This window comes from Talpa occidentalis, unplaced genomic scaffold (genome assembly GCF_014898055.3).
Source record: "Talpa occidentalis isolate TD23 unplaced genomic scaffold, MPIMG_talOcc4v2.1 talOcc4.16, whole genome shotgun sequence".
Classification (NCBI taxonomy): Eukaryota; Metazoa; Chordata; class Mammalia; order Eulipotyphla; family Talpidae; genus Talpa; species Talpa occidentalis.
The window spans coordinates 14,894,369-15,038,547 of NW_023601653.1; the positions used below are offsets into that span (position 1 = coordinate 14,894,369).

Below are 144,179 nucleotides of genomic sequence, written 5' to 3' on the forward strand. Positions count from 1 at the left end.
AGGGAGGGGTGGAACCAAATCAGGCGGCTACTGGCCTGAGGGGTAATGGGAATGGAGAAAGGCAGTGTGGAGGGAGCTGCCAGACAGGCCCAGCGGCAGAAGCCTCAGGGGGCCAGCCAAGAGTTAAAACACCTCCACCCCACCCCATATTACCTTAGCCACTTGTAGGGGCAGGAAGACCACAGTGCAGGTTTTCTGACCCAGCAGACGGGGTACAGGAGGAGTCAGAGTCCTCAGTGGCTTTTGCAGGTCTTTTTTTGGGATTTACCAGGCACACGGCAGGCAGGGGCGCTGCGGGGCCGGGAGGCTGGCAGGCCTCCCAGCCCCCAGCAAGTCTTCACTCTGGGCTCTCCGGCCTTCTCTCTGCTCTTCTCATGGCTCTGCTTCTTTTCTCGGCTTCTCTTTTGGCTTCTACTGGCGTCCCCGTGACGCCGCCCTTAAAAGCCCAGTCTCAGCCCAGGTGAATCCCATCTACCTATGCCCACACCCTACTCCAGGTGCCCGCCATCAGGCATGCACTCAGGACCACAGGGATCCATCATCTATCCTGATGGCAGGAGGGCAGAAAAGCCTGACATTTTTTCCTTACCCTACACCGCTGAACATCCAGAGGGCTAAACCCGCTACACAGCAGCATCTGGACACCTGAAACAGGGCAGGGAAGCAGGAGGTGTGAGCCTGAGGTGCAAACAGAAGAAAGGCAGCCCTTATATTGAAGAAGGGATTTGCAGCTAATTTTCTTGAAGGAGAAACTTAACACTGTAATAACCATGGGGTGGGGGGAAGGATCCTTGAATGCTAATATTATTCAAAAAAGGATTTCAATTAAAATACTCTATTTAACTTTTTCTTCTTAAATTGTATTCTATGATAAATTTGGGTGAATGAGCTCTCTGAAAATTATGTGTAGCTAGTTCATAAATAAGTCATGGGAGTGATTTTTCTCAAGACCGACCAAAATCTGTTGAAATACTTGGGAATATTGCCGGTGCATCTAATGCTTGGGCATGACGGAAGGGTTGACAGGCCTAGAGAGCTAACACATGGTCAGTTTCTCAAAAGATCAATAAGATGGGCCTCCATGGTAGCACAAGGGGTTAAGACGCAACCTATTGAGCTTGCAGCCTCTGTAGCACGAGTTCATTTCCCTGGCCATGGGCCTCCCCGGTGGCGCAGCGGTTGAGCGCTGGGTTGCGAAGCTGCCCGCAGCCTCTGCGGCGCCGGTTCGATCCCTGGCTGCTCCCCGGCCACCAGAGGAGGGTCCCACATGGCGCGCAGACCTCTCCTGCCGCCCGCTGCTCCCCTCAGCAGTGTACTTCGGTCCTTCTGCCTGCTCTGCTCCCCGCTCTGGCTCTGGTGAATTCTCTCACCCTCCCGTGCTTCTGACTGTACCCAGTGCATGTATAAACGAAACAAACGAACAAACAAACAAATAAATAAATAAAACATGCCTCTATAAAAAAAAAAAAAAAAAAAAAAAAATTAAAAAAAAAAAAAAAAAAAGACACATTTCCCTGGCCGGCCAGGGAGCAACCCACATGGCGCAGCAGACCTCTCCTGTCTCACCCGCTGCTCCCCTCAGCAGTGTATTTCAGTCAATCTGCCTGTTCTGTTCCCCACTCTGTCTCTGGTGAATCCTCTCACCCCCCACAGTTCTGGCCTGTACCCCAGCTCTTGTATGCATAAATAAATAAATCCTTAAAAAAAATCCAGTGTGGGTGGCACCCACAGGGTCATTACTTGGTTCAGACAGCCGAGGAGCACTGGGGTTGCCTGACAGTTCACAAGCACAGAGGAGCAACTTCCAGGTCCGGCCATGCAGGGCATCCGAGTGTGTCCCCTGCAAGCTGAGGAGACTCAATCTTACAACCAGTCAGTTCACAACATGGCAATAAAAGCCTTTCAAAGCCATCCATATTCAATGCTCACCACCCCATCCTGGGATGTCTCGGGGGGCCTCAGCACCCCAGCAGCTGTTCCTGGGGGGCCGGCAGCTCTCCCTCAGGATGACTCCAGGAAAGAAACATCAGCTGTTTCCTGACATTTGAAAGGGTGATTTCTCAACACTTCCCAAAACTATATGCTCGGTTTTCTGAGAGAAAAAAAACCTCTTGTGTTAAAAAATGTTGAGTCTGGGGAGCCAGGGAAAGAAGAAAGTCACGGAAAATTTAGGAATTCTGTTTTGCAGGCCATGTGGGGGGTAGGGGTTTGGGGATGAGAAGCTCACAAGTTCAGCTGCCTTCAAGGCCACCCGGGTGAGGGGAGCAAGGCTGTGCCGGCCCAGAGTGACTGCTTCACCTCAGCGGCTGCTGCTCACTTCCAGCTGATTGTAGCTGGAGAGAAGGGAAGACCTTGAGGCAACAGATTTTCTAAGAAATCACGGTTTTTCTTCAAAATCACTGAATTTTGAAATGGTGGGAATCAATCCAGTGCTTTAAACATAGGTGTGGGCCAAACAAAACTCACCTGTGGGCCAAACAAAACTCACCTGTGGGCTGGGCATGGTCCGTGTATCACTTGTTTGTGGCCTTCTGAGATTCTACCCAAGCTCAACAGCTTCCTGACTAGACGTCCCTTCACTAATCAGAGGAGGAGCCGAGTGTCTGCGGCTAGGGTGAGGGGGTGAGGGGGTGAGGGAGGCGGGTAGGCTGTTGTTGAATGGCCCCCACATACCAGGCTGGCTTACTGGAGTATCTGTTGGGAACTGGATTTAAGGACCAGCAGCAAAGACCAGAAACAGCAGTGTACTTAAAAAAAGGGGAGATTAAAAAAAAGTTGGGGGGAGATTTTCTGGGCCTCCCCTGGTGGCACAGGTGGTTGAGTGCCACCAGGCACCAGGCACCAGTTGAAGCTGTCCTCAGCCTCTGCAGCACAGGTTTGATCCCCGGCCGGCCGGCAAGAATCCCACATGGCGCAGCAGACCTCTCCTGCCTCTCCCGCTGCTCCCCTCAGCAGTGTACTTTGGTCAGTCTGCCTGTTCTGTTCCCCGCTCTGCCTCTGGTGAATGTTCTCACCCTCCAGTGCCTCTGACCTGTACCCTGGTTCTTGTATGCATGAATAAAACAATCTTTAAAAAAAATGGGGAGATTTTCTCATGTAACCTGGACTTCATCCATAGTGCAGGGCTGGAGTCCACATTTGTCATCAAAATCCCAAGCTCTTTCCTATCCATCTTTAGCACATGATGCCCAAATGCATGTTCATCTCGTGATTATAAAATGGCCGCGGGGGCATCCTCTATCACATCCACCTTCCAGGCAGGGCAAAGGATACTAAGGAACAAAGGGCACCTGCCTCCCAGCTGAGCAAGGCATCCTTTAGCACCCCTGAATTTTCCCTGCACGTCTTTTGCTGACATCTCGTCGGCCACACCTAGAGTGGAGGTTGGAAAACGCAGCTGTAGTTGGTATTAGCCAAACACATGGCAGCGCCCACCAACCCAGGAGTTTTCAGCAAGGAAAAGGGAGTGGTGGGTATTGGGATGGCTCCGAGCAGTGCCCGGGACACCTGGTGAGGGAGAGGCCTAAGTCAGCCAGCAGAGCAAGCAGGAAGGACCCCCACCACGCGAACATGCCCGCCAGGCGTCTGTGTTGCCCAGCCTCGCTCCGCAGACAGCAGGGCCGCGCCAGGAGGGGGCGCGCTGCCTGAGCAGACCTCATGGTGCAGAGGACAAACAAGGGCGTGGTGGGCAGCCATGGTGAAGGCTGAGCACACTGGATTTCAGCCTCCACCACACACTCGGCTCACCTGGGCAAATTTAAAACACCCCCATCCTTGGGACCAATCCCTTGAGATTCTTGTTGTCTGGATTCCAGGCAGTTAAGGTCCCAGGTCATTCCAGGCACAGCACAAACTTCGCTCCTGGATGGATGAGGCCCACTGGGTCCTGAGAGGCCGGGCCGTCCGCACAGCTCCCACACAAGGCTCCCTGGGAAGTGGGTGCTGGAGAAGACTGAACAGCTGGCTGCAGGTCACACAGCTGGAACGGGAAGTGCAGCTGGGATTTGAACTTCGTTCTACATGATGGTGAAAGCCACAGTTCTGCACACACCCAGCGGGCCCAGCAGTGAGCCCAAGGCCTTTCATTCTCACGCCCAACCCTCCACCACTCAAGGGTGATGCACAGCCCAAGAATAAGGCTTGGGACATTTGGGAAAAATCAGATGATAGCTCTCCAGCTGAGCGGAACTGTCTCCATGGCAGCCACGAGGACAGATCTGCCTGTGATGGGGCAGGATGCCCAGGAGCAGGCAAGTTCCACGGGCAGAAGCCGCAGTTTCCCAACGTGTAAGCCAAGGAAACAGGCAGCACAGGAATGGGGATTTGTAACTGAGACAAAAGATCACTCTGCCCCTTGTTGAAACCTGTGTCGGGTGTTTACCTTAGTTTTTCAGACTCACAAAACTGCAGTTAGGTGTTGTGACCCCTATTTGTCAAATGAGGAAACTGAGGCCCACAGAGGTTGCACCTTTTCAAGTGGAAGGAAAGGGAGAAAGGACGTCGGCAGAAGACAAGTGAAATCAAGTCGGCAGAAGACAGCACAGGATCCACGCCCCACAGCCCTGCTGCACACTTGCAGTGACCCCTGTAGAGTTTCAAAGTAGGGACAGCATTTTGCGGGGCCAGGAAGCTGCCACCTTCCCTGATCAATGCTTGAATTATCAGAGAATTGAGGCCAGGCTGGCCAATGGCCAAGTGCTGGCAAACTCAAAATGCCCCTCCATCTCTGCAGTCTGTTGGGCCCCTGCTGCGCTTTCCAGAGCAACCCCTGCAGGCACGGAGGTGGATTCATCAGAACCCCAAAAGTAGAAGCTCCACAGGAACAGGGGCCACCAGTGACATCTCGGGCTCAGGTCCTGGATGAGTTCTGATGCGTGAAGGGAAAGAGAGAAATGAATAATGAATGAATAATGAATGAAACGATGTTCCCGGATCCAGCCCAGGGGCTCTGTGAGGGAGACAGTGGGGGGACAGAAATCCTAGCTCTAGCTTGGCTGCCAGGCCCTGGGGGTTTCATCTCTCCGCATCTGTTTTCACATCTAGAAGACAGATAATCTTGCAAACTTGTTGTGAGACTTCAGTTAAATAAGTCCTTTTTTTAAAGATTTATTTATTTATTTATTTATACAAGAACTGGGGTACAGGCCAGATGCGCGGGAGGGTGAGAGGATTCACCGGAGACAGAGTGGGGAACAGAACAGGCAGACTGACGAAAACACTGCTGAGGGGAGCAGCGGGTGAGACAGGAGAGGTCTGCCCCGCCATGGGGGATTCTCGCCGGCCGGCCGCCATCAAACCTGCGCTGCAGAGGCCGCGGACAGCTTCACAGTGCTGTGCTCAACCACCTGTGCCACCAGGGAGGCCCTAAATAAGTCCTTAAAAAACAAAAAAGTAGCTTCCTCTTCCTCCTAGAAAGGGTTCATGATATTTCAGAAAGTTACTTGACAAAGCAGGGCAAACAGACCCAAGATGAAGGGTTTAAAATTGCTGCTAAACATGGATGGAGCTGGAAGGGATTGTGCTCAGAGAAATAAGTCAGAAGGAAAAAGAAAAATACTGGATGGTTTCACTTCTAGGAGGACTATAGGGGATCGAGGGGGAAAAAAAATAACAACAACAACAACAACAAAAACACATGAATCTTCAAACAGAACAGAAATATCCAGACAACTATGCATCAGAGACATTCTGCAGGGGGAGGGAAACGGATCAAACCGAGGGCAGGAAGAGCACAAGGGACTGTGGAGATGGTGCAGGGGTGAGTTGGTGGTGGGAATTCTATGGGGACTACACCTAAGAAAAGAAAGCAAACATTGTAAGAAAAAAAATACAATAAAAAAATAGAGGGGCCTCCCTGGTGACGCAAGGGGTTAAGATGCAACCTATGAAGCTAACCGCAGCCTCTGCAGCACAAGTTCCATTCCCTGGCAGGGAGCTACCCACATGGTGCAGCAGACCTCTCCTGTCTTGCCTGCTGCTCCCCTCAGCAGTGTATTTTAGTCAGTCTGCCTGTTCTGTTCCCCACTCTGTCTCTGGGAAGTCCTCTCACCTCTGGCCTGTATGTACCCCAGTTCTTCTATGCATAAATAAATAAATTTTGAAAAAAAATAGAGTCGCTGCTAATTGAAGATGAGTCGGAAATGCCAAGTAGAGACTCACCTTGTGGCTCCGTAGGCCTGGGTCTTTCTATAAAAAAATCACATTTGGACTCTAGCCCTGGCTTGTCCGCGGCTACTGCGTGGGGTTTCGTTTCCCTCGGTGAGCGGGGGCAGCCTGGTGTGCCGCATCCACTCAACATACTGTAATGAGCACGTGAGGGCTGGGTATTGGCCAGAAAGGGGAGGAAACATCTCACATCAGCTTCTCAGGAGCGCCAGGCCCAAACTGGGGCCTGGAATGCTCCCTTCGATGCTAACCCTGATGATGGGAACTCACACGGCAGACTCTGGCTGGTTGTGATAGGCCGTACGCCAGTTCCCAGGGTCTGGCCTCACACAGGAATCTACAATGAGCCTCAGCGACTCCTTTTTCCTAATTGAAATGACAATTTCTCATGTTCTGGTCTTCGCGTCGTTGGACTCACGAGCGAGTCGCTGTTGGCGCCAAACGACTTCACAGGCCTCAACTCTGATGTGTGTCGGGCTCGGTTCAAATTCTGCCTCTGCCCTGTGACTACACACGATGACACAACACTTCTTCTGTGGTTACATTCACAGCCAAATAGCAGCTGATTTTCTAATTCAGGCATTTTAATAACTGTCTACTCAGTCTTCCGGAGAGGGGTCTAGGCAAGGAATGCTATCCAAGCACCCGTCTTCAGGGGCCTGGTGCAGAGAGCGCTGTCAGAAACTTGCCAGGCAAAGGATGATGGGACCCAAATAGCACCAAGGAATGTTCATCAAGCACTTTCTCGTTCTAACCACTGGGATATTACTTCATTATTTTACTAATCCTCACAATCACCTTGTAGAAGAAAAACCTAATGCGCTTGTTAAGGTGAAAACAATCGATGTTTTCTTATCTATTGTCCTCATTCTCCCCGTAACAACTAAAACGTATTTTATTGCCTGTTGTTGAAAATAGTGCTTGGCACACAGTAATTTCAAGGCATATAGGATACATAAGCGGCTGGCTAACCGACACAGGAGTTTGTCCAAGGGCACATTGAGTTAAGGAGCCCACACCCAATGCATTCACTGTACTTACCACATTGAATTGCAATATGTAGTCTCTGCTGGTCTTTCTCCTGTGCTGGCCGCTCATCTCACCAGCCTCAGACTGCCCTGGACTCAGCCTCCAACCTCCTGTCTTGTCTACCTACACCTATTTTATTGCTGATCTCTCTGGCCCTCTGGTTTCAAATACCATCAATTCACATAGGTGACTCTGGGACTTATAGCTCCAGCATAGATTTTTCCATGAACTCCAGAGGCTTTTTATGCAACCACCTAACTCAACATCCTCACTAGGATGCCTAACAGCCATCTCAAACTTACAATATGACCAAAAACCTCCTTCCTCTCAGTTAATGGCAACTCCCAGCTGCTCAATACAAGAGGCAAACCTTGGTCTCAATCGACTCTCATAATTTTAATCGAAGCCTTCAGGAAACCTTACTCATGCTTCGAAATATACCCAGAATCCAATAGTCACAGCCTCTGCTGCTGTCACCCTGGTCTTGTCTCACTTCATCTTGGGAAAAATTCTCTATTGGAGTCTCTGCTTCTACCTTTGCCTGTCCCTGATGGAAGACAAGAATAGAAAAACTGGAATGGAGGCCTCACAAGACTAAAACCTGATTCACACAGGGAGGTGGGGGCCGAGGGGAATAACAGGACCATTAACCCAGCTGCAGAGGTCGTGCCCCTCAGGCACCAGTGCCTTATCACAAGGCGAGAGACCCCAGCAGGATCAGATGCCACAGGGAGTGGAGCACAGGCCTGAGGGTGAAGATATGGAGATTGGGCCCACCCTGGAATCTCTGAACCCTAGTTATCCCAAATCAGCAGCAAACAGGCCACTCCACGAAGGAGTGACCCCTCCCAAACAGAAGGGGACTATATATCAGGGCAGTCTCTGCACAGGCTCGGTGCAGCACTACCACCGCCCACCTGTGACTGTGCAGGTGCTTCTTTTCACCAACTCTCTACCTCTGCAGGGCAGCAGCTTCCTGCCTGCCGTGACCTGTCAGGGCCTCCTGCAACCATGCAGGCCTCTCTTAGCAAAACCTGTTCCTTTTCCTTTCCCTAATAAACCTGCTCTTTAAATATAACTAATGTCTCTGCCTCTTGGAGAAACTCGCCTGGGAAACTCGCCACGTGCCGCTGAAACGGGAGCTCTGGTGAAACCTTTCCCAGAGTGACCCCAAGGACCCGCAACTCCACAAAACTCCATCATCCCACCCACCCCCACCATTTTCAATTGACAGTCACTTGGTTCCCACTGCAAGCGTGAGCAAATTTAAGCTCAAATCAGATTGTTTCACAGCTCAAATTCCTCCAGTGGCTCCTATCTCAGAGTAAAAGTTCTTACGGTCTTCAAGGGCCTCCAGTGTGCCCGTGTCTCCGATCACACTCCCCTCACTTGGGCTTCTCAGCCACACCAGCCCCTGGCCAGCACAGGAATGTCCCTCCTTCAAGTCTCTGCACCTGCTGGACTCTAGCCTGGAAATGCTCTGTCAATCTCTGCTGTGTGGCTCGTTCCCCTGCTTTCAGATCTGTGCCCGTGTGCCACCAGGGAGGCCCTCAAGTGTCTCCTTTTCAACCAGCAGCAGCATTTAACTCTGTAACCCCTTCCCCTGTACACACACAAGCCAACTCGTACTGGGAGATTTTACTGACATTTTCTCTGCCTCTCCTTAGCCCACAATTGAGGCTGGCAAGGACTTTGTTTTGCTCAATGCTGCTCCCAACACCTTGAACAATGTCAAGCTGGGTTAGATCTCCACAAGTATCTACTGAATGAATGAAAAAAGTGAGTAGAGAAGTGACTCTTCTCCATGCAGCCACACTGGGCAGCAATCAGCCAAGGCAGAACATTCTGATGCAATCTGCACATAACTAATAAAGCGTCGATGGGCTTTAGTTTGAAGAATCACATTTGTTTTCTCATTGAGAGATAAAGGACAAACAAGGAAGCTGAAACAACCCAAAAATGCTTCTCAGAAATATTTTAGGAATTTTATTTTCATAAAATTTTTAAAATTCATGTCTTTAAAATGAATACTAACATCAAAAAAATCCTATAAATTGTATCATAAATATGAAACCCATCATTTCAAAACACAAGACACACACGAAGTAAAAAAAAAACTTTATGTATACAAAAAGCAATTTAATTTCCAATTCAGAAAAAAAAAATTAGCAGAGAAGAAAAATGTTGGTCTGCAAACACAGAACAACAGCCACAGACCATGCACCTCCATCACACTAGGCGTCTCTTCTTTCCTCGCGTTACCTCGTCTGTCTTTCCTAGTTTTCTTTTTAATTAACTTTTAAGACAGGGGCCAGTCAAAGTTTTGAAGAAGCTGACATTTGTTGTTATACTTTAACAGCCAAGTGACTTTTAATTCCAAAGTTAATACTTTATATTCTGAACTAGAGATGATATGAGCTTTTAACTAGAGATGATATGAGCTTTTAACTATTGTATGCAATCAATTTATGATTTAAATACTCTAAGCAGTAAATACATACAGAAACGTCTTTTCATAAAATTAAGATTTTCACATCATGTTTGCTTAAATGACGGTAAGTCTGTAAACTAGTTCTTCAACCCACCATTAAAAAACGAAACGACCTCTTCAACAATGTAGAAGATTTTATTCACTCTAATTAAGGTCCCCTCAAATGCTAAGTAGGAACAGCTAATCTAAAATATACCTGGGAGGGCCAGTTTCCCGCACCCATCCCTCCGCTCCTAACATGCACCGCCAACAGCAGAAACTGGCTCACTGCTCATCTACTGTTAACACCACTACTAACTGATTTAGTTCTTGTTGCAGAAACAAAAACTTTTGTAAAATTTAAAATATAGACCACATCTATTATTAAATTTATCACCATTTCCCTGAATGCATTTCAAGGAAACCATTTAGATTTAAATTTCAATTAAAGTTCCTAATCAGGAGGTCAAAAAAGTTATTAACGCTGATGTGCTATTTCCCTGTCAGAACTATCTTTCTTGATTAACCTTAGAGGGAGGAAGGGAGGGGAAAAAAGGAGGAAGAAGAGGAGAAAAGATGGGGAAAGGGGCAGACAGCAAGGTTGCTTGGAAGGTTAAAAATAACATTTCTAGAGTCCTGACCAAGTTGCTGGAATCGCATTGAAAAACCAGAGAGAATTATCTTGAACTTTACTAAGAGAAAAACACTGTTGACGATGCCATTTATCTAAAAATAATAGGGATTAGAAGAAATTATTTTTCACTATTTTAGATTTCTTAGCAAACTTTTATTGTTAAAATGTATGATTAACCATGATTATATGCGCCTCCCCAATTATTCTGATTTTCCAACATTAAACTGGTGAGCAACTGCTTAAAAAAAACAAACAAGGACTCAAGAAGGTCAAGTTCAATCAAGTAAGAGGTCTGGTGGTTTAAAAAAAAAAAGAGCAAGCAGGTCAGCACTCCACTCGGACACGAGCACCTGGAGCCCAGCGCTGGCCCGGGCTGCCGTCGCCAGGAAGGAAAAGGCAGACAATCCTCTTTCCCACACACGTAACTGTGCGTCACAGAAAGAACTTTTAAGATCCAAAATTCACTTATTGAGTGAATTAAAGGAAATGATGCAAAATGTGTGCAGAGTCACAATATTTTTAAAGCAAGTTTAAGGGGTGCAAATAAGCTCCAAGCTCATATTGGAGAGAACCATATCCCCTCGGGGTAAGTGTGGTTCAGAATGCAGGCCATCACAGCTTGAGGCACAGCCTGCATAATGAAAGTATTAAAATACAGTTTCCTTCAAATTAATTATGTCAACCAATTTGAATGCATCAAGAGAGAACTTTACCAACAGTACAACAAGGTACATATTTACATTTTCATTTGCATCTTAAGGACAAACTGTTAACAATAATGATGATTATGAAAAACAAGATTAAAAGGTATGTTCATTTGGGGAAAAGCTACATTAAAATATTATTCATCCAACCACAAACACTTTCATAATGCAATACTGCAAAATAATTCACAGCTTTATAAAGAGTTGAAATACAGTTTCATTAGAATTCTTTTTCAATTCAAAATCAAATGTTCAGCCTATATTAATGCTTAATATTTTACTCTAAAATCTGTAAGATATATAAAATACCCAGATTATCAACAGTCACACATGTTTTGAAGTCGGGGGACACGTGTATTTTCTTAAGGTTGGTTCCGTTTGTGTAGAAGGTCTGCGAGGACTCCCCAGTGACAACATTCCACCACTGTTCAGAGAAAAACAAATTTCTCATTAGACTGGTGATATACCGCGTGGCAATTTATAGCGCCAGCCAAATCCTTTTCCTACCACGTCCCCCTCCCAAACAACAGGAGAGAAGTCTGAGGTTTAGTGCTGAAGCCCCCCTCAGGCGTCCCTGATGAACCTGGAAAGAGGCTCTCTGCTACCCCACCCTTAGTCCTCGGCAGGCAGGCAGGAAAATCGAGCCTTGCTGAGAGCTGTGAGTACAAGTGACACCAAGTTCACTGTGGCCCTGGCTGGACAGGTCCACCACAGCCAGAAGAACAGCCCTCCCTTCCCTCACAACCCCCCTCTGAAGACAGACTGCTCGGTGGCGGACACCAAGACTAGTCAGAACATGGGCCATGGGATACAATGTTTTCTCTACTGAATCTTTCCTCTCATCAAGACTGACTCAGTAGCCCATGACCAAGTTTCTTCATAAAATAATCTATCTTTCATTTGCCAAATAAATGTTAAACATCTCAAATATAGTATGTGTTCTGGCCAAGGCCTTCCCTTCTCCTCCCAATCACTGAATTCGCTAAGATTATGACAATATTTACATAGCTGACCCCTCTACCTCACAGCTGACGTGAGGTAAAAGAGATGATACACATCAACACCTCCTGAAAAACCCTCAAGTTCACCAAGATTCCAAGCATCACAAATACAGCAGTGGGGTTTTTGCATCCATGGCAGTGCCCTGCGTCCTGCACCTGACTGGGTCAGCTATTCATGCTGACGATCAGTAACAGTAACTGGTAAAAGTATTACCTGTGGGCTTCAGTTAACCTCATGATGACATGTTTACTTGAGGTACTAACTTAAAAATTTCCAAAGCTCACAATTTTGCTTTGAAAACTAGAAGGCAATTAAGATTGCAGAGGACACATTCCACCGAGCTGAGAGTGCTCTAGTTTTCAGCTGCTAGGGGCCAGTGGAAGAGGGAGTGAGGTCCTCAGACATCACCTAGTCCAAACACCTCATCTTACAAATAAGGAAACCAGGACTCTGAGAGGAAAAAGGCCTTGTTACCCGTCCACCATGACACCGGTAGCAGGTGGCGAGGTGAACAGTTTCTGACCTCCAAATCTAGTGCTCCCACCACTTTCCCTCTAGTAGAATGGGTCACTACTTGGAAACACTACACCTGGGCATGGTTTGAGTATGGAAATAACAACAGTGATACTAAAAGATAATAGCAGCCAATACAGAGGATTGGGGGTGGGGGGCAGTGAAATTATTTTCTATGATAATACAATGGTGGATTGTATCATTTCATATCCATTTCTCAAACTCACAGAATGAACACCAAAAGTGAGCCCTTGTGTAAAAGAAGGAGTCTGGATGACGATGGTGATGATATGCATGAAAGAACATTCATCAGCTGGAACAGTCGTAACACTGATAGGGATATGGAGAGAGGGAAGGATGCATTTGTGGAGGCAGGAAGTATGTGGAAACTGTACTTCCTGCTCAGTTTTGCTGTGAATCTACACCGTGCTAATAACCTGAGTTAGGAAAAAGCCTAGAAGGTAACATTTCTGCAGGGCACACTATGTGTCACTCTGTGTAAGAGCTTTATAGGTATTTATGCCTTTAGCCCTCTCAACCTTCTGCGGTAAATATTGTGCCCATTTTACAGATGAAAACATCAAAGCACAGGGACCAAATAGTCATCATAAAGCCACCGTGTGGCAGAGCCAGACTAATTTCAGGCAGCCAGCCCTGAGCCCTTCTCCTGGCTGCTGCACTTGGCTGCAGCTGACGGCAAATCTGAACATACCTCCATAAATACTATATTCAACTCTGCCTTTCCCTCATAAATATGGATTAATGTGGACTTCTTGTCATTCTAACAGTATCTGCTCTGTGGTATAACACAAGTACAGCTAAATGGTATCATTTATTAACTTATAAATAGGAATAATTTTCAAAGTTAAGAGCTTTTTTAGCTACTGCATAACTACTTTATCTTACTGACATTTAATTTATACAGCTTAGATTCTAAAGTAAACAGTCTCAAAGGCTTATTTTCTTGGACACTAACAGCAGCTGTTCCTCTTTACTTTTAATTTACTCTGCACTTTTGTATGGTCTCATTAACATGCAGGGAAGACACGGGCTGGGCTACATCGTACTCAGCTCACCGTGCAAGTAATCAAACCCGAGGGGGAGGCACATGATGGTCACTGAGATATACAGACTGAGCATATAGACTATAGGTTCTTCCACCCTTAAGACATAACTGCTACACTGCAGACATCTATTCTGCTGCTTTATTTCAAGGTTCTCTAAGAACCCTGGAAACCTGGTCATTGATCTTTAACAGTGTCATGTAAGCCAGACTCAGGATTATGTGACTGCCTTCTATGGGACCCAGAGCATCAAAAGACAAGGTCTCTAAGAAGGTTGGTGTCAAAGCTGAGCAGTTGTTTTACAACAGCTAATATAGCTCAAGGCTCTCAGTTTCTAACAATAAGACAGTAGTGTCCCTCCTTTAAGCCTCATCCTCAGAGCAGTCACCTTTACACTGAAAGAAGACAACTGGTGTTCATCTCAGATTCCCCTTAATAACTCAAATTAAAGGTGTACCCCCAAAGGTACCGGTAGCACAATCTTTTATAGATAGCATTGTATTTTCAATGCAAACGTGTAATACATGTCCTCTCATGAAGCTAAAAACTACCCTCTAGTTATCTTTTTATATGCTTTCAACCAAAATAGTTATTAGTGAAGTGAAAAGTAAAGAGAAAACACCCTACTTGCCAGTGACTCTGACCATCTAGGACTTTGTATCGGCCGTATAATAGCTGTGGACTGAGTAGATTCCTAACACTGTCATCAAAACGTCCAAGAGGAAAGCAGTCTTGCAGATCTCAGCATTATCACAAAATGGAGATAATGGCGACTGCCCTCCACTCTGTGAGTTGTAAGAAGTCCAACTGAGGAAGTGAAAATAGCTTAGAAAATGGAATATAAGCTGTTTTCTTTCACGGTCTTTGAGGAGCTCTTACCTTAAGATAGCCTCCAGCAGAAACAAGCATTTTGTTATCTGGAGAAAAGCGAAGGTCGGTCACCCAGCCTCCATGGGTAGCAGCTGCTCCTTCTACTGAACTCGGAGCACACAAATGAAGAAGCTCACCATTTGAGACATTCCATATCTACATAAACATGATATGCAATTCATTAACAGGGTTATCCAGAAGTTAAAAAATGTATATATATATATAAAACCACCTGGAACATATCTGGAAATCTTTCTTAAAACATAAATACTACCTCAGTGATACCTTAGAAAGAAATCTTTTTAGACTGTCTTCTCTCCTGTTCAACTCTTAAAAAGCACCATTAAAAACACATTACTCAGGGCCTCCCCGGTGGCGCAGTAGTTGAGCGCTGGGCTGGGAAGCTGCCCGCAGCCTCTGCAGCGCCGGTTCAATCCTTGGCCGCCAGCAAGGGTCCCACATGGCGCCCAGACCTCTCCTGCCGAGCCCGCTGCTCCCCTCAGCAGTGTACTTTGTCAATCTGCCTGCTCTGCTCCCTGCTCTGGCTCTGGTGAATTCTCTCACCCTCCCATGCTTCTGACTGTACCCAGTGCTTAAATAAATAAATAAATCTTAAAAAAAAAAAAAAAACACTTTACTCAGAGAGAGTATCATTCACTAGACTACAAAAAAATAGTGACTGATTAAATACTGTGACTCTTCTCATTTAATAAAAAAACTAAGATTATCACCATTTTACAACCCGTAAAAAAATAATTAATCTTGGCAATAGCCACTAAGAACACACACACAAAAAAACAATTCAAACATGTACTTTCAGATGTAAATAAATGCCGCAGCACTCTATAACAAATAGTAGAGAGAGAGAGAAACATGTTAAGAGACAGTACAGGCTGCACAAGACAAGCAAAATCAGACTGTAGAGGTGTCCACAAGACAAACACAGCCAACCAGAAGGAAAAAGGAGAAAATGGGAGAAGTTTCTTAAGAGACACATCAGTCTACTAAGTTCTTACCTTTTTAGAGATACACATTTAAGTATTTACAAATTAAACGCTATGATATCTAGTGACTTATCTATCTACAGGATGTGACATATCTGTGATAGATGTGTGACATATGTGATAGATATGTGACATATCTGTCTACATGATATCTACTGATTTCCAAAATAACCTGGGAGGGAGAAAATAAACAAAATTGACCATGTACTGATAAATGTTAAAGCTGGGTGATGAATATATCAGAGTCTATATATTCTCTACTTCTGATTATGTCTGAAAATTTCCAGATTTTAGAAAAAATTACAGAAGTAAAAATAATAGTAAAAACAAAAAGAATAATACAAGAAGCAAGAAATAAATTTTTTTTAAAGAAATAAATTTAAAAAGGGCTAACAAACTACCTCAAACAACACAAGGAATTCAAGATACAGAACCAATCTAAAGGTCCATCAGTGCATGAATAAAGAAAATGCGGTGTATATACAGGATGAATTTACTATTTCACCATAAAAAAGAAGGAAATGTTGCCATTTGTGAGAACATGGATGAACTCGGTATTATGCTGAATGAAGTAAGTCAGACAAAGAAAGCCAATGTCATATGACCTCATTTATATGTGGACTCTAAAAAGTTCAAATACACAAACATAACACCAAGCTCACAGGTACAGAGAACAGGCTGGTGGTTGTCAGAGATGAGGGTGCAGGTGGGGGAAATGAGGAAAGGTAGCCAGAAGGTACAAACTCCAGTTATAAAATGAATCATAGAGATGTAATATACAGTATGGGTCTAGAGTTGATACTGTACTACTTATCTGAAAGTTGCTAAGAGAGCAGATCTATGAAATTCTCATTACCAGGGAAAAACATGTAGTAAATACGGATGGTGATGGGTGTTAACTGGACTTACTGTGGTCATTTGACAATATATACAAATATTAAATCATTACATCATATATCTAAAACTAAAACTAATGTATTAATATATGTCAGTTATATCTCAGTAAGGAAAAAATTCTAGTCCAGGAGCTACCACTAAGAATGTTGACCAAAAAAAAAAAAAAAAAAAGTTGACAGATGATATTCAAATACCAAAAGTAAATCCCTGTAAGTTCTAAGTATATCTATGTATATGTGTTTACATTTTCATTCTATAAGGTTCTAAATAAATATATATACAGACACACATATACTCTAAAATTATTTTACTAGGCTCTTATAAGTAAATCAATCACAAATGACAACATTTCCATTTATTTCCAGGAACATAATATATAAGCAGTAATCTAATTTTTCAAAGAAATGAACATCAGAAATAAGAAGAAACATAGGTATAAATAGCAAAAGAAAATAATCAAAATCATCATTTGCAAATATCTCCCAAGAAAATCCAAGAGAACCAAATGGAAAAAATCATTAGAAAGAATTCCAGATATAAGATAGCTACAGGTAAAAAAAAAAAAAAAAAAAAAAAAAAAAGATAGCTACAGGTATATAAGATATATATATATATATTCTTATATCTGCTTATCTGGTTGTCATATACATGTGATAGCTATACATGTAACACAGATACAATTCATATATTCTATCTAATGTGTGCATACATATGTGTGTACATATATGTGTCTGTGTGTGTGTACCTGCATTCTAAATAATCAAATGGAAAACCAAAAAATTTTAAGAGCAATATTTTCCTTCAGGGGCTTCTGAAAAACAAAACACTGCCCCACAAACAGTAAAGTAACCCTTTCATCCAAAGATGAGAACTCAGAACAAAATGAATGTTCCTACCACAGCCCGCCTCGCTGACAAGGCATTTATGAGAATGGAATAGAGAAAGATGGTTACTTAGTGCTCATGAACAAGAACCTTAATTTTCCTGGAAAGCCTATCTGATAATGCCTCTATTCTTGGAAACCATTCTTCTTCATGATACACCTATTCCTTTAAAATCCTCCTTTGTAAAAAAAAAAAATAATAATAATAATAATAATAATAATAAAAACAATACTCTCAAGTACAAGGGTTACCAAATAGCAGCCATCCTCAATGTCCAGGCATTTTCCATCAACTGTCCAAACCTTCCAACAGAACCATAGGCAGACAGTCCCACAAGGACTGCAATGGGCCACACTGTAAATGTTGACTCTACTGGATATAGTGCTATAGATATCTTTTCTCTCAGTGCTGAAAACAGCAGAATATGCAATTCATCTATAATCTAGATAACAAAATTATTTCCCTCAAAATTCTGCCACTAAAATCAACCTTGGTTCCAGTCCAAGAATTGAGATGAATCACTCTCAAGCTAATAGCAGAAAGCCAACTGCAAATAACGAGGGCATCTGCCTCCTTACATATATAAGAAACGCTTCCCTCTAACTCTAAAATGGTTCCTTCTCTGCAGTGGAGTGCAGCTGTGAACACAAGCAGCAAAACGAAGAAACCCTCCAACCAGGACCCCAGACCTATGCATCCCTGTCACAGTAACAAAAGCCCCCATGAGGGGCAGAGCGCCAGCCCCAGTTAGGTGAAGGCAGGGCTCTCACATCAGCTACACCCTACCCTGATTTCTCCATTGTCGTCTCCGGTCGCCAGCAGGGTGCTGTCTGCAGAGAAGACAGAGCAGCGCACACAGCCTTTGTGGTCCGTCAATTCATGAAGAAGGGAAAAGGGTTCAAACTTCCAAATCTGAAAGGCAATGAAGACTGTTTAGGAATAGTTACTACACTTGAAATAAGCATTTGCAAATCCTGCTTCAGAATTACCAGAAATTCAATCACATGGCCAGTCCAACATTTAATAGTTCATAAACTTTCATGAGAAGCCCAAGTTCCAACTTTCAACCACATTCATTTTTCTGAGTGATTTTAAAAAAGTAGGTTTTGTAAAGTCAAAGTTAACAGCATGTACAAAAGAATGGAAGGAGAAGCCACCTGGCACAGATGCAACAGTCCAGCAGGAAAGGGTGGTGCTAGACGAAGGTGTTTGCCTTTAAACTGTCAGGTAAGAGAAGTGTTTCAGGAGGGGACTCGGGCAACAACAGGGAAGAAAAATGGGAGGAGGTGCAGACACTGGCAGGTCCACCAGTGAAGAAAAAGGGAGAGACTGGCCTTAGGGATGGGGACAAGGAGGCAAAAAGGGGACCCAAGACACACTGAGCAGTCATCAACGGGGCATGAAAGACAGGATAGCAAGGCCTGTAGTTTGGAAAGATGAACAGATAATGATGCCACCAATATCGTTAGAGAAAAAAGAAGAAAATGGGGTATTCAATATCCCCCAACCAAGAAGCATCATTTTACTGGAATGTGATTTTCGGAAGTGTCAACTGATATCAATTACATAAAAATTTACTGTGGGTATGCAATTAAATGTAAATCTCTTTCAATTTTTTCCTTCCTGCCTACAATACAGTACAGATTACAACTGATTAGTAATAGACAAAGCAACCAGTAAGGGAGAAATAAAATTCCTCAATGTAATTTATTTACTGTACCTGACAACAACTAAACGCCAGCAGACAGCTTCCAAACACTCACAAAATATGAGACAGATAAGTAGACAGAAACTGCATTATTCTGTTTTATACATTATCTGGACTCATGACGTGCAACGAATGCCAAAGTGTGACTCATGCACATTTCAAATGACCCACCGACCTTTGCCGTCTTGTCAGTGGAGGTAGATGAAAATTTGGTAACATCGGGAGAAATATCACAAGAAAGTACTGTATCCTGGTGACAGGGAAAGTCTTTTTCTATTCTTCCAGAAATAATATTCCATACCTTCAAAGAAAAATTCAGAAGTTGATCATTTTAACATTTTGTATGATTGAGCACAATCAGCTAGAAGACAGAGCTATAAAACAGGAGCTTTAGCACGTCGGTTCTTCTGACCTCTGTAAGTACCCTTTAGTGCAAATGCTCATAAACACACAGCAGAGGTAGGTGACTGCAGTTAACAGAAAACAGGTATGAGAAAATAGAAATTTTAACAATTCAGGTAGTAACTTAACATCCATCTGCTTTGGCCTTCATGAAACAATCAGTGCAGTATTAGAATCCTTTTTATAAAAGAAGCCAGTACTTCAAATTACCTTCACTGTTCCATCAAATGACCAAGAAAGCAGGCTTGAATTTTTCAGGAGCCTAAAGTCTTTCACTGCTTCCTGATGGGCTTGCAGAAAGATATAGTCCTCTGATTGCCAATTCCATACCTGAGTTTCAAAGAAATAAGTCTGTTACAACCCCTACAATAGCCCACTGGAGGGGTGGGGGAATGTGCGGTCACTTATCTTAAGTGTTTTACCCTCAATGACACAAAGAAGAGTACCAGGAAAGAACATGGTGTCCCCATTTTACAAACAGAGGAGAGAAAAGCAGGAGTTAATTAATTTGATTAGGGGCAAAATAAAAATACTTTTCCTCCTAAATAAAATTTGTTTTCTTCAGTTGCTTGGAGAGCAGTTAATTATACCAGAAGACAGAGAAGAGCCACAATATGCAAGTGAGCTCACCATCTGATTAAATTTTCGAGACAATTATCCCAATTACATATTCACAGATTTTTAAACTTTACAAGCGAGGCAAGTCTGTAGCTTGTAGCCACTAAAGCCACTGACTCCTGGCAGTTTTAAATTGGGCCATGGAATTTCTAAGCTTTAGAGATCTCAGTTATCCCCAAAGGCCACCTGGTGAGGGGGCCTCCCTGGTGGCACAAGGGATTAAGATGCAACTTATGAAGCTATCCACAGCCACTGCAGCACGAGTTCGATCCCCCCGCCAGGGAGCAACCCACATGGTGCAGCAGACCACTCCTGACTCGTCCGCTGCTCCCCTTAGCAGTGTATTTCAGTCAATCCACCTGTTCTGTTCCCCACTCTGTCTCTGGAGAATCCTCTCACCTCCCACAACTCTGGCCTCTACCCCAATTCTTGTATGTATAAATAAATAAATCTTAAAAAAAAAAATACCAAAGAGGGTAGTCATCTTTTAACACCAGGAATGAAAAGATAAAGAAAAAAATCAGGCACTGTCCCAGTATTCTGGGTCTAGTTTTTGGTAAAGGTTAAACAGCAGAAAAGTCTTTAAGGCTTTTGCTATCAGGATTAGGAAAAACTGTTTAAAAAAAAAAAAAAAAAAAAAGGACACCTCTACTCCTTCAAGCTCCACAAACAGCAGCCACCCTCTCTACCAAGTCTTGACTCTCAGAGCTTGGCATCTCTTAGTCTAGGAATGCTTTTCCCTGAAGAAGGATATCAGGGTATCCTTATCTAGAGAGTAACAAAAAAATCAAGTACTAACACTATAAACAAGTAACATGAGAGCATGAAGATAAATATCAAAAGAAACACCTAAAAGCTAAAAGTGGTTTTTCTGTAGAAAGAAACTGGGAGGCCTATTTCATACTAAGCCTGGTAATATTATTTGTACACTTAGGTACAAATAAATTTTAAAAGAACATGTAGTACAGGCCTAAAGTTTCTATAGCCACAATCCTTCATTAGGGTAGAGGATTTCATCCTGCTATTACACACCTTATTCTTAAAAGCAAAGAATTAAATTATTTTAATCAGATTTTACTATTGTAAAAAAAAAAACACATAAATATGGCAAAAAAGCACCTATTAATACAAAGCCCCGAATCAGGCAGAAGAGTTCAAATTATCCTTGATTTTCTAAATAAACAACCTTCCAGTAGATGGTTTTAAGTCAAATTGCCTGACTCATCCACAGAAAAATATTAAACATGAATAGGTTTCACCTAAGCCTAAATGAGAGATCTGAATGTATGTACAAAGTAGTATGATCTTTAAAAAATGCTTAAAATGGGGCCTCCCCGGTGGCGCAGCGGTTGAGAGCTGGGTTGCGAAGCTGCCCGCAGCCCCTGCAGCGCCAGTTTGATCCCTAGCTGCTCCCCGGCCACCGGTGGAGGGTTCCACATGGTGCGCTAGACCTCTCCTGCCGCCCGCTGCTCCCCTCAGCAGTGTACTTCGTCAGTCTGCCTGTTCTGTTCCCCGCTTTGGCTTTGGTGAATTCTCTCACCCTCCCGTGCTTCTGACTGTACTCAGTGCTTGTATAAATAAATAAATAAATCCTTTATAAAAAAAAAAAAAAGGGCAACAGGAACCAGCCCAAAATAGTTAAAAAAAAAAAAAGCTTAAAATGCATACCAGATTCGGGCCATAATCAGTGTTCCTTTGCTAGAGTCAACATTACATATGTTAGGAGTTCATCCCCCTCACCTGAATTACAGGATCATCCGCGCTGGAAATAAGAGTCTTCCCATCAGCCGTGAACTGCATGTGCCGTACGGTGCTCTTATGCCCAATTCTGGATGGAAAGGTTCTGTTGTTTAGGGGCTCTAAAATCTTCAAAGCAGAAAATTAATACAAAGACATTCAGCAACAGCTAAGCATTATTAGACCTTAAAGATATTAAATTGAAATAAGACTACAGAAGTGTATGGACTCTCCACCTCATAGTGCTTGCAGTTTAAATGAAGACAAATATGAATGGCACACACATACACATAACACACCAAAAAATACAACACTCACTGAATCACCAGATGGCAGCAGGAACCAGTGGTCCTCTGGGTGCTCAGCTACCAATGCATTAAACGAGTGGCAGTCTAGGCTCAGCCTCCAAAGGAAAATGACATTTAAGATGGTTGAGGAAGAAAAATGTCCTAGATGACAGACAGGCCAACTCTTCAGAGACAAGGAAAGACAAGGATGATGTGGGAGACAGGACATGGGAAAGAAGGGCTTGGGGGAGGGAGGGAGGGGGAGCCGAAGCATGAAAAGATGTAAGAGAGCTTACAACTAATATGCCTAGTGCAGAGATTAACAAAGAGGTAAGAAAACTCAAAAAATAACAACCATGCCTGAATGCCACATTCCTAAAGGGGCGGGCAGTACAGCATAGCAGATGAGCACAGAGGCCTAGGTTTGGATTCTAGCTTTGCCACTTATTTTATGAAAGATATGGAAAGAGGGAGTTTAGACATCTGTAAAACAGTAGTAATGATAGCAAGCATACAGAATGTTACAACAAATCAGTGAGAAGTCTGGTATAGTAAACAACTAATAAATGGTAGTTATTATTACTTGAAGAAACTAGGCTGAATCATATGAAATTACAATTTCACAGGCCACAAACAATCAAATATTGGTAACTTCATGTGACTTATATATATTATTTGTATTATTTGATAACCCTGAGGGAAATAAGAGAAATAAGTCTGAGAAACAATGGTAAGGCGGTCTGAAGATCATACATGCACCAGGATTGTAAGATTCCTTCCAGTCCGATGGAAGAATGACAAGCATATCATAGAAAGATTTATTTAGCATATAAGTCTACAATGACAGACATATAATGAATCCTAAATAAATAGCTATGTGGCACAGAATGACTCTGAAGATGAGAACTGAATACCTTAATGGCTCCTTCTTCATCTCCAAATGCAATATACTGCAGATGGGGGCTTAAGCAGCAGCAACTAACTTGAGCTTCAGTTAGATCATCAGTCTGACCTGTTTTTCCATTAATGAGCTAATGAAAAACAAGGCACAATCAGTTATTAACCTGTAAGAGCAGTTTGGGTTCTTTAGCACAGAAATTTCAATTGAAAAAATAAAACAGAAAATAACCAACAAGAGCTCCCAGGGGCGCAACAAAGCCCCATCCGAGTCTCAGAGCCACATTTAGCACCTCACGCTTTCTTTTCATTTCACTTCTGTGGCTCAAATACATTTTCATAAAATAAAACAAGCTTTAAAAGGTTTCAAAAGCAGCTGCTGTGCCTACCACCTGAGACACATTGGTATGATCTGCAATCCCACAGCTAGCTCCACACCCTGCTTTCCACTTCTTCCCAAAGCCCATTATAATAGGGCTATCATTTGCTAAAATACTTTTTTCTGATATTTTTCACGGGGGGGAGTGGTGACACAGCAATGAGACAGATATTAATGGTTTTATATTCTCTAACTCACTTTAAAAACAATGGAAGTTAAGAGTCTTTTCCCATTTCTTTTGCGAGGGAAGGGGTATGGGAGAAGTATCCATGGCCAAATGTGGGTGGATGGATTTGCAATATTTAAACAAAGATCACCAAGTTTCATAATCTGTAGCAAAGCTAATGATTATTTTTATAAATCCCACTAATAAAGATGCCTAACATTCAACTAAAACACATGACCTATGAAAATATTTCTCGAGTTTAAATTATCAGATACCCCTCGCTTACTATGTCACAACCTAAAAGCCTGGAATTATTTTCAACATGAAATACACAGTCAGGCACAAAGATTAGAGGGTCAACCAATCATAGGTAGCTGCTTCTTTATCATAGTTTACCCAGCATGTTCTGATCTAGTAGACATTCAAAATGAAAGGCTGAATATCTTCTTTCTCTCAAAAATCATTTCCATATTTTTTAAGTAGTGACTAAAAAAAGTTTTGTTCAGTTAAACTAAACTACTGTCAGTTTAACTATCCTTTAAACTCTCCCACAATAGTTGACATGGTATAAAATGATACTTTATAGTCAGATGAGTTGTTCTTTAAGTTTCACAGTTATGACAACTGTTAAAGAAAGGTTGCACACATTTAATAAAGGTGACAAAAGCAGGAAGACACTGAATTGGACAAGAAGAAAGCAGTGGATAACACCCCAGTGGAAGAATCATCCTGGTACAAATCAGTTATGAGCAATTCACATTCCTTACCCTGGAAATAAAGGGCATTAAGAGCACCTCATAACATACTAAAGACAGCAGTAAAACTTGCAAAGTACAAAACCAGTCATTTTTAAAGGTGTCTCACAGTTTGATTCTAAGCCCCACAGCAGACAAGAGAAACTACCACACCAATTTACTAACAGATACCCCATTCCTGAATCTGGATCCCACTTTGGCCCTATAACCAGCTCAGACTTTTGAAGATGAAAAGGACCTAATCCATGAATAAAGTAAGGCTTAGACAACTGATATAGTTTACTCACATTACAGAACTAGCTAATGATAAAGCTTGAACTTGAACTAGGGTCTCCTGAGTGAAAGTCACCACTCTTTCCACTGTAGCAAGTTGAGCCTTGAAGCTTTAGAACACGTTAAGCCGCCCTGCCCTCTGTCTCAAGCTCTTGTGATCTCTCATACCTTTTGTGGACATGTACCTATTTCTCGCCTCTTCTGTATTCCCTTTCTCTCTTCACTTTAGCTCTATGTCACTATCTCATCTCATTCTCTCAAACATGTTCTTGTTCCCTACTTTTCAATAACCCAGTCAAGAAGTATCAAATGCAAAGACAGCATAAGATCACATAATCTCTGCTAAAACCTTTCCCTAGAAGTTAGTAAGACCCTTCTGTAAAATCATCTGGAACAAAGATTAACGCAGGTCTTCATGCTAAAATGACAAACAGACTAGAAGAAAATTGTTGACAGGAGCATTACAGCTCAGTGTCCCTCCCAACCCAGTGTATTTCAAAGACTCCTCAGGGCAAAGGGGAAGCTTACATAAAAGCCACTTCATCTGTAGCTGCTACTCTTGCTACCTCTCTGTCAGGAGTCACTGTCACTAGCTCAACATGTTGACACCTTCTACAATGTTCCCTACTCAGCTGTTCTGCTTGGGCTGGCCAACCTGAGGGCAGTACCTTACATGTGACCTTTCATGAGGTGTTGCTTTCTCCTGCTGCCTCTACCTAGAATGCTACCTCTACTTCCAGGAGTTTTTCACCAATCCAACACCAACAACAAGTGCTCTGGAATTCCACACAGACATTATTCAGGTCAATACAGTGGTGCAATCCTGCTCTTGGAACACCAGTTCCAAGAAACTGGAAAACTACTTGGGAAACTACTCTGTTACCAACACTCAAATTACCACTCCAGCCACTGGACTTCTGAGGCTCCTTTCCTCTTCATCCAGTCAAAAACATGCCTTCCTCTCGTGTGTTCCACTCTTTGTTGGGGAAGGGAAAGAGTGATCTGAGTAGAGCTGTTTGGATCACAAGTGATAGTTCTTTCAACTTTACCTCATGACCCTTTCCTTCTTAGGGAACATAGTAAGCATTATTATTATTTTTTCTTTCAATAATTATTTCTTGAACAAATGCATGAGTAGCTCAATGATGCACAGGAATATTTCAGTATGTGAAGTCCAGCTCATTCTACCTCAGTTTCAATAGGTCAGATCCTTACCTCACGTAAGGTGACTTTTGTTCTTTCAAAGAACAAAATGTTTTCTCTGCTGCCACTGGTCTCTCACTCCCTGTGTACACCCCAACAGACATGTCTAAATCACTGTAGTGGGCAAGTTCAGGGTGGTCCTCATTGTGATCAGATGAAAACAGAAGAACGAGGGGACGGAAAGTTTCACCTTATTTAGTTCTAAATATTGTATATCTGAGCCTAAGCTCAAGACTTATGAATTTATTCAACTAATACCTACTGAACATCTGGTAGGTATCACACAATTATGCCCAACCCCAAGTCCAAAAACAGACAAGGAGAACTGTGAGTTCAATCAAACCAAATTCTCCAATTGTTTTCTGAAAAATACTTACTTGCAGATGTCTTATATTGTCAGCTGCAAGAACCATCACTTCATTTTCTTGAAACACAACATCTATTTCTTGCTTTAACACAGTAGCAGAGTTCTGACATACTTTCCTTGTCTCCCAGAGCTGATTAAGAGATCAAAAATACTAAAATAAGAAAGATGCATCTGTGAAATAATGTAAAGACAAGTCTTCGTCTTAAAGCAAGATACAAACCAATCTTCACACTGAAAATGCATATGATGCTAGAAATTTTTTCAGTTATTAAATTATAATTCGATAATAATAACTATTTGTTATTTACATGCTACAGTAAGAAGCAGTTAGTGTTAAGAATAATGGGTACTAGAACCAAAACACCTTTTATGAATTCTAGTTGCACCTAAAGTTATGACTTTGGCAAGATTATTTAACCTAGTGCTACTCAAAGATAAGAACCCTCTGTTGGTCTCCAATCTTCTGATACTGAGATCAGGAGCCAGAATGTAAATCAGCTACATCACTGAACAACACTATTAACAATATACTTAGTTATACAGATGATTTTTTTCAATAAGACTTCCCCAGTGAAGGAAGCAATGCACTGATTTACATTCTGGCTCAACCTTATTGAAATGGTGCTTTAAGTAGCACTGACTTAATCTTTCTGTTTCTGTAGCAGCAAAAAGAATTAACAAATTAATACATGTACAACACTTTATACAATGCCTGGCATACAATAAATACTAAATAAATTTTAACTAAAACTTGTACACAACACTATTGTTAGATGCTACAAGGACAAACCAGGCTCCGGGGCCTCAAAGTGATTATAATCTAAGGTGTGTGAATAAATCAGAGCAGAATATTGACAGTTTGGAGTAAATCAACTCTGTACTTAAATTTGAAGCAGATTTTATACATAAGAAAATGACATAGAGTTACATGAAAATTAAAGAAGACATTTTCCCGAATGGAGTACTAGGAAAGCCTTCACAGAAGGTTTACAGGGACTTATAAGATCATTAGAATTTCAAGAAGGAGAGACATAGGGATGTAGGTTATTCCAAACATAAGAAACCACATAAGCAAAAGTATAGAAGCAGGGAACTACAGGGTGTTTGGGAAAATGTGACCAGTCCAATATTGGTTACCTACAGGAATAAACTAGAAGACAGACTGGACCAGAATGAGGCTATGAAATGCTATAGAGAAATTTAATGGCAGACTTGGTGACATATTTCTTTTGGACGGCAAAAGAGTCATTATCTGTTTTAGAGCAAAAATGGCATGACTGCATTGTACAACAGGAAAATACCTTGCAAGCAGCATGCGGAAAACCAAGAAAGAAAAGATCTATGGCAGATACTGATACAAAAAAGGCAACAGGTAATAAGCATCTAAACTTGAAGTGGCAAAGTGGAAACACATGATAGAAAATGCAAAGGTAGAATCTATTAGAACTGGCAAGGAATTACATGTGGAAATTCAAGGTAGAGGAAAGAGTTAACATTCCTCTGATAAATCAAAGGTAATATATTTAAGTTAACCAAAATACAGTTTAGTCACTTGTCCGACCCATGGTACTATTCAATATGTACTATAGCAATGAGACTAATATAGTATTAACACATGTAATTAGCACGTTTGAAGGATAAATAATGAGTAGCTCTTGTTTTACTTCTCCCAATACTTTCCATCAAATTCTAAGTTTATAGGAGGTTTCACTTATCATGAGTAAATTTCTAAAATAAAAATCACAACATATCTCACCCTGATTGTCTGGTCATCAGAAGATGTCAAAAATGATGATCCATCAGGAGAAAACATCACACAATGAACCCAACTTAAATGTCCTCTGCAATCAGCTACTTTTAAACATGAGTCCACATTCCACAACTACAGAATAGACACAGCATAAAGGAAATGAAATTCATAAGCATTTTGAATATATGAATATTGAATACAGCAAAAACGATCCAACAGTTTCACTTCTGTGAATATAGCTCAAATACACTAGCAAAAATACAAAATGACTGTAGGGAAATTACTTATTACATCATTATCCTTAATACAAAAAAATTTAGAAACAACCCAAATGACCATCAGTAGGGAAGTATTAAATAAACTACATTAATCACGTAATAGAATACTATGCAGCCACAAAGAGAAATGAGTAAAGCTCCCTGAAAAAGACCAGTCTCTGGTATATACTGCTTACGAAAAGAAAGCAAAGAACACACACACACACATCTATTTCTTCAGAAGAGTATATATACATACACTATATTCTGTAATGGATGAAATATAAGTATGTGGATATATTGACAGATATTTGAAGGTATATACCACAGATATGAAATATATACATATATCTATTTATATATGCAAAAAGAAACACTGGAATGTTAAACCAAAAATAAAAGTGGTTACCTATGGGGGAGGGAGAAAAAAATGAGTGAGGGTTTTTGGTAGGAATGCAAATTGGTATAGCCATTATGGAAGGCGGTATGGAAATTCGTCAAAAAATTAAAAATAAAACAACCATAAGATCTAATTACTCCACTTCTGGGTATTTCTCCAAAGAAAACAGAAACACTAACAGAAAAAGATTTGCAAAACACTTGTTGCATCAGCAACAATGCACCCCCAGTTCACTGCAGGCTAATTCATGAAAGCTAAGTTATGGAAACAACCCACATGACCACTGATGGGTGAATGAAAAGACAATATGAGATATATATATAATACATTATTATTCAGTTGTGAAAAGGAAATCTTGTCATTTGCAACAACATGGATGGATCTTCAGAGCATCATGCTACATGAAGTCAGTCAGACAGAGAAAGACAAATACTATATACTCTCACTTATATGTGGAATCTAAAAACAAAACAAAACAAATCCTGTGTCACAGACACAGAGAACAAACTGGTGGTTGCCAGGGATAGGGTTGGCTGGGACAAGGGACAAGGGAGGGAGGTAGGGGAGAAAAGGGTACAAATTTTAAGTCATAAAATAAGTTGTAGGGATGTAATATATAGCTTGGTGACTGGGATTAGTGACACTATTACATACTTGAAGGTTGCTGAGAGATCTTAAAAGTTCTCAACTCAAGGCAAAAAATTATAATTATTATGGTGATAGTTAATTAGACTTATGATTGTTTTGTGATATGTACAAATATTGAATCATTATGTTGTACACTTGAAACTAATATGTGATATGTCAATTGAATCTCACTTAAGAAGAGTGGCAGGCAAGGGAAAGGGATGAAAGCAAGATTTTCTCTGAATCTAACTTATTGTAAAGCTTTGATTTGGAATGATGCTTAGGTTTTATCTATTTTTAAAAAAAAAACAATTAAAAAAGTGGGATTTATATAACCACCTTTCATATTCAAACTGTTTCCCACTGTCATCTAATCCTCATTTCAAATGATTGCAAAACCCTACAATAAATGAGTGTACTAATTGTACATGTACACATTTCTCTCATTATTCATGCTTATTACAAATCGCCAATGTCTGTCATCAGCCTGGCTATATTTTGTCCTGAGTTCTGCTGTAAATTACTCAAATATATTCCAATTTAATGAAGTACCATATGTGCCTGAGTTCCTCTCATTACACTGTGAATTACAGACCTACTTTATGATTTCAGAACTAATATGGACAAAACAAGTACCTCATCACATGCCCAGTGGTTTTCAATCAGTGAGTTCTATGGTTACAAAGTAATTGTATGAAATCTTCTCTGCCAATCTCTAGAGTCCAAGCTGGGACACACAGAGCTAAAGGCCACAAATGAAAGTGATTCCACAGCTAAAAAAATCTCCCTTGAAAACCCTTCCCTCTCATCCCTTCCTGTTCTCGTCCATCATTTCTCTGTCACGCAGTTTCTAAAACAGAGTCCCTGTATTTCAAGAAGAAAGACAATGTTTCCTGGAGCTTTCCAAGAATAGCAGAGGGGAGGGATTTTAGAAATGATGGGATAGGCTGAAAGAGGTCTTGCTCCTCCATGCCTAAAATTGCTTGCAAAGCCCAGAAAGGAGAAATTTCCCATCTATCCTGAGGATCTACAGAGAAGGTGCAATATCTCCTAGCACATCCAATCTTCTGATATGCACAAGCAGCACCCTAACTGAGAATGCTGAAATAAGCACAGAAAACTGAAGAAGTAACTGCAGCAGTCAAGATTCCTTCAAAAAAGCCTGTAAATCAAGTGACTTTTCCTATTTACCACATTAAGGCTCCTACCTATCTTCTTTCAAGATAACAAGGGGTTTCAAATTACTGGTGTTAAACAATCTAATCCATCTTTGGAGGAAAAATATCAAGGAATTTATTGCTCCTGTAAAAAAATTTAACACAACAAATCATTGAATGGGACTCTTCCAAAGTCAGCAAATAAATTCTATCAGGTACGTGCAAAATTACAAAGATATAAACAAGTAATTTATAAGAGTCATTTTATTCTTTAGTGCTTAGCAACGATGATCCAAAGTTAATCACTTCCAAATTCAACTTTCATCTTACTCTTCTCACTCTGAACTGGACTCATCTCTCATCATTTCTTTTACAGAAGGGCCTATGCCTATGGTGTTTAAGAGATGTTTCTGTCTAGGAAATTCATGGTCATTCCATTGCTTCTCCAGACCTTGGCATATCCTAGCCATTCAATAAAGCTTGGTGAATATATTGTTATACCTGTTATACTGTCAAATCAAGTCTTCCATCACTGCTCAAGTAATAGAATTGGCTCTATAGTTTAATATCTTAAAGCTACAGGTCATTACGCCATGAGAAAAACACTCCACAATTTCTCAGGCCAACATCTTCAGCAGTTATGGTTTGAGCAACCCATTATTTATCATCCTTCTCCTTCTGGAGATCCAGGTTTCAGAGAGTAAATTCAACTACTCACCTCCACACAGTACTGGGATAAAGCCACTATTACCAAGTGGTTCTGCGGGTAGAAGTCACAGTACTGGATCGTGCTCTGATGACCTGTATGAATTTCTGCCAACAGGTTCTTGGTATGAATGTCAAAAAGCTGTCAACATAAAATAGGGAAATATTTATAAAAGTAAAATATTTTAAAAGCTAGGTCCAAAATGAGCCTAAATTAATTTCTAAAAAAATCCTCCCATTTCAAATATAAAGTATAATTCCTAAAAAAATACAATTACTGGTAATTGTCATAATTATTGGCACTTTTAAATAAGATATAAATAAATATATTCAAAATACTTTCAAAATATTGCTTAATCTGAAACATGTTTCCTGTAAAGTAAAACTTATCACAGGTGATTTCTCTTGCTGGCCTCAAGAGAAATAAAATCTTTGTGAATAAATCAACAGACTAGCCAAATTTATATACAGAGAAGTTCTCCCTAATGCTATTTATTCAAAAGAGAAAAGGCATACTCATAAATGAAGATGATCAAAGTAATCTAGAGTAGAGGCTTTCTACAATCCTCCACTGTACCAGCTGGGCTAGAACAGAGTCTTTCTAAAATGGAATTAACTCAATCCTTTCTATTTCTCTTCAGAGCTACAAAATGATTCCATTACGATCAATCATTTTTCCATTTTTAAACCCCAAAGAGCTATTTTTGAGTAATTCAAGTTTCTTAATTCCAATTTATGAAAGGCATTTTAAATGCTGACTAAATTTTTCTAATGTTTTTGCCAAAATGATAAGAACTTGAACCAATATAGTATATAGCAATTTAAGACCAAGGCACAGTCTTCAGGAAGAAAAAGTAGCTTCCAGTAGGAGCCATGGAAATGTTTTCTGAATGCACAGCCTAAAAGCAGATATGGGCGGTAAGCAGCACAGCATCAGGGACTGATAATAACGGATAAGAAATCATACCTGAGAAGGACAGAAGAAACTTGCAAATATGGAAGAGGCAGCTGTCCCAATTATGGAATAGGAATTTAAAAAAAAAAACAACAGATCCAACAATAGAGTGACTAACAACACAAAAGAGTTGGAAAAAATAAGAGAAGAATGGAGAAGCCAAAGAGTAAGAAATTGAGATCTCTGCATAGTCAAGGGTGATCTTAAGGTAGTTTAATTAGCATGGTAAAATAAGGAGCTAGCCTACAGGCTGTTTTTTAAGACATAAAAGTATTAGCCCCCCTCACTAGATCTTTTAAAATGTTCAAATTTGGGGGCCTCCCTGGTGGCACAAGATGTTAATAATAACATGATGATAATTTTAAAACAAATGGAAAATAAAAAGTGTTGCAAGGATGTAGAGAAAGTAGAACGTAATACTAGATGTGGGGAAAAAAGGAAGGTGTTTCCTTGTCATTTACTTTCTTTGCATGTCTTCCTCATTTACTTCATAGAAATCTCACTACTTTCTTCAGTTGTTGAGTATTTCTCCCTGGCAGTCACCGAATCAGAAAATCACCTAAATCAATGTACTCAAAATTGTGAGGAAAAAAAAGGGGGATATAGAAAGTAGTCTATATTTTAAGTAAATATAAGAAACACTAGATTTAACAACATAAATCTTTTCACACTGCAGGACTTCTGGGGGCCTTGCATATGTTAATACACACTGAGCACCTCTAGTGGGGGAAAGCGATACTTACACTTGCCAAATTGTCTTGGAGACCTTTCCTTACAAGGTCCATGGACAGCCCCTGGACCATAGTTCTAAGAACTATGAGAGGTTAGGGAACCTACCCAAAATTATAAACTGTACTTTATTTATATCAATAAACATTAAAAATGCAAAAATTCATAAAAGTTCTTTCTTTAAATTAGATGAAATTTGGCTTTTAATGATACTTACAAAGATTTTATTTTTTGCTGCCACCATTATCTTAGCACCATCAGCAGACCATGAGCAACATTTCACTATCACTTCCATATCCTCTTGAGGTTCTTCTGAATTTAGGAAGAACTGCTTCACATCAATGCTTTTCCTCAAGTTGGCTGATTTCACATCCCAGAGCTTTAAATTACCAAAAAGAAAAAAAATTTTAAATTGCTCTAATCTCAAATTATAGTTCTAGAGTTTCACCTGGATAAAATGTCACCCAAAAAAATTAATCACTTAGTGGTTTATTTTTACTTATTATGACTTTTTGTAAGGCTTTTAAATTAATTATCCAGTTTCCAGCACCTTCTTAAAAAGAAAAACATTAAAAGCACACCCAAAATGCATAATATAAAACTAAATAAATTGTTAAAAAAAGCACCTTGTAAAGTGTGGAAAAGGCTAAAAATTAGGTATTGACAGTAGGATGAGCCTGAAATAAAGGGTGAGGTGAAGAGACTCAAAACTTGCCACTGCTGCCCTCTGCTGTGCCAGCCATGAAGTCGGCTTCACACTACAGTATGCACAGCATGGACACTACACAGAACCAAGTTATAACCAAGCAGTGCATCCAGACACATAAGGAAGTGCCTGAAAATGTAAAACAAATATATTGAGAGGAAACAAAATAATTTGTATGCCAGGCAGGGCCAGACAGGACTCTAAAACAACTGGAACAGGGGTGTGATTTTAAAATACCAAACTCCCCTCACCAGCTGAGATAAGTGCTAGCAACACAGAAGACAAAGTTAGTGAGAAGATCAATCTTCACTCCCCTGGTCTGGAGAAGTGTCCCAGCTTCACAGTCATAATGGCTGCCATGCCGAGACCATCTAACTGAGCTTCCAAAAAGCCCAGCTCCCAGGTAAAACCCAATTTGTCTGACAAGGCACATTTTAAAATCTCTCAAATTTAGAGAAATATTATTTATACTAAGATATAGAGCCAAAACCAAAGCCATTCCCCTTGCAACAACCACGGATAAACGGGATAAAGCAAAATAGATGCTGGATGTTAAAATTAGTTTGTCTTCTCCAATATTAAAGTGAAAAAAGTATACACATAAATGTCAAAAGCTTCAGTCACCTCAGCCAGAATATGTGAAAAGTCACACTGTTGGCCACACAGTGTTAGCCCTCTTAAAATGAAAAACAAAATAATCACTGCCCGGACATAAGGTAGAAAAGAAAACAACCCAATTTCATTACATCTATCTAAATTACATCTTCTGCATCTGGACCTGACTTCAGTGCCTTGCCAAGAAATGATGAAATTAAACATATTGAGTAAACAAGTAAATACCAGTGCTTCACATTAAGCAAGTCACTGTGCTGTATCAAAGATCCATGTGCACTCTGACCCATGGTTTAAAATGCCAGTTTTTAAATAAAACTAACCTCTTGAAACTGTATCAAGATTCTGAAAAACACACACTTATAAGTATGATGCTTACAAGGAATGCTTATAAGATTACAGAGCTACCTGGGCAGTCAATAATTTTCCAGTTCTTGGGCCTCCCCTGGTGGCGCAGTGGTTGAGCGCTGGGCTGCGAAGCTGCCCACAGCCTCTGCAGTGCTGGTTTGATCCCCGGCTGCCAGCGAAGGTCCCACATGGCGCGACAGACCCCTCCTGCCGTGCCTACTGCTCCCCTCATCAGTGTATTGCGTCAGTCTGCCTGTTCTGTTCCCCGCTCTGGCTCTGGTGAATTCTCTCACCTTCCTGCGCTTCTGACTGTACCCAGTGTTTGTATAAATAAATAAATGAATCTTTAAAAAAAATTAAATTAAATTAAAAAATAAAAAAAATAATAATTTTCCAGTTCTGCATCCTCTCAGAAGGCAAACACTTTAGGAGACTTTGACCCTGAAATGCTGTTATCCAACATCACTTGGCGAGAGCTCTGCCTACTACATGTCACTGTATCAGTGTGAATCAGTCAAGAACAATGGCTTAACAGCACTGTGGGAAAGCTGCACAAACATAGCAGTTTTCTGAGGGTGCGGTAATGCCTGTCCCCTGAGACCCGGCTCTGTGCTCTACAATCACACATGAAATGAAAGTCCTGTCCCTGAAAAGGTTTTTTTTTTTTTTTGAGTTTGGAGAACTCATAGTTTGATTTGAAGGGACATGCAAAGGTTCACCATCTTGAAAACTTTGATACAAACCACTATGATAATCACTTTGAGATTATATAAATTAATCAGGTATAGACATTACTCTCAAGGAATGTCTAGGCCACAAAGGAGGTAAGAGAAGCACATGAATGACTCTAACACAAGACATGCCAGATGTGTCATCTGAGAGGGAACGACGTGACAGAGTAAGGATGCCATGCCCCAAACTGCAGGCTTCAGGAAACCACTTTTTGCAGAGGATTTCTCTCATTTCTCCCTCAAAGATCAGACTACCTTATGCCAAGCCCAGATGGAACAGAATTTCAATCAAAAAGACGAAGAATACGCTCAAGCGTAAGTCTAGGCTAAGGGGTCAGCATAAGCTACAATACAAAAAGGAAAAGCAAAGACATAGAGAGGGAAAACAAGTGCAGTGTGGGGGTGACATCAGGTGTCACCACTTCCCCAACAGACCCCCATCTGCTCTCAGAGCACCCTCTACATACTTTCACCATATGCACGGTTTTTCCATTCATTTACCATTCTCCCCCAAACGACTCTGAACAGTAAGTGCACCTTTCTTCGTTTGTTTGTTTTTAGTATTCAGAAGGGAACAGCATGCACAAGCAGAGGACTTTCTGGGTATTCAGATGAGAAAAAAATGAAGAAAGCGGACCCTTCTTATGGCAATTTCTGAGGGGACTCATGGCAGAGAGTCTCTGGAGGGTGGTGTCAACCTCTGAATAGGTTATGAGGTAAGGTTATCTCCACAGAATGAAACAGATGCAGTAACAAGGTTGGGTGCTTAGAATAGCAGAAAAGCCTTGGAACAGGCATTATGGTAACTACAACAAATCAATTAGGGATGGACTGACCTTAATTTGTCAGCAAAGAAGGCCCAGTTGAGCTACACAGCTTAAATTTGTGAAACAGATAAAATGGCCTGGTTTCACATCTTTTCCTGATCATTAAACAACCTAGTAATAATGGAATAATGCTAAAGATAATGGAATCTTACCATTAGTTGGAATTAGCAATGGAGATAAGAGAAAAGGAGAATTTGGCTTGAGATATAAAATGTCTTCTTCTGAAGTCATTCACTTAGTAAAACCAAGAAATATAGGCTCACATATGTAGTAAGAATCTCTGAGAGTTACCTTAACCTCTACAAGGTTATTCTGAAAAACCTCCTCTGATCATTCTACAGAAAAAGACAGTATTTGCTCTTTGCAGGTAACATGTCACAGAAGTCAAAATTCACTTACCTAAATATTCCACCTAATTCTGTTCCCAGTATCTTTTCATAGCTTACTTATACAAAGTAGAATTCTACCCAGAAAGAGTTCCTAGATGCCCTGAAGTAATTTATAAATTACTATGAATTATCCTTAGTAACCAAAGAGAAATCAAAGATTCAACCAAAGGATCAGCATCAAGAGAGCTTACTTACTGCAATGTAGGAGTCACCTCCAAGCATTAACAACTCTCATTATCTAGAAATTTTAACAAGCAAAATGTGCCCCGGAATGTATTTCCTGGAACATGTACACATCAAGGAAATTTACTGAGTGCCTATTTTGAGTACAACTGTGTACCATGAACTTCAGAGAGATATAAGAAAATGACAAGTCTTTGTAAATCATAAATCTATATTTAACCTTATCAAAAAACAGAAGACACATGAAAATGACTGAGCAGTACAACACACTTACAAATGGAAATCAGAAGACAAAACAGTTTCTACCTACCTACCTACCTACCTACCTATCTATGCTCAGAACCAGGTAGGCAGATGTTATAAGAACACTTTCTCAAGAAGGTTTTGCATAAAGTTTTGAGTCATTAAAAACTATGGACAGGGGTCTCCCTGGTTGCACAGGAGTTGAGACGCAACCTATGAAGCTATCTGCAGCCAATGTAGCACGAGTTCAATCCCCCAGGCGGCCAGGGAGCAACCCACATGGTGCAGCACACCTCTCCTAACTTACCCCCTGCTCCCCTCAGCAGTGTACTTCCATCAGTCTGCCTGTTCTGATCCCCACTGTCTCTAGTGAATCCTCTCACCCACCCCCACCTCTGGCCTATACCCCAGTTCTTGTATGCATAAATCAATAAATCCTAAAAAAAAAAAAAACCTATGGACAAGTGAATTAAGGCCAAAAAAAAAAAAAAAAAATCCCAAGAAACACAAATGAAACATCGATTGGGACAATTGTTCAAAATAAATCCCAAATTACCTTCCCTTGAACAGAAAATTATGGGGGCTAGAAGAAACAAACTGGATAGGAATTGAGGTGGCAGAATGATGGAAGGGGAAGAGCCCTAAAGGTGTACTGGATGATCTTAAATTATCAATTTATAATATGGTACTTTTGTGCTCCAGGTGAAAGTGGCAAGATGAAAACAGAGGAAGAGCAATGTTCTCGCAGCTCTGTACCGGGATAAGAAGGGATGGAGAGAAGGCTGCTTATCAGAAATGAGGTGAGGACAGTGTATACCAGAGCAAACACGACAGAATGGGAGGGGAAATGGTAGATCAAAAGAAGTGGAGGTTGGGCCTCCCCGCTGGCGCAGTGGTTGAGCGCTGGGTTGCAAAGCTGCCCGCAGCCTCTGCAGCGCCAGTTCGATCCCCGGCCACCAGCGAGGGTCCCACATGGCGCTCAGACCTCTCCTGCCGCCTGCTGCTATCCTCAGCAGCGTACTTCGTCAGTCTGCCTGTTCTGTTCTCCGCTCTGGCTCTGGTGAATTCTCTCACTCTCCCGCACTTCTGACTGTACCCAGTGCTTGTATAAATAAATAAATCTTTAAAAAAAAAAAGAAGAGGCTAAGGATGGATTGGACTGAAGGCCAAAGAAAGAAAGGAGAATCAATAAAGAGGAGAACTAGAATGACAGTAGAGACAGGAATAATAAAGAAAGAAAGATTAGGATCTTCTTTGAAAAGGAAAGTGGAGATTTAAGGAGAAAGAATTTAGGTTTTTTTAGGACTATAAGTTTCAGGAGGTTGAATAAGATTTTTTACTCAAACCCTGAGTTTCCTCTCCCCTATGACTTCTTACAAACAGGAAAATAATAGCATAAAAGGCAAAGTATATTAAAAAAGAAACTTTACAAATTTGATCCCCAACCTCAAAATATTTTATGAAGTCATAATCTGCTTCAAAAATTAAGAATTCAAATTACATGAACTTTAAAGTTATCAGGCAGCAAACCACTCAAACAAATCACTAAACAATCAAAATGATTATGATAAGCAAAAACATACCTTTAATGTTCCATCAGCTGAACAACTAGCCAAAAACTTGTCATCTGGTGAAAATCTGCAGTGAGTAACTGCATTTCTATGGTCAAACAAGGTATTTCGACATGGTTTTTGGTTCAAATCCCAGAGCTATTTGAGGAAGATAAAAAGATAATTTAAAAACTAGTACAAAGTGGGGGGAAGTTAGTATTCCTGTAGAGTTGTGCCTTTTCTCTCAATTCAGCTATTTCAGTTGTAAGAAGATGTTCGGGGCCTCCCTCATGTCACAGGGGTTAAAGTCTTAGAACTATCAAGCTATCGCCAACCACTGCAGCATGAGTTCGATTCCCGGCCAGGGAGCTGACCCACATGGCGCAGCAGACCTCTCCTGTCTTGCCCACTGCTCCCCTCAGCAGTGTATTTTAGTAGATCTGCCTGTTCTGCTCCCCACTGTCTCTGGTGAATCCTCTCACCCCCCCCACACCTCTGGCCTACACCTGATAAATAAAATAAATCCTAAAAAAAAAGATGTTCAACTAACAGTAACAAAAAGTGTCAAATATGAAAGTGAACTTGTGATGAACAAGCAATGGGGCAGCCCTTAAACTGGGTAAAGAAACTGGAATATATATTCAGTGGAATACTACTCAGCTGCTAAAAAAGTAGGGACAAAACAAATGGATTTTGAGGTGATCATGCTAAGTCAGATAAGTTACAAAGTGAAAGACAATTACTGAATGGTTTCACTCATTTGTGGAATATATTGTAAATAACCAAAAACGCCAAACTGACAAAGGGCAGCAAAAATAATTCTTAGACTCTGTGACATGAAAAATGTAGTGATTACCAGAGGGCGCTGGGAGGAGTGGGGAGGGAAGTGGATAGGACATCAGCACTGGCGTTCTGGGGGAGGGTGAGTGAAGCAAGTGCACATATGGAGGTGAGAGGTTGTTAATCTCAAAATTACAGACTTACACAAACAAGTGACAATACAATTTTAGGGGGGGGAAAGGAAATATAAACTTTCTTACCCTATAAAATGCTAAAAAGAACCATCAAAAATTAGTCATAAATAGTACAAAAGTCTTATTTGGGGGGGAGGGTTTAATAGGCTAAAGCTTTTCTGAGTAAAAGTGAGCTATAATTGTGAGATAATTTTTCATTTCTATATTAGTCTGTTATTTTTATATTTTGATCATATTATGCTCTGCAGGGCCCTAAGGATTTGAGAAACACGCCTGAAGAGTATCAGCAGTGGGGACTAGGAGAGGGAACAAGAGGTAGAGTAGAAATATGGGCCCATAGCATACCTACCCACTTAATGGGCTTTATCTCTTTTATACGTCAAGTTTCTATGTAAGTTTTCACTTGGAGAAAAAAGATGTAAAGGGAGATGATTTAGTTTTAATAAGTGTTTCTGTATTTTCTAAAATTGTTTTTAAGTAGCTTATTTAAATAGCCTATGACGTTTTCCAAACTGAAATATTTTAGCTACCTTTCCCAAAAATACAATGTCCCATTACAAAGATGCGGTGACATTATGGGCAGAAATAAAGCCAAAACAGAATCCAAAAGAAGTTGGTAGATCTTTCTGAGAGTCCCAGAAAAGAGAATATAGCTATCTTCAGTATGTGACTTAAGAGGAAAAAAAAAAAAGTTTTACAATTTCTAATTATAAAACATCAAATATATATATATAGAAAAGCTGTTTCTGGTTTTAGTTTCTTTTTTAAATTTTTTTTCCTATTAGCACCTTTTTTCCTTCCTCCTGGTAACAGAACCTCTTTTAAATCAAGCCATGTTTATAACTCAATTATAATTTACCTCATCTTAAATTTGTCTCATTTCTACATGACTAAATTTGTAACTTTTGGCATCCTAAAGGTTCCAACCTACTGGTCACTAGAGCTATTTACCTGAACGCGTAACCCAAAGCAGGAAAATAAGTTTTCTCTAACATGAAATCAAAAGGATCTGGGAAAGAATAAGTTTCTCTTCCTCTGTGATTAGGAGCTGCAAAGACCCACGTAAGCCTGGAGATGAGGACAGATTTCCTGCCACACCAAGAAAACACCTGAAGTAAGAAACAGGGAAACAAAGTCCAGAAATGGAAAGCGCCAGAGCCTGAGAAGATAGTGTAAGTATATGGAGTTAGCTCTGTCTGCAGTCATACTCCTCTTAGATTATACAGTTACATGAGCTAAAATCTTGTTTTTCCTTAAGCCAGTATGAAAGTTTCTATCACTACAACCAAAGGAGACCTGATTAATACAATGTATGAGAAAATCAAAGGGGATGTTCATAATTCTCATTATCCACACTTACTTTGAGGCAGGAGTCACTTGACCCCGTGGCTAAGAGAATGTGATGACTACTGTTGGTGAAGTGGCAGCAGTTGACTTGTTCTGAGTGCTCCTCATAGGTGTGGACTAGTTCCCCAGTCACAGAATTCCAAATCTACAGAGAACAGAGAAGATACGTTCACAATCATTCCTTATTTTCAATGGGAGAGGGACAATGTGAACATGAAACCACGTTATGGACGCTATCCAGCCAGTCTGGCAAGTGTTCCCAATCAAGAAAAATGCTAAAATAAGTCAGAATTTTCATAGGATGCACTTTTCAACTACTTGCAAGTCTACACATGTTTCTTTCTATAATATGTTTGGAATCTCATGAAAGCATTACATCCTTTCAAGGGTAAGTTTGCACATATTCATATGAATGACAGCAGACAGAGAAGTACTATAAAGGGGATGGAATAATGGACTTCAAACTGGAAGGATTAAATCTAACAACTGGCTCCATCACTTACAATCTGTGTGTCCCTGGTCAAGTCCTTAACTTCCTGCATCTTACTTCCTTCTATGTAAAATATGGACACTTAAACCTATCTTACACAATTCAAGGTGGCAAAAGAGATAAATGATATAAGTGTTCTAATGACTTTAAGGTATCAATGAATAAGCAAACGCTCAGTAGGAAAAAAAAAAAAAAGACTAAAGGTTCTTAAAGAAACCTAGCTATCAATCCTAGCTCTATCAGTAAGTAGTTACTATGAGCTTGGTTAAATGACTTCATCTGTGAACGTGTTTACTCATCTGTTAAATGGGATTAATAATTACTTTTCCAAGCTATAGTAAGAAACTGAATGCAAGAAAGTGTATAGATAAAACATCAGGAAGTGTTTAAGTTCTCACTAAAAAGTAGCCATCACTAAGGAGTCTGTCCCATTTAACAATAAACCAAAGAAATAAATTACCTGATGAATCTTTGTGGGGGCTTTACCCTTTACAGCGGTACTAATGTGCCAGTGTTTCTTTTATCTTATCAAAGCACTACTCAAATGTCCAAAGAGTTTGTCTATTTTGAAGTTCTTTAATGGTATTTCTGTCTCTTGCTCTATACTTTGAGTTCTTAGAAAATGCAGGGCCTCCCCGGTGGCACAGTGGTTGAGACTGGGTTGCAAAGCTGTGCGCAGCCTTGGCGGTGCCGGTTCGATCCCCAGCTGCTCCCCGGCCACCGGAGGAGGGTCCCACATGGCGCGCAGACCTCTCCTGCCGCCCGCTGCTCCCCTCAGCAGTGTACTTCGGTCCTTCTGCCTGCTCTGCTCCCCGCTCTGGCTCTGGTGAATTCTCTCACCCTCCCGCGCTTCTGACTGTACCCAATGCTTGTATAAATAAATAAATAAATCTTTAAAAAAAAAAAGAAAGAAAATGCAAACTCAGGGACTCCCTGGTGGTGCAAGGGGTTAAGCACCGCACTATGAAGCAATCCGCAGCCTCTGTAGTACGAGTTCAATCCCCAGCCAGCCAGAGAGCAACCCACATGGCGCAGCAGACCTCTCCTATCTTGCCCGCTGCTCCCCTCAGCAGTGTATTTCAGTGAGTCTGCCTGTTCTGTTCCCCACTCTGTCTCTGGTGAATTCTCTCACCCCCTGCATCTCTGGCCTATACCCCAGCTCTTGTATGCATAAATAAATAAAAATCTTTAAAAAAAAAAAGAGTTCTTAAAAAGAAAAAGAAAGGGAAAAAAATGCAAGCTCGCTATCATTTCCTTTTACTCCTTTGCAACTGCAGAGTGGCTGACTCCAAACCTGACTCAGAAAGTGGGCAAGGGAGTGAATTAACTGATGGGCTGTAAAATTAGAAAGTCCAGTCTATCAAACAAATTTTTCCAAGGTCTCAATTTAGTTTGGACAGTCCAGAGTGCTCTTAAAGTGGATGAAAAGTCAGCAAAACACCTTGCTGCCAGGTCCACCAAGGCCCACCACACCCAGCCAGACTCAACACTCCATAACCTCTTTGAAAAGTGTCTGAAGTGAGGTTCTCCCTCCATTTAGCAGATAAACCTTCCCCTAGATTTCATTCAGTTTCTCTTAAATTCTGTATTAACATAAATGCTCTGGTTAAAAGCCAAATTTGGGGACATGACACAGGAAACAATAACAAAGATAAAAATTAGTGTTTTTTCCTCTAATTTTTAGACTAGTAAGTTGTCTTTTAATCCAAATTATAAATTATATATTTTACAATAAGAATTGAGAAAATAATTTTGTGCAGCAACACTTCCAAACACAATGCACTCAAAAATTTCAACTAATACCCATAAACCTACCAATTAATGGCAGGAAAATTCATTAATTTCTAATGGTTTTTCCATTAGAAATATTACCAGTTGCCTGGTGAATATTTCAGGCTGATCAACCTAGGCATTTTTTGCTGATTCTTAAAGAATTTTCAGACAGTGTTAACATACAGTAGATAAAAACTGCTTTACCTCAAGTTAGTAGATCAACAAGCAAGAGTCCCTTAACCTTGTTAAAGGGTTAGTTAGTTCATTAGTGTGGGAGCAGCCTGGGACAGAGAGAACTCCAGCCCTGGCATCTGCACTACCTAAGCTAGAAGGAACGATGCCTCCACAGAGCTTTGGTCTGAACTTTGCCCGGAATGTCCTAAACAAGGGGCTGCTGTGAGAGGGAAGAGCAGAGCAGCTACTCTGAGCCTTGAGAAAGGAGCAATGCAAGTGGGCCCTCTCTCTCCTTAGTAGGAACTACGGCGGACAGCACCAGCACTGCTATAGGCAGCACACCTTCGCTCCACCCCCCAGCAGCAGGCTGTTACTCCACTGCGCACAGTCACTTGGTAATTGGACCTTCTCCCTCTCTCTCAACCTATTGATTAGAATAAATTGTTTTTTCCTTGTTTGCTGCCCTTATATTTGCATTTGAGGTGGCAGGTGGCTGCACCCAGAACAGGTGAGAGGTTCTGATCTAGTGAGGTTTTTGACCCTTTGCCCAATAACATTAGGGAAAATGAAAATGAATTCTGCAGTGATTACAACTCAAGAAAAAAATATTTTCTTACCTTCACTTTTTTATCCACTGAGCAAGTTGCTATAAATCTGTTATCTGCAGAGAATGCACAGCAAAGCACTTCATCTTCATGAGCCTTGATTTCTAGAAGTTTCTCTCCTGTTTCTGCTTTGAACACCTGCACAAGCAACAATAAAATGCTTTTACTATAACCTACTTAACCATAGGCCATCATTCAATAAAAACCTTTTTGTTAAAAGATCTTAACTAATGTTATTTTGCAAAACAAGTGAACCTTGGAAAATCATTCCAAAAATGAGAATTTCTGCCAGAACTTGCCTGAGCATAAAGAATCTATGTATTGTTAAATGTCTGTAATTATCAATTTTAAAAACTGAGGTAGCTTCAGTTCTTGAATCTATATTAGCAAGTTCCTAATAATCAAATAGAAAACATTTCATTCAAATGCTTTCTTTCTAGGGCTCGAAAACTAAAATTAATAAAATCAGCAACAAAGTACACATAGAGAAATAAAGTTTACACATCTCACAAAGATTATAGCCATCCTAAATATAAAAATTTGAACTAATTTGATCCTGTTTCTTTTAAAATCAAAAAGTAGAGTACAAATGTAAAGAAAGTACTCTTCTCATGTCTTCTGTAAATAAATGAGCACTTAAAGTGAATTCCTCAAACACCTTAGGAAATAATCTAGTACAATCACTATTGTAGTCAGAAATCTATATTTGTGCCTTTGATAAAATAGATATTTCACCTAAAACCTATTTTAATCAGAGCCCTGTTCACCGGTCTGTGATGTTTTCTACAATTATCATTTCCTCATCAGCTCATCTTTAGTTAGTATATGGATGAAGGTAACTGACTGGCAGGCAAAAGGGTACTTCTATGTTAACTGGCAAGTTTAGAATAATGAAAACACGTAACTATATCTATTAAATCTCTAGACAAAGCATTCATAAAATATTCAAGAGATTTGGATTTCTTTATTTCTAACGTGCAATTTCCTTGAATTTTGGAATTAAATATATTCTAATATGCACATAGTATATGACTCTTAATTTTTCACAAGATCTATGTTTTACCTGCAAGGTTTTATCAGCTCCACAAGAAGCTATTCTTTGACCATCCTCAGAAAAGCAAGCATGGTAAACAGCATCTGTATGGGGGCGGACAACTAAGCGGGAGAGATTCTTGATGTTTTTTTTGTTTCTAAACACAAGAAAAAAATTAACAGAAACCCAATAAATGAGAGTCAAAGTAATTATTTTCTTTCAATAATGAAGAAATTGTCTTTCAACATAGTTATGTTCCAAAAATACAAATTTTTTTAATTACAACAAGTAAATGACAGTGTCTATCACCTGAAGAAAAAAGCATAATACAAGGGAAGTGCCATTTTAAGAAAAACCCTAGCCTTTATCAAGCAACCTGTAATGCATCACAAACGTCACCGAATTAGAAGAACTCATTAATCAAATACATGTCTCTATTTTCTTTTGATATGTTAATAATGACAATGTACAGAAAAAACATAATGTAATTAAGTAAACACTCAAAAAACTCTCAATTCTGAAAAACCAGTGTCACTGCACAGGAGCACACATTCGGGCTCTTGTCCCGCCTGTTCGAGACTCCCTAAGATATCAACTCCAGGCCATACCTGGGCCCAACAGGCAACGGAAGATGAGGAAGAGGACCCCCAACCAGCTGACGCACCACTGTGGCTGTGCTACTTCCCACAATGCCGTGCAGGAGCAGGTGACCCAGCACTAGGGCTGGCGACAGTGCCAGCCACAGGGGCAAGCCTCAAGGACTGCAGGAGTGGAGCAAGGTAGCAGGGAGAGTGACAAAGGAGGGAAGTTTAAACCAGTGCCCACCACTGAGACCCCAAACTACCTGTCCCCAGGAAACGACCTGACTGAAACTAGCACCCTGAGAGATCACAACTAGCACCCTGAGAGATCACAGAAGGAACAAATTCTAAGAGTGGAACTAAGCAGGGGCAAAATGCAAAACTTTCAGAAAGGCAGATGGCCATGGGTATGGACACAACTAAGAACTGTCACATTTTCATGGTGAGAGCCCACATACCCATCCTTGCTCTATCAATATTAAATACTGAATTGATACTGTGATTTATTTGACCATAGTACAGGACAGAAAAGTCTTCAATTTTGGAGATTAAAAAAAAATCACTGGTGACAGGGATCTTGAGTTGACAGGGACCCTGAGGTTGCAGAACCACTACTTGTACAGAGTTGAAAGGAGCCGCGTGGATGATTCCACTTGTGGACCATGACTTACATATGCTCAGAATCACTCTTTTCTTCTTATCACCAAGTGAACAGTACACAAGTTTGTTTTCTTTAGTTGATTTAACAGTTTCAAGAGAAGGTCTCTCTTCAAATGTTCTCAGAACTAGTTCTTTAAAGAATTTTTAAGAAATGGTCTTTCACCTGGATTTTGCACCTATCACTCGGTCTTTGGAAGAGATTATAAGTGCTTACTGGCAAACATTCTTCACTGGTGTCACGTCCATGTCCTTGTGATGAATAATACACTACCCATTTCTCTGCAAAGGACTGACTTCTTCAAAAAGCTGTTTCCTGGCTAAAACTTCCCATGTGATAGTTGTGTATACACACACACACACACACACACACACACACACACAGCATGTTTGACCAGTGTCAGATTCATAGCTTTCAGGAGGCAAATAATCGTCCCTCCTTCTGGTACAAATTTACTCCTTTGTGATTGTGGGGGACATCAGAGTCATTTTGATAAACCAAAATATGCAATCTTAATATGAAATTTATTACCCAATAAGATACTGTCAGTCTTCAAGTCATGATGAAATAGAGGATTCACACTGCAGAATGAATTTCCTGCAGGATGTGAAATCTCTATAGTCAAGCAAATTTGGGGTTCAGTTTTTCCATGGATGAGTTCACTTAATGATCCACATGGCATGTAGACAGTAAGCATTCCCAAAAATGCAAGCTTACTACAAATTCCCAAAATTGGATGAATGTCTCTAAATCTAGCTTTGAGGAAAATTTCAGCTTCTCTTAAGATATCATTTATTTTACCTAAATGAGTGGATGCTGGTAGCAACAGTAAGAGAAATAGAAATGCCTCCAGCAAAAGCCTGATGAGCAAATAGTGATTGTTAACTGCTCAAGCTCTGGATGAATGAACACCAAGCAGCAGTGTGTTGATGTGCAAGTGCTTCACAGCCAACTGAACGCACATGTCTGTCCAGGGGTCTGACACCAGAGTGGCCCATCATCCACTGCAGCACAGGTTGGGGGGTAGGAGAGGACATGGTGGTCAAAGGATAGGTGCTCATGCCAATGGCCAGATCCAGTGTGCCTGCCAATTCCTCTGCAACCTCCGCTTCCTCACTTCCTATGGCTCCTTGGTCTCCCGGATCCCCTATGTTTATTCCTCTAAAACTTTTCAGTAAGAATGCTTATTAAAAGTTGAATCCCTTTCCAAAGCAGTGAGATCCTCCTGCAGTGAACTTATTCACTGCCTGAAAAATAATGACATTGTTAGCTCTCCATTCCCTTTGGCTTCTCTCCTACCCTACTTACATCCACTCCAGGTAAAGCATTCCATTATCGACCTCCTGCTTGGCCTGCAGCTTAGCTTGCCGATAAACTTCTGAGCTTTCCGGTTCACAGAGACCCAATTGTACAATATTAGGAAATGGCTGCCGCCCAAGGAGGTGTCCATTTAAAGATAAAAACTCCTGGAAATTCTCACAGACTGCACAATCCTGTGAACAAAATGAAATCTATCAGAAACATAACCAGAGCTGAGAGCTGACATTTTTGTTTCTGTGATCTTGTCACTCTAAATGCTTACATGCAATAGTCTCCTATGAGCTAAAATTAAATACTAACCACTAGGAAATAAATTCAGACTTTTAAATGTGAGATAAAAAATCTAATCATCGGGCCTCCCCAGTGGCACAGCGGTTGAGCGCTGGGTTGGGAAGCTGCCCGCAGTCTCTGCAGCGCTGGTTCGATCCCCGGCTGCTCCCCAGCCACCGGAGGAGGGTCCCACATGGCACGCAGACCTCTCCTACCGCCCGCTGCTCCCCTCAGCAGTGTACTTCAGTCCTTCTGCCTGCTCTGCTCCCTGCTCTAGCTCTGGTGAATTCTCTCACCCTCCCACACTTCTGACTGTACCCAGTACATGTATAAACAAACAAACAAACAAATAAATAATACATGCCTCTTAAAAATAAATAAATAAATAAAAATCTAATCATCAAAGTATTATTTTTTTTTTAGAAAAATCATTAAACACCTTGCTTCTCCAACTTTAAAACCTCAATCCTACCAGTAGAGTAAAAAGCAAAATAATTAGTACAATCAAAGACCAAAGTAACGATACCAAGTCTCTTCGCCCCCTTCTACTCATCCCCCTAATAAAAACCTAGAATCAAGTGTCAAAATAAGGTATCTTTTATGGCCTTATTTTTCATATTCATATGTACCTTTTCATCTAATATATGACTATATTCCACAAATTCATGAATCAGATGAGCAGGGCCTACGAGTTCTGTTTTTGCTTTAATCCAATCCAGGGAAAACATTAAAGCACAAAGTTCCTTTAAAAAATAAAAAAGTAACATCAGAAGCACTGTTACAGACAGCAAAGAATTTTAAGTCTCCAATCATTATCCTAACACTAAAAGAAACTTAGCAAGTATCTTAGAATTTAAGGATGCAAAGGAAGCTACCAAAAAAGAACACATTATAAACAGTTCCAAGGAAACATAAAATGAAATTTAAATCTTAAATCCAAATAAATTTCAGTTGCATTAAAAACTTAAGTATAAAAAAGAAAACTTCAAAAAAACAAAAGATACAGATAAATATTTTTGTAATACTGGGGTAAACGAAATATTTGTGAACATGATACCAAAGTAAACTATTAAAAAGAAAAATACAAATAAATCAAATCATCAATATAGAAAACAATGTAAATAAAATTTAAGAGAACTAAACCCCCAAAAAACTTATTTGTAACATATATAATAAGGGCTTAATATTCTTCTCTCTGGGAAATTATAATACAACATTGAGGAAAAAACAATCACCCCAACAGAAGAACAGGTAAAAGAAATGCATGAGAACCAATTCACAAAATAAAAAATACAAATGGCCAAACACCTCACTAGCAATCGAAGTAAAATAACAAACATTTATCTTTTTTAAAAATATCAGATTTCAACAGTCTAAAAGAAGTGATTAAGAACCAGAGACACTTTTTGGGGGGTGGGGGGCGGGAGGGGAAGGATTGGGGTCAGAATGGGGGGGCTGCAATTGTATGGGGAATATAAAAATAAAATTTATTATTTAAAAAATAAAAAATAAAATAAAATATATAATGACTATAAAAAAAAAGAATGTTAGCTGGAATTAGATAAAATAAACACTCTCATACACTATCAATAATGATACAAATCAGTATACCTTTCTGAAGGAGTTTGACAATCTGTATTAAAATGCAAATGGTAAACACAACAAGTCATGATGATTCCACCACATATCATCACTCTTTCTCCTTCCATGCTTCTTCTGAGCACTTACCACCCCTAACAGAGAATAAATTTATATGACCACTGTCAGTCATCCCCCAAAATGTAATCTCAGTGAGAGCAGGAATTTTGTACCTGTGCTATGTCCTCCTAATGGAAAATAATATCAATACATAACAGATAATATTTATTTATTTATTTATTGAATAAAGGAATATATCGTCCCATCCACCATTTCCTTTCAAAGCTTAAAAACAAATCCATACTCCCCATAAAGGAAGGCTTCTGGTAAGAAGAGAGTGAATTTTTAGGTGGTTCACTTACTGCTATACCGAAATACCTTTTTAAATCACTGCAAGTAAAAACAGTAATAAAGACAAAAACTCCTGCACAGGCTATGATCCTATTTTTACTAATAAAAGACTCCTTACTAATAAGACAAAAGAAAAAATAAGAGTCACAAAAGTGTCATGGTTCTTATGTGCATGGCCTTGTACCAATATGCAAGAAAATTGAGAAGATGATTGTGAAATGTGGTTGATGATGGAGGATCTGAGTGATTATCTTCTTATGCAGATCCTGAAATCCAAAAGAAACATGTAAGAGGACAGAAATAATCATCACAGTAACTAAGCATCAGTCCCTCTAGCTCCTGTTATTTAAGAATGTAAAGAGAGACTCTCTCCACAAGATACTTATTAATTACAAAAGGAAAGAGTAGTAACTTTACACGAGGGAAACTGGCAGAAACCACTTTAACCAAGTGACCAATGTGAACATCACTAGTAATAAGTCCTATCAATACCCTAGGTCTAATACAATAATGACACAACATGTTTCTGTAGTCTTGCCAAAAATATGTAACCTCAATCCAGTCAGGAGAAAACATCAGATTTCCCAACTAAGGTACGCTGTACAAAATAATTGGCAAGGACTCCTGAAAGTGATGATAAAAATATAAAGTTGAGGAATTTCAGATTTGAGGAAAGTATAGAGGCTTCAATTATTTGAAGTATACTGATGGACTACAAAAAGGACATTCATGGGAAAGCTAGAAAAATTCAAATAAAGCCTGTAGATTAACAGCATTGTATCATTATTATTATCATTATTTATCATTATTATCATTATTTCCTATTAAGGTTATGTGACATTAACATTGGGGGAAGCTAGGTGAAACTATATGCATAAACTGTATTATTATACTTTTGCATTCTTTAGGTAGATACCTAAGCATGGAATTGATGGACCATATAGATCTATTTTTAATATTCGAGAAATTTCCAGTTTTCCATAAGGGCTGGACCAGAGTACATTCCCATCAGTGTATAAGGTTTCCTTTTCTCCATATCCATTAAAAAACACTGGTTTCTCAACTTTTTGATATGGCCATTCTCACAGTTGTGAGATGATATCTCATTGTGGCTTTGATTTGCATTTCTTGGTAAGTGATGATGAGCATCTTTTCATGTGACTGTGGCCATCTGTATGTCTTCTATAGAGAAGTGCCTATTTAGCAATTATGCCCATTTTTTGATTGGGTTTTTGTCTTCTTTTTGTTGAACTAAATGAGTTCTTTATAGATCTTAGATGTCAGCCCCTAGTCAGATGTGTGATGTACAAATATTTTCTCCCATTCAATAGGAAGTCTTTTGGTCTTAATGATAGTTTTCTTTCACTGTACAGAAGCTTTTTAGTTTGATGTAGTCCCATTTGTTTAAATTCTCTTTTGTTTTTCTTGCCAACAGAAATGAATCCACAAAGACATCACTGAAGCCAAAGTTCTGAAGAGTTTTGCTTTTCATTCTTCAGTGTATTTTATGGATTCAGACATTCATCCAAGTCTTTGATCCATTTTGAGTTAATCTTTGTGTAACATTTGTGTGTGTGTAGCTGTTCTGTTTTCCTAACACCATTTGTTGAAGAAACTTTCCTTTCTCCAATGTATACTCTTGGCTCTTTTGTCACTGATTAACTGTCCATATATGCATGCATTTATTTCTGGGCTTTCAATTCTATGCCATTGGTTTGTGTGTGTGTTTTTATTCCAGTACCATACTGGTTTGTTTACAGTATAAACAAAGCTTTATAGTATAGTTTGAAGTCTAGGACTAGGATACCACCATTCTTCTTTATCAGGATTCCTTGATATCTACTCCTATGTTCACTGCAGTACTCTTTACAATAGCCAAGTTATGAAAACAACCCAAGTGCCCAAGGACAGATGAGTGGATTAAGAAGATGAGGTATATATACACAGTGGAATACTACTAGCAATAAAAAAGGATGAACTCTTCACATTTGGAACTACATGGAAAGAACTAGAGAGGATATGTTAAGTGCAGTAAGTCAGAAGAAAATTTTGCATTGTTTCACTTATAAATAGAATATAAAGAAACAAAACAAATTGTAAGTCAAAACCAAACTAGTAATAGACTCTAAAAATCTGACTGCAGAATTAAGTCTACCGGAGAGGGAGGGGGAGAGCAAAGTGTAGAAGGGGCCCAGTGGAATATGGTAGAGGAACATGGGTGCCATGGTGTGGTGTGGCATGGTGTGGAATGGAGTGGTGTGGTGTGGTGTGGAGACACACATCTGAAGAGGTGTGATCTTATATCTCTGAATTACATGAAGTATTGTAAACCAATGTTACCTCAATAAAATTTAAAAAGAAACTACCAATTTGAACTTTTCTACAAGCCTAAAATCATTCAAAAATTAAAAATTTTAAAAAATGGACAGAGACGCAGGTACCTGAAGTTGGTCACGATTCTTCTCTGTAAGGAAATCTATTTGAAGATCATGTAAATAATAATGAAATGACTTTCCATTTCGATCACAGAATAAGAGTGATTTATTAACAAACTCTTGCAGTATGTCTTCAACTTCTTCAGTTTCCATGTCCCAGAGAATACATAACACCTACAAATTATTTAAGCATTTAATATGTCACAAAAATACATGATAAGGATAGTAGACAAGGCATTTAATGCACAAAAAAAATACCCCATATCTGAATCTGACTGTCTCTATTTCATAAGAAGCAGTCCAATTATTCAAGATAGAAAAGAGAGAAAAGTCACTGCTTGTCCAGCTTCCCTGGAACCACTGTAAAACATATCACTCATGTGAGGTCAACTCAACTCTTGATGGAGTTTTAGAGCAGTGGCACTTCCACATCCTGCATCCCAGCACCTCAGGACAAGGGTCTCATCCTTCTAATATTCTTTAGCAATATCCTCAGCACCACATCAAGGTTCCATGCGAAAATACCCAATGACAAGGATTGCTGGTTCTTCCATTACCTTTGTAGGCACCTTAACATCCTTCTGAAGAATGGAAAGATCAGTGTAATAACCTTTGATGTCTTCTCTGAGCATTTCAACACTTATAGACATGGCTTCATCCAGAGCCTCATAATCATAAGATGAAGATTTCCTTATTCTCTTAAACTGTTTATTCTGAAGTTGCCTGAGGTAGTACTCCCAGCGATTGGGAAAATCACGTAGAAGAGCGCCAATTAAAGATACTACAAGAGGAGAACCTAAGAAAAAGTCACTGTGTTAAAACGGCCTCATTTTTTAATTATTACCAGTTTAAAAATCAGGTTGTTGTTTTTTTAAGCTTCTTTTTAAAAAAAAATTTTTAAAGATTTATTTGTGGGAAGAAACAAGAACTGGAGTAAAGGCCAGAGGTGCAGGGGGTGAGAGGATTCATCAGAGACAGAGTGGGGAACAGAACAGGCAGGTTGATTGAAATATACTGCTGAGGGGAACAGGGGGCGAGACAGGAGAGGTCTGCTGTGCCATGTAGGTAGCTCCCTGGCCAGGGATTGAACTCATGCTGCAGTGGCTGCAGATAGCTTCATAGTGCTGCGTCTTAACCCCTTGCGCCAATTCATTAACTAACATAATAGTAAATTAGTATCTCTATAAGCCCCAGATGTACAAAATAACCATACCTTTACATTCTTTTATAATACTGTGAGCTTGTTCTGGCAAATCTGCTTTCTTCATATTAACAAAGAGGGATAAAATTTCAAGTCCTTTTTCTTTTCCTAAACCACTTTCCACAGACACTACATATTTAGGACCTGCAATAAAATCACAAGATACAGTAAGTAATTTGATATGCCACATATTTAAAATGTAAATGAATTAAAAACACAGAGGCACTAAAAAACAAATTAATAACCTTTACCCATTACTGAATCTGTAACACTCTTGTCTCTGGTTGTAAGAAGAATTTGACACTGATTGTCAAAAGCTTTTAACACCCAAGGGTCCCAAACATCATCCAAGATCAACAGAGACCTAAATAAAAAAAATAAATAAACACTACTGGTTACTAATGACATTTTAAGCTTCTTTTAAAAAAAAAATTATGTCACCAGTGTCTTAAAATCGTAAAAGAGGAAAATGTACAGTCCATACCTCTTCCTCTTGTTTAAAATATATATACATATCTATACACACACACACACACACACACACACACACACACACAACTTTTTATTTGGTACATTAGTGGGCTTTTTCCATCCAAGAAATCAATTTGTTTCTTGAATGTCTAAAAGACTTAAAGACTATGTGAAAGGTAGCAAAGCAGAAAAAAGAAGCAATTTTAGGTCAGCACAGCCACTTAGTTGTATTTTTAAAATAAGAGAAAAACCTGTATATGAGTAATGGTTCTTTCTCGACCCTCTATCTCAGCGAGAAAAGGGTATGATGTTCTCATGATGCCTGTAATTAATCACTGGGACGTCACGCACCAACTCTGACTGACGGTACCTAGGGTGTTTGCGTAGCATCAGAATTCGAAGACGGTCTTTAGCCTCTTCAATATTAAGTGGAAGCCTCTGGGAGAAACTCTCATCCTGATCCAACCGTGTGCAAAGATTCTGCAATTTCATCAGAAGCCCAGGTTTGTCTTGTTTCCCAACTGAAACCCAATTGACACCGCCTGGGAAACAACCTGGTAATGAAAAAAATAATAAATGTAAGGTCTCTGAACAGGAGTCTTCCTTCCCAAGATTTTACTGATAAGCCACAGAGATGCTCCAATCTTCAATTTCATCACATCCTCAACTTCTTTTGATTTAGGGTATAAATTTTGCTTGTAGGGTATCGTGGACCTTCACAGCCTGAATCTAAGAAAGATGAAGATGTGCAGAAATTGAAGTTTGGTGTAAATCTGCTGCTTACTGATAAAATCTTATCAAATGAAATTTTACAATTTTTGTCCTATGTGTTCAAATGACTACTACTATGTTTCTCAGTCTCAGCACTCCTGATTTTATCGGCCACATAACTCTTTATTGTGAGCGACTGTCCTGTGCACTACAGTTTATCAGCCTCCCTCACCTCCGTTCACTAGATGCTACTAAAATAGGATTCCCCCTTCCCAGTTAGGACAACCAAAACTATTTCCAAAGGTATCAGAGGTCCTCTGGAGGTGGGGAGGAGGGGCACAATCACCTCCCGAAAAAAACAAACAAACACTGAGGTCCAGGAACATATAACTCATTCATTATGGTTCTCATATAGAGACTGTTTACCTCACCTATTTCAGAGTTATTATGAGAACATGTGAATTTGCTATGTTTAATGGTAAAGGGTTATAAAAATAGTATTAGTAATATGGATCTCAGAGCACCTTGCAAATATTAAGCTTTGAACTAATAAGTACTATGGACTTTATTACTATTATCACTAACCATAAAATATCTTAAATGTGTTATTTTTAATTAAGCATTAGTATACATATTTTTACTTACATACATATCAGGAGCCAAAATCTTAAGCCTTCACAGACTATACTTAATCAGCTCCAGATAGATACAAAAAATGCAAGAGGGGTCCCTATGTGTAAAACATTGTGAACAGTAGCATTAGACTATACCAATGGCATTAACCATTAAGATTTATATTATGTGATCCTAAAAACTATAAGAAAAAGCAAAAATTAGCTACAAATATAAATAAGCTGTAGTATATCAAAGGGCAATTTATTTACTGGTATTCAAAAATAATTAAGTACAATAAATTACTATTTTAAAAACTAAATCATCTAAAAGAAGTATTTGTAGGGCCTCCCCAGTGGCGCAGCGGTTGAGCGCCGGGTTGCGAAGCTGCCCACAGCCTCTGCAGCGCCGGTTCGATCCCCGGCTGCTCCCTGGCCACCGGAGGAGGGTCCCACGTGGCGCGCAGACCTCTCCTGCTGCCCGCTGCTCCCCTCAGCAGTGTACTTCGGTCCTTCTGTCTGCTCTGCTCCCCGCTCTGGCTCTGGTGAATTCTCTCACCCTCCCGCGCTCCTGACTGTACCCAGTGCTTGTATAAATAAATAAATAAATAAATAAATAAATGAATAAATAAATAAATAAATAAAAATCTGTAATAAAAAAAAGAGGATATTATAGAATCAAGTCTTGAAAGGTGAGAAAGTTCAAGCAGTGCACATGTAGAAAAGATTTGATGAGGGTTAGCAAAGAATAGAACAGAATGTTTAACGTCAAATTTTCTAATATGGTAGCATTTCTGGAAGTGGCAAAGTGTCCAGCGTGTGAGCAGGGAAATATATGGCTGACAGGGAGCACAGAAAGTGGTCACCACAGATAAAGAAGGCAAGACACTGAGAAGCCAGGATCTGGATGACTCATTCACATAAATGCTGAACTCACTAAGAAGACCAACAGAAGAAGGGCTTCAGTTTAGAATTAAGAACTCTAAGAGCCAATAAGTGAGAAGGCAATAGCACAATAGGAAGAGATTTGAGAAATGAACCTCAAAGGACAAGAATTTAGCTAGAAAAAAAGAGAAGTATTAATGGTCTAGATGAGGCAACAGAAGCAAGCACAATATCATTCAATTTCTGAGGTTGTAGTATGATGGCCATATTGGGAAAAAGGTGCTAAACCCACTGAAGAGGGCTATAGAGAAAATGGGATCCTCAGGGAACTACCAGTTTCAGACAAGGCAAGGAGGTAAACATTCTAAGAACAGGTTGATGAACAGGAGGAACTTCCTGATCCTAGAGGAGGAAGTATAGAGTAGGGACAAAAGGCTTTGAGAAGGAGGGGGGGGGGCACCTAGATCAGAATTGGTAACACACCAAGAACTAACTGCATGAGAATGTAAAAGATAACAAATAATTAAGAGAAAGAGAACTCCACAGTAACTGGGGCAAAGATGGCACTGTGAAAGCTTCAGTGCCAATGCCTTAGAAGATGGTAGACATCAAGCTCCAGGCTTTACTCCTGAAGTTCTCTTAGGTTTCCTTCAGTGTATGTCAATAGTCATGAAATGGTAAATTCCTGATGTTTCCCTAATGACATAGCTGTGTTCTGTCTGTGTACATGTTTGCAAATGCATAGGTAAATGTTTGAAAAAAGCACACTCTAAACCGTTAACCGTGATTATCTCTAGGAGGACAAGTGAAAATAATTTTTACTTCATGTAAATGAAAATACTACTTATGCAATATGTAAAACAAGAAAATTTAAACTACCTATGTCTCCTAAGAGTTTTTTGGTTTTTTTTTTTAATTTAAAAATTTTAAAGTGGGGGATGGGGGAGAATTTTTAAAGATCACCCCAGAATTAAAGACAAGACAAAGGGAATATCCTGATATAACTAGCAAATAACTCTACAGATTTAAATTTACGTACGTATTACCTATATCAAAAGATTTTTCCTAAATTTAAAACTAAAAAAAATCGGGTATTAAAAACATGCAAGAAAAAAATAAAACATTACTATCTTTAAAAAGAAAGGCAGACCAAATGACCACCTGATTTGCAAGTCTATCACAATATGACAAGCTAGTTCAATACTAAGCACTAACTCCACATTTCACAAAGACTAAACATCTTGACTATGGATGGGCACAAGAGGGAGCAAGTCAGCTTTGAATAAGGTGTGTACCTATAATTCATTCAGAGAAAATTACAAGTTGTCTTTACTCAGAGAAAATTAACCTCATCCTACTTTCTTAGAGGTCTATCCTGGTAACAACCAATAACATAACAGCATCAAAGGTATACTTATATGTTTTTTTTAAATTTCACCTTAATATTGAAAGGAAAAACCATTTCTTCACAATAGAGGAATTTAAGCTAATTTTATCCTGAAATATCATTGGTGATAAACTTTGCAGTAGAGGTTAAAAAAATATGAGTAAATATATAAAAATAAATACTTGGCCCTGAGACTTGCATGGAGCTGAGTCTCAGGAAACTTCTTTATAATGACAAGGTGGGGGGAAGGGGAAACAAGGGTGAGGACATACTCCTGACAAAAAGCATGACCAAGGGCCTCCCTAGCGGCGCAAGGGTCAAGACGCAACCTATGAAGCAATCTGCAGCCACTGCAGCAGGAGTTCGATTCCCAGCCCAGCTAGGGAGCTACCCAGCAGGAGTTCGATTCCCGGCCCAGCCAGGGAGCTACCCACACGGCGCTGCAGACCTCTACTATCTTGCCCACTGCTCCCCTCAGCAGTGTATTTCAGTCAATCTGACTGTTCTGTTCCCCACTCTGTTTCTGGTGAATCCTCTCACACACACACATACCCCCCACCTCTGGCCTGTACGCCAGCTCTTGTATGCATAAATAAATAAATCTTAACAAAAAAAAAGTATGACCAAGACTGTTGACCCAGGTTATGACTACAGACCAGAGCCAGGCAGTACAGTGGATGAGCCCTAGTTTCCATCTTTCTAAATCCCTTAGAGGTTTAGTCCATTAATTTTGCCATCTCATCATAAGCCCTTTTAACAAATGTATTATAAACAATTATTAATAGGCACAAAGGATGGGGAGGGATGGTGACAGGTACTGGCATTGGAGTTTTGATGGAGGGTGAGCCATGTGCACCTGTGGACTGTGAAGCTGTACACCCCAAAGCACAGTTGTGTGAATGACTGGCGAATCAATAAAATTTGAGGAAAAAAATAACAACTAGAAGTCAAGAACTGCATTTAAATTCCTCTAGAACTCATGAAGGAAGGAAGGCCACCACGCCAGGGACTGAGAGCTCTGCGACCAAGGAATACCTGACCTGCCAAGCGCGTAGGTCAGCAGTGCACCTGCCACACGTCCTCAACACTTTACTCACGGTCTGCCCTTCCCCGCTCCAGTAACTACCCACTACCCTGACTTACTCTTCAGCCCCACACCTAGTCTGTCTAGCAAACTTCTGGTCTCCCTCTAAACTCCAACTGAACTGTCATCTCATTCAGGAAGCCCGTCTGGTCCATCCTCTTCCCCCAGAGAGTTCACACTTCCTTCCTTTCTTCTAACTTTGTACCTTCTACTTGTTTCTACTGTTCAATTTATCACACACATTATACTTTTTCTACATGTCTGTCTCCCCCACTAGACATTCACTATGAGTGAATTCCTATGCATAGGCCATGACGTTTTGGAAGCCCAGTGCCCAAAAGAGAGCCAAACTCCACCGCGGGCTCTCAAACATTTCACAAATACATGACACCTGAAGCAAAAAACAAATCAATCTAGAAGGCTGACCTGCAAAATTGGTATGCACATCTAATATAATAGACATGTTACTAAAAGATTTTTTTTAAAGATTTTATTTATTAATATACGTAAGAGCTGGGGTATAGGCCAGAGGTGTGCAGGGTGAGAGGATTCACCAGAGACAGGGCAGGGAGCAGAAGAATCAGACTGACTGAAATACACTGCTGGGGGAGCAGCAGGAAAGACAGGCGAGGTCTGCTGCACCATGTGGGTTAGCTCCCTGGCCGGGGATCGAACTTGTGCCACAATGGCTGCCAATAGCTTGATGGTGCTGAGACTTAACCCTTGCATCACCAGGGAGGCCCTAAAAGAGGTTTATTTTTAAAGATAAGTAACTGATAGAATTAACTAAAGAAATATAATTAACAGTGTAATACAGAGAGCCACATACACGGGAGAATGACCCACTGAAGAGTTCTCTAAAATCTTCTCTCCAACCTCCCCGAAAAAAAAAATAAAATAAAATCTCCTTCCCTACAGGACTCTGTGCCAGAGCAGACAGTCAAATGACAGGAAGATATAAGTCTAATACTGCCTGAAAGTCAGGGATGTAAGATAGACAACCATTAAAGATCCCTTTTCAACCCTAAAATCCTCTCAATTGTTAAGACACAAGGGAAGTAGTTTCATTTTGGCAATAAAAAGTGCCATTTGACATATATACATGAATCGACCGGCCTGACTACCAAGTCTCGCTGCAACAGACATAGACAAAATATTCCTAAATTAATCATGTCTGTAGTAGGCAGAATAATGGCTTTCTCAAAGAAGTCCACATTCTAATCAACAGAATTTGTACATGTTACTTTATATGGCAAAAGGGACTTTGTAGATGTAATTGAAGATTTTGAAACAGGCGATTACCCTGGATTATCTGCAATTCAATATAATTATAAGGGCCCTTATGAGGAAACAAGAAGGTCAGAGTCAGAGAGAAGAACACGTGACAACACAAGGAAATAATCCGGGAGACAGACTGAAATGCTACGACCTGCCAGCTTTGAAAATGAAAGGAACCACACATGAAGGAATGCAAGCCACATCTACAAGCTAGAAAAGGCAAGGAAAGAATTCTCTCTAGAGCCTCCAGAAGGAAACTCAGTTGTACTGAAACCTTGAACTTAATACCTCTAACTTGCAGCTCTATAAGATAATCAATTCGTATTGTTGTAAGCTACCAAATATATGATCGTTTGTTATAGTATTAACAGGAAATTAATACAATGCCTAAAGAATATCTCCTTAGTCAGCAACACAGGATGATGAAAACTTACTTTGTAGGAAAGAATGATCTCGAACAGCTTCTGCAGCTAATACAGACTTCCCACAACCTGCCATCCCATAGATGGTGACCCATCCTGGTTCACCGTTCAGTTTGCAGAGTTTCTGCTGAATTGCATTCACCAGCTTCTTCCTAGTAACAAAAACAACTGGCCTCTGCGGTACTCCACCTTCACACAGGATTGTCCTCACTGAAATTCCAAACAAAACAAGAAAAATGAACAGAACTTTGAAATGGTTACTCAGCGTAATAACATCAAAACAAAATACTAGAATTTCCAAGGAGAAGAAAATGTGAATAGCATATTAATTTCAACTTTCTGGTTTCTCAAAACACCTAGAAAAATAGCAAACATGTATCTTTCAAGATAGCTACAGACAACAGAAATCTCCATCTGTACCTCCCGTTACTCATCCTTTTCTTCCCTGACTCTCCAATTTCTCTCTCTCCTATTGAAGACTGGAAGGGGAGTGCAAAGAAAAGAAAATGCAATTCCTTTTAAAAGCATATCTCTAAAGATTCTTATTCTTTCTTGTGCATGAACCTGATGAAAACACAGAACTAGAAAACTTAAGGTTTTCTATACATTTCTATTTATATAAATTGCCTTAACTCTAAAAGTTAGGATATGTATATTACCACCTCAGCACACTGAGCAATAAGAAAATATAAGGTAATACAGATGCAAATAAAAATATGTAAATTGGTGGGCCTCCCCGGTGGCACAGTGGTTGAGCACTGGGTTGTGAAGCTGTCCGAAGCCTCAGCAGTGCCGGCTAGATCCCTGGCCTCCGGGCGAGGGTCCCACATGGCGCGCAGACCTCTCCTGCCACCCACTGCTCCCCTCAGCAGTATGCTTCATCGGTCTGCCTGCTCTGCTCTCCCCTCTGGCTCTGGTGAATTCTCTCACCCTCCCAAGCTTCTGACTGTACCCAGTGCTTATATAAATAAATAAATAAATCTTTTTAAAAAATTTTAATTGGTTAACATAATTTTTTTTTAAATAATAAATTTTATTTTTATATTCCCCATACAATTGCAACCCCCCCATTCTGATCCCAATCCCTCCTCTCCCGCCCCCCACCCCTCGGTTAACATAATCTTTTAACATACAATTTTCAGTAAGCTAATCAGTCTCTTCAGCAGACTCCATCTACCATAAGATAAAAGTGCAGCAAAGTAACCATTATAATAGCTAAGCAATAGAAGGGATCATGGATACAAACCATATGAAGTTATTCCACAATCCGAGTCTTTGCCATTCGAAGAAGAGACAATAGGAACACCACCACACAGGAGAGCAGCGAGATCTTTATACCCTTCGTGTAGTAGAGCATTGTAGAAGGATATGTAGGAATGATTATCTTTTTTAAGTATCATTTTAATGAGCATAGCTGCTCGTTGCTGTTGAGTGGGCTAAAAAAAAATAAGTATTTTAGTGTACTATAATGTAAATTAGTAGAAAACAATGCAGGTTCTGAAATAAATTCTAGAATTTTCAGGAAAACACAGACTGCCTCAGAGGGCTTTACCTCATTTTTAACTTTTTCTTCCTCTGATACTGTTAAAACCCCATCAGTAATCATGTGATCCATGATGTAGGATGTTTTGATGTCCTGTTCCAGAGCTTCTCGATGCTGAAGCAAACAATTGCGAGCTTTTGCATCCATCCTTCCTTAATTTTCTTTCTTGAACTGTCAACCATGAGCTAGATGCAAATCATCAAAATATCTGTCGGGTAAATAAAGATGAGGAAAGATGTGTAATCTCACTGGTAATAAGAAATGTAAAATAAGAAGAGTTTTTTGGCAAAGTTTGGTTGCTTTTTTTTAATGGACAAAACTCGATGCTTTCAAAGTTCTGAGAGTACAATGGATGCAATATGGCAGAAGGTAATATGATAATACCAGAAGTGTTAAAGCATTATCTTTAACCCATAATTCTACGTCTAGGAATTTACCTCAAGGAAACATTCACACATGTATGCAAAAATATCCAGAGTTAACACCGAAAAAAGAATAAAGATGAAAACGACCTAAATGTCCATCATTCTGGGTATGTTTTTTAAAAATTAGAGTAGGTATCTAAAATGGAATAATAAACAGTCATTTTAAAGGACAAGCCACATACCTATGAACTGACATGTAAAGATGCTCAACACACATTACTGACTGCAAATTTATTTATAAGTATGCTCTCATATACAACATAAAATATGTGTTGTAAACATGAAGGGAGATGTTAGCAAGTTTGTTCAAAAAATGTTTGGTTACTTCCAAGTAGAAAGATTTGGAAGTTACCCCACCCTTCATCTTTTTTTCTATATTGTCTGAATTTTTTTAAGACATATCATTTTTACAAAAAAAGTCTTAAGGTTTTATAAATGCTGATCATACTGAAATTCTAAAGTTTAAGAACTTCTTGTTTTATCCAACACAAGACTAAACAGAGCATTGTTGGTACTAAGAATTAGTTTTCTCTGGAGATGGGTGGCAGCTCTAAGTTTTCATTGGTAAACACATTTCACACATGCTCACCCCAGTGATATTTCAGCTGAGTTGCTAAGTGTGACAAAGCAACAGAAAATACACTATGATGTCATTTCTTGGATTAAAGGAAAACAAAGAAAGAATAATATTCTTAGCAGTCTACTTTCAAATAAAAATATATTTTCTCCCAAGGGTTTAAACCCACATCATAATGTTTGAAAGTTTTTAAACCATTTACAGAGCCCAGCATGTTACAGTTGTGTCTCAACGGTTTTTGAGGCCCTCCTCTGTGCCAAGCCCTGAGCCTACAGATAAGATTAAATCGTATACCTGAAGGAATTCCCCATCTAGTGGAAGAGCAAAATAAAAAAGTAATTAGAATGTGATGTCAAGTGCAAAGGTGGAGAGATAAGCACAAGTAATTTAGCTGCATAGAAGAGCAATAATCTATTGACCTTCAATAATTTATATTCTTAAAGTGCCACTTGTAAACAAAGAGAATAGAACATTTGCCCATGCATCTAAAGGTTCACAAGTTGGAATTGAAGCTAAAGTTTGGAAACGGGGCAGCAGCCATTTCTTAAGATGCAGATTCGGCCACACTTTATTTTAAAAACATATGCATGAAATTGGTAAAAGAAAAGGTTGTTTTTAGGATCAAGACTTTTTTTAATGTTAATACTTTTACCATCTCAATTTAAACACAAACATCCCTTAGTTTATAATAATAAAACTCGATTTGGCAGAAGTATAACTCTTTAGGTAATACCCAATAGCTAAGCAAACCCATACTCTTTCCAACTTTACCTGCCCTGTAAAACTTAAACATGTAATTTTAAACACGTTTCAAACTGCACAGACTGAAATCTCCTGAGCAAATTTTCAGTGTCCCACCTTTTGTAACCACATCAAAATGCAATTTCTTCATAGATGTGCAACAGAAAGAAAGAGGCAATTTCATCCCCGAGAGCCCCAATACTTGACTACTTCCTCTTCAGATAATTCCTCTTCCTGGCCCTGGGGCAGGATGGTTTATCAGTTATTCCTTGTTCCTGAATCCTGAGTCTCTCTCTGCAGCTGGCTCGAGAACTTCCAAAAACCAGGCTCAGGAGAAAAGCAAGACCCAAACTTACCAAACCTCTGCGCCGAGGTCTTACTGGGACGAGCAGTCCTGGGGGGCGAGGCTGGGAAATCGGGGTGGGGGGTGGGCAGAGACAAAGGGGTATCCGAAAGGCTCAGGCAGGTTGGGGCCTCTGCAGCCCGGGGGATCTCCGACCCGCGGAGAGGCAGGCGCTACCCCCGCGGCCCCGGGGCGTCAGGGAGAGTCCTGGGGTGCCGGGGTGAACCCCGGCCCGCGGGCCGTCCTCTGGGTGGACCCCGCCCGGGACACAAAGGGAGAAGGCGCCTCGGGTTCCTCCGCAGCTGCTGCACCCCGACTGGAGCCTGGTGACGCCCCGACGCCGCCGCGGCTCCCTCAGATCCTCGCGAGCGGCCGACGGCCCGGCCCCTCACCCTGGACCCCTCAGCCCCTGTGCCCAGGCACACAGCATCCGCGTCCAGCGGCTGCTTCCTCCCCTGCGCCGCGGGGCCGCCGAGCAGTCAAACCCGCAGGGCCCGCCCAGCCGGGCCTGCGCGCGCCCGCACGGGCTGTAAACACGCCCAGCGAGCCTCTCCCAGCGGCGCCGGCGCGCTCCCATCGACGTGGGCCAGCGCGCGTACGCGCGTACGTGGGCGTGGCCTGCTCCCGACGCCGCAGCGGGGCCTCGTCATAGCAGAGCGCCGCATTCAAGGAGGGCGGCTCGAGGCGGGGGCCCGCACGACGTGGCTCCCCGCGCCCACCTCCTCCAGGCCCCGCCCCGCCTTCTCCAGGCCCCGCCCCTTTCTCGCAGCCCAGCGCCCTGCCAGCGCGCGCGAGCTACCTGTGCCAGGTGGGCCGCTCACGCCCAGGCCGCCTTGCGAGGATGGGGGCGAGCATGCTGCCGGACGCAGCTTGAGGAACTGGCAGGCCCGAGCCGAGGGAGCGCGGTGCGGCCGGCGGGCGGGCACAGAGGGCGGAGGAGCTGGTTTCTGGGCGGTGCCAGAGCCGGGCGGGGGCGCGGTCTCTGCGCTGCTCCCCCCCGGGGCTCAGACGGCCACGTCCCGCCACCCCAGGGTGAAGACAGCGCCCCGGCTGTGTCCTCAGGGGCCCCAGATATGTCAGAGGTGAAGAACCGGAAGAAATCGGGGCCCAAGGGCGGCCCCGCGGAGCCCGGGAAGCGGAGCGAGGGCGGGAAGAGCCCAGAGGCCCGGGGCGCTGGAGTCGGGCGCTGGGCCGACCCCCGCTCGGGCCTGAGCCTGCTGTCGCTGGGGACGTGCCTGGGCCTGGCCTGGTAAGTGGACGTGAGGGGGCTCCCCAGATCGCCCCTCTCTTCAGAGCCCTGCCCCTGCCCCTGCCCCTCCCGCCCTGACCTCGCGCTGACGCTGCAGCCCGCAGACTTGCCCCTGCTGTTCCTCTGCAACCCCGAGGAAGGGGCACCCCCACTGGGGGGGATTTTCTTCTTTCTTCCTTTTGCTGGTAGCAGGCCCCTATCCCCAAGTTGGAATTGAAGCTAAAGTTTGGGAACGGGGCAGCAGCCATTTCTTAAGATGCAGAGTCGGCAACACTATTTTATTTTATTTTAAAAACATATGCATTTAACTTTATTTTCTCCAAATAGGATAAAGTTTCACAGGCTTTTCATATTTCTACAATTAGTTCAGATTTTTCTGCACTAAAGATGGTTTCTTTTGACCTTAATAGTTAAATAAGCATGAACTGATAAAAGGTAAGGATAAAGAACTTTTAAAAATTAGTTTTAAATACAAAAGTAAAAGACATGAATTATTTCTAAGAAGAAATACAAATTCCCATGGTAAAAAATGTTCAACTTATTAGCAATCAAAAACATGTAAAATAAAATTAACAATGAAATATCCTTTTACACTCCTTAGCTTGGTAAAAATTGGAGTCTGATGATCCCAAATGCTGGCAAGATTTGGAACACTAGAAATTCTAGTATACTGATGTCCCCACACTTTATTAAGCGCCTACTGCACATCTGAGGTTTGCACGTTGCTGTAGCCCAGTTGCATCCTGTCCGCTGAGCGTTTGTTGAGGACATATTTCTCCCCACATTTACCCCATAAAGTCCTAATGGTGACTTTTGCAACCTTAAAAGGATTCATAACGTGGATCTCAAAGCAACAAACATTATTGTTAATAACATCATTGGGAGGATTCCTCATAGTTTGATTAAGGTGCTGCCTTATGAATTTAAAACCTTTTTTTTCTGTTACAGATTAAAATTTTGCACTGTAAAGGTATAAAGTTACAGATGTTCACTTAAAACTAAACATTTTTAGATTTAAACCAAGCAAACAGTGATATATTAGCATCATAGGTAACAGACTAGAAGAACCTAAAAACCAACTTGTTGATCTTATTTTCACGAATTATTTTCCATAGAATAATTTTTTTCATTTTCATAACAAGACTCACCTTTAAATTAGAATTTCCCTCCATTTGTCATTGATTTTTAAGGCATTTAGAAGAAACTCATCTGCAACAGTAATAGACTTCTAGTAGCCACTGTGGATGCCCTCTAGGCAAGAACATTTTGATGCTATTAAATTTTGAATTACTCTTTACTAGTGACCCATCCTGAATCAGTTAATAAAAGATTTGTTGCAATAGTGAGTGTTGATTCTTAAATTTTCTCTTTTAAAAAAGTAACATGACATTTGTGTTTATGGACAAATCTGATTTTGATCGTAAAGGGATAAAGGTAATTTGCTATTAAAAATAAACATGTTTTAAAATCTATGTGCTTTAGGTAAATTTTAAAAACTTTTTTTTTTTTTTTTTGCTGAAGGAGAACTTTTATGTACAGAAGATGCAGCAGCGTACACCCATCCTGGTTTGGTGGCAAACTTTAGCCTTGCCTTTTCCAGCGTGGCTAACTGAGCCACAGTTTTTGGACGCAGAACTTTTTTCTCCCCAGTGACAGCCGATGCCATCTCATCCGTCATTGTAATTGGTCGTGATACCTTCCATCAGTTTGGCTCCTTTGCCTTCTGATTTAACCCTTGTGAAGGTGACATTACGAGTGTCCCTGTGAACTGTCAGCTCCAACCTAACCTTTCTCTTGGTAATGCAGTAGGGAACCCCCTTCCGACACAGGGCCAGCAGGAAGGCAGCCCCCTTGACCGGAACTGCATCATGTGCAATCTCCATCAGTTCAACCTCTCGTTTTCCACCATCATGGTGACTGTTAACCCTTGCTGGAAGGACAGGTGACTTCTTAGTGGGGACATTCCCTTTGCCAGCAACTTCCTTCTCAACCCAGGCCAACCATCTGCCTGGTCTTGCGAGGTCTCTGGTCTGTCCATATCGGCCAGCTTAAGCAGCGCAGTAGCTGCCTGGCAGTCCTAGGCCTGGTGAGCTGTTAATGGCAGGAGGCACTTCCAGCTGATTTTTGAGGATAGCCCTTTGCCCCTGCAACCAGATGTAGTGGGGCCATTTGATAAAGTGAGTGAGGTGCCTTTTGGGTGGAGTGTGCTTTCCCACACCAAAATTCTTGGGCCCCTTCTCAAAAGGGACATTTACCACCTACTTGGCCTCCTGTATCTCCACAATGACAGGGGCCGGGGCACCTCTTCTCCTTGGCCTTCTTTCTTGGGCAGCTACTGGAGTGAGCTTCAAAAATTGTAATGGGAAAGTTATTCACTAATAGAAATTAGTAGGCAAAAAGATATTCTCTTGGGACTAACACAATTGATTTTAATTATGAAATTTATTAATTACCCAAAGACTTATATTCACTTGAGATAAATTGCACCACAGTATGTTCACCTTTTCAATAATTGAATTACTGTCCTAGGAAAATAATAAAAGGGATCTACAAAGGAAAACAGACACTTTGGCTTAGGAGTTACTATTAGTGCTTACTATAAAGACAAGTTACATTTGATAGGAAAAGTTTATTTGAACTGTGTCTTCACAAAATAATAAAAACAGTACTCAAAAATTATTTCTAAAATAGATACTATGACTGTTATTAAAATAGTTAACTTTAAAATGGCTTTTGTGGTTATCTTTTGCCAAAAGATTTATAGTATAAATACTTTGGTCACTGTTTATGGCAAATATTTATTCATGGTACATTTGGAAATAAAAATTTATTCTGGTAAGACATTTTTAAGAATTTCTCAAAGAAACTTGACATCTCAGAGTACTTAAAGCACACTAGAATTACAAGACCACTGAGATCTCCCCCCTAGTACAACATACTTCAGCATTAAAAGTTGGCCTGTCACATCTTTATTGCTTACTGTACTGACACTGTCTGGTTTGTTAAAATACAACAGCATATGTGCCTATCTGTACTCCTAAAGAAAACATCCATTTTTTTCACACTTAAATTGGGGACAGTAGTGGGATTTGAACCCTTCCACTGTCCAGAGGATTTCAAGGCATCCATTATATGAGTGTCTTCAGACTTTAGTCTTTGGATCCTTGTTTGGAAAGTAAACATAAATAATGCATAATAAAAGTGTGATACTTGAACATCTCTGTTAAATATGTCCTAAACTGATGAGTGATATTTTGTTGGCCATAACAGTTACCTAAATCTAAACTTATTCAGTGTTAGTTTGCATACCTCCTTTCTAAATTCTTAAGGAAAAATCTCAGGTAAGAGGATTTATGAAAATTCTTAAATCTGCTTTTCAAAAATTCGGAAGTTATGAAGTTAGCCAAACACACAAAACCTTACTGGTTTGCTTAATTACATAGAAATTAATTTCTTCTGGGAATTTCAACAGATTTTTAAATTGCCTTCATAAAAATTTTCATAGCATTTGTGATAATTATGTGCAGAAAATTAAGAGCTCTTTGAACAATTAGGTAACTCAGGGTTTTGCTTATATAACTTTCTCTAGAAGTCATTTATACTGCAAAATCTTGGCTAAGTCCATTTTCATGTTTTGTTTTTTATTGGAGGAGCTTTATCTAAAAGACAGTTATCTTTAAATGGTCAGCTTCTTAAAAAATGGAATATGGTCAGTATTTTCCTGAACATTCAGTATTGCACTGAATGACTCTGTTGTATGTAACATGAGAAAACCACACCAAAGATAAGTAACTTTCCCAAAGTGGTTGATTATACAGCTAGTAAATGGCAGAAGCAAAATTGCCCAGCTTCGCACTCCAAACCGTATGTTATGCTGTGCCCTTTTTAATAGAAAAAGAGGTCAAGACCTTAGAAATAGAAATTCCTAGCTCAGAATTATTTATAGTTCTTTTCTTTCTCCTACTAGAAACTGTAACCCTTAACAGACCCTAATTTGTCTCTAACCTGAGCAAGGACAGGAGGAAGGAGGCCATGAACTCCTTTTGGAAAGCCTTGACTCAGTTCTCCCTTCAGCACGTTTACTAAAATTACAACAATGCAGAGATTAGTGTGGCCCCTGCTCAAGGATGAGATGCAAATTTGTGAAGTGTTCCTTATTTTTTTGCGGTAGTTATTAGTTTTTAAAAGCAGTGTGTGCTCTGGCAGTGAAGATGGAGCCCAGAATACTGCTTTCTTCTAGCAGAATGTTCATTAATTCTGCTAGAACACTCCCAGTCCAACTGTCTGCATCAAGATGGGCAGACCTAATTCTCTGTTTGCTCTAATTTACTTTTAAGTCATTCCTCCTAGAGGATATTCACCATGATATGGGCAGTCCAGGGACAACTTACACTCCTGCTGCTAATACAACCCTCCCCATTTTTCTTTTTCCATATCACTTTAACCATCTGGTTTGCTAAATATTTTACTTTTTTGGTATGTCTGTCTGCCTCCCCATTTGAATGTAAACCCCATGAAGACAATCTTTCTGGAAACAGCTTGACCAAAAACCTGCCACAGAATTTTGAGACCCATGTAAACAGTTTAATGAAAAAAAAAAAGGAAAAGCCTTGACTAAAACAAAGCACCTTCAAAGCCAGCATGCCAATTTCAAACACTTTTCAGAATCAAAACTGCCTTCTCTCATTATACATTTCTGACTTCTGGAAAATCCTCCTCTTCCTTAATATTAAATGAGTTAATAGTTATAAAGTCTTTAGAATAGTGCCTGGCACATGTAAGTGGAAAACATTTTAAACTCAGCACCATAAAAACCACTTCTCGGGCCTCCCTTGGTGTCGCAGTGGTTGAGCGCTGGGTTGCGAGGCTGCCCGCAGCCTCTGCAGTGCCAGTTCGATCCCTGGACACCGGCGAGGGTCCCACAAAAAAAACAATAATAATAAAAAATAATAAAAACCACTTCTCATTACCAAGTCAACTTTATGCTTGTTTATTCTTAAGTACGACATTCCTTTCCTGTGTAGCAATCTTATTTTGGTGCAAATCTAACCATAAAACATACAGGTTATCATCAGAGGTGATATTTGCACTAACATGACAGAGTTTTCTTAAAGCTTTTGCTTAATATTTGAATTTGATAGAGGTTCAGAGATTGACATTAAAAATATTTACTAAAATAAAAAGCCTATAATGTAATGTTGTAGTGTGTTGACCTTCACACAAAGTCTCATAATGATTCTATTCTGAATAAACATTCAGGTTTATAGAAAAAATTTATGAGATAACATCATGGAGTAGTCCCTGAAATTAAATTTATATGGTGTGGTCTCTGCCTACAAGTCTGAAGCCTATACTCTGAAAAGAACTTCTTAAAAGTCAAAAGTAAAACAACCAATCAAAAAATAATTAAGTCAGGGCCTCCCCGGTGGCACAGCGGTTGGGCGCTGGGTTGCGAGGCTGCCCGCAGCCTCTGCAGCGCCGGTTCGATCCCCGGCCGCTCCTCGGCCATCGGAGGAGGGTCCCGCATGGCGCGCAGACCTCTCCTGCCGCCCGCTGCTCCCCTCAGCAGTGTACTTCGGTCCTTCTGCCTGCTCTGCTCCCCGCTCTGGCTCTGGTGAATTCTCTCACCCTCCCAAGCTTCTGACTGTACCCAGTGCTTGTATGTATAAATCAATCAATCAATAAATAAATAAATAAATCTTTAAAAAAAAAAAATAATTAAGTCATTCATCTTTGAAAATTTGGATAATGGTGTTTTCTCATAACTAGAAGTTTTAAAGTTCATATTAGCATACAGAAGAAATGTCATTCTGCTAATTTTATAGCCTGGGCTTACTTTATTCACCGTTACCTCTTAGGATAGACCTTAGCCATCATCAAAAGAAATTTGTTTCATCTAATATTATAAGCATTTGTTTAAAAAGCAAAGAGACTGTCTTAGCTTTGAACCACAACAGTTAGCCTAATGATGACATTTCTGAGTTTAAAACACAACCAACCGGGCCTCCGTGGTGGCGCAAGGGGTTAAGCACTGCACTGTGAAGCAATCCGCAGCCTCTGCAGCATGAGCCCTCATGGCTCAGCAGACCTCTCCTGACTTGCCCCCTGCTCCCCTCAGCAGTGTATTTCAGTCAATACGCCTATTCTGTTCCCCACTCTGTCTCTGGTGAATCCTCTCACCCTCCCCCCATCTCTGGCCTGTACCCCAGCTCTTTTATGCATAAATAAATAAAATCTTTAAATAAAAGAAAATAAAACTCAACCAACCCCCTGCAATGAAGCACAAAGCTTAGAAGCCTTTCACCTCTCCATTAAGTCTGGGGAGCTTAATTTGTCTTTTCAGTGGAAGTCAGTTTCACAAAACAGTGCCAATTCATAGCTCTCAACCTGGCTGAGCACACAGAGAATCTGGAGAGCTTTAAAATTTTCCAATAGTCAAGTCATATCCCAAAACAAATTCACTTAGAATTTTTGTAGGTGGGATCCAGATGTCAGATTTTTAAAGTGGCCCGGCAACTCCAATGTGCAGTGAAGCATTTGCACCACTGGTAGGGTCTGCTTTTTGATGACTTAATAAATATACAAAGAATTTCAATGGCTTCTTTCTCTGAGCCAGAAGAATTGAGTCCAAGTAGATTAACCAAGCTGACACTAGATCCAAAGCATTTCTTTTGTGCTTACTCACTTCACACCCTATACAAATGAAAGATCACTTATTGTTTGTAAGATAGGGTGGCTTTTTTAAGCTTCTGCCCTCTACTATTTACTGTATGAAAGATGCAGTGCAATTTTAGACTGGCACCGAAAGAACACCTACGTGACTCACATTGTCAAATATCACCAGCTGTACAGACGATACACCTTGCTTTGCATAGTCAGTTGTCATGGACAGTGGCTACTATTTTCCGGTTTGGACTTCCATGATTTTGCAGCTTATAATCATCATCCCCCTTCTCTTCTTTCCATGCCAGGGACATTTTTCCCCCCTCTTCTACATTTGAATTTAAAAATACTTTTTTACTTAGGTAACTTCTCCAACATTTCATTGTTAAGACTGCTAATCTCCGGGCCTCCTTGGTGGCCCAGCGGTTGAGCGCTGGGTTGCGAAGCTTCCCACAGCCCCTGCAGCGCTGGATCCATCCTTGGCTGCTCCCCGGCCACCGGAGGAGGGTCCCACATGGCAGGCGCAGACCTCTCCTGCCTCCCGCTGCTCCCCTCAGCAGTGTACTTTGGTCCTTCTGCCTGCTCTGCTCCCCGCTCTGGCTCTGGTGAATTCTCTCACCCTCCCGCGCTTCTGACTGTACCCAGTGCTTGTATAAATAAATAAATAAATAAATCTTAAAAATATATATAGATTAAAAAAAAAAAAAGACTGCTAATTTTCTAGCTATTGTTCAGATGTGGCCTTGAGAACAACAGTGGAGGTCACATATCCGTTCTAAGTAATTCATCATTTCTTCCTCAAAAATATTTCTTTTACATACCAGTATAGTAGACACCACACCATCTCACTCACTAGGCTGTGAACTTGAGCAGCGGGTATGTTCCTCTTTGCTTGAACAGAACAGTTAAAACTGCTGCGTGGATTGACCATACAGCCAGCTCTTTAATGTTGAAATAGATAAGCTGCCTCTACCCATAACCAGTATTTTTGTGGTCCTTACCAGAAGTGGATATAAAATTCTTTCAAGTTCAGTCTTACCTGTGTGTGAATTAAGAGGTACTGATTTTTTTTTCCCTCTTCCAGGTTTGTATTTCAGCAGTCGGAAAAGTTTGCAAAGGTGGAAAGGCAGTACCAGTTGCTGAAAATAGAAACCAATGAGTTCCAAGGACTTCAAAGTAAAATCAGTTTGATTTCAGAAAAGGTAAGCATTAGTTGACTTGTTTAGGAAGGTTTTCCCATTTTCTCTTCCCCACTACCACCTTTCTATCCCAATCCATAATTTCTTTCTTCCTGACTTTCAGACCATTACGTTTATTTAACTTTCACTGGTCTTAACCTCTTCATAGTCTACTTTCCATGCAATTTAGACTCAGGCTGCATTTGAAAAAACAAGAACCCTTTTGTATAACAAATGTAACTTCAAAAAATATGCTCATGTTGATGTGATTTCAGTTTTTTCCTTTGTTTATTTTTAGATTAAGTACTCGGGGCAGTATTTGATTTCTCCCCTCAGGTATAGTCCCTGTAGCTCTCCCACCACCTTAGCACCCGTGATCTATCACCACAGTTCCTTGTGCTCTTCCCTCTCCAAGTTTTGACTCTCGCCCCCTCCCCTGCTGTATGCCTCAGATCTACAGTCAGCTTGCAAGTTTTGTCTATTTAAATATCAAATGTCTATAGCACTGAAAGAGGATTGCTCTTTGGGGGTAAAATTAGAATAGGAATAGCACTTGTTGGACAAAGAGTCACTGATTTTTTTTCTTTGCTTTCCCCTTGGTAAGCATATATACATATGCCCACAAGAATAATTAATCTAAAAATAAACATTGGTTTTGTAGCCAAATGAAAATTAAGCTCTGTGTCTATACTGTGGTTCTTCAAGCTGCACATGCTGATTTCCACCGGATGCATTATCATCCTTATTCTTAGAAATGGGTGATGGTAAAAACAACTTTGTGACCACCGCACCTCTCAGGATGGGTCACCTGTAATCAATAAGACATCATGTTTTTTCATTTATTCATTCACTAAAATCCTCCCCGTTCCTAAAGGTAGAGAAGCACTTGGGCTTGGCACCAGGGTCAGCAAGGATGTTATAAAAATAGAAATGAAATAGAGGACCCCAGTTTCTGTAGCCTCATGAACATATAATCCCCAGAAGAGAGAAGCCATGGATGAAAAGTATGCATCCCTCCAACAGGCTGGGGAGGTGAGCACAGGGGCCTCTGGGAAGGAGCTACAAAGCAGTTGGTATTCTGACCTGGGGCCCTAGTTAGAATCTGGTTGTAATTGTTTTGGAGCTTGTATTCAGAGGGAACACAATGATAGAAAAAATAGCAGGATATGCAAACTTCATATACCTAAAATCTATTAAAACAAATTGTGAAGAAAATTGTGTTAGCTTTTTATTTTTTTTTTAAATTTATTTTTACATAGAAGAACTGGGGTACAGACCAGTGGTATGGAGGTGAGAGGATTCACCAGAGACAGAGTGGGGAACAGAACAGGCAGATCTACTGAAATACACTGCTGAGGGGAGCAGCAGGTGAGTCAGGAGAGATCTGCTGCACCAGGGATAGAACTCAGGCTGCAGTGGCTACGGATAGCTTCATAGTGCTAAGACATAACCCCTTGTGCCATCAGGGAGGCCCTCTGTTAGCTTTTTAAATGAAAAATTTGATTGCAATTAAAATGCCTTTTGAGGTCCTCCCTAGTGGCCTAGGGGTTAAGGCGTAGCACTACCACCTCAATGGCCTGAGATCCATCCCCGGCCAGGGAGCTGACCCACATGGCACAGCAGACCTCTTGTCTCGTCTACTGCTCCCCTTACCAGTGTATTTCAGTAAATCCTTTATCCCCTACCAAGTTGTGAAGTCAGGAGATACACGCAATCTATATTTTTATATCGTGTCTAGTACAAAATTCTCTAATTATATGAGCTAAGTGCCAAATCCATGGGATACACCTAACACAGTAGGGGAGCTCTAGGATTCCTCAGGGCAGGGCTTTGGGAGGATGTGGCACTGAGGAGCTGAGATCTGAACCTTGAAGGCAGGACAGAACTTAGCTCAGCGAAGAGGAAGGAGGAATAGCATAAGGAGATGTTAAGGAATTTGGAACTTTATCCTAGAAGGACTAGTAAACATCCTGGGTTTCTTATGATGTACTGTGCTGTGCATAGCAGTTTAAATGCTTAATCTGTGTAGTGTGGGGAATGGTTTAGAAAGGAAGTAACAGGAGAGACTAGATAATACTTCTAGAATATTTTCTGTGCTCTTCTGTCTGGTCCAAGTGCCCCCTTAAGTACTTCCGTGGTTCTTCCCCGGTCAGAGCAGACAGTCTTGTCTTTCTCCCTAATTAAACTAACCTGCTTAAGGTCAGAACTGTGTTTTGTGTAGTGTTATGTCTTCCACATAATGCAAACAGTTGGTAATGTTGTGATCATTTCCAAGCCTGGCTGTATAGTCTCTAAGGTTGTTATCTCGGTGTGAGTATATGTGAAAGAAGGTCCACAGACGGACTCTTGTGTGTTCTAGATGCATATGGGGAGATCATGGGGGCTTATCATAATGCACAGACACTTAGAACATATTACTATTCGATGTGAATTGCCTCACTCAACTGAAGTTTCATTCATCTTGCCTATAAGATCTGATTCTGGTATCTTCTCCAGAAGAGGCCACACAACAAATCTGGGGAGCTGGGGGCAGAATCCCCAAAGGGAGTCATACAATTTAGGAAAGGTAACAAATTTTATAACTAAGTTACAGGTTCTTGTAAAGCCAAATAACCATAAAAATGATAACTTTCCATTGGAGGAAGACATGATACACTTCAGGCTTCTCTAATATTATTTTCCTCTTGAATATGCCTCCATGAAATGTGCAAATATTTGTGATTATACATTTAGGTATATGTTTTTCAATAATCTAATCTGTTAAATTTGTTTAAAATGCTAAAACAACTATAAAAGGAATGAACATTTTCGTCAGTTTGATTCTGATATATTTGGATGTTGTAGACATCTTCAGAGTTGGCACATGATTGTTAAAGTGTGTTTTTCCCTACATGAAAGATATTAAGTAGCCTTGGGAATTGTTTTCTGTTATAAATGCAGCTTGAGTCCACTGAAAGTATCCTGCAGGACGTTACATCATCCGTGTCCTTGGTGACCCAGTTTGAGCAGGAAGTATCCAGCCTCCAAAGTATCATGCATGGCATTCAAGATAGTGAAGAGATGCTCACTCAAAAGATGCAGAGCCTTCAAGAGAAATTCCAGAATGTTACAGGTTTCTGGAAGAGAAGCCTTGAAGAAATGAATGCTAATACAGACGTTTTCAAATCAGAATCTAAACATATACATTCTCAAGTTACTGTCCAAATTAACTCAGCTGAGCAACGAATAAAATTGCTCACCGAAAGACTGAAAGATTTGGAAGACAGCACACTAAGAAATATTAGAACAGTAAAAAGACAAGAGGAAGAGGATCTCCTGCGAGTTGAGGAGCAGCTAGACTCTGACACAAAAACAGTTGAAAAGTTAGAAGAGGAGCAGCATGCCCTCCTCGCCAGAGACGAAGACCTGACGAATAAACTTTCCAGCTATGAGCCCAAAGTTGAAGAATGCAAGACACATTTGCCAACAATTGAAAGTGCTGTTCGCTCTGTTCTCAGAGTCTCTCAGGATCTGATTGGGACAGAAAAGAAAATGGAAGAGTTGACCATTCAGATGTTTAATATGGAAGAGGATATGCTGAAAGCAGTGTCTGAAATAATGGAGATGCAGAAAACCCTTGAAGGAATTCAGTATGATAATAGTATATTAAAGATGCAAAATGAACTGGATGTTCTTAAAGGAAAAGTTCATGACTTTATAGTATATTCCAATACAAGAGAAAAGGAAGCTATAGAAGAATATAATCTAGAAAATAAAGAAATCCATGATGATTTTTGAATTTACTACTTTTATTTTGATGAATGACATTATCACACACACATTCGAGGTATTTTCATAAACCTCAATTTGTCCTGCATTACTGCAAAGTCCACACAAATGGAACTAAATAATACAGATAATCAAAATTTATATCTTTAAATACTAGATATTACTTCATCGTAACCACTTTCGATACAACTGTTTCTAAAATACATGTCTTTACTTTTTAAAAGCAATGTGCTTAATATTTTTAACTATTTTTCTAATATTAATGGGTATCATTATGAGTTTCTCCTCTGACATTGTACCCAAATATATTAGTGTCTCTAGGAGCTATTGAGGAGTGTTGACCATTTCACTAAATGACCCCAGTTTGCTATTTTCCCAAACTTATGTGCACTTCTTGTATCTTTGCTGTCATCCAGGTTGGTGGTAATGTGCCTGCCTCAGTTTACCATAGGGTTAGAATCCACAACCAAGTTCATAAGAATATTGCCCAAAATGAAAAGTAATATGCCTGAGGAAGATCCTGGGGTGCTTTGCCATAAATACACACTTTTTGACAACTATGGTGCCTAGGAAATATTTTTATTTTTTGTTAAGGTTCTAAACTGTGTTCCATGTAAGAATGTTTAAATAAGGGTGAATAATTCTTATTGAAAGATTTTTTCCTATGAACTAAGTGTATGTTTTCAAGTATGAAATTTTGGACTATCTTTGTATACTCTGGGCCTTTTTTTTTAATGGTTCTCACGGTGTACAGACCTGAATTTGTAAGATACATAATCTCTAGATAAGTTATTCTACTTAGAATAAAATTACTCCAGTAAGCCCTGTGGCCTATCTTAAAGAGGAAAAAGCAGCATAATGACAACTGATGATGATGGTGATTATGGTTTTAAAACATGTCCTTTTGGGCCTCCCCGGTGGCGCAGCGGTAGAGCGCTGGGTTGTGAAGCTGCCCGCGGCCTCTGCAGTGCCGGTTCGATGCCCGGCTGCTCCCCGGCCACCGGAGGAGGGTCCCACATGGCGCGCAGACCTCTCCTGCCGCCCGCTGCTCCCCCCAGCAGTGTACTTCGGTCCTTCTGCCTGCTCTGCCCCTCGCTCTGGCTCTGGTGAATTCTCTCACCCTCCCGCGCTTCTGACTGTACCCAGTGCATGTATAAACAAAACAAACAAGCAAACAAATAAAGAAAAACATGCCTCTATTAAAAAAAATCTAAAAAAAAAAAAAAGGTGTGTTATTTAAAAAAAAAAAAAAAAAAACATGTCCTTTTAAAAAGTTAACAAATTAACTTGCCAACCAAATTTGTTTGACATTTTGATTTTATTTTACTCAAAATTAGATTCAATGTTAGAGTTACTAGTGAGAAGATATGAATATAGTAAGATGAGATTAGGGGAGAGACCTAGCCAAATTTTTCCAATGAGGACAATCAGAAATGTGCAAAGTTGGAAAATAACTTAAGACTTTTATTAGTAAACTGATGTTATCAAGTACGCCTAAGATTGATGTGGAAAAGTGAGTCAGCTGCACATGGAAGTTCTTACTTGTTTGTTCTTATGGATAAGCCAATTGTAGTCCCAGTTATATAATGCAATTTCAGTGCCATTAAGGCAGTAAGATACAAAGGATAGTTGTGGCAAGGTTGTTTTACTATGTAAGTTTGCAGATTTTGGGGGAAACCCCAAATAAACTCTACTTTGGGCTTACGAGGACCAATTATAGAAAGTCATGGGTCAAAATGAACTGGAGGGTGCTGCTCTCACCAGCTGTAGCTGTCATTTCCATGTGCACTGACAATATTTTATCTGTTTGCTTCCATTTTCACACTAATAAACTATATTATTAAATTAACTTGAACTTTGTTGTCTCTACGTCCATCTTGTCAGGGCAGATGTGATTTCTTGTCCTCTGATCCTTCATTAACTTATAAATATCACAGTCATGGTGGTTACAGAAAATGTATGGAAACAAATGGGCCACTATATTGTATTGTGACGGTTGGAAGGGAAACACTTTACATTCTGCAGGGTCATCTTAATAGTGCCAGCTATTTTTTACCTACTATGTCTCAGTCATATTGCTAGTCACTTGGCTTGCATTATCACTGATTCTCACTACAGCTCTGCCAATTTACAAATGAGGAGGTTGAGGTTCTACAAGATTGGGAATCTTATCATCAGGCTGCTAGATCTGTCCAACCAGAGGCCACTACCTCCCACTATACAACTGCAACCTGCTACTACTACTCAACCAGGGGAGGAAAAAGAAATCTGCTGTTAGCAGAACTATCTGAGAATTCAAAAGGCTGAGATTCAATCAAATATATCCACCTCCATGTCACCATTAAACCAGACTGTAAATCACTCAAAAGCTGTAATTGTGATCTAAAGCAGTTTGTGCCACAGGCATAGAAGGAATCTGTAAATGCTTAAGGAGAATGGGAAAACAGTTGGAGAAAGCCCTACACTGGAATTTTCTAATCTAGGCTTTGCCACCAACTATGTTCTTGGACATTTTAATTGTTTAATTTTTAAAGGGAGGGAATTACACCAAATAATCTCTTAAGATTTCTTCTATCTTTAAGAGGATTAAAATTGTAGAGACCCATAAGATATTTCCAGGTCCTTTGCACTGTTCAAAGATTCTTTAGCAAAGTTTTTGAAAGCCAGTTGAAACCAGAGATCATTCCCTTGAACCATTGTGGCTCTGCTTATAGACCCAGACAATTTTTTTATTACCAAAAAGGATCTAGCTTAGTACCTTACATAAATAAGAACTTCCCTGATCTTTGGAGCCATTAGTAGTTTCCATCTCTTGTGTCCATCTTAGGCAAATACCTTAAATAAGTCTTGATTTAAAAAAAATACTTCAGTAAAACAATATCTAAATGATTACTACATTACTGAATTTTTATTTTAGTAAAGGTCAATAGAAGTCCATGAAAATTGCTCTTGTAAGCCACCAAGTGAAACAAAGAGGCTTACCAGCCGCTACTTAATCATCTGATCCTTTTAAGAATAATATGCTCTTTTGAGGTATCTTAATTGTGTAATGCTACTAAGCTATATTTACTCTACCAGAGATAACTTAAAATAAAATAGATGAAAGTAAGCCATTTACTCCTTTCACCCTTGGGAACTTCTGTTTCGGCAATACACTTTATTGCAAAACTTTCCCCTTAAAAATAAAACATGATTTTGCAATCACTATTTGACTTCCTTCCTATTTGTGGCTACTGCTAATTCATATCCACAATAAGTTTCACAATCTAACTTTTCTACCATTTTGGAACTCCTTTCCAACCAATAATTAACATAGCATAAACCTATTGAGGAGAAAATCCTAAAATACAACTGAAAATAAATAATATGATGGGGTAAACAGGAGTAGTTACAACTTTGAATTCACTGTTCTGTCAAATTTCAGCTGGTCATTTTTTTGCAACTTAAATTGTTGCTCCTTTTTAAAAGCTACCATAAAAACAATATCACCAGCATTGCAAATTTCTATTTGTGTTAAATAAAACTAAGTTAATGTTGCCAAAATAATCTCAAAAGTTAAGCTGAGTCAACTAGCAAATCAAATTTAAGAAAGGTAATCGGGTCTCCCCGGTGGCACAAGGGGCACCCCACTATGAAGCAATCCACAGCCTCTGCAGCACAAGTTCGATCCCTGGCTGGCTAGGGAGCAACCCATATGGCGCAGCAGGCCTCTCCTGCCTCGCCCGCTGCTCCCCTCAGCAGTGTACTTCGGTCAATCTGCCTGTTCTGTTCCCCACTGTCTCTGGTGAATCCTCTCATCCCCCACATCTCTGGCCTGTACCCCAGCTCTTGTATGTATAAATAAATCTTTAAAAAAAAAAAGGTAATTCATAAAGTATTTCGAAAACAATAATATACAATTGTTTTGGAAAAAACTTCATGGTTTTATTTTTCAGACTTTTTTGGTAGTTTTTGTAAATACTTTGTCAAATGATCTGCTGTGTAAATACTAATATTTGTCTTTGTCATTCTTTTTTCTTTTAAAGATTTATTTTATTTATACAAGAGCTGGGGTACAGGCCAGAGTCGCAGGAGGGTGAGAAGATTCACCAGAGACAGAGTGGGGAGCAGAACAGGCAGATGGACTGAAAGCACTGCTGAGGGGAGCAGCGGGTGAGACAGGAGAGGTCTGCCTCGCCATGTAGGATTCTCCCTGGCCCTGTCTTTGTCATTCTGACTTGCTTTACCACACATAATTCCCTGAAACTCCCATCATCTTGATGGCTTTAAATTAAGATGAATATCTTATTTTGTCAAAATGATTTTTCAGCCTGCATGTTTGATTTTTTATTCCTTGTTTTCTGAATTATATATATTGCATTTATTTTCTTTCCCAAATAAAACTACAAACTTCCTGAAAGCAAAGACTGTTCTTAATCATACCAGCACAGTAAATGTATTGAATCAAGCTGGTTTTACTAGTAGAAATCTATCGACAAGCTTCCCTTTAAAACAATGCCTTCCTAAGGGATCATGCTCAGCGAAATAAGCCAGAAAGAAAAAGAAAAATACCGGATGGTCTCACTCATAGCAGGAATCTAGAAAACTTAAATAAGAGACCAGGAAAATGAATAACTATAAGAAAGTGAAAATCAAAATCAACAAAAAACTATGAACCAGAGACACTTTTTGGGAGGTGGGGGCGGGAGGGGAGGGATTGGGGTCAGAATGGGGGTTTGCAATTGTATGGGGAATATAAAAATAAAATTTATTATTTAAAAACAAAAACAAAAAAAAACAACAATGCCTTCCTAGAAAATGAGTTAAAAGTTAAATGTGGGGCCTCCCCGGTGGCGCAGCGGTTGAGCGCTGGGTTGCGAAGCTGCCCGCAGCCTCTGCAGCGCCGGTTCGATCCCCGGCTGCTCCCCGGCCACCAGAGGAGGGTCCCACAAGGCGCGCAGACCTCTCCTGTCGCCCGCTGCTCCCCTCAGCAGTGTACTTCTGTCCTTCTGCCTGCTCTGCTCCCTGCTCTGCCTCTGGTGAATTCTCCCACCCTCCCGCGCTTCTGACTGTACCCAGTGCATGTATAAACAAAACAAACAAACAAATAAATAAATAAATAAAACATGCCTCTAAAAAAAAAAAAAAAAAAAAAAAGTTAAATGTGAAGTGGATATCTGTTTTTGGACAAAGGCCATAGCGATAACAATATATTTCCAACATTTTGCAATTGTTCTTTAATTATTTTTCTTTATAGTTGAGAGCACACAGTTATAGGTTTAAGTTAGCCTTCAGCTCAAAGTCTAATAGTCTCACCTGACAATTTCTACCTTTGTTTCAATTCTGTATTGTTTATGAAATGTAACTATCTTATCACTAAAATCAGTCATTTTTCCCTTTTAATTTTATTAACTGAGGGTACGGATTTTCAAATATTCAAAAACATGATAAAAGAGTCAACTAATCCTAATAATGTTATAAAAGAACACATACACCACCAGCACTAAAACAACTTGAAATATTGTCTAGCAGTTGTGTAGTACAGAATACTCATCAAATTAACCAAAATGATAATTTAGGTATCAGTATACAGTGGACAGTAGAGAAGAAGGATAGTAATGAAAGTATGCAAAAATTGAGAACCACTTGTATTTGTAATCATAGAATTTTAGAACCTTGGAGACAGAATTTGTTTGGTGTTTTGGTTTTATTTTTTACGTATCTATCCTCTCTACTAAACTATTAAACTGTGTTGAGGCCACAATGGAAGCTGTACTCATTCTTAATTTCTCACCCTTGGCATGCCTAACAGCATTTGGCAACTTAATTAAATGAATTTAATTTTCAAGGGGTCATGGATTGTTATGGCTCAGAAAATTGCTCATAAAGTATTGGACAGTAGAGCATATACTAGAGTCCTGGACACTAGTCCCTTGTTGTAGCACTTGTGATAAATACAAACTTATATTTTAGAAGTTATATTAGGGGGCCTCCCTGGTGACAGAGGGGTTAAAGAGAGTGCTATCAAGCCATGGTCAGCCAGGCCAGCCAGCCAACCACTGCAGCTCCCCTGTGGCCAGCCAGGGAGCTAAACCACATGGCGCAGCAGCCCTCTCCTGTCTCGCCCACTGCTCCCCTCAGTAGTGTGTTTCAATAGATCTGCCTGTTCTGCTCCCTACTCTGTCTCTGGTGAATCCTGTCACACCCCGTACCTCTGACCTGCACCCCAGTTCTTGTATGCATAAATAAATAAATCTTAGAAAAAAATAGAAGTTGTATTACCCTGTTTGACTCCCCCAAATCTACCAAAACTCTTCTGGAGGAAGTTTCTTCCTCCCTTCTCCAGCAACTAAAAAACACCTCACCCTTTTTTGTTTAGCTCATTTTGTTGCTGAACATAGGACTGGTCACCCAGTACATCTTTCACCAAATGCTTTCCAGACAGTAAAGCCACAGTTAAAAATCACACAAAATTTAAGTTGAAATGTCAATATTAAACTTCTAATCAATTTAATCCTTGTTACTATATTTTCTTACAGTGTCACAAGTCTGAAGTTATGATGGAACAGTTAAAGTCTTTACAAATAATTGCTCATCTAAAGCGTCTACAGAAGGAAATCCATGAGGTAAAAACTTGGTCTAGTGGGATAACTGAAAAACAGAATATACTGAAAAACAATTTGACTGCTCTTTTTGAAGATGTTACAAAAGTAGACCAAAGCACAACTTCTGTGGCGAAAAATGTTGGACTCAAGATTTCAACTGTAAAAACAGATATCCGACGTATTTCGGGTCTAGTAACTGATGTAACAACGTTGACAGATTCTGTGCAAGAACTAGAAAATAAAATAGAGAAAGTAGAAAAAAATACAGTAAAAAACATAGGTGATCTTCTGTCAAGTAGCATTGACCGAACAGCAATGCTCCGAAAGACAGCATCTGAAAATTCACAAAGAATTAACTCTGTGAAGAAGGTACTTTCTGAGCTAACAAGTGATTTCAACAAGCACACAGATAGGTTTTTAAGCTTAGAAAGTGACAGAGCTAAAATTCTGAAGACAGTGACTTTTGCAAATGATCTAAAGCCAAAGGTGTATAACCTAAAGAAGGACTTTTCCCGCTTGGAACCATTGGTAAATGACTTAACACTTCGCATTGGGAGATTGGTTACTGACTTAGTCCAAAGAGAGAAGGAAATTGCTTTCTTAAATGAAAAAATATCTAATCTGACAATAGTCCGAGGTGAGATTAAAGATATAAAAGATGAAATAACACACATTTCAGATATGGATTAGTTTGAAATTATTTAGATTAGAAGTTAAAATCTTTATTTTAAAGGGGACCTCTGTCATGTTATAAAAAGACTGGTAAGTGAGAAATAATGAAACTTTGGCGTAAATACCATTTTGTATTTGATTCTATTTTGTACAGTAAAAATAAAATTTTTATGAGTTGAGCGCTTGGTTTTCTAAAATACACTAAAATAGATCTTTGCAACTTTGTATAGAAAGAAACTCATGTACTCCCCAGCCTTCTTTCCCTCTCCCCAGCATGCACTGTTACACACACACACACACACACACACACACACACACACACACACACACACACACAGAGTTACATAAGCAGGATCTGCCAATCTAGTGCTTGTCCTCACTGACTGTCAGGGAGCACAGTGTGTGTGACTAGGGCCCTAACTGGAGAACTGCCCCACAGGGTCAGGGCTGTAGCATTCATTATCCTTGCAGAGGAACTGAAACTAGAAAGGTCATAGCCAGGAAGCTGCAGGAAAAGGATCACAGAAACCTTCCTAGGTCCTTCATGGTTTTAGCATATAGGGGAAAGGTTACTAAGAATGTGACAGAGCTAAAGTTCTAAAGACAGTGACTTTTGCAAATGATCTAAAGCCAAAGGTATATAACCTAGGAAGGGAATCCAGAGCAAAATTGGGGTGAGGGGGAGATGCAAATTCCAAGTTGCTGGCCAAGCCTGAGATGGATGGAGATTGCCTCAAAGCAGTACAATGTGTGTGTAATGATGCCATCAGTAGCAGCCAAAGTAACTAGAGGCATTTTAAAATAGCATTAGCAAGGGGTGGGGTAAATGAGTGAAGGGAGACAGGTACAAAGGCCCAGTTACAAAATAAGTCATGGAGATGTGCCCTACAGCATAGTGACTAGAGTTACGAATACTGTAGAGCATATTTGAAAGTTGCTGAGAGAGTAGATCGTAAAAGTTCTTACACAGAGAAAAAACATTTTCTAACTACGCATGCCTACAGATATTCAGTAGACTTACTGTAATCATTGCACAATATTTATAAATATCAAATCATCATGCTGTCCACCTAAAACAGCCACTCATACCTCAATTTTTTTAATTTAAAAATAAAACTGAAAACAGCCCTAGCAATTCCAGTTATATAACATTTTAGAAATGGCAAACTAAGCTATAGGGACAGAAAGCTGATCAGTGGTTGCCTGGGGACAGAGATGAAAGGAAATATAAAGATACAAGGAAATCTTAAGGGGTAAGAGATGTTTATTATTTTGTATGATGGTTTCACGGGCATATACACATGTCAAAACTCGTCAAATTGTACACTTTAAATACATGCAATTTATTATATATATCAACCAGTCCTCAACATAGTAAACAAAAAGAATAATCTAAAAATAAAACCACAAAGCATTAACCCATTTTGTATGCCAAATGTAAAGGGTATCCAAATGCTGAATTAGTTACCTCAAAGAGTATGACTCTTTACACCAAGTGGCTCATCCCCAATCTTTGGGCTCTGACGTGGTTGGCCTTCTCCAAACTACTGACCAGGATTATGTATATCCATGTCCTATTTGAAAAAGAGTCATAATTATCAAAACTTGCATTCTAAGAAAACCCCCAGAGAACCAATTGTGTGTGTGTGTGAGTGTGTGTGTGTGTGTGTGACACTGCCTGAACCCATACAACACTAGAGTCCAGAAAAACACGTGCAAACTTTGGAATAGCCACTTTCTAGGAAACTCAAGATACATTTTAATAACCAAAAAATAAATATACACTATACCAATGGTGAGGTTAACCACTCATACACTCCTATTGGCACTTTTGAAATGTGAGGTCAGGCAGGCTTGCAGAAAGAAACTTAATATGTTATTTTTTCAATATATTATTATCTGAGGTAAAAGCTGTTAGTAGTTGTCTTAAGTTACCAGATCATTCTGGGATATTTCAGGAGAGGCACAGCATTCAAATGTGAAAGATTCCTCAGGCTTGGACTCAATTTCTTACCCATGTGCTATTTAAGATTTTTAATATAATCAGTTTGTGATTTATGACACAAATTTTATCAATAATGATTTCTTACGCTAAAGATTATATAACTCCTGGTTCAGCAAGACTGCCATGCACCAAACTTCATGAACATTGTGGATGGACACTACTATTTAGCCCAAAGATGGTATTACAAAGATGTCAAACTCATTTCAGTATGTGGACAACACATTCAATGAAACTTTCAAAACAGAGATTTGGCTATGCTATACCTTTCTATTCAATTTTATTACATTTACTAGGTATACAGTTTAGCAAAATCAGAATTCTGAGTTTAACTGCACTTAAGGCTGTTTGAATCACATTGCTCACTCTGGAAATCTATGCAATGCTATTCTGTCCTAGAATTACAGCATAATTTAATCAAACTAATCACATATACTCATCCCACTGAGTTATCTTTATAGAATTGATACTAAATAAAATATGAAAAAATGTCACTCAAAATTTTTAAAATTGTTTTCAGTCTGAGTTAATCTTTACAATGTGAAATGGGAATTCACATCTTCTTAAAATGCATTGTACTTGAATTTTGAGGATGAAGACTATCAGAATCCATGAAATGTATGTTAACAAGCAATTCTCAACTTGAATACAGCATACTTTATCAGTATCCACAAATAAAACCTATTGTCCCTCTTGAAAATAAAACTTGAATCCAACAAGGTTCAACTGCCTGATAGTTTGTTCAACTGCAAACCCTGAATAGATTTCAGACCTACAGTTCACTTCTGAGGTGGCCTAAAATAGTATAGCCAACCTTCAGGCTCCATTTACAATGTAACTGACACTTTTCCTAGCAAGTAGTGTTTCTTTTCCCTGCAGCTGAGATTTGACCTTCGGATGTGACAAGTGATGCCATGTGATTTCCAAGGCTAAGTCCTGAGTTTGCCTGGCTCTGCTTTGGAGCCTCGTAATGCGTTACATCCAGCTGCCCTAATGCCACCAAATTCATTGGTCTTATAAAAAGATGGTCACTAACGGAAAAAACTCAGAAAATCTCTTTAATGGGGATGCATGACCACAAAGCTATTTTAACTTCACAGAAGACCCAAGATAAGCTCGCTCACAAATTCCCGCTCCACATAAAGCTTGAGATTATATTGTCTCATGCTATTACATTTCATCTTTTATATAGCAGGAACTAGTGCAGCGGTGGTGCTTAACACCACAGCCATCACTTGGACTCAGACTGCTCTCTCCCTAGTTAACAGTTTGGCTCAAATATGCTCCCATAATTCTTCCTTTCTCGCTGCAACATGGGTAAAAATCACTGGATCCTTAAACAAGACCATACCAAGTCATAAGAAGTTAACATATGACCAGAAGGATCTAGTTTTTTAATTTAGTTCACTGACCTTACAAATATTAGTTGGGAATGAAAACATTAAAATTTCTTGGAAGTTTTTTTTTCTGAAACTAGACCTAACACAGGGATCAATCCAACCTATAAATAGTAACCCCAAAATCTCACAGTAAAATGTAATTGGATCTTAAAAATTTTAACTATTACACATTAGATTTTCTTACTTCCTAACGAAACATTAAGGAAAATGAAAGAAAGTGGCTTACTTGCTAGGAGCTTTAAAAAATCAGTTTGGCTTAAACCCACAACAAAATTTCAGATGCTCAAATATGCTGGAGAGCTGCTCTCCCAGTCACCTATTTGACCAAGTAGGTACCTTTCCCAAAAACACAATTTAAGACAATTTAAGGTTAATGTTTTGTTAACTTAATATGATTTGTGTGAAAAGAGGTTACCTGAAATGGTTTTTATCTATCACTTTGGCCCTTTAAAAGACCATTTTTCTAAACTCAGCCTTAGATTACCTTCTTTTGCAATATGGATTAGGAAACACATTGGGATTGAAAATAGTGGTACATGGTGCAAAAATCTGGTTATATGCTGAAATTTACTTGTCAAAGTATACCACAGATGAAGGTATCTAAATCGAGCTACAATTAAAGTTTCTGAAAATTCAGGATGTATTTCCTAAAAATATAGGAACTCTCTAGTAACAAAACTTGAGGCATATGAGTTTATGAATAGAGATTGGCATCTTCAATCACTAGTGATTAGTTTGCATTTTTTTCCGTGACGTTTCTTTGAAGTGTTAACTTCTTTCCATTTTAGGATTAAATCTTTAAAAACTTGTGTTAAAAAATAATTACCAAAAAATTATCAAGTCACAGACCAATCATGAGCAGTTGGGTTTATTTCAATAGTAACTTTGAAACTCTTGCCTTATGCAAGGGCACTACAGTAATGTTATCAGGAGTAGACAATTTCCTACACTGTCAAATATATATAAAAGTTCCTTTTGCACTTTGTCAACACTGATCAACAAGCAGATTCAGTCCACATTGCTTTGATCATCTACTGGGTTAACCCGAGCTTCTTCTTCAGAGACTCTGGCATCTCAGGTGGAGGAGGGCGAGGCAGCCTGAAGTAGACCTTCACAGAGTCGTAGATGAACCACTGCAGGGCAGTCAGGGTGCCGATCATGATGATACGGGCAAAGAGTCCTTTCCAAACACCTGGTTAAAACAGGAAACGTGAATGAAATTTACCTGAAACATACACCCACCAAATGTTATTCTTCCTGTAGAAGAGAAACAAAATCCTACCTCTAAATCCAAGTCTCAGGAGGACCTGAGAAGCAGTGCTACCTTTTTCTTTATTCAACACAGATACCACGGAATCAGCAGGGTGAGAAACAATTGCACAGAAGACTCCAGCTAAAAAAGTCAGAACAAATGATAGGATATGGAATCAATTTTAAAAAATTGTATTATGGTCAACAACCTTTTTTAATGAATAAAATTTTCTTTCACTCTGAAAAAAGTACCAGGTTTAAAGATTATCACGAGAGAATATAAGACAATCTATCTATGCTCCGTAATTCAAGATTCAAAAATCTTACATTCAGATTTTAATCAACACTTATATATCAAGTGTTTTTATCTCACAAGAGATCAATAATGAAATGACTATCTTTAAAACCATAGACAAGTGTAATCTAAATAATCCATACCTATGTAACCAGCCACAAATGTTACAACCAGCTGTTCTCCCTTCGAACATTCACTTCTGGGCTTGGGGACCACAAACTTGTACAATGCCTCAACAGTACGTTCAAAGCAGGCAAACTTCATCATGGTGTATGGGATCTGTCTCATCCAGAGAGGGGCAACCCCCTTATAGAATCTAGGAAATCAGGAGACTGACTTTACTCAGTTGCACACATTCACCAAACAGATATTTCATCATTAACAAGAGTGTCCGCACACCAGTCGAGTCCTGATAGTCAAATATGTCAGCACAATCGCATGCCATTTCTATCAGGACATAAGACTAACATGCAGGTATATTTTTCTCACATGCCCATGACTCAAGCACCTTTGACGATACAACCAAAAAAGTTGCTGGGTGTTTATCTGACTAGAGCTACAAGAAACATTAAGTTTACGAGTAGCACTGAGTTCAAGACTGACACCCACAAAGGTGGATCTAAGGAAGCATGTTGTGGTTTCTATGCAAATAAGTGTGGACTATAAGCAACGTTTAACTGTGACTGACTACAGAGGACAAGAATTCCAACAAGTCCTCTTCAAAAGCTAATGGTTAGCATTTAGGTTAAATACACTAAGTCATTTGTAGACTGAAAAAATAGTTCTTACTTTAGAAAAAAATCTTAAATTCAGGGCTAAAGCCATCTATCAATTTATCCTTGCCCCTGGAGTCTATGTCCCATGTAGGAGGGAAACATTAAAAGACTTAAGTTGGGGGAAAAAACCCAACAAAGTCTGGAAGACTTAACACTAAGAAATGTTCATTCCCTCCTTAAATGTTCATTAAGTAATTTTGTACTATAGATTTAGTTAAATGTTTACTTACGCATTTAAACCTTCTTCCCTATACATTTTGGGAACTGCATCCCTCAAAGTGTTGGCATAACCTGGTTGGGTTTGAATCCTAACTTTAGCAGCTTCCATGGGAGCCAGGGCAATGTCAGCAAAGAATTCAGCACTGGCAGAGGAAGCCAAATACAGGGATGTGCGCCAGAGATAGGTGTTCTCCTAATTGAAAAACATACAGAGGGACATCAACTGCTGCTACATTGACTGTTTTCAATTTAACTTTAAGGACAGTTCTACATTTTAGAAGTGTTTTACCACAGCCCATGCATCATACACAGTATTAAGGATTATTATGTATTCTCCTGTAACCTCATCAACCACAGTACAGTGCATTTTTTGAACATCTAAATGTTAAGTATAATTGGCCCTTCAACTACAAAGGAATCCCAGAAACTCAAAATCTAACTTATTTGGAAAGCAGCATAATAAAAGCCCTGATATCTAAGGACGTTTTCTTTCTCTCATTCTGTCTCTGCTACTAGAACAGCCAGATGATTTGAAACTCGCTTACACTTTCTGAGACCATTTCCTTAATTCTAAAGTAAGTCCCTTTTTGGTCTTTAACAGTTTAGAATTGTTGAAGTTAAATTAAATACCTCTCCAAGTAGGTTGCTATACAAGACTTTGAAGACTTCATAAAAACCAAATTTGCAGAGCCCCTGCATGGAGTAGCCAATGAAAGTCGGAGCCCATCCTTTAGCCAAACCACGAACACCATCCTCTTTAAGTGTAACTGAGAATCCATTAAATATGCCTTTGTACTTCTGGGGGTCCACCTTTATTCAAAAGAAGAAAGAAAAAAAAAAAAACAACTAAATGTACCACAGAGTTAGTACTTGTCATAATCATTAAATTTCATTATTTTCCTTTTGGTTCTAAAATAAACTTCAGTAAGTAAATAAAAAGTAATACAAGTTAGTAGATGACTACATCTTATAACAGTCATACTTTTATAAATGCAGCTTTCTGTACATTAAGGTCTAGTTTTCTTTAAGTCAAACTTTTAAGTCTTAGAGCATTAATAAGGGTAAAATTCCTTTTAAAATACATGATAAAACTGACTCTTTAAAGAGATATCACACCACCCAAATCCAGCACTTTAAAAATCTTCAATTTAAAGCTACTGCCCAAAGAAAAAAATAAGGCTTATATATAGCCTATATATATATAAGTCTACAAATAAGTCTATATATAGACTATATATAATCTATATATCCCTGATATATGCTAATCCATTAAGTAGATTATACTATAAAGATTGAATTTAAGGCAAACTAAATACAAGCTTAAAAGGTATATCCAATAGTGAGGTTCTGTCCTTTAAGAAATTAAATTCACTTCAAGAAACATGCACAAGATGTTTTAGCAAAGATATATTTCATATCCATTCCATTAACTAATGGGGAGAAATCTTATCACTATTTCTGTCATTACTAGAAGGGGCTGGTATACGTCACCTTCCTCTCCCTGATAATATTTCACCTTCCTTTCTCTTTTAGGTAAGTAGACTTCTAATCCTGTTTGGGACAAATAAATGTTTTATGTTTGATTATTTTTGTTTCAATAATTCTAAAGATATTCTAAATGTAAAAATTTCTACATAATATACAAGAAGCTACACCCACATTTTTTAATATTAAGATGCTGAGAGTATTTTTGTTTTAAATCTACATATTGCTCTCTGCCTTAATCTTATTAGTAAATAGGAGACAAGTTACTTCACAAGGATTGATTACCCACTCTGACATGTAATTGCTTATAAAATGACTACCTGAAACATAAAAAACAGTAGACCCTGAAGAGGAACTCGAGCCGGAATTGAGCCAAGCAGTAAAAAAACATTTATAGCAAGAGTCTGAAATCCAACAATCTACCCACTATTTTAAAAGAGGTGATTTCTTGGATTTAAAATAAAGTCCATTAGGTTAAAGAAACGCAGGATTTACTCTTAAAGTTTGTAAGTTAAAGAAATTGAAGGTTTATTACTATTAATAAAGTCTGCAAGTTAAAGAAATTCAGGGTTCTCAATTGTGAAGTCTTTTTAAGTTATTTGAAATTAAGTCATATGAAAAAAAGACACATTCAATGTTGCCATCACAATACAAACCTGCATACGGCATTTCACTAAATCCAGGGGGACGACAGCAGTGTGTGTCAGACCACAACTTAAGACCCCACCAAAGCCACACAGTGCATAAAACTTCATGGAGCCATATTCACAACTGTATTCTGTAGTAAGACAAGACACACCATGCATTTTAATACAAAACTCATGTTACTGGTTATCAACTTACCTCCTGGAAAGTTAGGTTTCCACACAGCTTGTTAGTAGATGACTACATCTTACAACAGCCATGCTTCAACAATATGCTTTCTTTAGACCAACATGCAAAACAAACCTGCATTCTGCATTTAATCAGATCTAGAGGAACCAATGCTGTATGTGTTGTGCCACAGCTAATAATTCCTCCAATTCCACAAAGGAGAAAGAATCTGTTAGATCCATATTCACAGCTATACTGTTCTGTTTGAATGGGAAAAAAAAAATAAAGTAAGTATTTCTTCAGACATGACTAAGATAATGGAAAGGAGAACCATTTCCCTGTAAAACAGTACTGTCACAGTTCTGGCGACGGTTTATAATTTAACTTGAAAAATGATTTTCCACCTAGTGCAATTAACAAGAAAGTGACAAAATAAAAACAATGATTTTAAAATCATGAAGGTTCTAGTTGTGAGATACTAGCTATATATTTGCCATATTAATAAAAATTCTCAACATTAATGGATCTTCCAATTAAAATCAAACTTCTAATTACTAAGTGCTAATAAAAACTTATCAGAATAGAAATGAAGCTCAGAAAGAGCACTTGACACAAAAACTTGCATACAACTTCCAAGTTTACCCCAGCTACTAACCAGTAATATCCCACTAATGGATTCCTACAAAATAAACTAAGTAAATCTTTGCAATCAAATACATTTACTATAATGATGCTACCGTCAACTTTTAAAATAGAAGGGTGGAAAGACGATAGAAGGGTTTTTACCCAAATTAAAGACAAAAACAGAAACAAAACAAAAATATATATGTATTTTTTTTTTTTGTTTTTTTTTTTTAATCAGGCTTTTACAGGCACGATGTAGATAATATTTTCAGGACTCCTACAAATCGGGTTTTCAGGTACAAACACTCCCCTGGGATTGAAAACAGTTAAAGTTAGGGCACCTGCCAGGAATCCCGAGGGAGAATAAATAGAGAAGGGCTGCCTATCAACTCCCTTTTGGCGTTCCCCACCAAGTGGATTACCTCCCCTAACAACCACTCATCTTCCCTAACTTGTCAATTTAGGGACTACTTCAGGAGTTTCAGAGGAAAAAAAGAAAAAAGGGAAAGAAAAGAAAAGACGGTGCAGTGAGAAACTGCGGGCGACCAGGGCCTTGCTCGAGAAGGAGACTATGCAACACGCGAGTCTGCTGACCCAGCGGGCTCGCGCTGCAGATAAGGAGCCTGCCACGGTCTCACTCCCTCGAGGACGCGGAGGTCACGGAGACCTGAGCCTGGGTCTTTCCACGCCCTTGGGGGAGGGCCCAGGGGCCGACACCCCGCCTAGAGCTGACATCCCCGGGCGAGCCAGCGGGCAGCGTGCGGGCGCGCGGCGGGTCGGGGGGTCCTTCCCCGCCCTCCGGGCCCGGCCAGGCCCCCCAGGCCGAGCGGACGCATCGGGGGCCGCGCCGGGACAGGGGCTGTGCTCACCTTCCACCGCGGCGGCCGCCAGGGTGCGGGAGCGGCGGGGCTGGCTGGGAAGCGCGTCCGGGCCGGGGCTGCGCGAGCCCGCGAGGCCGTCCTGCACCAGCTGCAAGTGGGGCGCGTTGAAGGGGTTCGCCCGCGCCAGGTGCGCCACGGACGAGAACATCCTCCTGGGGGGACAGGGGGTCGCGGTCAGAGAAAGCGGAAGGGCCCGCCGAGCCCCGGGACCCCGACCTAGGCCTCCCGCCTCGTCGCCCTTGACGAGGTCACGGCGCCTTCGTCAAAGAGGCCGCGCCCGCCGGGGCAGCCAGCCAGAGCGGAGCCCCACAGGGGGTTCCGCGCTCCGCCGCCCGCACCCACCCTCCGCGGGGAAGGCCGGTCACACTCACACCCTAAGATGGCGAAATCACAACCTCTCCCGGGGAAGGCTGCGGCTCACAGAGGCCGAACGTCCTCCCGGCCCTTAGATCAGTGCCCTTCGCGCGACGTCAGTGCGACGCGCACGGCGCGTCACCACCAGCAGGCGGCACCCATTGGCCCAGAAGAGCGCGGAGGTCGTAGCGTCATCGCGTTCTCCTAGCAACCCTGTCCCCGCCCCCGCCAGGCCCAACCCCTTCCGGCCCGGCTCTGCGCAGGAGGATTCGTTCTGCGCAGGCGCGCATTCCAGGCCGCGTTTTTGAGGTGTGGGACTCCCGCTCGTGACCTCTTCTTTTTTGTCCGTTCACCTTCAGGCAGCTCTCCTTGACGCTGGAGCTTGAGTGGTTTCCATTTAAATGAGTTCCAGGAGTCACTTGAAAAACAAAACGAAGGCTTGATGTACTATTTTGGGGTTGCAATGAGAAGGTCCCTGCAGTATTTTCTATCAATTTCTGCCATTATGGTACATTTTTTAAAGTTCCTTCCATTGACACACACGAAGACATGTCTGCATTTTCCTTAAATTGCAGGAGGAAACGTGCAGAAAGAACTCAAAGGCAAACAAGACAGTTTGCTGCTTCATCACAACACTATAGAACATACCAAAATATTCTGTAAATGCTTTTTTTTGAACACCTGGAGTGACAGGGATGAACTAGAGAGGAAAAGGAACTGGCAGGTTTTGTGTTTAATAAATTTGGAGTGTCTGCATTAGATTCAGCTCAATAGAAAAAAAATAATATAATTGAGGAGCGCTACTAGGTGGGGGGCAGACCCAGAATTCGGGCTTTGACATTTTCCCAGCTCTTGATAAAGTAACTGTGGGAGTTTACTTGATCTCAGTGAACCTGTTTCTTACATACAGGCTGGAAGCAGGGCAATCTCCGGACTTGCTATCTGTACAGTTTCATGGGGTCGTACACTTGGTTTAATGCTCTATCTACTATCACCGCTTTAAAATTCTTAATAATTTACGAACCAAGAGTTCTCCATTTTTTTATTTTGCACTGGGCCCTGCAAATTACATAACTGGCCCTAGATGGGAGTACTTGCTATCATGTACAATTTATAACGCAGTGAGATAAAGTCATAAAGTCTTTTTAAAATGCTCTGTTAAAAAAAAAAAAAAAGTTCAGAACTGGAAGAAAATAAATTTCTTTTGTTTCAGCTCAAAATATTAATGCTCATTATTCTGGTAATTTTTTAAAGTTCTCCCATTTAATCTGCCTCAAGAATGGAGACTAGCTCCTGAATTTTCATAACTGGGTATACTTGTAGGCAAAGGGTCCTTATTTTGGACCCAATGCAATATACAAACAAAATTATATAGATGAGGACAAGAGACTTAAGTTGGAACCATAGTTCAAAATTTTATTTTCTTATTAATGAGTTTCTCAGAGGAATCTTGAAAGAGTTCATTTCCTCTTTTGAGCCAGGTTTTAACAAAACAGTTGTGGGACCTGTCACACGTCCACACAGGTAGCAGCAATTTGACTGGGTTGTGACATACAAGTATGATTTGGACATAAGAGAGATGGCTTCTGAAGAGAACAGAGTATCACCTAATTGCTAAAGGAAGACAAAAGTTAAAGGAAGAATTCAGTAATAGAGCGTGTAGTAAGTGGCAGGTAGAGTTGGAAAAGTGCACTAATATCTGATAGTTCAGAGCTTCACATCCAGGCTGACTTTAATATTATTATATAGACAAAGGAAGTTAGTGAAGGTCCTTTCTCCCTCTCTGTCTCTCTGTCTCTCTCTCTGTTTTCCTCTCTCTCTTTCTCTCTCCCCATATGTTCTATATCTCTCAGTTAGTTTATATTTATGGTACCTTTCTGATTAAAAACATCATGGAAAAAAATGAAATGTTACATAAAAGTATATGACTTTGGTTACTCCCCTCTCCCAGCACCAGATAATCAGTGTTCAGTTTGCTGCAAGTTTTTCTGCTGGAGCCACAGGTGCCCTTCACCTTGCCGTGCACCTACACCGTGCAGGACTGGAAAGTACAGGAGATTCGGAGGTGGCTGAAGGAACTGCAGGCCAGCTCCTACCCCGCTTTAGCAAGTGACCTTCAGAGAGTAATCACTACTGCTCCACTTCTCCCTTCCAAATCCTTACAGATTTCTCTTCTAGCTAACCCTAACCCAAAAGCATACAGGGAAAGAAATTCTGGGAAATGCAGTTACAACTTAGCTAAGTTGTTACAGTGAAAAAGGGCCACAGTCCTTTCCTTGTTAACTTGACGTCAGAGCCATAATTAATTTATAAATAAAGACAACATAGCAAAAGCAGTCTTCCACCTAACATGATACAGGGATCCTTTGTACAGCTGTAAACAGGTGAACCTTCTCCCCCAAAGGATGAAAGTCCCTTTATCTGTCTTTGGGTGACATTCATTACAGCTGAATGTTCTTGTCTAACTAAATTACACTCCCTATTTTATGGCCTATAACATAAACAAAGTATAAGATTAAAGACTATTACTATATCTCATGTTAAATTGTAAGAGAATGGGAAAGAATTTTAATACACAGATTTTAATATACACACAAATGTATTCATTTCGATCATGATGTCATTTTCTTAGTAGTAGTAGATGCCAGATACAGCAACTTAACCTTCCCCTCAAAAGGTATAAATCGGCCTATTTCAGGTCACACTGGACTTTTTACCATAGTTGATCAAAGTCCTTGGGGACTATGATATAAGGCTGAGTTGGCGTAGCTCTGAAGTAAGACAGTGAAAATGTTTGACTGGCTCTTCCAGTTGAAAACAAGCTATTTCTGGAGGTTTATACTAATAGGTAAAGAGAAAGAGCATTCACTGGCGATGCTAGCTGTATACCGGTTGCCACAGAATATGTTGGTTTTTTCTAGCAACAAAACCACATCTGGAATAGCAGCTGCAATTGCAGTGATTATCCAATGTTATTCTCCAAGACACACCATCTTTTGCACAGGCCAGTTAGGCCAACTGAAAGGAAATGTGGGAATCCTACCCTTGCATCTTGTAAGTTCTTGATGAGGGGTTTTTAGCCAAGAGTTGAGAGGGGGTCAGTGGAGGAAAAGTTTCTAAGAGGGTAGGGTAATTCTTGCTAAAGTGACCCAGCAGGGTTCTTGCTGAAGGTTGGCCAAGGTCATCAGATGTTACCTGGGGGATGAGAAATTGGTCCAGGCACTGAGGGCAATCAGATACTGAGTTTTGGGAATTTTGGTTACACTAACTGGACAGATTCCTGCTACATCTGAGGACATGTCTAAGGGTGGGCCTAGTGAAAAAGGGACTCAGAGTACCCTGACTATATAGGTCAAGGAGAGAGTCTTTGTCAATACCTTCCTATTCAGTATGCCAAGGAGATCTGGCATTTTAATTTCACTTAGTATGGGCCACCATAGGGTTTAACTGTCAACTGACCAGTCATTCTTGGCAAGTTGAGCTAAAACAATGAACTGAGACAGTGGAATCTGCCTTTTTGTGAAGATCCCCAGGTGATTCTTATTCAAAGCCAGGTTTAGGAACCATTAATACAGTCCTGTGGAATAAGCCTGACATGAACTTCTTATCTGTAACATGAGATAATGTCCTGAATTACCTGGTTTGCCATGGACAGAAAATGCTCAGTTACTAGAAAGGAATTCTTGCTGATAAGATTTGCTTGAAACAGATAATTCACCTTGTTCTTTCGAGTGCAAGAACAAGATGCAAGGCTTTAGTATACACCTTGTCTATCCTAAAAAATGGGGTGCCCTCTTAAGGGGGTATAAAAGAGGATGGAGGATATTAGCTGCTCAAAGATGGACACACAGTTACAGTTCATATAGAGGGAATTTTAGGGAAAGATGAAGAATGACAGCAAATACAAAAAATAATATATATGTGAAGAGATTAAGGTTCAGTCAATAGTTCTGTTCATTGTTAGGAACACAAGAAAGTTTACAACTAATACATGAATTTCTATTTATTACCTGGGCTCTAGGAACAAAAATGTATTACAGTTAAGTTGAATCAAACCACTTATGATATTTTTGCTGTGAAAGTATACTAAGTATTCTTTTAAAAAAAAACTATTTACGCATACAAGAACTGGGGTACCGGCCAGAAGTGCTGGGGTTGGAGGGGGGAGAGGATTCACCAGAGACAGAGTGGGGAGCAGAACAGGCAGATCTACTGAAATACAGCAGGCGAGTCAGAAGAGGTCTGCTGCGCCATGTGGGTTACCTCCCTGGCCGGGGATCAAACTCGTGCTGCAGTGGCTGCAGTGGCTGCGGATTGCTTCATAGTGCTGACTCTTAACCCTTGTGCCACCAGGGAGGCCCCAGTATACTAAATATTCTAACTCACAAATAAGTACAATGCAATTGCAGTCAGCCTTAAATGAAATTAAAACTTGTAAACATAGTGAAGCTTCAAGAAAAATTCTGAATTCTGCTAGTATATCTCTAAAATATTTAGAAAGCGAGCAGTAGCTTCAAATGTTACTGGAATTAAGTGACTGGCTTAATTCTTCTGAGAGAAACTGAATATTGCTGTTACCCAGTTGCAATTAATCTACATAACACTCGCAATTACTTAAATTTTCTATCATTTGTGCTGTTTTGAAACATTGGAAAATAATTTTTTCTCTTTTGATATTAAAACATTTCCACTTTGGAAAACATTTAAATCACTCCTCATTTAAATTACAAAGTAGAAGAAAATAACAATCAAAGCAGAATTTGTCAGCTATCTGATTTGCTTATCCAAGGCAGTTTATGGGTTAGAATAACTTGTTTTTGGGTGTCTGAATGATCAGATCAGATGACTCAATTAAATGACTAATATATTCACTTCATTATTAGATGGCAGAGCTGAAGTTTATGAACCAATGTTCTATTTTAAAGAAATAGGACTGAACACCAGAAGTCTATGTAAATGGAAGTGTAATTACTCTTAGATCTAAGTTACTATAAATTCTGTATATATTGATGAAGTCCAAGATTCCATATACTGTGTTCTCGTACATTAACAATATTATTTGTTTCAATGTTACTCCAACAAAGTGTGGCCTGAATTTTCTTTACATATTACTGTTTTCATTACATAAATGAATCTCTGACTTATGTGGACAAGCTTTAACCTTAAACATTAGAAATTCTTTTTTTTTTTTATATGGAGGCATGTTTTTTTTAATTTATTTGTTTGCTTGTTTGTTTGTTTATTAATTTTTTTTAAAGATTTATTTATTTATTCATACAAGCACTGGGTACAGTCAGAAGTGCGGGAGGGTGAGAGAATTCACCAGAGCCAGAGCGGGGAGCAGAGCAGGCAGAAGGACCGAAGTACACTGCTGAAGGGAGCAGCGGGCGGCAGGAGAGGTCTGCATGCCATGTGAGACCCTCCTCCGGTGGCCGGGGAGCAGCCGGGGATCGAACCCCCGCTGCAGAGGCTGCGGGCAGCTTTGCAACCCAGCGCTCAACCGCTGCGCCACTGGGGAGGCCCAACATTAGAAATTCTTATACCTTATTTTGCCAAGCCCCAATCCTGTTGGCTACTTATAATCATTGTTTTTTGTTAAGACAATCTGCCAATTAGGTCTTTCAGAAAATATCTAGGCTTATTCCATTCTTCCCCACTTCCCAGTGACTAACAAAAATGCTCTCGGCATTAGTAACCTAGACAAACTTAAAAGTTTTTGGAATACTACAATTATATCTGTGGGAAATTTCAGGTATAGATATTTCTCCCTAAAATTTCCTGTATGTTACCAAGCCCTTTGTATCCATTTTTGAATAGTACTAAAATGTTGGGAAAATTAAGAATATGGTGCTTAATTTTAAAAATTTTGTAAAATATGCATTGCACATTTTATTTTAAATTTTTTAATGATTTATTTATTTATGCATACAAGAACTGGGGTACAGGCCAGAGGTGTTGGGGGTTGAGAGGATTCACCAGAGACAGAGTGGAGAACAGACAGGAGGAATGACTGAAATACACTGCTGAAGGGAGCAGCGGGCAAGTCAGAGGAGGTCTGCTGGCTGTGCCATGTGGGTAGCTCCCTGGCTGGGGATCGAACTTGTGCTGCATAGGTTGCTTCTTAACCCCTTGTGCCACCAGGAAGGCCCCACTTTTTAAAAAACTGTTGATAACATTTGTGATTTCTCCTTAACACAATAGATTCAAGCGGAATTGATAATAAAGTTATAAACGTGTCTTGACCTTTAATATGTGTAATGTAGCTAAAACTACATTATGTAGTTTTATGTAGCAGTCATTATATAATGACTGCTAAAATATGTAAAGGAAAAACAGAAATATCTAAGTATAACAATTTTTTTTAAAGATTAATTTATTTATTTTATACAAGCACTGGGTACAGTCAGAAGTGCGGGAGGGTGAGAGAATTCACAAGAGCCAGAGCGGGGAGCAGAGCAGGCAGAAGGACCGAAGTACACTGTTGAGGGGAGCAGCGGGCGGCAGGAGAGGTCTGCATCCATGCGGGACCCTCCTCCGGAGGCCGGGGAGCAGCTGCGGATGAAACCAGCGCTGCAGAGGCTGCGGGCAGCTTTGCAACCCAGCGCTCAACTGCTGCGCCACCGGGGAGGCCCTTAGTATAACAATTTTTAAAGCAATTTAATAACTAGGTTAGATTAGGGTGTCCATTTTTTAAATTTTCAATATCTACTGAGCACCTAGATTATGATTCTGTGATTATTTCCAAAGTTCTATCTTTGGCTTCTCTTCTCTTCCTTTTATTACTTTTACATTCCCAGGAAGCTTCTTTACTCCCATGGGATTAGTTTTTATCCTTTAAGGGAAAAGCCTCAACATCTTATTTTTATATTTTATAGTTGTGTTTACTTTTTAAATGTGAAGTAATTTCATTTTATTTATTTATTTATTTAGTTAGTTAGTTTAGATTTATTTATTCATGCATACAAGAACCAGGGTACAGGCCAGATGTGCGGGAGGGTGAGAGGATTCACCAGAGACAGAGGGGGGAGCAGAACAGGCAGACAGACTGAAAACACTGCTTAGAGGAGCAGCAGGCGCGACAGGAGAGGTCTGCCACGCCATGTGGTTTTCTCCCTGGCCAGCGGGGAATCGAACCCGCATTGCAGAGGCTGTGGACAGCTTCACAGCACCGTGCTCAATCCACTGTGCCTCCAGGGAGGCCTTGAAGTAATTTTAAATTTATAGAAAAGGTGCAAAAATAGTACAAAGAACCTTCCAACAACCTTTACTCAGTTTCCCTGATTGTTAATATTTTGTCACATGCGCTTTATCATTCTCTCAATCAACTATTTTGATACGCACATAGAGATACACACACATCTAGATGTATAGATTACATAAACAAAGAGAGAAACACAAACACTGCCTTTAATTTTTAATGTTTTTTCATCATTTTCAGTCTGAAATAGTGCTATCTTTGTCATCTGTGGCCTTGGCATATTTGAAGAGTACAAGACGGTTATCTTGGAGGATGTTGCTCAATTGGATTTCTCGGATGCTTTCTTTTATTGGATTTAGAGTATGCATTCAAGGCAGAAGGGATAAAGGCGTGATTCTTTGTTCTTTTTGGAGTATAATTGTTGGAGTCCTGTGATGTTGATTTGTCCTTTTACTGGTGAGGTGAGCTTTGATCACTGGATCAAGAAGGTACTTGCCAGCTTTCTTCCCTGTAAAGTTACTATTTTTATCTGTAATTAACATGTAATTTGTGTGTGTTATCAGGACTCTATATTAACATGTAATTTGTGTGTGTTATCAGGACTCTATTGTAAGAAGTGCTTCCTCCTTATTTATTTAGTTCGTTCTTCATTTTTTTAAAAGATTTATTTGTTTATGTATACAAGAACTGGGGTACAGGCCAGAGGTGCAGGGAGTGAGAGGATTCACCAGAGACAGAGTGGGGAGCAGAACAGGCCAATTGACTGAAGTACACTGCTGAGGGGAGCAGCGGGCCAGACAGGAGAGGTCTGCTGCGCCATGTGGGTTGCTCCCTGGCCGGACGGGGATCAAACTCATGCTGCAGAGGCTGCGGATTGCTTCATAATATGCTGCTTAATCCCTTGCGCCACCAAGGAGGCCCACAATCAACAATCAATGTATTTTAAGGAAAAGAAAAAGTAACAGAGGGAGAAGACAGAGAGGAAGGGAAAGCAACGATGACTATCTTAAATTAACAAATTAACTCCAAAGCTTAACAATATACTACAATGAAAAGTTGGCTTCTTGCTCTGGTAAAGCTTGGTGCTGATCTAGCAGTTCTTCAAGTGGTGAGTCAGGGATCCAAGGTATTTCATTTTATGGTTCTGCCATCTCAACCTATGGCCTCTCCCCGCCTCAAAGGGGAAGAGTTGGAACAAGGGAAAGGCATACCCTTGCTCAACTGCCTCAGAGTGGAAGTGACACATCACTTCCGATCATGCTCCTTGAGCAAAAAATAACCTTATGACACTATCCAGGGACATTGGACCAAGAGAGGTAGAGAAGCATATGAATATTCAGGGACCAGGAACAGTCTAATTCTCCCCCAACACAGACACATTTACATCTAGATAACAAAGTAGCTTCCTGGTGACCATGGCAAGCTGATCAGGAAACAATGAGTAAACCCATTATGTACACACCTCTTAAATATATGTTGATAAAATGAAATAGCCAGCTATAAACAATGATTTAGGATTGGGATTAGTTGCCTTAAAGCCATTTTTTCCCTAGCAGTAGTTAGTAATTAGCAGGGTTATGTCAGTCTTCCCTAGTCCAAAGGCTGACATAGTCTTTCCTCATACACATCAGGATTACTATGAAGTGTTTGTTTAGAAACTGCTGGGCAAGGAACATCCTGTGCTTTCTCTTTTAACTATAATTACTGTTTAAATTTTCAAATAATTTAAAATTTACAGAAGAGATGTAAGAATGATGCAAAGAATTTTCATAGCACAAAGAAGCTTCCAGATTGACCAGTGTTAACATTTTGCCACAATAATTTTAGTAGTAACTCTCTCTCTTTTTGTCTCTCTCTCTCTCCCTACCTACCTAGAAACAGAGAGTAAATTACAGGCTTATAATATTTTTAATCCCTAAAGACCTCAGAGTGTATTTCTTAAAAACAAGGATAGTCTCTTCATTTATACACTGTACAGTGTATAGCACAATACACCATGGCAAATTTACCACTGATAACCCAAGCTGCAATTTCCATCCAAATTTGCCAGTTGTCCCAGTGATGTCCTCACAGCAATGCCTTTGTTCTGCTCCAACTCCAATCCAGGAGGATGTGTCACATCTCGTGGTCACATCTCTGGTTCACTTTGCTCTATAACAGTTTTTCAGTCACTCTTCTGTCTTTCATGACACTGGCATTTTGGAAGAATACAAGCCAGCTATTTTGTAACATTTCCCTCAGTTTAGGTTGTTCTGATGTTTCTTCATAATCAGATTCAAGTTGTGCATTTCGGGAAGGAATACATCACTTTAGACAGAATACTTGAGGGCTTACTCCATGGATTTAATGCACTCATAAACTTACATGTATTCAGCTTTTGTTAGTTTTCTTACACCAAAATGTATATGCTTGATTATTTAAAATATTAAAATATAGAATTATTTAACTGTGAAGAAAATAGACATAAAAATCTGAATAACTCAGATTACAAATTTGAAAGAGGTAGAGTTCTGTTCTCTAGTTTGAGAAACAAAATACAGTTAGTGAACGTAGTTTGATCTTTTTTTGATGGAAACCTCATTAGCTAAGAGATCCACTTTTTTAAACCACTGAAGATTAGAGGATAAAAATTAGTAAGAGGGGGTCTCCCTGGTAGCGAAGCTTTAAAGGCACAGTGCTATCAAGATATCGCCAGCCACTGCCACATTAGTTGGATCCCTGGGTCAGGGAGCAACACACATGGCATAGACTTCTTCTGACTTGCCTGCTGCTCCCCTCAGCAGTGTATCTCGGTCAGTCTGCCTGTTCTGTTCCCCACTCTGTCTCTGGTGAATCCTCTCACCCCCCTGCACCTCTGGCCTGTACCCCAGCTCTTGTATGCATAAATAAATAAATCTTTAAAAAAAAAACCAAAACAAAATTACAGTGCCAATGAACTTTACTTAAATAAATATATAAATGTATGTGTTATGCATGTTATATGCCTATGATGAACACATATGGACTATGGTCCCGTATGTTGTGTGCACACGGCATGTATCACTATGTCGTGCGTGTGCTGGCTGCCAGACCGCAGAGTCTCCAGGTGGGCTCCAACTGCAAGTCCAGGTCTGGCTGGCTGGTGGACCTTGGATCCGATGTACGAGTCTGGGGCCTGCTGGCTGACCTCGCGAGCCTGCAGCTGCACACAAGTCGGTGTCAGCGCCAGGCCCAAGCCCGGCCGGTTAGTCGACCTAGGACCTGGAGCTGCAAGCCTGAGGCATAAGTCCAGGCCCGGTCCGAGGTCGAGTTTGGCTGGAGGCTGGTCGACCTCGAGTCAAGGCCCGAGTCCTAGTCGGGGTCCCGCAGGCGGGTCGACCTCGACAACCGAATCCGGGTCAGAGTGCAAGCCCAGCTCAGGCAGGCTGGCCGACCCTGCATTCGTGCCGCAGGACTGCACACACCAGGCCACGGCCTGCACCCACTTCACGGCTCCGAGGGCTGGGTGACCTCAGAGTTGCAGCCGCAAGGCCCCAATGCACCCAGCTGCTTCACCTGGGACTTGACCCCAAAAGTCCCGAGGCGGGGTCCGGGCGCGGCCGGCTAGTGGACCCCGCAAGCCTGCAGGCGGAGTCCGGGCTCGGGACCAGGCCGGCGTGGCGTCGGGGCTGGCAGGTCGCCCAAGGCCTTGGACCCACAAGGCTCCCCGCCCCAGCTTAGGAAACTTGGCCACAAACCTCCCGCCTCCGCGCCCGGGGCCTGCAGGGGCGCGATATCGCAGCGGCCGCCAGGGGGCGCCCGACGGCCGGCGCGAAGGCAGCGGCCCCACCCGGACAGCGGGCGGCCGAGGCTCGAACCCGGGCCGCCGCCCTCGGGCACCGGCTCCCCAGGGCGGCCCCGGGCCGGGCTCCCGGGAAGCACTGACAAGGGGAAACCGTGCCAGTCCGCGCGGAACCACCTCGGGCACATGTTTATTTTTAAAAAAGGAAACGAAGAATGATTGCCCTTATTCTATGCAAGTTCATAATGACAGGGGCTCCAGTTCTTATGAAATAATTATGTTCACAGCAAATAAACGAATCGTGAAGTGATTTAAGAGCCTTGATAGTCAAGTCTTATTATAGTGGAAATAAGACAAAATGAAAACTTCGTATTTCCAATTTAATGATTTTCTAGTACTGTGATTTTATCCTTATTTTAGTGCAACGTGGACATAATGATTGAGCGCAATTAGTCCCGCTGATCCAGCACAGTAAGAACTAAATTACCTGCAACTCGACATTTCACCGAGTACTCACAGGTGGCGGGCTCCTTGGCAAGGTCCCTGCAGAAATACCCTCAATACAAACTACTGTGAGTGCCACAGTGACATCTACTGTTCCTTTTCGTAAAATAACGGCACTGGGCTATTCTTTCTGTAACAGTAGCTAATGGCCATTTGATTAGGCTTTTTTATTATTATTATTTTATATATTTTTACATCATTTTTCATTTTTGCACAATGTATGCATTTTCATCTTGGTTATAGTCCCCATACAACTCCCAACCCCGCTTATTTTGACCCTAATCTCTCCTACACCCCCCCCACCTCTGGTTTACAGTTGCTTATTGATTTTGATTTTTACTTTATTATAATTAGTCTTTTTCCTGGTCCCTTATTTAGGTTTTCTAAATTCCTGCTATGAGTGAGACTATCTGGTATTTTTTTTTTTCTTTCTGGCTTATTTTGCTGAGCAAGATCCCTTCCAGCTCCATCCATGTTGCTGCAAATTGCACGTGTTTATCTTTTTTGAATGCTGAATAATATTCCATTGTGTATATGGACCACATCTTCTTGATCCAGTCATCTATTTTTGGGCATTTGGGTTGCTTCCATAGCTTATCTATTGTAAATAGCACTGCTGTAAACACAGGGGTGCAGGTGCCCTTTTGAGTTAATGATTCTGTGTCCTTTGGGTAAATACCTAGGAGTGGAATTGCTGAATCATATGGAAGCTCCATCTTTAGCAGGCTGAGAAATCTCCACACAGCTTTCCATAGTGGTTGGACTAGTTAGCACTCCCACCAGCAGTGCAGGAGAGTTCCTTTTTCTCCGAATCCTCACCAACATTTGTTGTTGCTTGACTAGGCATTATTTTTAGTCTTCTTTTTTTTTTTTTAAGATTTATTTATTTATTTATACAAGCACTGGGTACAGTCAGAAGTGTGGAAGGGTGAGAATTCACCAGAGCCAGAGCGGGGAGCAGAACAGGCAGACTGACGAGGTACACTGCTGAGGGGAGCAGCGGGCGGCAGGAGAGGTCTGCGCGCCATGTGGGACCCTCGCCTGTGGCCGGGGATCGAACCGGCACTGACTGCAGAGGCCGCGGGCAACTTTACAACCCAGCGCTCAAACAATGCGCCACCGGGGAGGCCCTTTTTAAAGTCTTAAAGCAAACAGCCTAACCAAAGCCTGCTCTTAAATCCTTACTATGATTTCTTTTTTTTAGGTTAGCATTTTTTAACTGGAAAACGATTATTCTTTCTTCTCTTGTATGCTCATTAATCCCATTAAAATTCTTTCACACTAAGAGTTTGCTTTGTCTTTATGTGGCAGATGTCAGAATCCCTTCGGAGCTGCAAGTTTGGGGCCCCAGGGTACTCCTTAGTCTACACACCAACAAACTTGTCTCCAGACTGCCAATGTCTTCCGGGAAACAAAATAGCCAGTTGAGAACCACTGTGCTAAGTGAAAGCCAGATTTAAAAACTGGACTGTATGGTTCTTTTACCTATCATTCTAGAAAGGGAAAACCTCTCAGAACAGAAAACAGCCCTTGTGGGGATGAGTTTGGGGCAAGAATTTGATTACAAAGGGGTAATAGGGGACTTCTAGGAACTGTGAAAATATTTTATATCTTGACTTTGTTGCTATTCACATGAGGGAGTTACTAACTTTTGGAAATTGTGGGTTACTAAATTTGGAAAATTTCTTTTAGCCATTATTTCTTTAAAATTTGGTCTGCCCTCTCTCCTCTCCTGGTATTCTAACTTCATGTATGGAAGACTGGTTGAAGTCCTCCCACAGATCACTGAGGTTTTTTTTCTTTAGATACTTTTGTTAATGTCTTCATTCATCTCCTTTTACAACATCTAATAGGCTGTTAAGTCCATCCAATAAAATTTTGTTGAGTATTGTTTTTCCACTTTTAGAAGTTTCATTTGGGTTCTTTTTAAAAAAGTCTCCATTTCTTTCATCACTATGTTCATGTTTTTAAGATTTTGAATATATCTATTAACAAAACATTTCTTGCTGTTCCTATTGACTCATTTCCCTTCTGGTTATGGGTTTAAATGCCCTGTCCCTTTGCATTTGCAGTTCACTTTCATTGGATAGATATTGTGACTGCACTTTGCACTTTGCTTTATTCCTTTAAAATGTTCAACCTTAACCATAAATTAACTTCTAGAAGACTCAGTGTATGAGGTCAACTTGATCCTTTCAAACTTGCTTTTTTTAAATTTTAGTAGGCTATCCACAGTAGCTTTTGTTTTAGAGCTTGTTTATTACTTCTCAGGGCTATCTTCTGGGATCAATGCTTAATACCCTGGGTAATTTACAAGGTCTCTCTACTCTGTTTGTTTATGACTTGAATGTCTCCCAGTCCTGTGTGATCTTTAATTGTTCAGCTCAAAGCGTCTGGGGTTGGCATTGTCTTCTTAGGCCCATAACTTCACCCTAGTGCATGCACAGTTAAATAGATTCTGGAAGTTGTGTTTTTTCCTGCATAATTCCCTTCTCTGTTGCTCTTTCTCACAGGTTCTACCTGTCTCACCCTCCTCAAACTTTGATTTATGTCCTCAACTAACCATGGATCTTGTGGTCTGTTTGGGCTTACCCTCCTTTAGTCACCAGCTGAAAAGTGCTGTAGGATAAAAGATGAATAATATGGCTCACTTTTGTTTCTCTTCTCTCAGAGATGAGTCACTATTATTCAGTGTCAGAAAAAAGTTGTTTCATATATTTTGTCTAGTTTTTTAGTACCAGTTAGTTGTCATGGCCAGAAGCAGATATAAAAAGCAATGATTTTTCACATCTAATAACTGACAACTAATGTGCTACAAAAGATACTATAAACTCCTTCAAAGAGGCCAGGAAAAATACTGGAAAATACTACGAAATATTAAAAACATCACCTGTCAGTAAGAACCCAACTTTCCATTTTCAGAAAATGTGCAAAATATGAATGGGTAATGAATAAAAATGAAATAAACAACCAAAAAATAGATTTGAAAACCTAACCAGTGGATGAAAAGCTGCATTAGTATTAAATTGCTTCTCAATCTTGGATAAGAAATGTTTTTCACTTATTTAATTTCAAAACACAGAAAGCTGTTCCAAATTCTAGGTATAGAGATTAATGAGTAAATATATATGTACCACCTCAGTTACCACAGAAAATGTTCTATCACCCTGGATGTATCCTTCACATTCAGCTAATAGCTACTTTTCCCTAACCGCATGCACTGTTCAGACTTCTAGCACATAGAGTATCTTTGCCTGTTTTCCTACATTGGGAATTTTGAATGGAAACACACAGTAATTACTTTGCCCCAGGCTCCTTTCAATCAACATTGTCTGTGCAATGCATCATGTTGTTACATGGAGCTGGAGATGACTTGTGTTACATAATATTCCATTATGAATATTCTATAATTTATTCTATAATTACTGTAAAAAGCTGTTGATGGGCATGTAAACTATTTCCAACAGGAGCTATTATGAGCAAAAACATTAAAGCAAGCCTGAGAGTAAAGAAAAATGGAGGTATCACACTTCCTGGCTTCAAAATTACACAGCAACAGTAATCAAAACAGTATGGTATTGGAAGAAAAACATAAACTAAGACCAATGGAAGCAAAATAGAAGGCCCAGAAAGAAACCCCAGTTAATCGACAAAGGAGCCATAACTATGCAATGGAAAATCTCCTCTTTAATAAAGGGTGTTGGGAAATATAGATAACCATAGCCACATGAAAAACAATAAAACTAGATCCACACTTAACACATACACAAAAATTATCTCCAATCCATTTTGAATTAGAACTGAAAACATCATAAAATACTTGAAAGAAAACATAGGAGACACACTACAGGATATTTACCTCAAGATCTATTTGTGGACTGAACTCCAGTGGCAAGGGAAAACAGGACAAAAATAAACACCAAATAAAAAGATTTTGTACCATCATAAAAAAAAGGCAACCTATAGTATGGGAAAAAAATATTTACACATCACATATCTGACAAGAGGCTAATTTCCAAAATACACAAAGTACTTACACAATCTAAGAACAAAAAGACTACCCAAAGAAAAACATGAGTGAGACATAAACATTTTTGTAAAGAAGACATCCAGGGTCTTCCTGGTGGCCTCATGTCAGCGCCATCACCCATAAGGCCTGACTTTGATCCCCAGCCAGGGAGGTGACCCACAGCAGACCTCCCATCTTGCCCACTGCGCCCCTCAGCAGTGTATTTCAGTAAATCCACCTGTTCTGCTCCCCACTGTCTCTGGTGAATACTCTCACCCCCGCCTGTACCCCAGTTCTTCTACACAAAAAGTTAAAAAAAAAAAATACAGATAGCCTAAAGACATGAAAAATTGTTTAACATCTTATTATAAAGGAGATGCAAATCAAAACCATTGTATCACCCTCCCACTGTGAAGATGGTCCCTATCAAAAGGAATGGAAACAAGTGTTGGTGAGGATGTAGAGAAAAGGACATTCATCCTCTGTTAGTGAGAATGCAAGTTGGTATAGCTTCTATGGAAAATGTTTTGGATATTTCTTAAGAAAATAAAAATGGAAATCCCTATGATCCAATAGTATCTGCCAGATATTTATCCCTGATATCCTAAAAATATGGAAACTAATATGTATCTGAGATATTGAACACAGCACCCAAGGTAGTTACAAACTTCTCAAATTCACCAAATGTTTCACAAATTTAGTTTTTCCCGGTACTACAATCACCCATCAATAGAGGCTGGAACTGAACATGGGGCTCTCCTTGAGCAGCCATGATGTTCTTCCAAAAGCATAATTTTTAGAGATGAGTACTTTTAACTCATCTCTCTGACCATATCTAATTAATCAAATCTACTGACTTACCTGTGAACCAGAATTCAAACCTACCAATCTCTCCAGTCTCAGTTATTCATATTTAATTACATATATTTTTTGAATAATGGAGATCAAAGTGAATACTCCAGAGAAAGTCACATAAATTCCAAAGATGCTTAACATTGTTTTCATATATTACAGCATGACCAAAAGATCTGTTCGACCCCTCAGATTGACAGATGTGGTAAACACCCCCTACCCCAACATGTGGCCCTGTGGTATTCACATCCTGTGTAGTTCCTTCCCTATCTTTCCAGTCTCTCTGTTCTGATCAATGCAATATAGCCAAGTGATGTCTATCATTTCCAAGATTATGTAAAGCCTGTGGCTTCAACTGTGGGGACACTCTCGGATTACTCTAAGAGAAGTCAGTTGCCCTGTCATAGAGCACTCAGACTATGATGTCTTCAGCCAACAGCAAGTAAGGAACTGAGATCTGCCATATACTCTGAGCTTAGAGGCAGATTCTAGGTCAGCTGAGCCCTCAGGATAATACAGCCTGGAGAGTTTACTATGTCATGAGATTTAAGCCAGAACCACAAAGCTAAGCGACTCCTTGATTTCTGAGCCACAGGACCTGTAAAATTGTTGTAAGTTGTTCTATAGTTAAAAAACCATAAACTGTAATAGACTTCAATTTCTGTTACTAGGACAAGTAAAGCAAGCAGAAGCTAACAATGCCTCTCAATTTCAAATTATTCACCATCACAAGATCAATGTGTGAAACTCTGGACAATGAAGTTGGTGGTAAAGTCTACTGTAAAACCATTTCATCAGTATTGTATTTATATAGGGACTTTGATTTATTCTAAACAAGTTCTGACTAATGTTCAGTTCTATGACTATAAAAGATGAACATCACTACATACTCTCAATAAGAACAGTAACAATATCACTTTAGTAATATACCTATATTGCTATTAGTTAATGGGGTGGTCAAAATGCTTTTTCTTAAAGAAAAAAAAAAAACCTACCTCCTAAAAGAATATCCAAGACAAGTCAAAAGACATTTCTAAAACTACCCATGCCCTCCCAAACGTTATACCTGATAGAGGAGGTATGGAATAAATATTTCAGTGGGTGGTAAAATTTTATAAGCAATCAAAACAGTGAATACAGCTTGTCATCAAATGTCAGTTCAACTAATGATTCTATAGAACATGTAACAGAATCACGTAGGCAAGCCCCTGCGCTCAGAACTTTCAGTTCCTCTGTCACATCATATGCAATTAGGCCCATCATTTCCCAGCTGTGCAAAGGGTTTCTTAATCTCTGATCAATTTTCATGGAGTGGAAGAAAATAACCAATTCATAGGATCAAGAGGGTTTATTAGTTAATATGTAGCAAGTGCTTCCAACAGCATCTAGCACAAGGTAATCAAGCAATAAAACTTTAAGCCTTCGATGCTACAGACACATCTTGCTCCAGTATTGCATCTTTTACAAATTGAAGTTTGTGGCAATCCTGCCTCAAGCAAGTCAATAGTTGTCTTTTTATCCAACAGCATGTGCTCACTTTGTCTCTGTCACATTTTGGTGATTCTCACAATGTTTTAAACTTTCTCATAAGTATACTGTCATTTTGACCAGTGATCAGCGATCTCTGCTATTACTATTTTGTTTAGGAGGACCAGAGCCCACTAAAGGCAGTTGAGTGAAAAACATCTGTCTGCTCTGCCAGCTGACAGTTCTCCCCTGCTCCCACCACCCGCTAGCTGGAACATCCCTATTCCCTGAGACACAATCCTACACTTAGGCCAATTAATAATCCTACAATGGTCTTTAAGTGTTCAAGTGAAAAGAAGCTGCATATTTCACTTTTAAATTGTTAGAAATGATTAAGCTGACTGAGGAAGATATGTCAAAAGCCAGAAAGACCAAGAACTAGGTCTCTTGGGCCAACAAATTGTGTAAAGAAATTCAAAGGAAAACTTCTTGAGAGAAAGTTAAGTGTTATTCCAGTGACTACACAAAGAAAGCAAACCAAACTTATTGCTGACATGGAGAAAATCTGAATGTTCTGCAGAGATTGAACCAGCAACAACATTCCTTTAAAGAAAAGCCTAATCCAAGGCAAGGCCCTCTTCTGATTTTAAGAAAGTTGAGAGCTAAGGAATTTGCAGAAGAAAAATGTGGCGCTAGCAAAGGGTTGTTTCATGAGATTTAAAGCCGTCTGTCGGGCTTCCCCAGTGGTGTAGCGTTTGAGAGCTGGGTTGCGAAGCTGCCTGCAGCCTCTGCAGAGCCAGTTAGATCCCCGGCCACGGGCGAGGGTCCCACCTGGTGCACAGACCTCTCCTGCCGCCCGTTGCTCCCTTCAGCAGTGTACTTCCGTCCTTCTGCCTGCTCTGCTCCCCGCTCTGGCTCTGAATTCTCTCACCCTCCTGCGCTTCTGACTGTACCCAGTGCTTGTATAAATAAATAAAAATAAATCTTTAAAAAAAATTGTTTAAAAAAAAATAAGCTGTCTTCATAACATCAAAGTACAAGGTAAAGCAGCAAATGCTGATGAAGCCACAAGTTATCCCAAAGACCTAGCTGAAATTGGCTATACAAAATAGATTTTCAATATAGACAAAATATCCTTCTATTAGAGGTAGATTACATCTAGAACTTTCATAACTAGAAGGAACCAGTTAATTAATGTCTTGCTTCAATGTGTCAAAGGACAAGCTCTCATAAGGGGCTAATGTAGCTGGTGATTTTTAGTTGAAGACAACGTTCATTTACCATTCTGAAGGCCCTTATGAATGATGCTGAAATCAACAGGCCTATGTTCTATAAATAGGAAACAAAGTCTGTTATCGACAACATGTGCATATAACATGGTTTACTCAATGTTTTAAACCCACTGTTGAGATTGATTTCTCAGAAAGATTCCATTCATAGATTACCACTCATCAACAATGCACACGGTCACCCGAGAGCTGTGTACAAGGAGATTCATGGTTCTATGCCCACTAACACAACATGCATTCTGCAGCCTCTGGATGGAGTAATTTTGACTTTCAAATCTTATTAAGAAACATTTTGGGCCTCCCTGGTGGCGCAGGGGGTTAAGATGCAGCCTATGAAGCAATCCGCAGCCACTGCAACACAAGTTCGATCCCCTGCTGGCCAGGGAGCAACCCACATGGCGCAGCTGACCTCTCTTGACTCGCCCGCCGCTCCCCTAAGCAGTGTACTTCGGTCAATCTGCCTGTACTGATTGTTCCCCACTCTGTCTCTGGTGAATCCTCTCACCTCCTGCACTTCTGGCCTATATCCCAGCTCTTGTATGCATAAATCTTTAAAAAAAAAAAAAATTTACAAGGCTGTAACTGCCATACATAGTGATTTCACCAATAAATCTGAGTAGTCAATGAAAAACTCTTCTGGAAAGGAGTAGGTATATCATGGATAGATGCCAGTAAGAACATTCGTGAGTTTAAAATATGAACATTAACTGAACTTTGGAAGACGCTGATTTTAACTCTCATGGACGGAGGAGTCTGAAGGGCTCAAGACTTCAGTGGAGGAGGCAACTGTAGATTTGGTGGAACTAGCAAGAGAAAGTGGAGCTTGAAGATGTGACTGAATTGCTGCAATCTCATGACAAACTTTTCACAGATGAGTTGCTTCTTACAGATGAGTAAAGAAAGTTTCTTAAGATGGAATCTACTCTTGAAGATGCTGTGAACACTATTGAAATGACAGAGGATTTAAATTATATAAACTCAGCACTGCATGCTACAAAGAAAGCTTTCTCTCATGAAAGCATTGTCAGTCAATGTGGCAAACTTCACTGTTTCATTTTAAGATACTGCCACAGCCACCCCAGCTTTCCGCAACCACCACCCTGGTTAGTCAGCAGCCATGAGCATTAAGGCAAGACCTTCCACCAGCAAAGAGATTATAACTCACTGAAAATTCAAATGATAGCATGTTTTTGGCAATAGAATATTTTAAATTAAGAAATGCACATTGTTCTTTTACATATGCTATCGCACGCTTAACTTTTATATGCACCAGAAACCAAAGAATTTGTTGCACTCACTTTGTCGTAATGTGCTTTATTGCAGCAGCCTAGATTTGTACCCAATACAGGTATCCCTGTATTTGCTAGTTAATCTTTAAGTAATTTAAATTTTAGAATCATTAAATAATATCACATCTGGAGACATGAATGATGGAGAAACAAAGACACCTTAATTTGATGAACATAGCTCCATGATGAGCACATCACAATGTCTTTGCTTAGTATCAAAGCAAGGCTAACAGAGTGTCACAAATGAGTATTAAGACAGTAAAGCTGGGAGGAGGGTTAAGGAAATTGGAGATTGAAAAGTAGTAGTTACTATATTGTGGGGGTGGGAGAAGTTCTCTGAGAGCTTCCCTATGTTATTCTTTAAGGATAAAGGCTCTCTACTTACTGCTTACCTATGAATGAAGGAGTATCTGGTTACTATAGTTAGAAGCAAAACAAAGAAATAGACTTAACGAGAACTAAAATCCAACAATTCAGAAAAAACACAAAAAATGTTATCTGGAAATCTTAATTTTGTGCTATCTGTAAAGCATTTATTGCAATGACGAAACGAGGTTAATTATTTTTTATTATTGAATTATATTGTAAAGTCTACATCTACAATTAATCTGGAAGAAATGCTTTGCATTTACACCAAGGACACATTTATTCTAGTGGAATAAAAGACACAGACAAAAGACCAAGTACACATTTAAAAAAAAAAAAAAAAGACTACATGTTTAACCCGGTCTCAAAGACTACATGTTTGCTATTTTGAAGCATACCTTTCCTATAAGAAAATTGATTTTCACATAGTAAGTCTGATTTATTTCCCCACATTTTAAAACATAAAATGCAGCTTCTTACAATTTTTAGTATAAACAAAAGATTGAAAATATATGAAACAAAGTTTAAGAACAAAGAAAGTAAAGTAGACCGGTATTATCTTATAGTGGGAAGAGCTGAGTAAAAGGTGGCCCCTCTGTGGCTCATCTCAAAGAAACACTTTTACTCAGAGGCAAGCATTTCTGATTGAAGAATAAGTTTCTACTCCCCCTGTAGAACCAGACCTCCAAGTGTGTCTGGTCAACTGCAAAGTACATGAATAATGTCTTCAAATTATCTAAAAATGAAATATCAGGGACTGAATTCAAATAAAAGCTATGTGGTCTAAATATACATTTTCAGATTGTTACTTTTTAAAAAATTATCTTTTTATTTCAATTGATATTTAAAAATAACTTATATTTTAGTGTGCTTTCTGGTCAATGACTGTAAAGTTGAAATTCAAACATACACATTTAAATTGTTTGTTTTACTTGATTCTATTGAAATTTCAATTACCTACTACTTTATTTAACCAAGTTTTACATGAGGTAAGATTCAGCTAAGAACAAAACAAAACAAAACAAACCCACAAAGAAAAAGTTAACCACTTTAAGAGTCCACAAAAATCATAATGCCCACCTCATATTTAGTTTATAAATTTATGTATTAACTACTGTGTATCCACAACAAGTTTATTATGTAATTAAAAGCAAATACCTTTTGCACTTTTTAATCAAATCATGGGGAGTATAGGGCAAAAAAACCTGGCAAAATTTGTTTTTGGTAACAGAAGACAATGCAATAATGAATCCAAATGGAATCTATGACCAGTGTTAAAAGTTGCTAACTTAGTTCTAAACAGACACACACTTATCTAAAAGATATTTTGGTAGCAAACTCAATTGACAGAATAAATGTTTTGTTGTAAATAAAAAGCAGAAGTTTCCAATATAGCCTGTTAACTAGCTAAACAATTTAAAAAAATGTATAGCCAATTTTCTGCTCTAATCTTGTGTACGCTGCACTAAAATATCCCTGCTAAAAATCAACTGTATTTAATTGGATTTTACTGAAGTAGGACATTCATGATACTAGAAATCTTTTAAAAAGTGAGTACAATAGGGCTACAACGTTACTATTAATAAAAATTACAGAAGAGATTATTGCTGTACTTTTTCCCATTAACACCATCAAATTTTGTTACAATTACAAAAAGTACAACCCTAAGTTACTTTTTCTCTTACTGAATTTCATGTTTCACATATCTTTAAAGATTTTTAGTCAGCAGAGAATCTTCAAATCTTTTCTGTAAGAATTCAAAGTATTTAAATGTGAAGCTTCACATTATGCTAGCATGTTTTGCCCTTGTTTCCCAAATACACAAAACAATATACATTTTTCTCAAAAATGAAATAAGATGTCTGCATTAAAAAAATAAAGCCTACAAAAAAGTTCCAGAGCTAAAAAAGATTATTCATATGGCACGCAGTGATCTCCTACTAGTCCAAAGTCCAAAACATTGAAATGAATTCCATTTATATATCTTGTTTGCTTTTCAATGGAATACTACATTTATTGAAGTGAAATCACATTACTATTTAGTTCTTGAGTCAACAAATGTACACAAATGTTTGTTGTTGTTGTTGTTTTATACAGTTATTAAAAAATAGGAGACCAAGTTGAATGTGCCAGAGAGTTATCATTCAGTTGGGAGTTTTAGACTCATCAGAAAGAAATTTAGAGAATGGATTTCCTTGGTTGGTTTCCATAGCTTGATAGACCAAAAACAAAAAACCGGCCACAACAACAAGGAGCAAAATTTTTATCCACATGGGAATGAAGCGTCCCTTTTTTGTCTTTTCTGACTTGACATCTGGCAAGGGAACATACTTAGGAGCATATTTGGATGAGAAAGTTTCCTCCATCCTGAAATCACTGAGTTCCAATGGTCGGCCTGCTGCTCCTTTGATTGGTCTGCGGCAACTAGCACTGTTGGGAGGGAAGAGGGAAGAGAGAAATAAATTTTACATAAAGTCATGACTTAGATAAATAATATGTCATTACCATTCCTAATTCCAACCATATTACTTAAGGTAAGAATAGAAAATTATCACATATGAAACAGTGACATCAGTCAACTGTGTGAAACATTAATGTTTTTCATTTATTTTTAATATATTTTTTAAAAAACGTATTTAGTGTGTAGGTCGAGGGTGAGAGGATTCACCAGAGAGAGGGGGGAGCAGAACAGGCAGATGACTGAAATACACTGCTGAGGGAGCAGCGGGTGAGACAGGAGAGGTCTGCTGCGCCATGTGGGTTGGTTGCTCCCTGGCTGGTGACTGAAATCTGCTGCAGCAGCTGCAGATTGCTTCCACAGTGCTGACGCTTAGCTTAACCTCTTGTACTATCAGGGAGGCCCCTGTTTTTCCATTCAAAAAGCTAGATGTTTATCTTTTATTAGGTTAGAATATTCAGGATATTGATAAAAATTCACCAAACTTGCCTTCTAAAAGGCTTTTCAGAGCAATACTTTTGGAGACAGAGGGTTAAAAAATAAGGTAGTTTGGTTGTGATCAGTTAGGAAACAATTCAACGGATAATACAGTTTCCTCTTTAGTAAAAGGAAACTCCCAAGGAAAAAAATTATTTCCCTCTTACTGTATTTCTATTTAGATTTAAAAATATTAATTAAATCGTAGGTAAATGATCTACTTATTATCCCTCAACTTAAAGTTAATTTTGAAACTGGCTCAACTTGAATGGTGGCTACAAAGAACTGAACTAAACTGCTCCCAAAAGAACAGTTAAATTCTGAGAGCAGAAGTACATTAACTTTGTGAAGAATTAAGACAAAGCTCTGGCTTACACATTTAACCATACCTGAAATATACATGATTTTCATTTGTCAATTATCCCTCAATAAAGGTGGAAATATATAAAAATTCTGTACTAGAATACACTAATACTTGTTTCAATGTATCTGAATACCTAATTCCTGTTGGTGTAGATGCTTCAAAGGGAAACATTTCCTTAAGAATATCTCTTTCTATTCTTCTTTCCTCTGTTTTTTCTCCCACCTAATAAGAGAAACAATCACTAGTTAAGATATGCAATTATTAAACATAATATCAAATAGATGTTTCAGAGAACAGAATGCACTTAAGTCTATGCTGGCTTTTACAACCACCATTTCTAAATTCACTACTGTCTTTTAAGTATTCACAAACTTCCAATGCGAAGATATCTTTAATATGGCAATTGGGGAGTAAATTGCCACACATTCAAATAAGAAAGGAAAATAAAAAATTAAAACAAATTCATTAACAGCTAATGTGGCAGTTTAAGTTCCCGCATGGATTTCCTATGCTTTTCATGAATAAACATTAAGAGTATATTATTTCTTTCCCTGTTATTTTGTAATAAAATAATCAAATATAGAAAATGAACTAACATGGATCTTTAACAAATTTTACTATGTTTTAACTGGTCAATTCAATTTTACTAACTTTACAGCACATAAAATAATTTAACAACCTGATTATTTTGCTGTTTACCTTTATGCCCAGATGAGTAGCCTTTCGTAAAGACTCATGATTAAAATTATAATGTCATCATGCAGTTAGTACTTTAACGCTTAATTATATAGGAGTTAATCAAGCATCATACAAAGTCACTCTGAAGTCCCATTATTTGACCCATCAAAGAGACAGTGCAGCCTCCCTCACTGCCCCAGTTTCACTTTCAACTCACATCCATAATGAAGAAAATATATTTACAAGCAGCACATAAATGACCACTCCCTTGAAAACTGGAGCAAGATAGTATTAGCATGTCTTACTATATTAGTTACTTTCCATTTTCACTTATAAAAAGTATGTCTTTAAGATACTCTATGCGTGTGTGCGCACACTCATACAATCATACACACCAATAAGAAAAGTCCTGCTCCCTCCCACTCCAAAAGAAAAAAATCCTCTTTAAAAGATCAATGATAGCATCGATCTAAATTTTATTCATTTACTTCAGCTCTTGTCAATGGTTTCTTTGGTGTTCTTCTGGATATGTCTGAGAATTCAGTGATTGGCAGAATGGGAGCTGCATGCTTGAAATTTCCAGTCACCCTATTGACAACCTGCCAAGATTCAAATTATTCAGACTCAGAATTATCCAAACATAGCAAAGACATATAAAAAGATACTCTATTTCTGTAATACTTAAAACCTTCCCTTAATAAAAATTCAGGTAATAGTCCCTAGAAATGAACATATTTAGAGCTTCACATGTGATCCTTACCATCATTTGTATTTTAGTCAAAAGGTACTCTTACAATACCTAGGACTCTTATACAATGAGTTATTATATATGTGTATATTTGGATATATTGAAAATTTCTAAATCTTAGAAATATAAAGGGAAAACCAACTAGAAATGTATAAAAACATAAATGAGTTGCCAAAATTCACCACCTCCCCAATTCTAATTAAAGGGTAATTTACAAAGAATCCCACTTGTACAGTTATGAAACATATTTACTAAGGTTTCGTTGCTTGAAGCCTTTATAGTTTCAGCTATGGGAGTACTCTCTGAAATTATTGCACCAGCTATACGAAAATGTTCTGAAGTTTCCACCTGTTAGTTTGAAAACAAAACAAAAACAATAAATATAAAATAATCACTAAAACCCTACCAATCTGAAATCCCAATTCTAAGCAATAAGCCTTGCATCACCCTTTTCCTCGGAGTTCTTCTTGCCCCTCTGGTAGATTCCCTAGTTAATGCCTGCAGAGGTCCGCCTTTTGAAGATCCACTTGTCCATTCAGTCTCAGTTACTCCAGCTTGAGAATAGCTCTATTCAAGCATCGACACATAAAAAAGTCACATTCTAACATCAAACACCTTACAATGCCCACATTAGTATACTGAGAAGCCAAGAAAAGCCTCCAAAATCCAGCATTTGCAAACAATACTGTGTCCTCAAAATATTTCTAAATGTCTTAATTGAATTTATATATAGGAATCAAAAATACTTAAGTATAAAGAAACACTAAAGAGTCCAGCTATAACACCTCAAGTTATATAAGTGGGGAGGGAGCACTTCAGTTTATCACTGCCCCTTTCCGTGATTTGCTATTGTGCTGTTTAACTAATTGCAGCTGTATTGTATTGGCTACTGAAACAAAAAGCAGGCTGATCATCACTTCTAAGTCATCTGTTACAACTCAGTTTCCTTTAATACAAAACACAAATTTATAATTACTAGCAAAGATTACACATTACTCCCTCCATCTGGTTAGAATCAGTTTATAGTCCATACACAGCTATCTGAACTTAACAATTCTATCTAAACTTAAAAAAAAAAAAATCTCAGTACTTAAGAGAACTTAAAAAATAAAACCTTTTAGGAAACATCAACTGCTCAGCAACAAAAACCTGGTGGTTACTGTTTCACAAATATGCAAGCTTATACCATCCCCCCAAATCTCAGTACCACCCCAACTCCTCAGGTCAGAAAAAGGTAATAGCTACTGATCTACTGATCGTTGTTTCCTTTCTGTCCCAGTTTCCTATCTCTGGAAAAGTGATCTTTTATTCGTTTAACAAATAATTAGCAGTGTTTCCATACCAGTTTGAAACCTAAATAGTAAGACTGCCCATCAATCACCCATGGCTTTTGTTAAAATGCAGATTCTTTTTCTGTAGCTCTTAGGTGGTATCTGAAAGTCTACATTCCAAGGAGCAAGTTATTCAACTGAAGTCACTACTACTAGAGAATTCTTTTAAATTCTTTTAACTAGAAATATCCACCAATGATCAGTGTTATATTAGAATGTGCTTATGTTGTCAATTTTGCTTTCAAGGTAGTATTTTACCCAGATAACTGATTTTTTAAATTCCAGTGTTTATTAATTTTTAAAAAAGATTTATTTATTTATGCATACAAGAGCTTGGGTAGAGGCCAGAAGTGTGGGGGGTGAGAGGATTCACCAGTGACAGAGCAGGGAGCAAGTCAGGAGAGATCTGTTGCACTATGTGGGTAGCTCCCTGGCTGGGACAGTGGCTGCGGACAACTTCATAGGTTGCGTCTTAATCCCTTTCGCCACCAGGGAGACCCGTAGTGTTTATTAATTTTATAGACTGACTAATTTTACTCTTATTCTGCAGTAAGAGCACATCTAACAAATTGCTCATCTGACTGTAAGTATTAGTGCCAAAACTCCACGAGGTACATAATTAGAGATTCATGTATTTGATTTTGTATTTATCTATATTTGGAACTGACATTTTATTGACAGCTTTCCTTTGTCTGAAATCTTGCTATCAGGAAATATATGCTGAAGGTTAATTTTATTGTTAAAAGAGAAATTTGTAAACAAGTCACACTCCTATATAACAAAAGCTTATTAATAGTTAAAACCCTTACTACTTGAATAGAAAGGAACAATAGTTTCAATTGGAGGTTCTCAATGATAAGGTGGGGAATTTTTAAAAAATAGCTAATATCCCCAACCCAAGTAAAAACATTAAGTTCTGGACAAAAAATTTACACAAAACTACTTTATGAAAAAAATTAACAGAGGAAAGTAAAAAGCCACCTTATTGTGAGGAACTATCAACTGGGTAAAACCCAATCAACATGGTTACTCATATAAACACATTTTTTTTAAACAACACCATATTCCTTATTAGAGAAAGGTACTGGCATACATTGCTGGTGGGTATGAAAAATGTTTCCACTGTTATGGAAGGGAATTTGTAACATCTAGCAAAATTTCTTGAAGATAAACTGGTTGCAATATTAAATAAACATGTTATTTAAATAACACCGATTTATCCCTACATTATTAAAAATACTGTATAAATGGGAAATAACTCAAATATCCACTAAATGAAAGTGGTTGAATTAAATCCATAAAATGCAACACCATGAAACTGTACAAATCAATGAAGGAGATGGCTATGCTATATTCTGTGCCAGGATATGTTCTTAGATTAAAAACACAAATGGAATGTGGCAAAACAGACTACCTTTACATAATGAGTGAAGAGAGTATATTAATCTACGCATTTACTTCTACTTTCAACAAGAAACAACATATAAACCAAAGTTTGACTAAAAAAATAGTTACCTATGAGTGGAAGGAGTAAAATAGAAGAGCAAGATTTCTGACTCTAATTTTGTCAAAACAAAACTAGGTATCAATCTAAATAAAAGGTAAAATTGACTGAAAAATTTTTCAAGTAGTTTGATACCTAGAATTTTGATTTTATATCTCCCCCAATAATTTATTTATTTATGCATACAAGAGCTGGTATGTAGGTCAGAGGTAGGGGTGAGAGGATTCACCAGAGACAGAGTGGGGAGCAGGACAGGCAGACTGACTAAAATACACTGCTGAGGGGAGGCAGTAGGTGAGACAGGAGAGGTCTGCTGCGCCATGTGGGTAGCTCCCGGCCAGGGATGGAACTCATGGTGCAGTGGCTCCAGATAGCTTCATGGTGTTGAGACTTAACCCCGTGCACTAAAAGGGAGGCCCCCTGATTTATATCTTAAAGAAAAACTGCATTCCCTCAAATCTAAAACGGCCTTTACTAGACTTGCTAGTGATAATACTGTAGTATTTAAAACAAATAGAGTGATAAGCACAACGTAACAACACTATTTTAACAACCAAGATAGCCTAAGAGAAAAGATAAAACACCTAGAAGTTAGGTAGCCTGCATTCATAAACAATGAATTCATGATTTATTTACATTCTAATAAACATACTCCCTTGAAAAGGCCTAGCAGCAATGGCAACCCCATAGGAATGAACACCCTAGCACCTAGATAGCCTCCAAACAATTTTTTCAATTAAAAGGATGGAGGTTCTTTGGGAAAATGGCTGACTTGATAAGAGGCAGGCACAACTTTTACTGTGCAGAAAACAAGAAGCCATAAAGGACATATTTGTATTTGGGTCAATAAAAGAACACAGGAACCAACGTAGTAATTCTTGCTGGCTAAAGACACAATTTAAACATGAAAAAAAGAATTAGTGACTGCAATTTATCACAAATCAAATGTAGAAAAAATTGTAGTAAAAAGAACTTATATCTTTTTTTTTTTAAAGATTGATTGATTGATTGATAGAACCAGGGTACAGGCCAGATGCACGGGAGGGTGAGAGGATTCACCAGAGACAGAGTGGGGAACAGAATAAGCCGATTGAAGAAATACACTGCTGAGGGGAGCAGTGGGCAAGACAGGAGAGGTCTGCCACGCCATGTGTGATTCTCGCCAGCCGGCCAGGATCAAACCAGCACTGCAGAGGCTGCGGACAGCTTCACAGTGAGGTGCTCAACCGCTTGCGCCATCAGGGAGGCCCAAGATTTTATATCTTTCAAAGTGAAAAGCACTTTTTGGAAATTGACAACTAAATGGCAAAGTAAATATTTATCTTACAAGAATTTATTTCAAGGTAACTAAGCAGTTCATGAGAGAAAGTACTTAAAAAAGGAATTCCAGTCATAGATATAAAGAAATGAGAGAATGAGAAAAATCACTATCGTACAACCATAAATAAAATGGCAGTGTGAACAGCATAATGGATTCATCAGGCTTTTGACATTAAGTAGTTAAGTTTAGCATCAACAAAATATGACATGCCTCCTAAAATAATGCAATTTGAAGCCCAAAACACTGTTTATGACCATTCTTGTCCAAAAAAATGAACATGAATCTAACCAACCCCTCTAGGTCTGTGCTAATACTGTAAGTACTAGCTACATGTGGTTATTTAAATTTAAGTAATATCAAAATTTTGATTTGTCAGCCACATTAGTCACATTCCAAGCACTATTTGAATACCCCATGTGGCTAATGGTTATCAAAATGGACAGCAAATATAAAACATTTCCATCATCACAAAAAAGACCTATTACATAGCCCTACCACAAGTCTAACTCCAAGTCTACAGGAAATACAAAGTATAGAAGAGCAAATTAAATGCTACTTGAACAATTAATCTGCCAAATCCAGAATATGGCTAATTCTGCAGCGAACTGATGTTTTTTTTTAAAACCAAAAAAATGGAGGGACAGAACCATTATAGTGGGAACAGCTACAGACGTAGATTTAAAAACAAAAACCAAATGATATGTGGATCTTGTTTGACGTACATTAGATGTGAAACAACTATTAATTTTACTAGATATACATATATATGTAAAATCCCCATATAATCGCATATATAAAATCATTAAAAATTACCTATAATTATGTACTATATATAAAATAGCTCTTATGACTTAAATATATTGAAATACTGACATTTTAATGTGAAAAGTCTCAGAGACTTGCTCTAAGAGATTCCAGCAAAAAGCAAAACAAAACCCCAAAAAACTTACATTGCTAGAGAGAGCAGTCTAAGATGAAATAAAATGTTGACAACTGTTGAGCCTATGTGACTAGAAGGTGATTAAATTCCTTTTACTTTTCTTTTTTCTTAAAGATTGATTTATCTATGCATACAAGAACTGGGGTACAGGCCAGAGATGTGGGGGCGAGAAAACTCACCAGAGACAGAGAGGGGAACAGAACAGGCAGATTGACTGAAATACACTGCTGAGGGGAGCAGCAGGTGAGACAGAAGAGGTCTGCTGCGTCATGTGGGTAGCTCCCTGGCCGGGGCACGACCTCATGATGCAGTGGCTGTGGACAGCTTCATAGGTTGCGCTACCAGGGAGGCCCCTCCTTTTACTTTTCTACGCTTGACATTTTGTATAGTCAGGTCTATTCTATGTTCTCATCTTCTAAATTGACTCGTTTGACTACCCTGCCCCTCAGTTTAGATCCCCCAACTCAAAATATTTAACCTTTGATCAATCTTTAATACAATGCTACTCCCCTCCTTTGAATCCATTCTCTGGCCAGCCATGGGTCCCTGCCAGCACTATTCCATTTTGCCTTCACTCTGGACCAGAATTTCCCAAGTTTATTTCAGGGTCCTTCACCAGATTTTCCTACTTTTCCTTGCTCTGTTATTTCCTTATTCTTCAGAATGCCCCTGCAGCTTGTCCCTAGCAATGTAAGATTAAAAAGCAATAAAATTTACTCCATTATTTGGCTCTATATTAAACAAAATCTTTCATTCAGTGCTCTCTATATATTTTCAAGCCACCAAGCTCCTTTCTACTGAGCAGCTCTGAAATTCAACTAATCAACTAAATCAAGTCAAGAGAGACATGGCTTAAATACGCAAGAACACTTCCTTTGAGGATGCATGACTATAGAAACGGCAAAGATTAAGTAAAAGGACAACCAGTTAGACAAAACTTCCAGCTAGACAGATTAAAGATAGCTGTCTTGCAAGGTGTCAGCCAAATAAAAGCTAGATTATAGTCAGTAATTTGTTCTCTGTAATTTAATCCTTTGCTTATTCTCCCCTTGATTTCTTTCTGAAAAAACTGCATTTTGTTTTTCATATAAAGGTCAGTTTTCATCTAGAATAAAGGAAAACAGTGTGGTCTTAGGACCAGACAAGCTTCAGAGTTGAAAACGAAATCACAGAAGACAAGCAGGTCAGAAGTCTAGAGGCAGACATAAATATAAAACCCTTGCTCTGCCTTTTAAAGAAATTATACCAGAATTGCTTAGGCATTTCTACCTTATAAAATATTTCTCTTAAAAAAAGTAGTATGATTGGTTTTGAACCATGCTTAGCACAGAATCAAACACAAATAAAACATCTATTACTTACTTTTGCAGTAAAGCACAGGTGCACTATTGACAAAACGCAAAAAGTTTAGATTTAAAATGCCATGAAATGAACACTGTCAAATGCTGGAATGTGCTTGTCAACTATTTACCAAAGGCTAAAACACAGGCAAATTAGCACTGCCAGCAGAGGACCTGTACCTCACCATGATCATCATAAAACAAGATACCTGATTGTGCTCAATTCTTCTTTGCTTGAGTGTTACTGGAGTCTTTGCTCTGCCTTTTAGTGGTTCTCTCTTCTCAAGCTTGAGCTCTATTTTAGAGTCTGGAAATAACATTGGAAAAACCATTACTCTCTGAAACAAACTACAGGATCATCCTAACATTATTTAGGAACCCTGGTTTCAGGCACATTAATATGTAAAACAAATTTGTCAATTGTATTAACTCAAAAAACCAAACTTCCTGTCCATAACAATTTTCCTGTCATTTTATTCCATTCTCATTTATTCCTTGACACCTGAATTAGATTACTGCTTTCAATTTATTCTCCTTTTCTTTTGGGGGGCCTAGTAGCCTAAAACAGTGAATTCAAACCACTCTCAAAGAGGCTTTTCATCAAAAGCAATTTTTATGTGGGAAAAGGAACTAAAATAGTTGTTGCCATTCTTTTGACCAGAATGCATCACTACTACATAAAGGTTAAAAAAAGTATGCTATCAAATCTCAAGTTAACAATATGTGCGTAACATTAACACCTTAGAGCAGTTTAAAAGTCTCTCTTCCCTTCTTTTTTGATGTGATACAAAAAAACTTTTTTAAAGATTTTTTTCTTTTTTTTTTAAAAAAATTTATTTATTTATTTTTACGAACACTGGGTATAGTCAGAAGCGCGGGAGGGTGAGAGAATTCACCAGAGCTAGAGCGGGGAGCAGAGCAGGCAGAAGGACCGAAGTACACTGCTGAGGGGAGCAGCCGGGGATTGAACCGGCACTGCAGAGGCTGTGGGCAGCTTCGCAACCCAGTGCTCAACCGCTACACCACCGGGGAGGCCCACAAAAAACTTTTTAGGTGTAACTGAGGTAAAGAGGAATCTTGCGCACAGAAAAACACAACCATCACAGGGACTTCTATTCCCCCCTTAATAATATACACCTCTGTACAGAGAAGTTAGGGCACATAGCCACCATGATGGTTATTAACTGAACAACTCAAATATACATCTTTTTATAGGCCATCAGTAATCCATTCTCCCAGCATTGATTATATAACAGATTTTTTTAAAAAGACTGATAATTTTAATTTCCACAATTTGTCAGTCATTTATCATAATATAGCAAAATACCTGCCAGCTATTACTTCTAAAACTTCTATCACCAAAAATTTTGAGTTAAATTACTTTCTTACCAGAGACAGAGTTCATCCTTAAAGACTCAATTTTATATCAACTCAATGTATGTAAGTTGTGCTAAAAAGTGACTTAGGTAAGATAAATGTATCTGGCTATCTACTGTTAACACTAGTCAACCCTGAACCTACTTCAAATTTCACAAAAATAGTGATTCTTACCTAGTTCAAATAGTTCAATTTTTATTTAAGATTAAGGCATCAAATTCACCCCTCACCTCCCAATACTTCTCTTAATATATCCACTATTATATTTATTTGTGACAGTCTTTAGCATTTTAAAATTTAAGGTGTTTACTCAGAATCTAAAAATTAGAAAGCCAAGATTCTAATAGTGGCTAAGCAGAAACTGATTTAACAAATAACTATCTGGTTACAGAGTAATTCCACTTACAAATTTAAATTCCAACAGCCAATTAAAAACATGATCGTCAAATAGAAGAAAACCATAAAAAATTTTTTCAACTATACCACTGGAATACCAAATGAGTTTCATTGATGAAATGGAAAAGGGATGTTCATTCACATACATCTAAATTGCTGCAACTCCAAAGAATAAAACACACATACAACATGTTTCTGGAGACCACACAAAACTGTTCAAATTTAACTTTATTGAATTTGCAGAAGCATACTACAGTAATACATTTTAAAAAATCACATAGCATGTAGTAGGTACATGGATACATGTACATTTCAGAAGACAACAAAATTACTCCCAGAAAGCTGCAAAGATGGACATGTATAGTTTAAGAATAACTAGAAGTACCCGAGGAACTATTTTCCATAGAAACACAAAATTAGATTATCAAATGCTTCCAAAGTTAAGGCTGTCTCATCTTACAATCATAAAAATGAAAACAGAGGATAATGTATTGCTTTACATAGACATACAGACACTGTGATTTCTATGACTTAAAAAAGAAACCCTAGTAACTTGTTTTTAGAGTGCAGATTGTTAAGTGTAGCCTAATCATTCACAGCTACAAGATACCTTAAATGTATTTAAAAAAAAAAAGGTTCCATCTTTCCAGTGGCCCAGCTCATGTGACAGTTACAGTGACAGTGGGAATGCACTGTCCCAGATTATCAGCTAGGGTAGTGCTTCTCAAGTGTGGTCCAGAACTGTTTGCTACCAGTCCATTAAGAAACGAGGCATTTGCATCAGAATGTGAATCAGCAGTTTTCTCTCTATCATTAAAACTTTACAACAAAGATAAACTCTGTAGCCGATCTTAAAGTTATCTCTAGATTTAAATGATGGTGCATGCGTGTCAGTAGGTCACTAGCTAAAGGTTGGCACACTGAGTTATACAAATCTAGAATATGATGAATGATACTGTAAACAAAATAAAAAACAAACAAAATTGAGAAAATAAGAAAAATTATAAACAGGTTCCAGAAAGTAAAAGAACATTTGATATGTTAAAAAGTTTTGAAGATATATATAAAAACTCTAGTAAAACACAGCAAACTATTTGAAACAAAAAATGTGATCTAGAAAGCTTTAGATTTTATCAGGCTTTTTGTCTATGTCTTAAAAAAAGCACCTTTAAAGAAGATTTTGGCCTAAGAGTACCTGCAATTCCATAAAAGCTTCTAAATTCCCCATATCAAAGATAAAATCTCTTACTAGTGTTTCTTTAGTCTTAATTTTATTAGTGTTTACTTGCACGCTTTTTAATAACTTTGTGCACTTCTCCTCCAAATAAAGTCCCACCTTTAAAGGGAGTAACAGCCAGCTTATTCTTAGAAGCTGGATTAATTTTGCAATCTTTCAGCCACAGATGTCGACGACCCATAGTAGAATAGCCCATAGTATGGGCAGCCATCTTTATTTCATCAAATGCAGCGTCACAAAGAAATGAGGCTGCGTCATATGTTTTGCTCAAAATTCCAAGTGCCTGGTGCATGCAACTAGGATCTGAACTAAGAATTTGTGCAGCCTGACTAATGTCTGCCTGCATAGCCCGAACAACAAAGGCAGTGTGGGCTGCAGCCTGCAATGCTGATGCTGCAGCTTCATATGTTCTACAAAGTGCCAAGTCCAACTGTTTATCACAAGACACAGTGGAAGCTGCCTCAATACCTGCTGGTGGAGTGGCTTCAGAAATAAGCCCCAGAATTTCATCATCTACTTTTGGAACTGATAATATACGTGATGCCTCTCTGGAAGAAACTGGATACTTGTGTGCCAATGAAGGCAGCTGCCTGTCAACTTGCTGCCACTCCTCTTCAATTACTTTTAAAATAGATTCATGGAATGGAAAAGACAGTTCTGGGGCATCTATTTTATGATGTGATTCTTTAGGCACTTCTATGCCTAATGTAGAGAGTGAGCGAGAGACAACAGTTTTGGCAAAAGGGGACATCAGTTCAGACGCAGGTATATTTTGCAGTCCCACAGAGGAACCTGAATCCTGCTCAAATGACTTCTCACTGAGTCTAGGGAATTTCCGTGGAGGAGAAAGGGATTCAGTTTCTTGGAAATTAGATTTATCAATTCTCTTCCGTGTGTTTTCTAAATCCAGTGGGGGTGAAGAGTTAGAAGTTCCAGGCAAACTACCTACCCCACCCTGGACCAACAGAGAATTGACATAATCTCTGATTGCCTGAGCAAGTGGCGGAGAAATTACTTGTGATCTCTCAGATTCTTCTAGTGCTTTTCTTTCACTGGAAAGACTCGACTGCTCTGAAACATGAGACCTCTCAGCACTAAATGGCTGACTTCCACTTCTCTCTCCACCGAAAATATTTCCTAGTATATCTTTGTAACAAATATTGGAGGTTTCTTTTATCAGTGAAGGAGAAGCTGCAGCAGAGACCAACATAGCAGCAAGTTCATGCTGAGATGATGTCGAAGAATTTTTCTCTAAATAACTATCAAGGCTAGACTTGGAGGAAAGCAACAAATTCCCTCCAGAGGCTAACTGTTCCCTGCCAGGCAAGGTTGTGGCACTAAGAGGTTCCCTAGACGAATCTCCCTTAGCAGTATATACTTTCTTAGCTGCCTGTCGTTCAGTCCTGCCCAAAGGAGGACGTGTGGAGATTTCAGGAAAAGAAATACCCTGAAAAAATCCACCAGAGGGAGTAGTTGGAAGTTCAGAAAAAGGAACAAAATCCCTAGTGGACTTCACTTTCTTGTGTTCTTTCTTCTTTCCTGTAGAGGCAAAAGAGGCAGGAAGTTTAAGCATTACTTTTGTTTAAGTTGGTTTTATTCTTTGCCTCTTTGCTAACATTAGTGCTGTTGAAGGAAAAGACTATATATTTCATATTCTGAACAACTAATTTGACAGACTATGCCCTGGCAGGCAACGCTTATAGAGTTATAAACAATTTGAGTCAAATTAAATAATAACTGGAAATGATAAACATGTCATACAAATTAAAACTTTATAAATAGCCCACTGCTGCTATAATTTAAAAGGTCACCTATTTCATGTAGTATTCACGAAAATATTTAAATGTAGTAAAGTTCTCTTAAAATAGTCTACTAAAATATGTCAAAATATTTGGTTTAAACTTGCCTGGAAATCAGATTATCTAGCAGAAATTGAAAATTTAAATGCCTAGCAGTAGAGAACAGAGAATGCATGCCATGTGCAAATACTGTGACTATATATTAAGAATGAGGAATAATAAAACATATATGTATCAGTAAGATGAGCTCTCAAAAATCTAACATCAAAGAAAGGAAAGTGACAACATTTAGCATGGTATTGTTTATATAGATTTTTTTTTAAAGTTGAAAACAGTAACATGTATTAGATGCACATGAAACATTTAAAACCTTAGAAATATAAGCATCACATTAAGGATAATGGTTGCTTTGGAAGTGATGATATTTGAAAGAGGTAAGGTGGGACTACTTGTAATACTACTCTTAGAAAAATGAGATTTGAAGGATTTGAAGGAAAAAAAGTAAAGTTACCTAGCAATTCTAGGTGACAGAAATTTAAGACATTTATACTTTTTTGTTTCTTAGAATTCTCAACAATAGGTATTTAAGTTAAATTAATTGGAGGAATACTGTAATAATGTAAATAAAAATTACACATATCTCGCTAATATTTCAAATTTTATTTTCTTCATGGTTATGGTATCTTATGAATCTGAAAAAAATACATAGTTTTGATCAACCTCATAAAATTTTACCTTCTTCATTGTCACTGTATCGATCGGAGTCATTACTTCCATTCTGTCTTGTATTTTCTGAAGAAGAAATTGTTGGCAAAGGAGTAGATGATCTTGACTCTGTTCCTTGTTCCCTCAGTTTCAACAGCTTTTTCTCATAGAGCTTCCTGGTTGTTCCTGTATTAAGACAGAACATGTTTTAGTACTTCTATTTTATTTAAGATCCAGCTCAGCATTAACTTTAGAAACATTAAAATGTTACTTTCTTTCCTCTGCTAAACTTAAGTACTTAAAAATACTATGTATGGATCATTTTTTAAAGTAGGTAGTTTTTCTGGGTAACATGTGATTACATTTCTTTTAATAGCATGGAACACATGGTAGATTGATACGGGTCTTGAAATAGATCACCTAGAAAAGAGCCAATGGAGTATCTTTGACTTAAGTTTCGAACCTTATATATTTTCTCCATTACTATGTAACAGACCCCACCTTTGTAGAAAAATAATTTTTAAAGACCAGTCTGTACTTCTCCGAAGAAATACTATGATTCAAACCCTACCTGGGCCTCCTGGTGGAACAAGGTAAGATACAACCTATGAAGCTTACTACAGCCACTGCAGCACAAGTTCAATCCCCGGCCGGCCAGGGAGCAACCCACATGGTGCAGCAGACCTCTCCTGCCTTGACCGCTGCTCCCCTCAGCAGCGTAGTTCAGTCAGTCTGCCTGTTCTGTTCCCCACTCTCCTCTCACTCCTCACACCTCTGGCCTGTACCCCTGTTCTTGTATGCATAAATAAATCTTTAAAAAACAAAACAAAACAAAAATAAACCAAACAAAACAAAGGGCCTCTCTGGTGGCACAGCAGTTGAATGCCGAGCTGCAAAACTGTCTGCAGCTTCTGCAGCGCCGGTTCAATTCCCCGCTGGCCAGAGAGAACCCCACATGGCGCAGCAGACCTCTCCTGCCTCACCTGCTGCTCCCCTCAGCAGTGTCTTCGGTCCATCTGACTGTTCTGCTCCCAGCTCTGGTGAATTCTCTCACCCTCCCGCACTTCTGACCTATACCCCAGTTCTTGTATAAATAAATAAATAAATAAATCTTTTTAAAAATGAATGAATGAATGAATGAATGAATAAATGGAAAACCCTACACAGTTAGTATGCCTACACATACCTATCTAGTCATGGGGAAAGTCCTATAACATTTAAGTATAACTACTTTGCAGTTAAAAACAACCCTTTATGGAAAGTGTTACAAATTAAAATTATAAACCAATTAGATTGCAAAGTAAAATATGATTAACAAATTTTTAACACCCGAATTTCAACACTAATTTAAAAACAAAATTAGTTCTCATCTTCTGTTTCAAGCTAGCTGTATGTCTTTCTGACTTCTGTAAAATTAATAAAGTGAACATATCTTTTAGAAACAATACATATCTGAAAATGTTATGTAAGTAGTCTTGAGATGAACAGCTAAGGAGGGTGTAATGCTGGTCTAAGGGTACAAAATTTGATTATGCAAGATGAACATGTTCTGGGGATCTAATGTACCACATGAAGTTATAGTTAACAATAAGGTATAATAGACTTGAAATCTGCTAAGTGGTATCTTAAGTATTCTCACTACACATTCTGGTGGGATATGTTAATTGGCTTGACAGTGTTGAACATTTCACAATATATTTATCAAAACACCAAACTGTAGATTTTAATCATGTATAGTGTTGTAAATTATACCTCAGTAAAGCTTGGGGGAAAAATGAACAGCTGGTATACAATATGTAATTTCATGTACATGATACATACACACATAATACACATTTTCACATCTTCTTTTGGAATTTGAATGAAAAATTTAAAAAGATTATCAAATGTCTGTTGGTAATAACATTAGTAGACTTATAAGGACCAACTTGGAAGCAGTATATTAAAATTTAAAAAGGAAGACAACATTCTAAATCCTTGTTCGTAACCATGCCATGGCGGGGAAAAAAATCCTAAATCTCCAATGTTTAAAATTTAATCTAACATAGGAAAAAGACTTTTTCTCATCATTAGATTATGTCAAGACCCTCCAAAATTAAGTCATAAATAAACAGTGCTGAAAAATCAATGGAAATTTAGTTTCTCTAGCTCCAAGTTTTTTCCTTTGCTCTTTTTCTTTGGAGGGTGGGCATTATTGTTAAATTCTAATAAGTAAGACTTTTGAAAGGATACTTTTAATGATAACTGAAAATGAACATTATACTAGAGTTGAATAACTTCAATTACTTAACAAGTCTGTCTCCAACTTACTGATTGAAGTCAGCCAGCACTGTTATCTTAGATTTTCCTCAACTGTAATATAATAATCACATATCTCCACCAGGTGGTGTGATATGAGCACAATATGAAACAATCTCAACAGATAATTTTGCTGATTATCAGGTTTCATTCCATCATTTTATTACCCTCATTTACAGTTAAGGAAACCGAGGATCTGGTCATATAAACAATTACTAACAGACTGGCCATTAGAACCCAAACTCAAAACTGCTCAACAAGAAACAATTCAGGATACTGATACTTCAAATTTTATCAACTTACCTACAATAGGACCAGGATTCACCCCATATTTCACAAGCTGATCCAGAAGTTCTTCATTAGTAAGCTCTGTTACGTCTAGATCATCTTTATCTTCAACCCTGGGTTTATCAGTTTTCTTTGTGGCTTTCTGTAAACAAAGTCCAGTTACTTCCACATAAATTAAAAGATGTGTATTTATCATACAAATAATATTTTCTACAACATGACAATTCACTGTCATGTCGACTTAGAGTTCCATCAGGCCACAGCAATTTGATTAAAAGGTAACTTATCTTTGAAGATGTTTTCTAAGTTTGAAGATGTTTTCTAAGTTCAATTATACAAACTTTACAGCCAAGCAAATAACTTTTAAAGATCTTACTGTTACAATGGTCCATTTCTGGCTAAACTATTCAAGGATGAAATAAAAAACAAAAAAACTCAAGAGCAAATAGACTAGATTTTAAACATTTTCACGCAGGTAACTGCAAAATACAATATACAACTGGCCTCTTTCCATAATCTTAAAAAACATAATCTAGAAAAGTTTAAAGACTTTACCTTATAAAGTCTTACTTATATTTACTTAGTAAATATTTACTTAGTAAAGTTATATATAAAGTGATTTCTTTTAAATTAGTCTATCAGAATTTAAGATGTCCAAACAAATATTCTAACATAATGACCTTACTAGCCAGTTTATGACCAATGAAGGTAGCCAGACACTTCATGGCTACATAAACACCTCTGACAGTTTTGTCACATTTAGTTCTATATGACTGTTTCACCGACAGAGGAACTTGGAGCAAGCTTTGAGAGAGAAATTTCAAAGGAAGTTTTCTAAATAATTTTGGTAATGGCAATTATTTATTGGAAAATAAATATAAAATCCCAGGATTAAACAGAAGAGAGCAAAACATGGTTATCTTTTAAGTTTGTAGCAAAGAGCCTTACTAATCTCAGAAAGCAGCAAGATACAGAACAAATATATAGCTGTTTAACAAGGGCCATGTATATCAAAGCCAATTTAGGCCCACATTATTACTTAAGGCAGAAGAGTCAATACTGCATCCTAGAAATTGAAATGGTGAAATCATAAAGTATGGACTGCTAACTTTCCAATGATACTGAAGGGGAAAAAAAAACAGGCATTATTTGGCCATGCATTAGAATTTGTTCATCAAATAAAAATTGAAACCATTAAAGTACTATAGATTTTTTTTTAAAGCTGCTAACAACAATGACGTCAATTCAAGAGAATTCTTTAACGAACAAAACGGCTGTGAAAAGTGAGAGCACTTCCATATTGCACTGATTAGGAACATCACTCTCAAATGTTGAAGCAACCCACATGGTGTCATCAAAATAAATGCCGAGGTAGTCTGAGTCCTATATGTCAGTCTTTAAAAAAAAATAAATAAATAAACAAACCCACAAAAACAAAGTCTTGAATACTTTAGAGAAAAAAACTTTTAAATCAAACAGATTTGTGGTTAGTGATCCACTTGAACTTTCCAAAAAGCATGGATAGTTTGGGGAGAAAAACTTTGCTTAGTATAACAACTACTTTAAATAAAAGAAAATCAATCAATTATAATTACTTATAATCCTTCCCAGCAGAACAACGTTCAAATTTTACTACCAACAAAACTGTAACTGCCTGAGGGTTTCAAGAAACAAGCTTTTTCTTCTCTACATGGTGAATTCCTTAAGCAATCACCCCTAAATTGACTTGCTACCAAACCTTCAAAAATTTGCAAAAACTGCCCCTATGAAAAAGCCTCACCCCATTCTGATTCCTAAACCAGGGTCTGAGTTCTGTATTTTAATTTGTATCTTAGGTGATCTGGATGCAGCATGCAAGAGGATAGAAGAAAGCAGGACATCTAAAATTTCAAGAGTGTGACACCAGATCAGGTACTCCACGGATGTTAGGTTGAATTAATTAATCAAAGTGGCATTTGGGGGTGGTAAAATAAATTCCGTGTTTCTTAAAAATATATTTCTCATCAAAACACCACAAAAGCTTATCAAATCAAAGCAGAAAACCAACTCCCTTGAATTTTTACAAAAAACTACAGCTCTACAGAGAAATCTTAAGCGGCCAATAAGCTGACATAAGTCAAATAGAGGAGGGGTTCATAACAAGGTCTCAGATTTTCACTTCTAAGAAAATTTCCAGGAAAGTGGCTATCAAATTGTCAGCAATTTCAATTAGGGAGACCATTTAATTATACTGATATCTGCCTCCAGAGAGCTTTTTACCTTTAAATAAATCAATGTAATCTCTTAGTTTGATTCAGTCAAAAAAAACCCAGGACCTACTATATGCCTGACACTGTTCTTGTTTCACTGTAGAACTCTAATATTTATAATGTCTTTTTCAATCAGAACCAACAGTTCTAACCCTTGGATTCTGGACAACAGAACTGACTAAGGTCAGCAGAGGGTCAATGGAAGGGGTTTAACGGACTGTGGTGGAGGGATATTAGTACTTTGCTGTGGGCATGGTGTGATATTTGTAGAAATGTGAACCTGTAGTCCTAAAACATACACATTGTTGTAAACCAAATTTATTTCTGTATCACCCTCAAGCTCTATCTTTAGTAGCAAGATGAAGTTTGACAATAATTGTTTAAAAAAAAAAAAACTCACTGATCATTTATTGGGTACCAAGTTGCATTTTAAGTGTCTTATATGTATTAATTTACTATTCCAAAAAATCCTTTGAGACACATACTAACATTCTTGATTTACAAATAAGGAAAATGCAATCAAAGGTTGCACAGCTAATTAGAAAATCTGCATACTATGCTGTACAGTAAAATTCTAAAGACTTTATATCTATATATATGTATCACTTTAACAAACTTACCTGGTCCAATTCTGAAAAATATTATTATCACAACAGTGGATTGCTCTGGCAAAATTCTGAAATCTCATGTGATAGGTGTCAAATGCTGAGCAACAAACACCTTCAGATATGCAACCTCATATAATCTTCAATCTAATTAAGCAGCTATTAGAGTATTTCTGTTTTCCAGATGGGAACTAAGCGTCCAATAGGCAATATTCATTGTTCAAGGTCATCTGAACAAGTGGAGACCTGGAATATGAATTGAACTCTGAATGATGTCTGTACACTTAACACCTAGTATGCATGCAGTGGTCAATTATTTGATTAATATTTACCATTGCTAATATTTTTTGTTGTGCTAATACTTTTTGTTGTGCATCGCTAAATTATTTCCTGTTAAGAATTCATAATCCGACGGATCAGACCATTCAAGAATACTACGTTCCTTCAGATTCTGAAAAGCTACAAAGGTTTGTACTTTGGAATGAAAAGGCTGATTGCCAACTCTGTAAATAACCTAATTTCTATTTTTTTTTTAAGATTTATTTATTTATGCAAACAAGAACTGGGGTAAAGGCCATAGGTGTGGGAAGTATGAGGAATCACCAGAGACAGAGTGAACAGAACAGGCAGACAGACTGAAATAAACTGCTGAGGGTAGCAGCAGGGAGACAGGAGAGGTCTGCTGCGCCATGTGGGTAGCTCCCTGGTCAGGGATCGGAACTTGTGCTGCAGTGGTTGCGAATAGCTTCATACGTTGCCATCTTAACCCCTTGTGCCACCAGGGAGGCCCTCACTAACCTAATTTCAAAGCTAAAAATTATGATATCGATGCACAAAATAAAAAGCTTTCAAATAAGAAAACTAAAGAGCAATTTTTTGATATACAAATATTTTATATCACACCAAGTGAATATAACTGTAGCGAAAGATCAAAGTTTCTCCTTTAACCCACAAACCCATAAAAGGTGGTATATGCCATGCCTTTAGCTAAATCCACATTAATATTTCATTTAAAATATTAAAGACTGCTTATCTGCAACTCTCAAACATAATGTGATTCTATGCTGTTACTCAAATAGGACTAGCAACGACTAGAATGTAAAATACTGTATTTATAAAGAGAGTATGAGAGTAAAAGGCATGTACCAACATTTACAAATGCCGTAAGCTTTTTTTCCTGTAGAAGTATTCTCCTTAAGCCTGATCCTAAAATGTCTGTCAAACTCCTATATTAAGTTACAACTCACTGTGCTTTAAATTTAAACTCAACTCAATGTGCTTTAATACAGAAAATGTTACTGACCAACTATCACTATTAACTTTTTTCAAGTTGTTGGGTAGCACTGAACCTGCTCAAGGGCACACACTTCTTTGTTTTAAATACTCCAGGTAGACGACTAAAATTTAAGTCATTACATATTTTTTCTCTGTATAATCAAACATTAAACTAGGACTTAGTATGTCATTGATATACAATGTTCTCTTAAAACGTTAATTCCTTTTACCCAGAACTTATGCACAGGGCTGGCCAACTTGGGCAACATGGAAATATGAGCAAACAAACATGATTATGCAAAACAAAAACTACAAACCAAGAAATTAAATTTCAGTGGTGGTTGGAGTCTACAGAAATTGATCTCCAGTAATTATGAACACGCCGTATGAACTGAAAAATACTGGCTAACTGAACTGATACTAAAATTTTTTACATTCATGTCATGTCTTCTTATACCTCAAAAACCACAGGGTAGACTAGGATGCATTGTTTTACTGTCTTTAAATTTTATTTATGTATTTATATATGTCATACCATTGTTCATTTTTGTACAATATTTGCTTTCTCCCCTCAAGAGTAGTCCCAGTAGAATTCCCACCACCTATTCACCGGTACCAAGGTCCCTCCCTCCCCCTGCAGAATGTCTCTGATTTATAATTGCCTGTTAAAAACACATCGATTTAAAATTAACACACACATCAAAACTGAAATTGTTCTTTCTGCTGAAAACAAATCAACTCAAGAACAAATAATCTTATTATAAACATGCAACCAAAAACTTCCCTGGTTCTACAGAAGACCTGCTGATTTACATGTTACACATTTCATTTCAACCAAATTTTACTAAAATAGTTTATTACTTTCTTTTGCAGAGGGGTTGGGGAAAAACAGGTAAGGGATATGGTCTACTTCAAAAGTAAACTATTTATGATGTAAATTGGCTTTCTTCAAACCCACCCAAAACACACACCAGAAACAGTAAGATGCAGTTAGTCTTTTCTCTATGAAACAGATATTTACTTGGAACTACGACGTGCCAGGCATGGACTCTCGATTTCTGTAACTTTTCTAAAGTCCAGGATAAGAATGTAAATTTAGGTATAGGAAATTCGTTCTCCCGTTTCCACCCGAGTAGTCCAAGAAACCACAGCAGATTTTAAAAACTAAAGTTAAAGAACACAGGGGGCTGTGTGCTTTGACAGGAGTCCTTCTAGTAATTAGCAACAACTTGAAACCCGCCACCCAAGGCTCACGCGGCGTGTCTCCTCCACCACTCACAGCTTTTCCCGCATGCTCTTAGGAAGGCTGGGCCCCAGACACAGCCACCCCGGAGCAGCACCCAGAAACCCACAGAACAAAAGCCAACGATTCCCAAGCAAAAAAAATATGCACTTGCTGGAGCCAATCTGGGATTTCCCGAGGATGAGCTAATCCCAATCTCATCAGCGCTGCATCGGCATGTCAACAAGCAAACATCCTCCTGATTCTGCAGCTCTCCTTTCCTCAGGCGGAGTTTACCAAAAGCCAACACTCAAACTCCCCAACCCCAACCCTGCTCCACTAACTGGGGTTTCCAGGCATCTGCGCGTCCGTGACGACGGCCTGAAAATGCCTTAAAAAGCTCCTTTGCGAGAAAGGCCGTGCCCCCCAAAGACAGCCGGCGGCCGGAGGCGAGCAGCACTCCCCAGAAACACGCAAACGGTTCAAAAATCCCTCCATATGCAAAACCCTAAAAGGGCGGGAATCTTTAATTCAAATTTTTGATTCCAAATGGGTCGGCCGCAAACTGCCCTCCAGGGAGCGCTCTGTCACCAGCCATTTCGGTTAATAAAGCGGGAAAACGTTCGCGAGGCACCTACGGCAGTTTCGGGCTGAGCCTCCCCCAGGCCTGGCGGGAGGGGGTCGCGGGGTGCACACCCGCTCCGGGGGGCCGGGGCGCCCCAAGCCGGCCGCGCGCGCCCCGCGCCCCCCAGCCGACGCGGAGCTCACACCGCCCCGGCCCCCCGCGGCCAGACGCCGACCCCGCGGGCCCCCCTCAGGGACGCCCGGGCCCAGCAGCCCCCCTCACATCCCCCCCACGGCCCGCCCGCCCGCGGGGGCGCCCAGCGGCCGCGCGGGGGGCGCCCCCCGCCAAACGCCCGCCTTTGTGGCCCCGGCCGGGCGTCCTTACCCTGCCGACGGCGGCCCGGCTGCGGCCCACGGCGGCCGCGGAGCCCAGGACCGGGGTGGGCTCGCGCTCCTCGTCGCTGGAGAAGTCGGGGGGCCCCTTGCTGTTGGTGCCCGCGGCCGGCGGCCGGTTGCGCGCCGTGAGGTGCTGCAGGTAGAGCTGCACGTACACGTCCTTGCGCTGCTCGCCGGCCGGGAGCGCCACGTTGTTGGCCACCAACTCGCTCTTCAACTTCTCCTTCGTCAGGACCGAGGGGTCCTCCAGGAACTCGGGCATCTCGGCGGCGAACCCCCTTCCCCGCAGCCCTCACTCCCGCGCTCACGCCGGCGCGCGCGCTCCTGGTCGGAAGGGGGGGCGCGCTGCCGCCTCCGAGCCTCGCGGCGGCCGCCGGCACCAACCCGCGGCCTCAGCCCACGCCCGCGCGCCCGGCGCCCGGCGCCCAGCGGACACAAAGCCCCGGAGCTCGAGCGCGGCCCCGGCGCGGCCAAGCCAGAGCCCGCCGCCGCCGCAGCCCACACACACTACAGGCCGCCGCGCGCCGCCCGCTGCGCCCACGCCCCAAGAAGGCGCGCCGCCATTGGCGGGCGGCGCGAGGAAGCGCGGCGCTGATTGGCTGAGAGGCCCGCGCGGGCTCCATTAGCCGTCGCGCCGGGCCGGGGGTTGTGGAAACGCAGTTTAAAAGGCGCTCGGGCGGGAGCGGCGGCGCCGGGCCGCGGCTGTGGCCCTGTCTCCGGCCGGGGTCGCCGGGCCGCTTTTGTGCGCGCTCCCCTCTGCCCCCCCTCCCCGCCCCCCTCAAAGCTGAAGCGCCCCGGCGCCCGGGCCCGAGGGGCGCGCGGCCACCAGCACCCAGGCCGGGCCTGGCTCCAGCCGGGGTCGCTTATTGGGGCGAATAGCCGCGGCGTTTCCTGCACCCCCAAAACCAGCCCTGCAGGGGGAGAGAAGCCGGGCGCGCTTGTTGCTCCCCCAGCCCTGGATTTGATTTACGGGAGGGGAGGGGAGGGGAGAGCTGGTGGTTCAGTCCCCGCGTTGGTTTGCAGACGCTTCTTTTGTTCCTGAAATGCACGGAAAGCCAGACCTTTATGACTGGCCACTTTCAGTGTCCTTGGATTTGTCACAAAAGTGTGTTGTCAAACATCCCATTTGTTTCTCACGCTGAAGGCTGGGGCATTTGAGAAGGAGTTCACTGGAACAGTTAGCGGGGGCTGCAGAGCCCAAGCAGCATTTTGTTGTGGAGAGCCTTGTGCTGGTCAAGTAGCTTGAAAGTTAAACCTAATGTTCAGTTCAGCGACATGAAAGGCAACATTAATGGGCCACTTAAGACAGTTAAGAAGGTGCATACTCGATTTTAATCTCAGGAGGAGCCTGGTTACCTATAATGAAGCCGGGACCCGTCATCAAACCTGTATTACTGATCCAAATCGTGGTGAAGTCAGAAATTTGCTACCAATATATTGCCTTCCTGAAAACAAATACCATCGATGACAAAACTTTGTCTTTTTTACCACTTAGATAGATGCTTCAAGATGCTTACTTGAAGCAAAGAAAAACTGTGTAAGGAAGTCTTAATCATTCCCCAGAATCTCAACCTCCAAACATTTTATAAAATGTTTTAAAAATTTGGCATCACTTTCACAGTACAGACTTATTAATTTAATATTTCTATCGTTACTGCACGGTTGTTTAAGTTAGGGTAAATTTAAAATGTTTCCTCTAAAATCATTTCCTATTTTGTTCAAATTGGGACTTTTAAAATGATGTATTATTTTCCTAGAGGCAAATGTATATCATGATCTAAAGATCTCAGTAGTTACCCATTTACACCATACTAATAAACCAAGTGATGAGAATTAAGAATTGCATTTTAATTAGCAAGTTGTAAAAGAGGTTACTTCCTTCCTTATCTCTTCCTCCCACCACCCGGCCCCCAGTTTCTTGGCACACAGGCAAGTGTTTTGTTTCTGTCTTCAGAGGGGAAACTGAACTAAGGATGCAAAGGAGCGTGATTTTGCACTGATTGGTGACCCCACAAATGTAGTTAATGCATGAAGGATGGTCCCTCTCTGCAGTGTGCCTGCTGCCGTTCAGCTATTTTTTTCTAGACCAATCTCAAATTATAGCGGACCAAGCAAGAAGTCACAGTTGGATTTATCCTATTTGAATTAGCAATTTATCATATTAAAATGTTAATCTGCAGGTTGAAGCATTTGACTCTGACCTGACTATACGAGTGATTTTAAAGGGTAGATTTTTGCTGCTTTAACTGAAAGGGGTGAGTTACTAGGATTATGTTCCACGTGACAAGGGTGGAGTACAAAAAAGGGTCTCTAAGCTCAGACAGCTGCCCTATGATCTCAGGCTTCCTGGGCCGCTAGGTCCCTTAAGTGGATCCTTGGAGGAGGCATTACCAACACTAAAGGTAATAGTCCTCCCTCTAAATTGGATGTGCCCGCAGTACAATGCTGGGGTGACAGACGCACCTCCTCCCACCCCCCACCCCCCCAGTCCCCAACCCAGAGTCACCCAAGGATGTTGCACAGCCTCTTTGTTGGGGCCTTTGCACCAGGAATTTTTTAGGCAGTTTAATCCTTACAGACAGAAATTCATCCTACTTTTTACCACTAGCCAAAAAAAGAAAGGGTGGGGGGACAATTGTATTTAAAAGTTGTTTTATTTTCCCACCACTACTCCTTATCCTTTTCTCCCACTCCTTAACCTCAGAGCTCTCACAGTGTTTAATATCCACTAATTTTTGTATTTTACTTTATCAAATTATCTGCTGAGTAAAGTTTCAGAATTTTGTTATTCTTTCTTATTAAATATTACACAAAATTCTTTGGACTCACTCTGTTTGGGTGAAAATAGCTGCATTTCATTTCCTCTTGCGAGTTAATAATATTCCATTAGTATGGCTATATCACAACTTTTGATCCAGTCATCTATTGCTAGACATTTTGAACATTCCATATCCTAGCTATTGTAAATAGGGCTGCAATAAACACTGTAGAGCACATATAGATATATAATAGAGCATAAATATATATGTATGTGTATATATATGTATGTATTTATATTCATATGTTGATAGTTTCATATTCTTTGGATAGCTGTCTAAGAGTAGGATTGCTGGATCATATAGTATTTCCATTTTTAGTTTTCTGAGGTCAATCCAGATTGCTTTCCATAATGGCTGTACCAGTTTACATTCCTATGAAAGGGTCCCTAGTATCTGATCCTTTTCATGTATAGTACTATGCCTTATAGACCGACATTAAAGATAATGCAATTCACAAAGAACTACATTCTACATACCTGAAATGAATGTTCCCTGAGCAAAACCATCATTTTTACTCCTTTCATCAAGTATCTCTCTTTTTCTTATCCTTGCATGCTATCAACTGAGGTTATTTGCAGATTTTACATTTTTTAGGAGGTTTGGTTGATGACATATGCTATCAGAGAGCAAAACTGCTTTTCTACTACAGCTTCCGCAAAGTCATGAGTCATCCAACTCAGATCTAGACTCTTCCTACATGTAATTGGGTATATCCCCAGGACCACTATTTTCAGTGACAAAGGTATTTTGGCTTTTAACTTTGCTTCAGCACTCTGAAGGGAAGGCTATTTTTTCCTCACACTCTATGTATAATTTGTGGGGTCAGTCTCCCCTAAAGGGTCATATAGGCTTTCTTCAATATTTCCAGGGGAGGTCTCTTGTTATGGGAACTAGAGGTCAGTGAGGCCTGGTGAGCCTTGGGAGATCTATTACCATTACTTAAAGAACACAGATTGTTTTGAGTTGAGAGACTGAGGGCACTGGAGACTGAGGAGTCTGTTCCCATGCCTCAGTCCTTTGCCCTTTTCCTAGTTGAAGAAACAATCACTGCTCCCCCTTCTATGATCTAGAAGAAGGTAGTTGCGGGGAGGGTCTCACCCAGTGGTAGGTTTATCAGTGAAATATATCTAAGAATCTCATCTTCAAGAGCAAACATGGAGTAACCCCTTTGTCTTTCATTTGAAGTCCCCCACCCCCACCTCAGGTCCCTATGCAGAATAAACATCACTGATTTGTTCCATTATTCTTTAGGACTTCAACCATGTAAATTCTCCATACTTATGTTACAAAATTGATTTTTCCTTTACTAATCTAC

At 39.6% G+C, this 144,179-nt stretch overlaps 4 protein-coding genes, 1 non-coding gene and 2 pseudogenes across 11 annotated transcripts; 2 read left to right on the forward strand and 5 right to left on the reverse strand.

Annotated features, from left to right (window-relative positions):
* Positions 1 to 9,223: 9,223 nt before the first annotated feature.
* APAF1 (apoptotic peptidase activating factor 1) lies at positions 9,224 to 63,982 on the reverse strand. Its single transcript, XM_054696839.1, has 27 exons — positions 63,539 to 63,982; positions 61,449 to 61,647; positions 61,143 to 61,332; positions 59,909 to 60,106; positions 53,889 to 54,072; positions 53,299 to 53,411; positions 53,060 to 53,191; positions 52,404 to 52,642; positions 51,853 to 52,020; positions 49,596 to 49,677; positions 48,052 to 48,218; positions 47,141 to 47,325; positions 44,624 to 44,750; positions 43,573 to 43,698; positions 40,532 to 40,663; positions 38,231 to 38,356; positions 32,826 to 32,987; positions 30,938 to 31,066; positions 27,785 to 27,910; positions 26,039 to 26,158; positions 22,903 to 23,019; positions 21,705 to 21,830; positions 19,557 to 19,676; positions 19,120 to 19,245; positions 18,023 to 18,148; positions 14,461 to 14,607; positions 9,224 to 11,426 (listed from the first exon to the last, which is right to left on the reverse strand). Exons 2-27 carry the CDS (start codon positions 61,584 to 61,586, stop codon positions 11,280 to 11,282), a joined length of 3,753 nt encoding a protein of 1,250 aa, XP_054552814.1. The 5' UTR covers positions 61,587 to 61,647; positions 63,539 to 63,982; the 3' UTR covers positions 9,224 to 11,279.
* A 311-nt stretch (positions 63,983 to 64,293) lies between these two features.
* On the forward strand, positions 64,294 to 83,846 carry IKBIP (IKBKB interacting protein). 3 transcript variants are annotated; one of them, XM_037513815.2, is made up of 4 exons: positions 64,294 to 64,333; positions 64,557 to 64,774; positions 72,522 to 72,639; positions 75,556 to 79,258. In XM_037513815.2, exons 2-4 carry the CDS (start codon positions 64,599 to 64,601, stop codon positions 76,390 to 76,392), a joined length of 1,131 nt encoding a protein of 376 aa, XP_037369712.1. In that variant the 5' UTR covers positions 64,294 to 64,333; positions 64,557 to 64,598; the 3' UTR covers positions 76,393 to 79,258. The 3 variants fall into 3 exon arrangements, with proteins under 3 accessions (XP_037369712.1, XP_037369713.1, XP_054552083.1); XM_037513816.2 differs by lacking the exons at positions 64,294 to 64,333; positions 75,556 to 79,258 and adding an exon at positions 82,902 to 83,846 and having other exon boundaries at positions 64,346 to 64,774; XM_054696108.1 differs by lacking the exon at positions 64,294 to 64,333 and having other exon boundaries at positions 64,486 to 64,774.
* Positions 65,472 to 67,137, reverse strand: LOC119248136 (60S ribosomal protein L7a-like; annotated as a pseudogene).
* Positions 68,836 to 68,936, forward strand: LOC119248554 (U6 spliceosomal RNA; annotated as a pseudogene).
* A 1,019-nt stretch (positions 83,847 to 84,865) lies between the features above and the next one.
* Positions 84,866 to 93,847, reverse strand: SLC25A3 (solute carrier family 25 member 3). The gene is made up of 8 exons (XM_054696109.1): positions 93,757 to 93,847; positions 93,374 to 93,537; positions 91,724 to 91,845; positions 90,213 to 90,392; positions 89,594 to 89,775; positions 88,731 to 88,903; positions 88,324 to 88,434; positions 84,866 to 88,233 (listed from the first exon to the last, which is right to left on the reverse strand). The coding sequence occupies exons 2-8, from the start codon at positions 93,531 to 93,533 to the stop codon at positions 88,073 to 88,075; spliced, it is 1,089 nt and encodes a 362-aa protein (XP_054552084.1). The 5' UTR covers positions 93,534 to 93,537; positions 93,757 to 93,847; the 3' UTR covers positions 84,866 to 88,072.
* On the reverse strand, positions 88,974 to 89,221 carry LOC119248511 (small nucleolar RNA SNORA53). The gene has a single exon (XR_005125943.1). It is a non-coding gene; the product is annotated as a small nucleolar RNA SNORA53 (small nucleolar RNA).
* A 21,793-nt stretch (positions 93,848 to 115,640) lies between the features above and the next one.
* TMPO (thymopoietin) lies at positions 115,641 to 140,422 on the reverse strand. 5 transcript variants are annotated; one of them, XM_037513820.1, is made up of 9 exons: positions 140,035 to 140,422; positions 133,750 to 133,876; positions 131,179 to 131,334; positions 125,844 to 125,941; positions 119,646 to 119,765; positions 119,451 to 119,546; positions 118,939 to 119,049; positions 117,906 to 117,994; positions 115,641 to 116,903 (listed from the first exon to the last, which is right to left on the reverse strand). In XM_037513820.1, the coding sequence occupies exons 1-9, from the start codon at positions 140,305 to 140,307 to the stop codon at positions 116,618 to 116,620; spliced, it is 1,356 nt and encodes a 451-aa protein (XP_037369717.1). In that variant the 5' UTR covers positions 140,308 to 140,422; the 3' UTR covers positions 115,641 to 116,617. The 5 variants fall into 5 exon arrangements, with proteins under 5 accessions (XP_037369717.1, XP_037369718.1, XP_054552085.1 ...); XM_037513821.2 differs by lacking the exons at positions 119,451 to 119,546; positions 119,646 to 119,765 and having other exon boundaries at positions 140,035 to 140,358; XM_054696110.1 differs by lacking the exons at positions 118,939 to 119,049; positions 119,451 to 119,546; positions 119,646 to 119,765.
* Positions 140,423 to 144,179: the final 3,757 nt, after the last annotated feature.

Coding starts and splice junctions, on each gene's coding strand:
- TMPO (XM_037513818.2), bottom strand. CDS start 140,307: ATGCCCGAGTTCCTGGAGGACCCCTCGGTCCTGACGAAGGAGAAGTTG. Junction 133,877..140,034: donor GCCGGGCCGCCGTCGGCAGG/GTAAGGACGCCC, acceptor CTTTGTTTACAG/AAAGCCACAAAGAAAACTGA. Junction 130,184..131,178: donor ATACAGTGACAATGAAGAAG/GTAAAATTTTAT, acceptor TTGCCTCTACAG/GAAAGAAGAAAGAACACAAG.
- APAF1 (XM_054696839.1), bottom strand. CDS start 61,586: ATGGATGCAAAAGCTCGCAATTGTTTGCTTCAGCATCGAGAAGCTCTG. Junction 53,412..53,888: donor ATGCTACGCAAACACCCTAG/GTACCGTCAGTC, acceptor TTTTTTATTTAG/GTCTCTGTTGATCTTGGATG. Junction 48,219..49,595: donor CTCAATTTTCTTGCATATTG/GTACAAGGCCAT, acceptor TGGAGACTTAAA/ATTCTTTGCTGTCTGTAACA.
- IKBIP (XM_037513815.2), top strand. CDS start 64,599: ATGTCAGAGGTGAAGAACCGGAAGAAATCGGGGCCCAAGGGCGGCCCC. Junction 64,775..72,521: donor ACGTGCCTGGGCCTGGCCTG/GTAAGTGGACGT, acceptor TCCCTCTTCCAG/GTTTGTATTTCAGCAGTCGG. Junction 72,640..75,555: donor TCAGTTTGATTTCAGAAAAG/GTAAGCATTAGT, acceptor TTATAAATGCAG/CTTGAGTCCACTGAAAGTAT.
- SLC25A3 (XM_054696109.1), bottom strand. CDS start 93,533: ATGTTCTCGTCCGTGGCGCACCTGGCGCGGGCGAACCCCTTCAACGCG. Junction 90,393..91,723: donor TAGTGAAATGCCGTATGCAG/GTTTGTATTGTG, acceptor TTTTGAATAAAG/GTGGACCCCCAGAAGTACAA. Junction 88,435..88,730: donor ATTTGTGGCTGGTTACATAG/GTATGGATTATT, acceptor TGACTTTTTTAG/CTGGAGTCTTCTGTGCAATT.